Source organism: Acipenser ruthenus, chromosome 6 (genome assembly GCF_902713425.1).
Source record: "Acipenser ruthenus chromosome 6, fAciRut3.2 maternal haplotype, whole genome shotgun sequence".
Lineage (NCBI taxonomy): Eukaryota > Metazoa > Chordata > Actinopteri > Acipenseriformes > Acipenseridae > Acipenser > Acipenser ruthenus.
This window is the reverse complement of record NC_081194.1, coordinates 49,194,261-49,338,439: the sequence shown is the minus strand read 5'-3', so window position 1 is coordinate 49,338,439 and position 144,179 is coordinate 49,194,261. Positions and strand designations below refer to the sequence as shown.

General features: G+C 38.7%; 1 protein-coding gene and 1 pseudogene across 1 annotated transcript; one reads left to right on the top strand and one right to left on the bottom strand.

Annotated features, from left to right (window-relative positions):
* Positions 1 to 33,548: 33,548 nt before the first annotated feature.
* LOC117410463 (filensin-like) lies at positions 33,549 to 47,281 on the top strand (annotated as a pseudogene).
* Positions 47,282 to 49,194: 1,913 nt separating this feature from the next.
* On the bottom strand, positions 49,195 to 118,212 carry LOC117410462 (neuroendocrine convertase 2-like). The gene is made up of 12 exons (XM_059025457.1): positions 117,736 to 118,212; positions 112,091 to 112,195; positions 88,660 to 88,773; positions 88,057 to 88,165; positions 84,896 to 84,933; positions 75,937 to 76,013; positions 71,299 to 71,387; positions 69,211 to 69,386; positions 66,601 to 66,816; positions 62,425 to 62,525; positions 58,358 to 58,585; positions 49,195 to 49,990 (listed from the first exon to the last, which is right to left on the bottom strand). The coding sequence occupies exons 1-12, from the start codon at positions 117,916 to 117,918 to the stop codon at positions 49,504 to 49,506; spliced, it is 1,923 nt and encodes a 640-aa protein (XP_058881440.1). The 5' UTR covers positions 117,919 to 118,212; the 3' UTR covers positions 49,195 to 49,503.
* Between the last annotated feature and the right edge of the window lie 25,967 nt (positions 118,213 to 144,179).

Here is a 144,179-nt window from a genome sequence, read left to right as displayed (position 1 = left end):
CTTTATACTCCTGTATAATCAGCACACCCATAAGTATTTAAAATACAATTCTCTATTTGGCCTTGATCTCTGGCCAGCAATGGAGAAGGAGGTCAGGCAGCAAAACCCGACACTCAGAAAATGGGAAAAAAAAATCTTTATTTTTATTTATATTTTATGATTGGGGGATTTCAGATTTCTCCAAAGATTATAAAATGAATAATGCTTAAACATGTAGAGAATGGAAATTTAAACACATATAAACAGATATTATCTATTTTCAGACACATCTTAAGTTTGAATTTATAAAAGGCAGTCTTGGTAAATCAATTTCTTCTGATCCTTAGGAAAGAAAAAGAAAGAAAGAACTGAACTGGCTTTGTCCCTGGCACTGCACTTGTTTCTATGGATCCTGTTTTTCAAACATCCAGTAATGCAATAGGATGCTAGTGGTAGCCATGGTAACAAATGATGGAAGAACAAGGTAATTATTGGGGCCAGTACTGTGTTTCAAAAGAGAAGTCTAATTGAGGGCTTTATAATATTTAATTTACTGTACAACATATCCATTTGTAATTGCAAATGTTGTGCATCTGAGCACACGAAAGTAAGTTGCAGTGCGATAGAGAGCTAGTTCAGTTCTAAAAAAAAAACTGTGTGGATGCTTGAACAACCCTTTTCATCAAATGTAGTTCCTTTCACATGGACTCATCCAATGTCAAACACCAAATCAGATTTCTAAATGGTAAAGAAATATGATATGAATGAGACTTCTCCTTTAAAAATTCATTATTACATAGCACCTTTACACCTTATATTTCAAGTTCAGTGTGCAGGTAACCTTTGATCATAATGTAGTTACATTAAGATCTTGCCTTGATGCCAATCGTTTTCCTGCTTAACATCAAGCTGACCGCTCTTTGTGCTAATCCATAAACACAGATTGTATTGGCTACAACATGACTAGTAAAAATAATAATGAATTACTGGTACATTACAGAAATGCTTCTGGAACCTGTCAATCATTCTCTTTGCAGTCATGCTTCTCCAGTATAATTGATAGCTTAGAGACATCCATTGCTTCATAAACTGTAAAATTCTATGATGTTCAATCCAAAAGCAACATTCACGACCTTCTGTCATTTCACATTATAATATAATTTATGATTTCAGCCTCGGTTAACTAATTTGTGATGGTTTATTCCTTGCAGAACGTTCAAAGGCTAATGATTCAAGGTGAATGAACCTAAAACCATCTCTCTCCCCTTACCGCTAAAAGTAACATGTCTCATGATAAATGGACTCCAAGGAAATGGACAGCTAATATCTGTTTATAATGCAGTCACCTCTAACATTTCTTAATGGTTATTTCTGCATTTAGGAGATGTGCCACAACAGCCACCATACTGCAGTGAACTGCAATAAAGCATCTGCTGAACTATATTATCAATGCTGCCAGCCATTTGGCAGAAGCATATTGCCACCTTGAAAGAACATCTACATTGAACTAATAGCTTGTGTCAGCACTGCTTTTCATCCTGCCTCTGCAATCCTGCATGTTAATGTGACTGGTAAACACTACTGTTGTTTAATGTTCTTGAGTATTTATTTAATTTATTTTTTACACTGTACTTGTTTGACTATTGCACATTTGTAAAGATGTGTTTTGTTTCATTGATGTAATTGAGACTACCCTCTTGTCTATTTTTGGTGCTTTCCTTTCTAATCTCTTTACATATTTGTAATCCACAGGAGTCCTTAAAAAATGTTGAATAATCTTGCCATGGCGTTAATCCCATAAGAAATTGAGTTTCAAGGAAAGTAGGAAAAGCCAGAAATTAGCTCACACACATTTGTATTTCATATGGCTGCATTTGGCAATGCAAAATAATTCCCTCTGCAGAAAAGCATATTAATTGGGCCCTTTTTGTTAGTTATTGCTCTCTGCTTTTACTGCATGAAGGTGCTACATTATTCAGCACTGTCAAGACCAGCTTTAAATGAACATGTCAGCACAAAGGCTAAGTAATACTAATGCAAATTGAAGAAAATGCTGACTGGTTCATAACGCCTCACTATTTCCAATCAGCAGTTTCAGAATCCAGGACTAACAGAGCAGATGGGTCAACAAAAATAAACAAACAATCTAATTATACCAAAGCTTAACTATGTCCCATGGAAACAACATAGCTATGGCTATGGCCACATTTTGCATCACCAAGAATTTTAGGATTGGGACAATTCAAAAAATATATATGAACATTATTTAGATATTTTATTTAACATCATGTAATCAAAGAAACTATCACAAAAGTCTACCGGATCACATAATAGTAGTATAGGATTTCATGTTAGATTTTTACATTTTTTCTTAAGTATATGGAAAACTACAAAACAGTATGTAATTCAATTTGTTAGTGTAACGTTATTCAGCAGGTTTAATTTAACTTTATGAAGCAAAATGTGTTAATTCTATAGGGTGATGCTAAACTTTTGGCCATAGCTGTACATCCCATAATCTACAAAATACTTTGATCTACTTTTAATATCTCTGCATCAATGAATTAAAATATGTTTCTGCCCTTTTCATTCTGTTGGCAATCGTATTTAGGTTTTTCGCTGTAATTGGAAAGATCTAGGGGTACTAGTGTTGCGTCTGTCGCAATCGTTGCAAACCACATGCAAACCAGTCAGAAGTGTAGCATGAAATGTACTAAACAAACGCAACGCTGTTAGCATCATTTTAACAAATGCTTTGCAGCCGCAGTTCTTATTTGCATTTTAGCCTTAAATGAATATGTAATTCTGGGCGTTCTGCAGAAATTCACAAAAACAGGGTGGAGATGAGAGTGCAAATGAGGGATCAAAAATAATGTAATGAGATGTACTAAAGCTGCGGGAAATTGTGACACTCACAACTGCATCAATTTTTTAAGAATTTTTGAAAGCATGTTTTAAACAGTCACAATCGTTGCTGGCATTTCCCAGTCCGTGTGTTGCCAGTTGTGCTCAATGTATTTAACACCCAGGTACCTAATTTTCACTAAAGTCAGGGTGTACTTACAAGCCTTAAAAACAAATTTCTATGACTTTTCTTGTTTTTCCAGCGTTTGGGAGCAACAGACTGCACACATGTGCCACTAACCCCCCTCCAGCTCATTCTGAGCATCTGTATAGGACCATGATCTATTATGTGTTAATTGTCTGGGCTACTAAGTAGACCAAGTTAAAAATAATAATAATAATAATAAAATAAAAAAAACTAAAATCATTTAGTTTCAATTAAAAATAATCTTTTTATTTGCATTGTACACCAATGTGTACAGTGCAGCAGCATGATTTATTTTGTGTTACCAGTAGGCTGAAGTACAAAAAAAGTGTGCTAGGTATGCATTTGATTTTACTACTGTACTGTATACTGCATAGGCCTACTGTACAAATTTATATTTTTACATAATGTAATGTGTAGGCTACCCAAAACACATTAGTGTTATTTCAGCACAATGACTTTAAAATACATCGAGAACTGTAAATGTATATGTGCACGATTTTATTGTATTTAAACACACCACCTCCTTATGTCGGACAAACATGTCCAGTTTAGCGAGGGGCTACTGTATGATTATGAAAAGCTTTTTGAAGGTTGGAGCCCCACTATAGAATCTGATGGGATTAAACTCATTCATTTTTATATATATACTGTATATAACAGTATTAAAATAGGTAAAATGAAGACGGAACAGAATGCATTGTACAGACGGTTACATTTAACAAAACAATGTTATTTTGATTCTTGCACCCTTAAATGTATAGACGTAAGGTTCTGTTTTATTCTAAAGTTTCTTATAAATATACCTTACGATAGTGTTTTGAAGTTATGGATGGTCTTTTTTTAGTCTGTCATCTTACATTTGCTCTATTGCATGTCTGTTTCCACTGGAATCCTCTGCTACACAGAACACAATACTCTTCTCTTTATAAGCATCACAGTGGACATTTCCAGAAGGATGTCAAATGTACCAGATTTCAGAATCTTATCATTTTGATAAATAGACAAAATTATTGGTTTATTACAATTGTTATATTACATAAAAATTCTGGAAAATGCTTAATAGTAGCATTACAGCTAAGGTAATAAATTATTATCTGGTTTCACAGACACTGATTTGTACCAGTTTTGATCACCCTTACCTAGTAATGTTAGATAGTCTAAGATTAATGCTTAAAATCAGCAGGAACATTGATCTACATCAACTGTGTAAGGATAAACTTTGCTTGGGTACAAACACAGCAACAATTAGGATGGTAATGTTAACATAATTAACAGTGGTATTTGTCCTTACTGGAAGGATAGTTAATCTTTGTATTACCTTTACTGGTGCAATCCATGCATTAATGAGGCAGTATGGTGTGTTTTAGTTTTATATGATTTACAACTTTTGCAAGCATTGTCTAGGGAGTACCCAATTAGACAAGGAAATATTTCATTCAGTTTCATCATTATATCGTTCTATCAGTAAACAAAGACATTTCACTCCTCCAGTGCTCTCCTTGAAATGCTTCATCAAATATATTTTTTTCTTACCCAACCAAGGTAAAAACTAAATCTAGATGGTTTTCAAATACAGTGTAATTGTCAACTGTTTCCAAGGATCGGGGGTTTATTAATTTATTTCACTTAATTAGTACACTGACACAATATTTGGTTTGATTAATGGTTTATGTGTTGTTTTGGATTGTTTGTGTATTATGATTTGTTGTGCACCAGTAATTCCTTTTTTTTATTATTATTTCAGTTGTGATATTAAATGTTGTTGATGTACTTTTGATTTGGCTTCTACTAAGGAACCAGCCACCATCAATCACCTCCAGATGCAGCAATCCAGCACACCTGTAGGAGATCAATTGTATTAGACCCGTCTATATATAAACAGGGCAGAAAGAGGAAAAAAGAACGAGGGCATTGTGAGCAGTGAACCGAGCAGGTTAAGCGTTATTTAAGTTATGTAGGCTCACTATTATAATACCACAATACATTTGCTCAGCGATTTTTAACTTTTCCAATAATGTGAATGAGGAGAGGAGGAGTACGAACACTTCTCTTCATATACAGAATACTGTTTTTGTCTGCACGTGCGAAGGTGGGCTAAAGCTGAAAACTTTTAATTTATACAGAATTCATAATGGAAGAATGCACAGAACGATTGGCTTACTGCACATAATGTGCTTTAGAGCAATTAAATGATTTATTATGGGCATCTATACCAGTTGACATGGTGGCTGTGTTACATGATAGACACATACTCGCTGACACACTTGCATATTACAGTTTGAATAGCTCTCCCTACATGAAAATCTTTAATCCTCACTTTCACATTAAGTCTGGATTCGTGGTATATTAGGAAAAATAAAACGTCATATCACATGTTGTAGTTTTATCTCCTTCTTCCAAAATTCCAGAGTTGACTTAAATCTTTTTTCATTCTTTGAATTAATTCCACACTTTTCAATTTTCCTAAACCTCCAGCATGGGTCACCAGGATATCGGGTTCAGAAACCGGGAATTGAAAATTAAATCTTTACATTTTTTTTAAAAAAGGTGCCATCTCAGTCCCCTCCATCTGAACCAGAGGTGCTTGGCAGCTGCAGGTCCAGCCCGAGTGTTTTCCTGGGACGTTGCTCCCCCCAGTGCACAAAACTGCCCAACAATCCAGACAGAGGTGGCTGTGAAGAATCAACAAGCTATTTGATGTTACATAGGTTGATTGCAACAATTACAGACTAAAACACAACTCAGGACACTTATTAGGAAAAGTGAACCTGCATGAAACCAACAGAGTGTATGTTTAGTATATCAGATATGTAAAATTTGTGTAAAATGGACAGAGGACAATTGCAGGACAGAGCAAAAAAATAAATAAGGCAGCATGATTAACTCTGTACACTGATACCATCAAAACAACACAGCCATAAATGCATATGAAAATACAAAGATAACTATTGAGTACAGTATTACAATTTAAATCAATAAGTGTAGTACTTTCCAAACTGATTGTTTTAATGCACTGCTGAAAGAAAACTCGATCGTTAAAAACGTATTGTTTTTAACTGGAACTATATACAAGAAAATGTCATCTGATGAATGAAACTCCCCACAAGGAAAATCTTTTTTGCGTTTGCTGTAATGCGGGGTGTTGATGCAGCTCCAGGGAGCCAGAGCTGCAATAATAAAAAGCCGTTTTTTTTTTTTAGTAACCTCCGTTTAACCAGAGCATAGCGGTAGGAAGCATATAAAAAATGAAATGCAGCCAGAAATAAACTTTCATAACAAGTGAACATTCTTTTATAGGACTTATTGTTTATTACATTATATAGGTTTTTCACAATACCCTCCCAGAAAATGTACATTTTCGCATTTTGCCGTGATTTTTCATAGTCACGATAGAATCGTGCCCCTGATAATTGCACATAAAAATAGATTGCACAATAAATGCTTACTAATTACGGTACTGATTAGTCCAATACACAATATAATGCATTTATGTATTTTACTTTAATATTTGTAACATGAACAACTTCAATTCAGTACCCAGGGTTTATTTTTTTTTATTATTATTAGTATCATTAATAATAATAATAATAATAATAATAATAATAATAATAATAATAATAATAATAATAATAATGATAATAATAATAATATGAATTAGCCATTAACAGGCGATTTTATCCAAAGCGATTTACAGAGACTAGGGGGTGAGCTATTAGTACAGCTGATACGCAAAAATATTATACATTTTATGATAAAAGCTTGACATTTTCTAGTGTTTCTACACACCCTAAGGTTTATTTTCAGATGTGGAGTCATCTTGGATTCGACCTGTGATGACCGTGATAGGTCAATGACCTCGGACAATGGTAATTTGCTATTTTAGAACCATGTGTCATAATAACATGATCATCAACTCCCTAAATTACACCATTTTTATGTGGGTTTCTGTGTCCTGCAGACAGCTAAACATTATAAGGTGATGTTTGAGAAGAGGTATTTAAATTGAGAGGTCAATGACCTCAAACAATTCTGATTTACAATTGTCTGTACCCTGCATCAAAACACAAATGAAAAAATAACCTCCTTTTATGAGAGTTATGTTGGTGTTCTGACTCACAGAGTTTATATTGTTGTCATAATGATATAGAAGCCGCCATTTGTTTATCATAATAATGGCCATGAGAGGTCAATCAGTATTTTCAACTTGCGACACTGTGCAGTAAGGTGGCTTAGAAGTGCAAAACGGAATTAAAATAATTTGAGAACACAGAAAATATTTTTTAAACAAAAAAAATATTTTGAGGACACAAATCAAATATTTTTAAAACACCAAAAATATTTATTTAAAACACAAATATTCTTAAAAACAAAAAAATATTTTGAGGGCATAAAAAAAAATGTTGTTCTCAAAATATTTATTTTATATATTTTTTCTAATTGTGTTTTGCACTTCTGGACCACCATAGTGCAGAACTATACTAACACTGTTATGATATGCTTGTATGCTGCAGGTGAATCTCTTTTGCATGTTCATCACCTCAGCACTCCTGCAAACACTTTAGTGGTGGCAGCCTGTGTTGAAACCATTAGCACACTAGCTTGTTTATCTCTGGTGTTGGTTCCTTCTCCTCCCCTATCACCATGGCAAAACATCACATCCTGGTAGACCCTACCACGCCTAAACCCAAACACTCCAAGCCAGCTGGCGCAACTAATTGGGAGCTTTGTGTGTCAGAAGGAGACTGGGGAAGCTTTGCAGTGTCCAGCTAAATCAACCATTTGCAGCAGCTACAAATCATTAGGAGGTCACCTCGGTCAGTTTCAGTAACTCGGGCACATACCAATGGACATTGACACTGAAAGACTTAATGATGGAGATGGCATGGAGGCCACAATGATGACACACCTCGCTGGCTGTCATAAAACATGCCCTTTGAAATTTAACCAAACAGAGCTATAACAACTACAGAGGAAATCCAGAGAAGAACAGAAAGCTGGTACTTCATCAGCTGTGCACACACGTTCAAGGCATGGCAACATTGACCTCACAGAGCTTCCTCTGCGATGAGCCAGCTGGCTCTGCAGGCCACCACCAAGCTTCCACCTATGACATTGATTCGACGGTTCGGAGATGTGCTCTGCTCTGCTGGCCACGCTCGCGCCTTGTGAAACTCTACAATAGAGCAAGAGTAACTGAGAGCACAGGTGCTGATGAGGATTCCAGTGGTCATCTCCATGGCATTGCATTTGCAGAGTTAGTGGCCTACATGGAAGACTTCCGCATGGAAGAATCAGTTTCCCGAGTCTTCCAGCTAGCTGATCTGGCACACATGTACAAGGCCCGTCTTGAACAGCTGGGTGCTGTTGTTGAGGGTCAAATTCACACACGGAAGAGGTGTACTTCTCACATTTGATGACGACATTGGTGGTGCTCTTAGGAAGGCCTGTGACCATGATAGTGATGCAATGCATTTGGCACGAGCAGCACAAGTCGTGCGCAAAGAAATGTTCGACAGAAAGTTCTCATTTGATGGGACATTCAAGCAAGGATCCCAGCAAGATGTGTACCACCATCCCTGTTGGCTCTTGTGAACATGATACAGGAGGGTCCAAACATCAAGCATCAAACTCAGATTGTCACTACATCCAGCACAACGGCAGCTCTCTCCATACTCAGCTCCTGATGTTCAACAGTGTGAAACACACATGAGCTGCGGATTCCTCTGGTGTAGTTCATCACAACCGAGACCAACTGGTTTATATACAAGTTAAAAAGTGTTGGGCTGAGACTGCATCCCTGTCTCACTCCCCGGCCCTGTGTGAAGGAATCTGTCGTCCTGTTAATTTTTACGCTGCATTGGTTGCCTGTGAATATTGATTTAATGATATTATATACTTTGCCTCCAATTCCACTTTGGAATAATTTCATGAAAAGTCCTGGATGCCAGATTGAATCAAAGGCATGTTTGAAATCTACAAAACATGCAAATGTTTTCTGTTTCTTTTTGTGGTGTACATGCTGGGTGATCAGGGTGTGTATGCGATTTGTAGTGCGGTGATGGGGGAGGAACCTGATCTGACTTCTGCTCAGAATCTTGTGTTCCTGCATGAACGTCAGTAGTCGGTGGTTTAAAATGTTACAGAACAACTTCCCTAGGGTACTGTTAACACAAATACCTCTGTAATTGTTTGGGTCTAATTTGTTTCCTTTTTTGTGTATTGGGGTTATAAGGCCTTGTAACAGGGGAGAGATCTGTACTGACTCTGCTGGCGTGTTCACAGTGCTGCAGGAGGGGGCGGCAGTCGTCCAACAACCGCCTGTCAGTCATAGCCGTGACACGGGGAGGTGGGAGAGTGGGTGTGGACTCTCCCTCTCTCTCTGAATGGCTGCGAGGCGGGTCTTGGGGAGATTGTTGGCCCTATAAGATAATGCTCTGCTGTTTCCTCAGGTCTGCCGTTTTAGACGCGCTGGAGGTGCGGAAAGTGCTGACCGGGAGCGAGGATCAGCGGAGAGAAAGGAGCCTCCGGATAGACAGAATTAGGGAGAGCGGGGTACCTTTGGGCAGAACCCCAGTAGTAAAAAGGCAAGCATAGCGAGCCGGTAGAGTAGGACGGAGATCCGGGTCGTGCGGGTAGCGGCGACCGGGATATTGTTGCCAAGGGCAGCACCTTTTTCTTTGAAGGTTTATTACTGTGTTTTATTTTCTCTTTTTCTTTGATCTTTTGTTTTCACTGTTTTGTTTGAGGCACCTGCGAGTGCTACTGTCCGATCCCTGGTTTACCAGACTCCTGGTATTCTCCGTGGCTCTGTTTACCATCGGTGGTACGCAGACCACGGACCCACAGCGCCATCTGCGGGCTAAAGAGATCAACTCCCTGCTCCAAACAAAAATAAAACTGGGCACCTGTGTGGTGACGCCAAATACACCTGTCTGTCTCTGCGTCAGTGAATTACCCACCACCCTTCCACAGCCTATATTCCAATATTCAGGGAAATAGTCAGACTGTAGCACTAAATTGAATAATTTTACCAGTGCAATTTGTAATGCAAGGTTACTGTATTTTAACATTTCATTGAGGATCCCATCTTGCCCACAGGCTTTTTTTAAATTTAAGACTTTTCAGTTTGTCTTTGACCTCTCGTGTGATCGAGGTATATAGAGGGGATTGATGCTTTTTTTGAATAACTTTTTCTAGGGTGTGTAATTCTTCTATAATTCTTATTTGTTCAGGGGTTAGTTCTGCTTGTGGGATTGCTTCTCAGCAGGTGTTTGATGTCGTTCAGTTCACTGGAGGTTGTGCTCCTGGTTGTTGCGCTCCTGGCTTAGCTGGTGTAGTTCTTTTGCCATGGTTGCGGGAGGTGTTGAGTGCTGGGTGTTGATTGGGGTCAGAGTGGTTGTGTTGTGTTGTGTGTGCTATGGCTGTGGGGAAGGCTCTGTAGACATGGTGCTGCTGATCCGTGTGGCTCGTGTTCGTTGCTCTGAGACTGAGGTGTCTAGACTTGCTGGATCATTGGCTGAAGGCTACACCTTTGATGTTCCTGGCGAACGGACCCATCCCCTGGTGGTTGAGGTGCACATTGTCGTATAAGTGCGTGGTGTTGATGGTGGGGTGGTGGACCATGCGGACGTGGGGAATGTTGGTGCAACTGCGGCTGATCTTGCTGTTGATGTATATTGGACCACTCTCAGTGGGACGTCTCTTCTGGGGAGGAGGGTGGAGATGACGATCTTTGCTGCTGGGAATCTTTGAGCTGCCATCTCTGTTGTCTTCAGTTCTTATGTATTTCTCCCCTGTGTGAGACCAGGTCATTAGTGCCTGTATGGATGATGATGTGTTTTGGGTAGTTGAATCTGGGTGCAAACATCACTGTTACACTGGCTTCTGTTGTGGGGCACCTGATTTTGATGACTTGTTTACCTGGGAACAAGTCACTATTTCTGTGTTGTTAATCCTGTCTGTGTGTGTGTTGGATGGGGTTTAGCAGTGGGGCTGTTCCCATCTTCTTTGGGCTAGCTTTCAGTGCTTCTCTATGTCTGTTGTCTCCTGGGGCTCTGCACTGTTTCTCTCTCTCTCTGTTCTTAGTGTTTTGCTGGCTGGGTTCCTGTGAAGTAGTTCCTGTCTCTCTCAGTCTGTTTCTCTGTCCCAGACATGTTTTTCTCTAATTGTCATTTAAGAGATGACAGTTCATTTTTCAGTTGCTTATTTTGTGTTTGCAAGTCATTTATTTGGGTTTTCAAATTGTTAATTGCTGCTTTGTTTTCATTTTTGATCTTGATCAGCTCGTCTTTTTGATGAAGTACAATCGTTTTCCGCTAGTTTGGCCAGAATGTTTTCCTTAAACTCTGTGAATTCCACTTCCAGGGATGAAAGGCATTCTTTGATGGGTTTATCCAGGGTGACTCTGTTGAGAACGATCTGGCTATGTTGCTCTGGGGAGTGCTGTCCGGCACCTGATCAGGCTGTGCCTCTGTGCTGTTATCCTGGCTTTGCTGTTTATCAGAATTATTGTTGTTATCGCGCACTTCTTTTTTTTTAATTTTGAAAAATGTTTTCAAATGCTTTGAGACTGTTTTCGTTACCCTGAATCATTATTGTACCGTTATGATATATGTTTATTGTGAACATGACGCTGTCTGCATCCGTCTATTCATATATTACGAATTGTCTCCCACTGTTAATTCCTCCTGTTCTGAAGTTGTTGCACAGGATAGCGTGCCAAACATTTAAGGTTCTCGGTGAAAAAAATCAGGTTAGTTTTTGTTTTCCAATCTTGTGTTTGCTTGTAATCTGCAATAAACGATTCTGGATTTTCTTTCAGTATCTTTTGTTTAAAGGCCTTTCTCTCCTGCGCATTTAAGCCCTCTGGGTAAATGATCTCCTGACTTTTATGTGTTTTGGAGGCCATTTCAAAAAGGAAATAAGTGGATTTTTCTTGTTTAATTGTTTAAACGTGTTAGTTGTCTTACAAGGTATATACAGTTTATTAGAGTCTCAATTCTCTGATGCTTTACAGTTTATCTTTTCTTATCTTTTCCTACCTGTGAGAGTTGATTCACTTTGCGTTTTCTTCGTTGAATTTCTTTCTTTCATTTTTTTTTGTTGTGTGTTTTATAACCCCATTTTTAAGCATTGAGGTTAATCCTTGTGTTAGTCCGTATGTGTCATAAAGAATCCTTTAATTTCGCAATTTACATAGTTTACAGCAAAAAATATATAATTTAATGAGGAGTGTTCATCTTTTCCTGCCTGTCTCTCTCTCTGGAGGCGCACCAGCGTGGCAGCCAGGGCGAAGCCAGCGCGGAGGGTACTGTGATTTGAAGGGAAACGTGCCCTACCATTGTACATTCTCAGTAGTTCCTTAGAAGCCCTAGGGAAACAAACTTCCTTCTCCATTGAAACCTGCTTGCCCTTACGCTGTGATCCAAACGGGAATGCTCATGTTATGTGCAGGAGTGGAATTCCTTTTGTATGAGTTTCCTTGTTTTTCTCATGACTGAATCAAATGAAGTGTGTGGTATTTTGTGTTCCCATGTTGAGCTCCCTCTTTTTCAAACCAGACAGTGTTCTTATAGATGACCATTCATTGTATTATACCTGTTTTATTCTGAAGGCTATTGAGCTACAAATAACCTTGACATTTGACTAATAATAGCAATTGTTTCTTCAAAGTAGTTTTGAGAATTGCTCAATTTTATCCATGTTGCTTTATTAAACTCAAATTTTGCCTCTATGCTTATCTGGAACTACTAACAGAGATTATCCCGAGCAGAAACGTCATGATGGTTTCTTGTTTTTTCCCGTGTCACTCATGCCCATGTAATAACGGAAAGAGTGAAACAAAGTAAGAAGAAAACACTGTGATAGCCATAGCTTTGGCGTTGTTTTGTTTGTATTGGCTGTCAGGCCATTGTTATTTTATTCCTGTGCTTTATTTGTTTTTAAATAAAAGTGTGCCAAAGCACTTTAAACTGCAGTTGCTGCCTCATACATTCATATCTGCTTTGTGACCCGAAAATACAGTGGCTAGTTCACAACACATATGGGCTAATCTTAAATCACTTTGTGCCTTTTGCTATATACCGTATTTGCCTGAGTATAAGTCAAGAAATTTAACCCCAAAACACAATCCTTAAGTTGGGGGGGTCGGCCCATCTTGCTCGTTTGGTTGTTAGTAGCTTATTGATCCCAGAATCTCATCAAGCAGCTTCTTGAAGGATCCCAGGGTGTCAGCTTCAACAACATTACTGGGGAGTGGATTGTTTTCAATAAACAGATATCACTAAATTATTTTATAATACAATTATTGAAGTGGTTTCTAAACCTAGATAGATGTCTATAAACTGTAACACTATAAACTGAACTTTTTGCAGTATAGCCTATCTGTGTCTGTTACTATTATAAGTAATAGGTAAACACAGGAGATTTATACAAACACCAAAGCAAATGTATTGAAAGTTGAAATGTGTTTTTTAGTTTTTTTTTCTCACCCACCCCATAGTTTTCAATCCCAAAACAAGTAATACAACGAGCAAATAAATCCTGTCCAAGAAAGTTCACAAATGACATTCTGCATGGCCTGTACGATGATACATTTCTAGCATGTTATTGTCTGACTGGAGGTTCAAGCTGGAAATCTCAAGTTCCACCAAAAACGCCACTTGATGTAGAAAATTGTTGGTGTCATGGTGTGCATTCAGGCCAAGCGTACACACCTGTAACATCTGAAACAGTGAAAATGCTGAACAAACAGGAACTAGTTCAGAATGGTCCAAGGCAGGTTTGCAGCAGAGTGTCTTGTGTTTGTAATTACAGTCACAAGCATTACATCTGTAATTACTTGACATACTTAAGTTCAAGTTATTTCATCCCATACTGTAGACTGTCTCAATAAAAATTTGAGACTGAAGAAAACTAATGGTCTCAACTGATAGGACTGACGTCATACAACTCGCAGTCCATATCACGTTCTCTGACTGCACAGAGGATGTCCACTTATATAGCAAAGACCGCTTCCCATGCTAATAATCTACACTTAATAAATCAATGAACTTAACCTTACACTTAAAACAAATGTACAAACCACAAGTATATACTTACACAATAGACAAATACATAAAATATATACATGCTGCTAAAATATTGCATTGAACTATTTACAAGTATTTCTCTGTATTTGGCCTCAGTCACTTGTGGCTCTAATGACCTCAGTCAGAATGCTGTATAATATGCATACACAGGTAATTGTACTGAAGCTTCAAAATAAATACACAATACCGCTATGCTAAGTAGTAGTAAAAAAAATATACATGAGTGGAATGAAATACAAATAAATATAGTAATTTAAATAAGGGATATAGCAAATATAATTGGGTCAATTTTCACTACATTTACCAATTTACTAATTCATATTTTTCCCATTTATGGCTCTATTCTACTGGATATCACTCATCTCCTTTGACCTACATAATAGGTAAGTACATATTGCACATTTACATTCTTTTCAGGTTAATGTTTTCCTCTTATAGGCATGTAACTGGGCGAGATCTGTACTGGCTATCTGGCGTATGCATGATCCTGTAGGGGAGGGGTCAGGAGCCCTGTAGGATCCACCTGTCAATCATGGCGATGACACAGAGAGGTTGGGTGAGGGTGTGTTCTCTCCCTCTCTCTGAGTGGTCGGGAGGCAGGCCTTGTGGGGGTGCCTGACCTATAAAAACTGTGCTTTGTTATTCCTTAGCCCCGCCCATCTAGGAAGAATAACAGTGACAGTCCTGGTCATGAGGGTCTGGAGAAACCACAGAAAGGACAGGCAGTTGGTAACATTTACAGATCTTGCAGTGTCTGTGTGACGGTGCCTAGTTACTATAAATCTTTTTGAGCAGAAACCCAAACTTACCCTTTTTTATTGCAATGGGAGATGTATTTGTAACAGAAAAGCAAGGCCACAATATAGTGTAATAAATGTATTATCCCACTTCTGCTGAGGCCTGTGTGACTCTGTGCTACAAGAATTTAATGCATTTGGGGTTTGGCTCTAACACAAATAACATTTTTTCCATTTGAGATACCACAGGCATATTATGTACTTTTTTTTTTTTTTTTTTTTTGTCACACATAAATTTGCATTGGTGCCAAGTTTTGGGGGGATTTTTTAAATGATATTTAGTCTCTAAAATCCTAATGAAGACTGCTCACAAATTAGCTAAACTATCTCTCTAAGACCCACTCAATTGAACACAAAAAAGTATGTGGTACAAGATTTCAAATACAAAAAATAAAATGTAAAACTCTTTGGTTCCCAACATTGATTTCTGCAACAGATCAAAACAAAACTGATTCCACTCTTTTAACCAAGTGATCTAAAGCAAAATGATGTCAATCAAACATTCTCTTTTTCAGTTTCCTCAGTAACTGAAGTATGTTTTCTCTTACAGCTGTTGTAAGACATTAGTTTCCTGAAAGATCCCCATCTGATGTTAGGTACTATATTAGAGAGAAGCTCAGCAATGCCTGCAAGGTTCAGAAGAGGAAGCTACAAAAAATGGGGACTGAAAAATAAGAAACAGTTTGTTTGTTTTTTTCGATATATTTCATTTTTATTATTTTCTTTTTTTTCTTTTTTTTAACAAGGGCACCAGTGCAGCCACTGTGCAAACTACAATGTTATTTTTGTAATGCATTTCAGCAAAAAAAGGATGTTGATGGTAAATGCTGGCAATCTTTTGGTTATTTTTCCAAAAACAAAATACAGCCAAAGATGGACATTTCTTTTTTTGGAGCCAATGTTCCATACAAGTGCACAAGCAACAGCACATTTAACTGACAGGGTGAAAGTTTAAATAGCATTGGCAGGGAAGGGGTTCAAAAGTTGTTCATTTCATGTTTGGACATTGTTCTACACTACAAAAACAACAATTTAAATTGTCTTAAGATGGGTATAAGCCATTAGTAATTGTTTAGTGCCCAATATTTTGGAAATTTTACAGCATTTTAAAATGTGTTTTAATGGTTGCAGAATGTGCCCCAATTTTTTTAATTGAAGCCAATAAAAGTAGGCTACAGTTTACAACATAGAAACAGTAGACCTCTACTGTATATGTAGTGATTTTTTTTTTTTTTTTGGTCTAACATTTTTGGAAAAATGTTACTGAAGTTAACTAAATGTGCATGTTTATAAAAACATAGTTACTATACGTTTTGAGGGCTAGAAATCACTGCACTATTTGTTTGGTAAACTGCATAATACATGTATCTTGTGCCGTTAGATGTGTTGAATAAAAAAGTGTTTGTATGTTGACAATTCTATTTTTTCCCCTCAACAGACTATGATGTACATATACCATAGTTTTTAAGAACCATGGTACAGGCAGTACCATGGTCAATGTACTACAGTTTTAAGAACCATGGTACAGGTAGTACCATGGTCAATGTACTATAGTTTTAAGAACCATGGTAATACCATAGTACTTGTTCCAAAATCCAGTTGTACATTTTTATGTGGGTGAAACAAGCAACATTCATTTTTTAAGTGAAAGGCTAAGGAACTGCTTGGTGCTAAAGCCGTAATGAAATCCACAACTACTGTGGATAAAAAGCTTGTAGTGTCACTGTACATAGTGGCACAGAAAAGTGCTAAAGCAAGGATTTGATAATGCTGTGTGCCATTGAAATTGTAAAGGAAATTTTTGGAGTGCAGAAGGCCAAGGAACAGGCAAAAATACCAACGTCAAATGACACTGTCAAACGACGGAAGACATAGTTTTGCAGTGCATTGATTGGCTGCGTGACACAGCGCAACATTCAAAACCACTATACCTTTTCTTTTATTATTCGTGTTGCACTGAGACTTGCTGCAAAAACCTGCAGGACGCTGATTTTCTTTGTTTGGATACACAGAACAACCAGGAACTGTCTCCCTGCTTTTAAACTACCCTGCTCCGCCCTCTCTAATTGCGGAGCTGGTGCTTCTGGGACCTGTAGTTTTTCCCCTTTGTTGGCCATTCCTTAAAGGGCCCTCACCCTTTCTCTCACAATACATATATTTAGGAAAACTAACGTTTGAAGTGCACTCTAACAGTTTCAATTTCAGGAGTTAATTTTTGTTTTCTGTTTCACTAAACCATCTGTTTCAATAACAAATGAAAAAATAAAATAATAATAATTATACCTGAATCTTGCCCTCAATCTTTTACCATGAAACATAGGCGACAGAGAGGAAAATGACACACCAGACCTCACATAGCCTGTGGTTATTTTCGAATGCTTTTGTAAAAACAAAGCAATCCATTTCTCTTTCTTCTAAACATACATTAATGCAGAGCATAAAAGCATGTAATAAATATACTGTCACAGTAACTACAAAGAGGTGGCTTTTAATTAATGGTCAATACTGTTCATATATTAGGTTGTAGCTTTCAAAACAATACAATACAAATGTATTATTATATACCACTCTCCATGCCATGGAATCCCAGAGCGCGGTACAAAATTAAAAACAAAACGAGATTTAGTATATACAATACACTCTAGCTATAACCAATTATATAAACGCACATTGAAAAAAGTATGTTTTCAATTTAGACTTCAAATAATTAAATTTTTCAACCTGCCTAATTTCAACAGGAATGGAGTTCCACAAATGAGGAGCACAACAGCAGAAATCTCTGCTTCCAGCTGAGTTAAGAAGATTTTTTGGACCAACTAAAAGTTCTGCATTTTCTGATCTTAATGAACGAATAAGAATATACAGAGTTAGTAGTTTTTGTAGATAGGATGGCCCTAATCCACGAAGGACCTTATAAGTTATTATGGCAACTTTCAAATCAATTCGGTAACTCACTGATAACCCAGAACTAAGCACTGGAGTAATACATTGAGAAAGACGATTGTGAGAAAGCAATCTGGCACCTGTGTTTTGGACAAGCTGAAACCTTCTAAGTTGAGACAGGTATACCAACAAAGAAGGAATTGCAATAATCCAGACTAGAGGTTATGAATGCATGAATCAGCCTCTCTGCATCCCTTGTATCCAGCACAGACTTCAATTTGGCAAATAGAATGAAATTGTGATAACAGAATTAAGATGGAACTCAAAGGAAAGATCAGGGTCCAAGACAAACACCCAGGTTTTTCACTCTAGTAGAAGGCAAAATTGAATTGCCATCAAAAGTAATATTGATGGGATCACATTTTGCCAGACTCAGTTTAGAGCCTATTAAGAAAACCTCAGTTCTATTTGGGTTTATTTTCAACCAGTTTATAGCCATCCATTATAGGGTCTCAGTTAAACACTTTGCAAGAATGTTTAATGCCATATCTGCCTGCACTGGAAATGATGGATAGATTTGTGTATCAGCAGAAAAATGAACGCCAAGATTATATTTCCTAATAATGTCCCCATGAGGTAGCATAAACACATTAAACAATAAAGGACCCAAAACAGAGCCCTGAGGAACACCAAACTGTACAGTACCTATTTCATAGATGCAGTTGCCCAGTCAAAATTAATTGGCGACTGTGAGATAGATAGGAAACAAACCAATCTAGAACTTTCCCAAAAAGAACAACATTAGACTGCAGACAGTTTGACAAAATCTCATGATCAGATGGTATCAAATGCCGCAGAGAGATCTAACAAAACAAGAAGTGAAAGTATACCAGAGTCTGTAGCCATATGAAGATCATTGCAAACTCTCAATAAAGCAGTCTCAGTACTATGACTGGAACGAATCATTACTGCTGAGATGGTCATAAAGTTGGTCAGCAACAACTTTTTCAATTACTTTAGCTAAAAATGGTATGTTGGAAATAGGATGGTAGTTTCCTAAGACCTCAGGAGAGAGATCATGTTTCTCAATAAGAGGTCTCACCTGTGCCAGTTTCAAATCTGGGGGAACCACACCTGAAATTGAAGAGGAATTCAGGATGAAGGACTGTCATACACTCCATAAAGAGCCAAGTAGCCAAGGGTCTGAGGTAAATGAAGTGGAAGAGAGACTACTTTCTGAAATTGATTAACCAATGGTTGGACAGATATGAAAAAGCCAGTTGTAGAAGATACACACTGGGGGTTTAAGCTTGAGGACTTTGAGATCATTAGTAAACCATGGAGCACGACCCTTGATAGAAACAGAATGGGTCCGAATCGGGGCTTCTGTATTTATAATGAAACAAAAACACATTAGAAATGTGGAAAAATGGCAAGTTATCAAAAGTGCCCAGCCATTTAAAGTGGAGATATCAAAAACACACGCCAAGTTTCAAGAAACCATTTGGGCAACCTTGCCCAGCACAAAGCAAATAGGCACAAATGTAAAACCGATGGGGGCCAAGGTTGCCCCAATTGTTCTTCCAGCTGTTTCTACATGTCTTTTGCATTTCTTGGCCATGGTTTGACTTCAATAAGTGTGTCATTTGTATGCACCCACTTTGTAGTGCCAGGAACTGAGAGGACACATGTAGTGTCCTGAAGTGACATCTCCTCATTTGTGTATAATAATGGAAGATAATTTGTAATTGCTGTTGTCCACCAGTAAACTTCACATCTTGTCGCTTTGTAATATTCCCGTTTGGTTTGGTTTGCCAAAGCATGAGCTGGACTGCAAGCATTTTTCCTGCTGACTGAAGGACTTTGCGTTTAAGTAGTGTAGATTTTTGGCAGTGGTCACATCTGCCACCATCAATGGGTGCCCACTTGTGCTCTATATTAATCAGTTGTTCCAAACACATGGAATGTGTACCATCAGGTACATGCAGAGAGTAAACATGCCATAATTCTTGATTTGATGTGCGGTAATGTCATTTTACAACAGTTGCAAGTAGTATAGCAGTAAAGTTACAGTTTTTAACAAGTAACGAGACAAGCAAGATTTTGTAAATAATGATTTTGTATTATCCCGATTGTATTGAAAGCTTTCATCTGATTTTGCAAATTATCATAATAAGTTTCATCCATTCATTTAGTATATTGTAACGTTTTCATGTTTAGGAAGTAGTACTCAGGGAGACGGTGTTGAATTCTCAAAATACTCTGCAACCCCCGAAAACAGCAACACACATTCTCCCCACTCATTCACTCACTCCCCCTTCCCATGCTAAGTAGCGGTGTGACCCGTTCCCCTTACAATACATGTAACATATAAAAGACAGACGAGACAAACTAAACAGGCAACAAGTCCTGCAACAAAGAAATTGTTCGGGTCGTTACAATATATTGTTTAATTTGAAAGTAAAAATATATGAAAGCATGACGACCTTTATGTACAAAAATCTTCACTAATATACAATTGAACAAGAACTGTTGAATATTTATTTTCGTTTCATACAGTATTAAATGGCTGTGTTTATATGATAGTGAAAAATAAATAAATGCATATCAAGATAAATAAATAAATTAATTAATTAATATATAGATATTTATTTATTTATTTCAATATTTATATTAATGTATTTATTTATGTTTTACTTTTACGAAACAAATATATAGGCTATGCTTCTGCATAGCTGATTCTCAGAAATTAATGTTCATTTTTGTCCAGTGGGGACCACAAATAGAGTTACTCTCATTAATCAGTATCAAGAGAGGAAACCGTATTTCCTTGCGTCAATAGGGACCACAATGAGCGTTACACTGACAGGAAACCAAAAAATTTCAGAGCTCAAGATCAGTATCTCAGAATGATGATGATGACGACGACGACTAAAAAAAAAACCCTCAAAAATGTAAAAAAAAAGTCACAAGAATTCTCAGCTGGCGGACTTCATCTTTCAAAATACTGCTTGTTTTCTCAACTGATCATGTACACTGACAGTAGCACAACATGGTTATAGTTTCAAATCCCAAGCACGCCAGACCTTTTTTATATTTATGTAAAAAAAGTTATTTTTTGCAGGCAAATGTTCCATTTTAAAACAGAAATAAATCATTTCATATAAATGATATAGACATCACAACACGTGCGTTCCCTAGTATATTTCCATTTGACAAAACAAGTTAATTGTCATTAAACTCGGATGTCCTGTAATATACATATGCGTGGATAAAAGTGCCTGGGGTCTGCAAAAAAACTTTGTGAGAAAAAGGACATTTTTACCTTACTTTGGCGGCTTTTTTTCTCTTACTATATGACAGTGTGGCAAAATGGTTAATAGTGTGCAGGTGCAGGTGATCAATGAACAGACAGACAATTATAATCCAGGTGCAAAGGTTTGTTTTATTTGGTTTCTGTCCAGTGCCTGATGGCAAAACAAACAATAAACAATAAAGCTGGTATGTAATACAGTGGCGAAATAATAATCCAGTTCATTGTATCCCCACATTAAACACAAAACACACACAAGTCCATTAGTGCGTGAATTTGTGATTGTGGTACAAGTACAGTTTATAGTGATACGAGTGCAGTGCTCTTTCCATGTTGGTGCTGGCCTCTGGCGACAGCTCCGGAATGTGTTAGCTGTCTAATAAATAACAAGCAACAAACAAAACAAACAAACACTCACGATACGTATATTCACAATACAGGTCCTTCTGGGATCTTTTACCAATAACCAAAATGAAGGAACAGATTATGTCGCTTCGACCCCTACTTATACCGTCACTCATGACCCCTTGGTAAATGATTGCAGCCGCTCCTCCAATCCTCTTCCGGGTCGATGAGTTAGTGTACCGAAGCTCCGCCCCTTTTCTAAATGACCGACTTCCTTTTAACCCTCAGAATGAAGTGTCAGGACAAACAGTCCAGGGTACTCTGTTCCCGTTACTTAGCGCCCTCACAGGTTGGGTGGGAGATTTACCACCAAGAATCATTGTCTTTTTGTCACAGACAGGTATTGACTTTGTTTTCTGCATTTCGCCTAAGAGTGTTGGGAACTACAAATTAAGTGAAATGGTGCTTTTGGCTGATTTACTTTTGCTGCGCCAATACCCTGAAAACACATAAACTATCCTTGCTGATAACCTAGCAGGCTTTTTTTTAGTAGAGTACAAAACAAATCATGCTGATGCATTGCAGGCTTCACATTGTTGTAGGGCACGTACATAATACAACTAAAACTAAATTTATTTTATCTGTCTCTCATATTTTTATCCCTGCCACCACCAATAAGTAAGCTCCTTCACCTGTTGTTCATAGAATAAATACTGTGTGCATCTGTTGCCACCCACAATTTGTATGCTAATTGGAATTTTTTTGGCCATTATTTCTGTTTCTAATTAGTTAGTAAATAGGGTGTGACACTTTGGGAAATACCAGCACAGACATCTCAATTTTCCTCCCACAATTCTGGCCAAATTACCACCGCTTAGTAAATGAGGCCCTGTGACAGAAATACAATGGTTCTTGGTTGTAAATCTCCTTCCTGACCTGTAAGGGCGCTAAGCAGCGAGAACAGAGTTCTTTGGATGGGCTGGTCTGACAGTTCTTTCCCAGGGTCAGGAAGTCGGCCAGTCTGGATGAAGCCAAGACTCCATTGCAAGAACGCATTGACCCGGAAGGGAAACGAAGTGGCAGCCGCAGATTGGAGAGGCGGTTGCACTCGTTTACCAAGGGATCATGTGTGACGGCATATAATTGTCTGTAATTGTATTTGAATTTGAATTTGAATTGGATTTGTATATTACTAGATGGCTAAACATGATTCCGGGGCTGTCGCCAGCACTAACCTGGAACAGCACTGCACGATTGTCACTAATAAATTGTATCACCCACCACGAGCACTACTGCACGCACCCAGGACCGGTGACCGTGTTAGTATTATTGTGGGGCAGATATATTTGTGTTTATTATTTGGGATTGCAACCCGTTGTTATTTACGCCGCGCAATACATATTGTTGTGTATTGGCGGGGATTATTATTTGGTCACCAGACCTGGATAAAAAAAATAAAAATACCTTTCCAACTGGATTATAACTCTCCTTATTTGTTTAATCACGCACTGCATCACTCCTGCACCTGTACACTTTGCCACAGGCCCATAGACAGATAGTTTCATGAAAATTAATGTTGGCTAAAACATTTTTTTAAAGATGTGCTGAACTGAAATGTGGGACATCCCTAAAATGTCTAATTTAATTGTAAAGAAAGGTCCCTTATAAAAGATTACCACAGTATTTTTGTATGGTATTTTTTCCTCCACGGTTATACAAATCCTGTGGTTATACTATGCAGTTAACTCTTTCAGGACCAAGCATTTTTCAGTGGGATGCTCCCCCAGGACCAGGTGTTTTTTGGAAATGGTGTCCTATTTTTCAGAACACTATAAAGTACTTCAGAAACCATACAAACTTTTCACTTTTTTCTTCAACACAATATATTTTTTTAATGTAAAGTATTTATTATGTATTCTTCTTAGAGATACATGTATAAAAATGTGTTATTCTATGACCCAGGGGACCTTACAATACTTACTGAAAGTTTTGTTTAAAAATATTGATGTTTGGGCAAATTACATTGTTTCACCTTAGTGATTGTAATGACATACTTCACATTTATTCTCAGGGTCTTTATAAGCAATAATGGATTATAAGCAATAACTCGATTATTTTATTAAAATAAATATTTATAAATAAAATAGTTATTCATTCCATTATTATCAGTAATAAGGGAAAAAAAAAAACGTATTGTACCTGACACATTTAGTTCATGAAATAGTATCTGATTATATCCAGTTATTTCTTGATATTTATAAATGATGTAAAACATATAGATATTAAAACACATGAGAGAGAATAAATGTTCTAATATAACTATGTCAAATACATCAGATTTACAGCGTTTTTTCCATGTCTTTCTTACAAGTTTCTCGGAAGCAGGCTGTGATGTCTTTTCTCTCCGCACTACCAAAACTTTCTTCACACTTTAGACACTAAATTCCCCTCTCAGTGATGTCATACGAAAAAATTAGGAAGTGAACATCAGTCCCTCCTCTATCCAGTGATATATGTTTCAAGTCTGTACTGCAAAGTATGGTGGCCCTGTAAGTCATCAAAACAAAGTGTGTTTTTTTTAATCATGTTTACACCATCCTAGAAGCCCACTTCAGTATGACTGCATTAACACAATCCCAGTCCTTAAAGGGTTAACATATTTATTAGTATGGTTTACTATACCTTGCAATACTTTACAAAGCTTATCTATGATTTACCATGCTTTCACTATACTTTATTACACTTTGCTATGCTTTTACTACGGTAATGTTTTATAAAAGGTCATCCAGGGATGTAGGTATGACTGAGCCTATGTACTCTGTATATATATATATATATATATATATATATATATATATATATATATATATATATATGCCCAGTTGCAAATAATGTAAAAGGATAATAAACAAAATAAAACCCAATGGAAAGTCTTATACTAAAGTCTGCATAGTCCAATGCACATACAATAACACACTTAGCATACCAAGACTCAACACTTAATGCATTAAAATTGTATTTATATTTGTATAAAAATGAAGTGTCCTTTGGTGTAACCATCTAGGCAAGATTTATTTCTAAAGGTTGTGAATATCAAGTGGAACACATAACGCCTTTAGCGCCAATTACCACCAACCTGAATGTTGCTGCAAAGCCCAGAGGATGTGTCAGATGGAAGGGACATCTTAAGTGATCAGTCATCGGCTTTGCAAGGAGCGAATGTATTGCAGAGCATAGGCAAGGAAAGGGAACTTGAAACCACAATGCAAGCTAATAACAGTGCTATATTTTGGGCAATGTCCCTGAGTTGCACAGTGCACCAAATCACAACACAATTAGTTTTCATGTCCATACTTCAGGCAATATCCCTCACATGCACCCATCTATAGCAATGACACCAGTGTTTACTGTCACTTTAACCTACACAAGCAGATAGGATGCACATGGCGGTGGCCATATTAATCGATGTGCATTTCAATTTTACCTGCTCTGAAAAAACTTAAATAGCACTAAAGCTGCCAAGATGTCATAGCATTGCTGTTAACAGCCTTAAAAAAAAAAAAAACATTAACAATGAAAAGTCTGAAGTACTTGAAAAAAATGCATGTAAACACATCAATGGTCTCAGATTGCTCAAGGGTTGTACTTAATGCATGCATTGGTTAGAAGAGGTATTTTTTGCTTTAGGATGTTAATGGTAGTCTTCAGTTGTCAGAAGACACGAATTTGACGACCATTTAAATGCACAGCTTTTAACAGATAAGTACCAAAAAGGATGTGTTTCACAGCATCTAAACAACTTGTCAGATAAATCAATAAGCAACCCTTTGACACTGCCTGGTTCGCTATAAGTAGACAATCCTGCAGACAAAGACATTTGTTGGATATCTCTTTATATTGGTATTCGGTTTTTAGAATAAAGGTTATAAAATAATGTTATAGATACAGTAAATATCAGTGGTCAGGCTATCTGTCTGATATACATTCAAATAGATGAGGACAAGCTATATACTTGATTTAAATTCATCCTTTAATTTCTTTCTTTTTGTACTCAGTATCTAATTCTACATGATTTTGAAGCCTTTTGTCACTTGTCTTATATGAAATGGCAAACTGAAAAGTAACAAATTAGCACCAGTAGTAGATGAGAAGGTGAATTCCATTGCACAATTACAATGTTGTATTATGTTTTAAATAAAAATCCCATGGCATTACCAGATATTATGCACCTGTTTTTTATAATAGTTGTAGGTTGACCATATGCTTGCAGTGTCACCAGGACAGTTTTGGACAGTTCAGGGAACTTTTATATGTCTCAAATCTTTTCAAATTCATAAAATTTCAAAATAGTTTGTTTTCTTATTTTAGGTTTTAGTGTAATGGACAAAAAAAATGTAAACGTGAAAGCATCGCTACTTCCCCCATAGGGAAAATGAAGAGGATAGCAGATACATTTAAGACTAGAAGTCGCCCTAACTAACAAGGAACGCCTATGCAGCGGGAGTTCGGCACAGCCGACCTCCGAGACAGAGCCACATGGGGCGACGGGAATTCTAAGAGAGATAAGGAAATGAACATGCAAAAGGGTCCAGAGAGGAACACTGGATTGGTGAAAGCAAGTTAGTAAGAAATACAGGTTTCCCCCTGGCTCAGAGAGAGGATGTATGCTAGCCCAAGGGGGAACAAGTTATAGAAAATGGAGATTTGAGAAAAGTGCAGGGTTGCCCTCTGTCTCAGGGAGATGCCGCCCTCTCGGAGGTGAGACCGAACTGATCGGCTTTCAAGGCTGGGGAGCATGTATGCTGCCCCCAGGGGGAACCTGGAATGATAGAGAGATTGATCAGATAGATTTGTCCAGGGGTCCTCTCCGGCTGTCTGAGAACCTTCCTCTCGGATGTCGAGGCCAGCTCGGCTGGGACTAAGTTTGGGAAGGGACTGGTTAACACTAGAACTGCCGGATTTTCAAACTACCTAGAACCACCACGTGGTTGTTCATTAACATCATATCAAACATTTGGACTGCAGAAACACAGTATTTAAAATGCAAAAATAAACATAAAACGATTTCAAAATGAGCACATATACAGCCCGACTACAAAACATGAAACACTATAATAAAATAAACATTTCAAAAGAAACTTGTGTAAACGGGTGTAAATGGGTATATGTAAATACAAAACTGTAAAACCGAAACTTTTTTTTCAAACAGTAACATAAAAATGAATATATTACACTACTTCCGGGCATATAAGCCTATGCTGTATACGCCTCTGTACCTCAGCAGCTTTGAAAGTCAGCAGCGTTTGCCTATTGCACTGTAGCCTGTATTCTACTGTGTTTCTTTTTCCTGTATTACTCCATTTGTTTATTTGTTGTATTTATTTATAAATTGTACTTCTCATATACTTGTAAGTCACTTTGGATAAAGGTGTCAGCTAAATACAATAATAACAATAATGTGCAGCTGGGGGCAAACGATGTGCAGCTGTGGCTATTCGGTCTTACTTGATCATTCAAAGACTGGTCTATGTAACACGAATGACATCAAAAATAGCACCCAAAAAAACACAATCCTAACATATGTAAAGCACAAAAGAAAATAACTAAATTCCTGTTCAAAGTTAGCGCATACAGAAAACTATTTAAAAATATGTAAACACTATTGTGTAAACAGATGTAAACGGGTAGGCCTATATACATACAAAACTGCAAAAACGTTTTTGTTTTTCTAAAAGTAATGTAAAAAAAAAAAAAAAAAAATATATATATATATATATATATATATATAACATACGTTTCATATTAGACACAGAAGTTGTTATCCTACCTGCCATTTCCCTTTGCTGTGTGTATATGCAAGCAGCTTGGAGGATTCCAATCAAAATGACTACTTTCAAGATGAAATATTTCCTTCTGATATTTTCCTTGAACAAAACGGATTGATGTCTCCCAGGTACATTGAGAAATAAAGCAACTAGGCTTTCACTGAGTTGGCATCTTGGTGCAATTGTACAAATCTACAATCATAGCAAATCTCTGAAAAACAGTGCGAGGAGGAAGGGACATGTCTTGTTTGCTGCGTTTACAAAAAAAATAGAATATCTTACGTTATATTAAAAAAAACAAAAAAAACAAACGTGTGTTGTAATGCATGGGTCAAATTGACCCACATGGCAGTTCTAGGTAGAACTGTTTATAACTTCTTCATTTTTGCGATTCTGGCTATCAAACCTAAGGATATTTAATTTAGGAAAGGTTTTGTGCGGAACCGAGGAGATTACAGAGAAGACTTTAGTTCAGTATCAGGTCACTGAACGGAGGAATAGTCAGGGGGAAAGAATGAGCCGAGGGAACCAGACGTGTGAACAGGGGAATCTTTAGGTGAGAAAGAGCATCGGCATCATTATTAGTTATACCTGGAAGATGGTGGGCTTGCAAGATTAAATTATTGGTAACTGAAAACCAGATGAGGCGGCACAGGAGTTGCATGATGAGAGGGGAGGAAGAACGGCCTTTATTAATAATATGCACGGTAGATTGATTATTTTTTCTGCCATATTGGGCCCCAAAGATAGGATGCAAAGACTATGGGGAATAATCTGAGGAGGGCTATGGATTTATTCTGAGGGGATAGAGATTGGATTTCCGGAGGCCAAGCACTGGAGAACCACTGATTGAGGAAAACGCTGCCAAAACCGGTGGAGGAAGTGTCCGTATGAAGCGAGATGTCATAGGGGTGAGAAATTAAGTCATTGTAAAAAGAGGGAAGGGCTGTTCCAATGCAGCAGGAGGAGGACCACATTCTGATGTCTTTCCGAGCTACAGATGATATATAGTTTGTCGGGGGGAGGTGAGCTTCGCAATTGAGAATGTCCAATGTTATTCCAAGGAATTCAAGGGTGTGGACTGGACTGATGGTTTTCTCCTCTGAAAGGGGGATGGCGGCTACAGAGACCTGAGTTTCATGAGTGCTTCTGCTGGGGAGTCTGAGGGATGCGTCGTCCAGTAAATGCAGCAGATAAGGAATGCGATGAATGTTGAGAAGAATCAAGCAGAGGGCTTCGGAGAGGGAATCGAAGAGCTTGAGGCTGCTGTGGCATCTGAAAGTTTGTTGAGTTGCGAAGTAGAATTGCCCATGCCAACAGACACCGAAAAGATGACAGAGGGAAGAGTATAGGCATAACTATGAAAGCATCGGAAATGTCTGCTTTGGCTAACCAGGATCTTTGTCCGTCTGACTTAATAGAATGGATAGCATCAGAGATGGTTATGTAGTGAAGAGAAAATTGGTCTGGAGGAATGAGAGAATTGATACTGTTGTTGGAAGAACCATGAGGAGCAGATAGGTCAATGATTAGGTGCTTCTTGAGATTTTTCTACTTACGATCCTGATGGGACTGATTTGGAATTGAGGGAAGGGGGGCAGAACTCAGGCCCTCCATGAATTCTTTCAATGTCTCAGAAGCGATGAGAGAGTCGACAACTTCAGGTTCCTTTAGTGCAGATTGAAGATTTCTTACAATGTAGGGAGGAAGATGGGATAGTTTTAAATCCTGGGGAGAAGCCATTGGAAAGCCCAGAAATAAAATAGGAAACAAATTTGCGGTCAGGGTGGTTTTGGAGCGCCTCGGATAGAACAGGGATGTTGATGGGGTAGATGCAATGAGGAGGGTTGATTGTCATTTACGGTGAGGTAGGCAGATGGGAAGGGAATGGGCTTCACCAGAGACTGCACTTCTGGAGAAAACGGCATAGTTTGTATGAGCAAAATGAAAAGTTGAAATTGTTGCACAACTGTCTGCCACCAGAGAATGTGATGTGTCTGCCGTGTGAATCTCTGAGAGCTGAGGAATTAGGAGGGGCTGAAGAATGGAGAGGTGTAACTGCTAGGAGGCGGTTCCTAAAAGGAGGAGAGTTGAGAGCAGGGGTGGGGTGAGATGAAGCTGATGAGGAGGCTGCTTTGGGGCAGAGAGGGGTGGAGTGGACGGTGGAAGTGCATGCACCACAAATGTTTACACGGAAGCCACTGAAAAACCTATTGAAGAGGTCAGGATCAGGTTAGGACCAGTCTATGAAGGTGTTGTCTAAAGCGAGCCGAGATGCTGCTTTGGCCTGCGGTGGGGGTAAACTTCACAAAGAACATCATGGAGAACATAAAACGCAAGAACGAATTCAGCAAGTGTAAGATTTTTAAGCAGTCTAGGATCCCGGGATTTAAGGGTAACAGATAAATCTCTGCATTCAGCTATCCATTGATCCAGAAATCTAGTAAGAAGCTAGTAAGACATGGGATAAGCTTTCATAGATAGAATCCCATGTTGACATGGCACAAAGCCAATTCCAACTAAAATGCTGTCTCGCAAAGGGTACCACATTACTAAAACCATAGTGAAATTCGGAGGTAGAACCAGAATGACATCTTTACCTTCAATAATATTTCATCTGATTTGTGGAGAGAAGGTGTGTCGATGGACGACTGAAGCAGAGGAGGAGCTAGATGTAGAGGCAGTCGCAAGCATGAATATTGGAAGCTTAACAGCAGGGGCGGGTGCTGCTGATGTAGCAGACATTGCAGTGGCGGATGCAGGGGAGGGACGGGCTGCAGGCTCCTGACTCGTAATCCTGTTCATGAGCGCTTCCAGGTGGTCAGAGACTGTGTGGTGTGGTGTAAGCAAACGAAAAACTGGGTTTAAATAGGGAGGTTGCTTGATTAACTAGGGAGAAGCCCCTGCACCTGTACCCCGAACAATACCCACTGGTTACAGTAATAAAAAAAACACTGAAAAACAAAAGCCTTAACATATCTAAATCTTTAGTTGCCAGATTTGTAGACAGAAACATAAAATGCTATTTATAGCAAGGTCAATATGAAGACCAAATATAAAACAAAAAATCTGCCATAACAGCAAATGTTTGTATTAGGTTGTCAAGTCCATTAATTCACCTGACAGGTGAATTGTATTAAATCTAGATTCCTACCTTGCCAAAAGCGTTTTTTTTTTTTTTTTTTTTCCTGAAGAATGTCACCACAGAGCATAATAAATATTCCTAAAATAAATATTGTGTCAAAGTAATTTGTGCCTTTGGCTGTCTACCAAGTACTCATGTCAAGCTCAGATATGGACCGTGACATTAAATCTTCACTTCATGGTACCTTATGCATGAGCAGATATTGGATATCGACTTTGTACACACAAATACAACAAACAGTACATAATATGTGCCCAAAGGATTAATAATTTCTCCCTACGATCAGATTTGATAAACAGTGGCCACTATGGCTTCACAACAGATCCAGTATCTGTAATGTGAAGCCACAGCAGTTTGTTTTATTGTTGTATTTTTTTTAATTCATTTTAATTTTAAGTTTTAAAACAATAATTCCTAACACAAGATAACAGGTTTGTGGCATATGTGCCAGTTTTGAGCTACCCACGTTCATATTGAGATTAACCCCCGGCATATTCCCCAGGAGCACGGCCACTAGAAAAGAGAGATTCGAAATTTCAGCTAATAAGCCATTTCAAAAACTGAACTTTGGGGGTTTACTTGGGGGGTCCATTTTCATTATCGCACTGTTAACATGATTTTTTTTTAATGCATAGTTTTAAAAGTAAAAAATTGGTGCCTAATAGTGGAAAAATGTCAGAGACAAAACATTGCAACTAAATGTGGAAAACAATACACATTTGTATCATAGATAAACAAGTGAAGCTCATATGCCTTATACTCAAAACTCAAAACCACTTTCCCAAATCAGATCACTGTAAGTCATTTACAAATGTAATCTTCTCCATTTCATTTGGTACTCTTTTACTAACATTTTTTGAATGCTTTTGGTGAATTAAATATAGTATTGATGAGACTGTACAAAGTTCAGTTCCCTAAACTGTGACTGGATATTATGTTTGATTGACTTGCTGCTGTTCCACAAGTTATCACGACAGCCACATCTGTGGTTTATTTCTCATCCTTTCTGCTGCTGTTGAGAGTATTTTAACATTAGCAAGTACTGTACTGTTGGTCTGCGGGCTAACTCTAGTATTAATAAATATGAGTGTTATAAACTTGGAATTAACCAGTACAATCTCACCGGGGCATCAATTGCATCAAAATAAAGGGGATGAATTGCTATTTAATTGCTGTTTCGTTTCCACCTTTCCGTAGATAAAGGAAGATGATGCAGTATATCATACGCTGTTGTTAAATGACACTTTTGGTCACGTGACTGTACAGGCCCACACTATCTCATGTGATGCAGTTTCTCATGCTACACCCTGTACGGCTAGCCATTCAACTATTACCTGTATTTAACTTTGATTTTTTATTTATTTATGTATTTATTTTTTTCAGGAATCCGATCAAGTCCACCTCCTCCCGCACCACAACGTCCCTGTCTGTTAAGTACGCTTATCTTTTAGTGCACATTTTATTATTTTTCAGAATTTGAACACTGGGGCTCCCAAGTGGCGCATCCAGTAAAAGCACTTGCGTAGAGTGCAGGACGTGCCTTATAGTCTGGGCGTCGTCGGTTCCAGTCCAGGCTATTCCTTTGCCGATCGAGGACGTGAGCTCCCAGGGGGCGGTGCACAATTGGCCAAGCGCCGCCCTGGGGGAGGGAGGGTTAGGTCGGCCAGGGTGTTCTCGGCTCACCGCGCACCAGCGACCCCTGTAGTCTGGCCAGGCGCCTGCAGGCTTGCCTGTAAACTTCCCAGGGCTGTGTTGTCCTCTGACGCTTTAGCTCTGGGTGGCTGCATGGTGAGTCTGCAGTGTGAAAAAAAGCGGTCGGCTGACGGCACGCGCTTCAGAGTACAGCGTGTGCTCGTCTTCGCCATTCCCGAGTCAGCGCAGGGGTGGTAGCAGTGAGTTGAGCTAAACAAAAATAATTGGACACTATTTGAGTTGGGAACGGAATTCAGTCCATTACACCTAATTATACTGTTTATTGCTATGGATCAAATACTGTTTTTTTTTTAAACCATGAAACTCAACAGCTGTCTTGGAACTAATAAAATAACTATTTTCTGCTGAACATGCATAGCTCAAAACAGCATGTGACAAAATTACCTTGTCATCTTCAAAGAAATCAATTGCTTGTTTATCAGAGTTACATTGAATATACTATCTCTATTTTATTCTGAACTATTATGCATGACATTTTAATAAGCTTTAAATGGCTCAGGGTAAGATGATGGTAACCATTAAGATAATATCAATTGTAATGGTAAATTGAGATACTGTCAAAAAAACAGTAAGATGCTATTCCACAGTACAGTACTCCCATTCATCCTCTGCTTATTGCTACAGCAAATGACATCATAACATGTTATTATAAGGATTATATAACAACAACACAAAGATGGCTTCCCAAGGGAACAGCCATGTGCTTATGGTCAGCTTTGCAGGACAAACATGTATGTGTTTATTAATTGTATAATTACCAGCTAATACTTATACCTGTAAATATTTAAAATGAGCAAACATGGGTTATACTGTTTCAATAAATATATTACTTACATTATCATTACTTTTACATTGCTGTTCATGTATAATGTGCTTGATCATGCCATCGTTATGCCTTTACTTTTCTATGGTACACTTTTTACATTTTTACCACAATATACTGCAGCAAATGTGTATAAGATTACTTGCAGGAGAAACAAATAACAAATTCACAACTTGCTCTGTTCTGCAAGAATATACTAGAAAGCTGAGTATAATTTCTGCCATTTACTAAAACTACATTTTTATTCAGTATCAGTTCTCTTAAGAATCACTGACAAAACCTGATGTTTTTTAATACAGTCATATGATTCTTAACCAATGAAGGCAATATAAAGTGAATAACAGCCTTTTTAGCAGCTGCTGCAGATACATCCAGTCACTGTCATTGTATGCACACAGATTAAAAGTCTTTATCCTTGCCACTCTCCAAAAAAGAGCATAGCTGGTTTTTCATACTAGAACATGTGGCATGCTTTGCCACCAAAGAAATCCCACCTCAAAACAGCTTTGTGAAAATCAAAAACAATTACTGAACAAAATATCTGACACAGCAAATTGGTTCCCTTTATAATCCTTTGAATCCATCTGCAATGGGTTTCTCCTTTGTATTTCAGAGTCACAATATGCTGACAAACTCTGGAAAGAACAAACGCATGGGTAGATGGTGTGACTCATTAAACTTTGCAGTTATTTTGCAGAAACGCAAAGGAGCCACTCTTTAGTTTAACATGCAGCAACAGAAGGTGAACATCTGTTAAAACATTCCCATTTTCCACAGGCTAAAGGGGGTTGAGAAGATCAACAGTTCTTGAAAGGAAGGAGAAGAGGAAGGGATGTTTAAGACAAGCTACTTGCGTGAAGTGTGCAAGGAAAAATATGAACGGCCAGACACTTTTGCAGATCAAAAAACCCCAGAAGTATCCAGCTTGGGGTTTGCTATTCAAGGATGGGAAGGTTTACAAGAGCTAAACGACCGGTTTGCCAAGTACATTAGCCGGGCCCGAGTGCTGGAACAAAGGAATGCCGTCTTCAGAAAGCAGCTAGAGACTCTTCAGAGGATGGACAAGCTCTCTGGCCTGGTGGAAGCCTCCACTGAACAAATTGCCCTCAATTGCCAGAGGATACGGGAGCTGTCTGCCGATCATTCCAAGCTGCAAAGAGAGCTGAAGGATGCTGAGCGAATGGTGGATGAGTTTCAAAGTAAGTAAGTTATCAGTGACTAAAACAACCATTTTGTATCTCTAGGACAGTTTAATATAGCCCATTTATAGTCTTGTATTTATACTTTTCTCTGAGCCTCAACAGTATGGTCTCAATGGGTCTGTTAATTGTAGTTATGAACCCAATACAGCCCACATGCCTTAAGCTAGTGGGTGATGTACAGTAGGTCAAGACAAAAAATAGAAAATGAGCTATATTATATAGATCAGACTACAGTATATGGATTAGTGGGCTTGCATCCAGGGATATTCCATACATGTGAACAACCCATACTATGGGGGATACAGTGTAAACATGTTAATATGGCACAATATGCAGTTTTTTTTATTTTTAATTGTTTTTAAACTGTGTTCTTGTACCCTGAAACACCTCAATAAAGTTCCCAAATCACACATTACAACTCGGATATTCCATTTAGAGGCTCATGACTAGTCTGTTTTTCAGTTTAGAATTGTAGCCTAAATGTTGTTTTTCTTTTCAGGCAAAAATAATGCAAATGATGATTTTGAAAAACCCATTTGAATTATATCACAGTAAATCCTATGAAAGACGGTCTGGTAGGAATGCAGCTCTTTCTTCACTAATAATAACAGAATGTCCATTTTATCATAATTATATTATGCTAACAACATGCAGGCTGAGTATTTGCTATGACTACACATAACAGGATTAAAATATTCATTTCTAATATTTATATTCATTTTTAATTCATGCTGTTGTTGGAATTTTCAGATATAGGAACACATGTGAATATCAGCAGCAGCTTCGAGGGACACTGGAGCAGTTATTATTATTATTATTTATTTCTTAGCTGACGCCCTTATCCAGGGCAACTTACAATTGTTACAAGATATCATATTATTTTTACATACAATTCCCCATTTATACAGTTGGGTTTTTACTGGAGCAATCTAGGTAAAGTACCTTGCTCAAGGGTACAGCAGCAGTGTCCCCACCGGGGATTGAACCCACGACCCTCCGGTCAAGAGTCCAGAGCCCTAACCACTACTCCACACTGCTGCCAGTTTAACAAGGTAGAGCTTTCTGTTGTGAAAACTAGGTAGTGACAGGTCAGGACGAAGTATATTCAGATAGAAACCCATAATGTTTTTACATTTATAAAGCTTTTGTAGTATACCAATGTAAAATCATGTCAAAATGAAGACGATCCCAGTACAACCATAGTAAAAACCATGGCTGTGAAATTACCACAGTCAGGTGAGAGGCAAATCATTGTGAAAGCTATGGTAAACTGTGGTAAAGCAGAATGAATGAATTATAAAAGGATGGTAATCTGTAAATTTACCAAGCAAATATAAGTGAAATGGCCCAGGGAATCCTTCTTTGTGGCACACTGTTTTCATATTAAGCAGTTAAAAGTAATTTGTTAAAAGTAAATGCATCTGCTACAAGTTTGTCATGAACAAATATTTAATTGCTAAAGTGCTTTATTTTTTATTTTTTGTAAAGATTATTTGTTAAACTATGTTTCCATTAGTGTGAAACAATGCACACAAACAATCAATCACAATCCATCATGGCAGTGTGTTTTATAGTCTCAGTAGCACTGTGTGGTATTTATTCCAAATGCATTGTGTTACTATTGCTGGCAAACTGTGGTCTGCTAATGTTTACTTGAATGTAAATGCACTGGCATTATAATGCTATACAAATATTATTTTTCAAAAGTTTTCAATAAGTACTTAAAGACTCCACTTTGGCAGAGGATTCCTTGCATCAGAGGTTTTCAACCTGTGGGGCGCGCCCCCCTGGGAGGGAATGACGAGGTTATATGGGGGCGCCAATACCTGACTGGGAAAATTACTTTTTTTCTGACTTCCTGGTGATTGTAAAAGCTCCACGGTAAATGGCAGACTCGGTGGGCCTCCAGGATGATTGACTCCCCAGGCAGGGATCATGTTTAATCTGACCAACCCCCTGTTAAATCTGACCAATCCCTGTCCTCCTATTGCAGTTTAGCGACTCCATCGCCAGCCCTCCTTCTGTGAAGGGGGTGCAGCAAAAAAAGTTTGGGAACCCCTGCATTGCACTCTTCCCATTTTTTCTATTACAGTTTGGAATTATGCCATACTAATACTCAACCTTTTAAAAGAGGTCATCCAATTTATATTCTTACTCCAGATATTAAATGACAATGTCAGACTATTTTTTATCATGTTGCCTTATCCAAAATGTATAGCTTTCTTTGTTTGCATGCATGATGAGGATTAATAAGAGTCAGTCCTACTGTTTACAGTGTGGGGTTCCACTGGATTCCTTGTGACATCCTCCTGTCACTATTCACCAAGATAACCCTGTCCTTACCAGACTTATGGTATTGGCTGCCTATGGTATTGGCTATTGGAAATTAACTAGTCTGACAGCAATCTGGAAACCCACTGGGAAGCATATAAAACTAAAAACATTTTTTTTTTAAATTGATTTATTATATCTAGGACGCTGATGCTGCTTTGTTAGGGAACCTGGAACTACAGATACAACCTCAGTTTCTGCAAGATGATATAAATGCCACTGAAGACAGACACAAAAAGGTAGGTCAATAATGATATTAGACTGCCCTACCCTGGAGAATTATAGTTTTGACAAAATACCTTAAAGTAGAAAAGAGTTTTCTTTAATTTCATTAAAACGCAGGTGCCACCAAGATCTTCTTCCACAGCACAATGGACCATGCTCGTGAAGCATTGCCAGTAAATACATTAAAGTCTTTCTGGATTGATTTGCACAGTAAAACCTATTATGAGACCAAATTATTTTTTGTTTCCAAGGACAGATTCTCTTGTGATCAAGGACTGAACATCACATTGCCACAACAAAGAATATGCCGTATTCAGTTCCATATAATGGATGTGACACTGTAATATACAAAAACTTCTGAGAAAGTAGGCTTATATAACAAGTGATAAAGTTTTAGCATTTGTAGATAACCTTGGATTTATTGTAAGTATAGCATTGGCATAGGAACGTTAAGCCTAATTTAAATATTGATCTAATTAAAGCAAAACTGACAGGTTACAGATAACCCTAGAAAAACAGTATGTTAATTAAAGTAAAGCACAGATGGGTTGAGGCACAGTAAGTAAGTTTCTACATTTTAGTAGTGGTAACAGGTTACCTCACCTTACCTTCAGCCTTGCCTGTCTCCCTGAATGAGCAAGATTATTGCAGATAGGAGTCTGTGACTCTAGCCATAAATGTATTCTGCATAATGCTTTAAAAATGTATCTAACTTCATGAGTTTATTGTTTGCCTTTTTTATTATTATTATTATTATTATTTATTTCTTAGCAGACGCCCTTATCCAGGGCGACTTACAATCGCAAGCAAATACAAATACATTCAAGTGTTACAATATAAGTCATACAATAAGAACAAGAAATACAATAATTCTCAAGTGTGACAAACCACAATTCAATAATACAGCAGATAATAGTGAAAGTTACATCAGGATATGATTAAGTAGTGATAGTTACATCAGGATATGATTAAGTACAAAATACTACAGATTAAACACTTGGCAGATTACAATATTCTGAGGTACAGGATTAAATGCAGTAAAATAGGGGGCAGATAAGAGCAAAATAAAGCATATTTAAATGAAGGGTGATAGTGTCCCAGGATACAACAGAGGAGTTCTACAGGTGCTGTTTGAAGAGGTGAGTCTTAAGGAGGCGCCGGAATGTGGTCAGGGACTGGGCAGTCCTGACATCTGTAGGAAGGTCGTTCCACCACTGCGGAGCAAGGGTGGAGAAGGAGCGGGCTCGGGAGGCAGGGGAGCGTAGCGGAGGTAGAGCCAGTCTTCTAGTGCAGGCGGAGCGGAGAGGTCGAGTGGGGGTGTAGGGAGAGATGAGGGTCTGGAGGTAGCTGGGTGCAGTCTGATCAAGGCATCTGTAGGCTAGTACAAGAGTCTTGAACTGGATGCGAGCGGTGATCGGGAGCCAGTGGAGCGAGCGGAGTAGTGGAGTAGCGTGGGCAAAGCGAGGTAGAGAGAACACCAGGCGAGCAGCAGAGTTCTGGATGAGCTGGAGCGGACGGGTGGCGGACGCAGGGAGGCCAGCCAGGAGGGAGTTGCAGTAGTCTAGGCGGGAGAGTACCAGGGCCTGGACCAGGAGCTGGGTAGCATAGTTGGTGAGGAAGGGTCGGATTCTTCGGATGTTGCTCAGGAAGAATCTGCAAGTGCGTGCCAGAGTGGAGATGTGCTGGGAATAAGAGAGGCAGGGGTCCAGGGTGACTCCAAGGTTCTTAGCTGAGGAAGAGGGAGAGAGTGTGGTAGATTCCAGAGGAACAGAGATAGAGAGATCAGAGGAGGGGGAGGAGGAGGGAAAGAAAAGGAGGTCAGATTTAGAGAGGTTGAGTTTGAGGTGATGCGAGTGCATCCAGGAGGAAATAGCAGACAGACAGGTAGAGATACGGGAGGAGATGGTGGAGTCAGAGGTGGGGAAGGAGAGGAAAATCTGAGCATCATCAGCATAGAAATGGTATGAGAAACCATAGGATGCGATGAGGGGGCCCAGGGAGCGGGTGTAGAGAGAGAACAGAACTTTGCTGAAATTCAAACCTATCTCAACATTCTCCAACAAATCATCCAAACTACCGCTCGTATGCCGAATTTAACAGAGAGAATATCTGAGGTAATCATTTTGAATTTGAATTTCCAGAATTAACTTTTTTAAAAATCCATAAAACTTTCAGAATGTATTGGACATACTAATTGAATTGCAAGATAGTCTACTCCGGTTAATTATTTTTGAGGTTAAATATTTTAAACATATTTCAAACTTCAAAAGCTGTGTTTATTCATGATAAATTATTGTTTGGCTTAGATTCGATATAAATTAAGAGTCATATGACTTTAACATAAATTCCATAAGAAATAAAATGTTTAATGGGTAAATGCACTTCCACTGCTAAGCCTTATTATAGTGTTACAATTTTATCCCTGTATTTGTCATTTCAGAGATGCAGTACTGAATGACTAAATATACAGTATGTATTAGGATTGGTCAACGTTGTCTGGTACAGTACATTTGTTTTTTGTTTTTTTTTATCCCAGGACCAAGAGAAGCTGCTAGCTCAAAGAAGAGTGCCTTACCTGCAAAGCCAGCTGGAGGAATACAAGAGTGCCCTCTGGCAGTTACAGACCCAGAAACAAAGGCTGCAAAATGAGGTGGGTCAAAATGAGAGGATGTTTTTAACTGGATTACAGTATTCGCTGAGCATTTTATGTCAGAGCTGCCGATAGGCCCCTCCGTGGAGTGACGTCCTCGGTCCCGCCTGCCGAGGGAATAAATAGTCGCTCCGGAGCCCACTTGCTCTTTTGCCTCTCACCTACGGTAAGGTACGCTGCTGTGTAACATAAACCCGAGTTAATTCACTTGTATTCGTGGTGAGAGCCAGTGTGTTCTCCCTTCTCTTTTTTCTCCAACTAAATGAGCTCTCACCTGCCGTGGCTTTGGCCTGTGTGTCTCCTCTGGCGCATGCTGCACACTGACCAGGTGGCTAACTACACGTGGTTACGGTAGGCACCGCTGCATTAACTGCCCCCCCGGTGCTTCGGTACCTCGGTGCACGCTCAGCCCTCGGTACTTCGGTTCCTCGGTGCGCACGGTGCCTCGGTGCTCGGTGTACACGATGCTCACAGCGATCAGTGCTTGGTGTGCACGGCGTTTCGTTGCACACGGTGCTTAGTGCTTGATACGCGCGGTACCCTCTGTGCTTCAGTACCTCGGTGCATGCAGTGCTTAGGCGCTCCCATGCTTTGCACTCAGTGCAAGACGTTGTGCAGTGCCCAGGGTTATACCCCAGCTAGCCTTGTCTTGGTTCCATGCTTGCACGTCCTGCAGGGTGAACATGCCCCAGGAGGATGGGCATACATTGTGTGCGCGGTGCTTGAGTGTCCAGCATGCCATTTCAGCCCTAGGGGACGAGACGTTCTGCAACATCTGTGCGGCTTTCCAGCCCCGGGTGCCTCGCAAAAGGCTTGACAGGGCCATGGGGGGCCAATGTTCGTCCCCTGTGACTGAGGAGCCCCTAGGAGCCCCAGTTTCCCCTCTCCTCCAACTGTCCCAGAGCCCTTCTCAGTGTATCCCCTGCACACAGGCTCAACCGCCACCCTCTCGCAGCCGCTCCTCATCTCCACAGACCGCGAAGGGGGTCAAGCGATCAAGGCAGGCGAGGGACATAATGGACCTGAAGACACAGATAGCCCAGGTCCTGGAGTTGTTGGCGCGGCAGCAGACTGCCATGGCTCCGCCAGCGCCTGCCCCAGTACCAGCCCCCAGGGGAGCTCAGAGTGAGCTGGAATCGCCGGCACGGATGGCAGAGGAGGAAGATGCGCTCTCTATTGCGCTCCCACTGGGAACGCGAGGCATCATGGCAAGTGGCCGCACTACTCCCTTCTGTGCTCCGGCGCAGGGCAGGTCAAGCTGCTGGCAATCTCCCCAGGCACGCACAATAACCCGGACGGTCCTGATTCCCACGGCTCCGCTGGGTGACCTGAGGTACCACCTGCAGGCCACCACGTCAGCAGGCAACAGGACCCATTCGCAAGGGAAAGGGAATTCAGGGCTCCAGAAGGCAGTTCTAGGGCCGTCACCCTAGGTAGCCACCTCAACGTGCTCTGCCCCAACCTCAGCAGCCCCAGCAGGGGTCCTGAAGGCTTGTGGCCTCAGGCCCACCCGTTCACACAACATCAGCTGCAATACTGGTGCAATTGCACCTTGGACTCCTGGGTGCTCGCCACCGTACACACCGGTTACGTGTGGAACCTCCTCCCTTTCGAGGGATCACGGTTACATCCATGAACGACCCTCTCCAGGTTCTGGTCCTCAGGCAAGAAGTAGAAAAACTACTTCTCAAACAAGCCAACCGTCTCATAGAACGCACCTCTCAAAAAGTGGGGTTCTACTCAAGATACTTTCTGGTGCCAAAAAAGGACAGCGGTCTTCGCCCCATCCTAGACCTGAGACACCTCAACAGGTCCTTGATCAATGCATTTCGGTTACACCCGAAGCGAGACAGACACCATCAGCTGATGGTGTATCGCTCATGCTGGGAAGCCCTATGCTGGTGGAGACAAACCTCCCACCTGCGCAAAGGTGTAGTGATGGGTGTGATACACAGCCATCAAGTGGTGACGACAGACGCATCCAACCTGGGTTGGGGTGCAGTCTGGGCAGGCAGAGGAGTTAGCGGGTCCTGGACATGCCGCTGGACATCCCTGCACATAAATACACTGGAGCTCCGAGCAGTGTGCCTTGCTCACCAGCATTTCCTTCCTGTGCTCCAGAACAGACATGTCCTCGTGCGCACCGACAACATGTCAGTAGTGGCGTACATGAACCACCAGGGTGGACTTCGGTCCCTGAGGTTACACCGCATAGCCTTTCGGCTGTTGATCTGGACACAGAAGCATTTATTACCAGGCTGTTCACTTCCCCGGAGTGGTGAACTGGGTGGCGGACCTCCTTTTGAGGGAATGTCCTCACCCATCAGAATGGCTACTCCACCCTCAAGTGGTGCAGCACATTTGGGATTGCATCGGGGGAGCCCAGGTCGATCTCTTTGCCTGTGATTCTCCCTCCACCGTTGCAGAGGTCCACTAGGCATCGACGTCGTAGCCTACGAGTGGCCCAAAGCGTTTTTGTATGCTTCCCCGCCTATACTGCTGCTCCCTGCCTTCCTCGAGAAGGTCAGGAGAGAGAAAGCGACAGTTCTCCTGGTGGCCCCCAGAGAATCTGTTTTTTGAACCTTTACCAGCTGCTGCAGGGCCAGCCCTGGGTGATCCCGCTGCGCATGGATCTCCTCAGTCAGGCACAAGGCACCCTCTGGCAACCAGAACCAGGCAGACTCCAGCTCTGGGTCTGGCCCCTGAACGGGACCATCTGTCCACCTTAGGGCTCTCAGTTGTGGTCGTTAGTACACTGCAGAATGCAAGGACTTCCTCCACAAGAGCACTATATGCTTTCAAATGGAGGTATTTTCAGAAGTGGTGCATGGCCAGAGGTCATGACCCCATCTACTACCCCAAAGCAATTATTTTACAGTTTCTGCAAGATCTGCTAGAGGTGGGGAGGTCCACCTCTACACTGAAAGTGTACCTGGCAGTTATATATCTGCATGCCACGTCCCTATAGACTCAGTATCCCCGGGCGCTCATATTCTGGGGACCCGTTTTCTAAACGGTGCTCTATGGCTGTGTCCCCCTAGAAAGGATTTCCTCCCCAAGAGGAGGCTAGTTGTGGTATTGGAGGCTCTCACTAAGACCCCGTTTGAGCCTATACATTCCATAGAGCTGAAATATCTCTCTATGAACAGCCTTTTTATTGGCCATCACCTCCGTTAAGTGGGTCAGTGAGCTGCAGGCTCTATCTGTGCACAGTTCCTGTATGCGTGTCTAGGATAATGGAAACAAGCTATCATTGCACACGAACCCTGCGTTCCTACCTAAGGTGATTACGGCTTTCTACTTGAAACAATCAGTGGAACTAGAGGCCTTCCATCCCCCTCCCTTTGATTCGGAGGGGGATAGGAAATTGAATTCCCTCTGCCCAGTGAGGGCACTGAGAGGTTATGTGGATCGGATGAAAGCGCTGCACCAGTCTGACCAGCTCTTCGTTTGCTATGGTGAAAGGACCCTGGGTCAAGCCCTCTCGAAGCAGTGACTGGCCCACTGGATTGTGGACACAGTATCGACTGTGTATAATGATACCGGCCTACTCCCACCTGGGAGGGTGGCCACACATTCTACCAGAGGTGTGGCCACGTCATGGGCGCTCTTTCGAGGTGCAGCATTGACTGACATCTGTACTGTGACTACCTGGACTACTCCGCATACATTCACCAGGTTATATCAAATCAATGCCTTCATTAGGCACAAGGGTCCTTGAGGTTGGATGCGCACACCACCAACACTAGTTGGTGGTAGCGAGGTGTACCTCGTTTGCTGTCCAATCACACTCCCTCACAACGGATTTGGTATACTTTTCCCAAAAGTATTGGTTGGTGGCCATCTTCGAATTGAAAGGGAACGTTAGGTTACTTACCGTAACCCTGGTTCCCTGAAAGAGAAGACGAACACCAAACCTTGCGAGGTTGCATCACTCACATTCGCAGGTTCGATGCAAAAGAGGAAGTGGGCTCCGCGGAGCGACTATATCAGCAGCTCTGACATAAAATGCTCAGCGAATACCTACCTAAGGCAGGCATATCCCAACAGTATTGGTTGGTTGTTGTCTTCTCTTTCAGGGAACCAGTTATCAGACAATAACATGAAACTGTGGAGTAATACTTTTTCAGGACACCCCTCAAAAATAAATAAAATAGGCTTTGTTAATTTTTTATATTATGTGTTTTTAATTTAGGAAGGGATGTAATGAGGTATGTATGGTGCCAGTACTATGCCCTTTTGGACAGTAGTGGATGCAATGAAGACCATCTTATGTATTCTAATTCTAAGTTTGTGGTGGTGGTTGTTTAATATTTTACTTTTAACTCACAAAGGCCAAATACATTTTAATTATCATTTTTTTCTTGTCGGCATGTATTGAATTTACAGTTTAGTGCTCTTATTTCACATCCTTGATTTGAAATAAGATGCACTGATTTGGCTACATCCCAAAAAATACCCTCCATATATGGAACTATTAAATCTGTATGTATTTTCTTTCTATACTTCAGTGACCTCTGGTGGTACAGAATTGCATGCTTTTTATAAATGGTGTAGCTCCTGTGCTTTTTAAACCAGTTTCTCACTATTAGCTGCAATGCATTGTGCTCAACCTAGGACATGGCTTTTCAGTTAGATTACTTCTAACAGTGAATACTTTATTTCCAAACTGAGCTAGAAAGCCTGATTTTAAAAATGTAAATATGAAAGGACATGAATGTTCACCAGTATTGATTAAAATGGTATTTATTCATTCTGCAGGTTTTGAGTTCTTAGGTATTTAGCGACCATGACCCCAATTAACCCAACAGTGTATCAGTATCTGGCAACCCACCTATATCCATGATAAAGTTAATGCAACATGACACAAAATTGAATTTTTAAGTTACTGTACACAGAAAATAAAATGTAAATAATGGACTACCAACCCGCACTGACTGTTAAATTTTGATACTTTTGAGTATAAAGAATAACAATGATGTAGTTTAGGGATCCATTAATAACAACAGGCTATACTGTAGCAATACAGTATTAAAATGAAAAATGTGTAGGAAAATGACTACCACAGCAAGAAGGCTTTTAATAGTGGTGTAATAAACTACTTTCCCATATTTATTGATGATTGCTAAACATATGATGTTGCTTTGAACAGCATTAGAATGGACCGATAAACTATAATTTTATTTAACAATAGGAATACTTCTGCAACATGTGGATACTGTAGGTTTGAGTTTGTAGTTTGCAAACATGTTTTCTCTCCAGACTTCAGTGCTGGAACAGGCCATCAAGAATACGCAGGAGAGTTACGATGATGAGATTCAATTGTACAAGCAGCAGAGTGAAGGTCTCAGCAAAGACATAGAAGAGACTGAGAGGACCTTGGAAAAGTACGCAAATGAATGCCGGCATCTGGCCATGTACCGAACATCTTTAGAATGTGAACTTGACAGATACAAGAGAATCATTGAGACAGGTAAAAATTGCAAGGATAAAGAACTATACATTTTATACATTTTTGAATGTTTAGCAATAAGTGCGCTAAAAAAGTACTGAAAAAGTACATACAAATAATTGTATTCCGCTGTCAACATGCATAACACTAAAGGCCTTCTTAAAACTGTTTTTGTATCTCTCTCTCGCTTTAGGTTGAATTCAGCAATAATTGGGACTGCTATAACCTTGTTTACAACCAATTATCGATACAGCCACACACCCTCAAGAGGGAAAGGTAGGAAGCACAGTCTGGCTCACAAAATGATGCGTGTCTTGTTTGAAAAGTGTGGGTTGGGAACACAATTTTAACAAACAGGAATATGCAGCAACAGGTGTGCGGCATTCTCTACTTGATTTGCAGCCCACACCAAGTCACACATTCAAAGCAATTGGTCACCGCAAACCTTAAGCGCATATTATAGCTAGAACAATATCCTGTTAATCACATGGTGTTAGATATATGTTGCTTGATAGACTGTAAAGGGCCCTATTCAGAATTCATGAGTTTCTCAAAGAATATTTTTTTCAAATAATTTACAGTTTGATATTTATGAACTATTCTAGACTACTGTTGGAAATAACTACTTTATTATGTATTTTACATATTCATACTTACATGTATTTATAAAATAATTAAGATATGCCTTCTTACTCTGTTTAATTAATTTATATTAAATTCATGTGCATTCATGTTGAATTCTTGCTAGAATTCGTGCTAGATTTTCTGTATGTGTGCAATCATTCACTTTATAAGCATTCCATTGTCATTTCTAAGTAGTCACTAAATAATTACCTTGTTATTAATATAACTTAAAATAAAGCAACATGAACTTCTTTACGATAAATGTCAATCTTTTTTTTTTTCTTAAGATATCACCCAGGCTGTCCAAGATATCACAAGTGCTAAACCGGGGAGCAGTGTGGAGTAGTGGTTAGGGCTCTGGACTCCTGACCGGAGGGTTGTGGGTTCAATCCCCAGTGGGGGACACTGCTGCTGTACCCTTGAGCAAGGTACTTTACCTAGATTGCTCCAGTAAAAACCCAACTGTATAAATGGATAATTGTATGTAAAAAAAAAAAAAAAAAAAAAAAAAAAAAAAAAAAATAATGTGTAAAAAAATAATGTGATATCTTGTAACAATTGTAAGTCGCCCTGGATAAGGGCGTCTGCTAAGAAATAAATAATAATAATAATAAACCAAGACAGAAAAGTCTTGCCAAAAAGGTTCTGAAAAAAAAAGGAAATCCCCACAAAAGATGTGACAGACAACAGTGCTGAAGAGAAAACTGGCGATACAAGAGAAGAGGGAGAAGAATATATGGCCGAGGAAGAAGTTAGAAAAGAAGAGCATGGGATGCTGTATCAGAACATTGCACCATAAGATGTGCCAGATGGAACTCAGATCAGCAAAGCTTTTGATTCACTGTGTAACATTGTGAGGGAGAAAGTGAGAAGATACAAGAAACCAGAGCCCATTGCAGACTTCTACACCAAAGGGCAGTATGTGCTTGTGACAGGCGAAGCGAGCTACGTAGACCCATTCTTCTGTTCATCTAGTCCTTCCAGAGGTCAGGTCATTCTTAAGATCCAGAATGGTATGATGCCTCCAGATGATCTTTATAAGGCTGGTGACAATGGAAAACCCACTCCTCCCCCCTTACTAATGCCACTGAAAAATGGAAAATGCGATGGAAATCAAGGCAAGGACAATGAGAAGGAGTATGACCAGGGCAAAGGAAGGGCCAATGGAGGTCAACCAAAGCCAGCAAGCTTTAAAGACCCAGGACCAGGTCCTTGCCTAGGACCAGGTGTACCACCAAGACATCCACCCAGACCGTGCAGCAGAAATGGGAAAGACAACAACCATGAAGATAAGAACCGGGGCGACATGCCTCCATTCTCCTCAATGCCCCCACCAAGAACCAATCCACCAGCTTCTATGAGCTACAAAAAAGTAGAGGTGGTTGAGTCTGTGGAAGAGCTTTCAGATGATGATAAAGTTCAGGCTTATGAGGAGACCACTATGATTGTTGATACCATGATTGAGAAGACGAGCAAGAAGAAACATGGAGACAAAAGCTCCTTATCTCCCAGTCATTTTTTGTGTGATAGCTGTTGAAGCTGAGTCTTTAAGGTGCTGTTGTACTTCACATTTTAGAAATTGGACCTTTACTGTCTGATAAACCTGGGAAATAAGATGCAGTGTGTAATGCTATGGAGCACAGATTCCCATCTTAAATAGAATGCTTCCGGGAGAATGTTATACAGTATTGAACACAGAGTTTTGAATTGTCCATACAGTATATATAATCAGCTATCAGTTTGCAACATTGGGTTACAGTGATTATCCTGTACACTGGTTTGCTGTGTATTAAATAGCTTTAATAAAATAGCATTTGATTCATTCAAATATACTTTTGGGTCTCCTGTCTATTTAGTTATGTACTCAAAAAAAGAAACGCTGAAATACCTGAACTGTCATGCCTAAATATTATGAAAATGTGTCCTATTCAAAAGGTTTTACTGTATTTAAGACCTTTTTTTTTTTTTATCAAACTATATTACATTTCCCAAACTTAAAAAAAACACATGGGATAAATCTTTGTGAATGTGGCCATAAACGTATTGTAAAAAAAAATACAAATAAAACAAAGGTTCCCTCATTTACACTACAGTGCTTCAGTGCATTTACCTATATCAGACACAAGGTAGCAGAATTATACCTCATTTACTCATTGTAGAAATGTGTGCAAAAATATATTTGAATCACAATAAAGCACCCTTTGCATTCAAATGAGAAATTATGTACCTATAATGAAGATAGTAATGTAAAGGTAAATTATTATAATTATATTAATAACTAAAATTAATAATATTCTAAAGACAGACACACATTTATAAATGTTTGCTAAAAGTGTTTTCCTCAGTGTTTTCAGAATTTGTTAAAGTTTTGTCAATTCTGATTTTACAGGGTAGTATTCAAACAGTAAGTCACCCATTTCTGTCTTTTATAAACTGGTATGAATTCAAGTCATCGGCATAAAAACAGTTGGTTTACAAAAAGAGGATTAAAATGGTTTCAGATTCACTAAATTATTATGCAGGAATAAAACAATTTATTGATGATATAGATGAAGTTTTGTCTTACTAAAGACTACAGTAACAAAAAAGATATATTTGATTATTTTAGAGTTTCAAGATTTGGAACTAGTGCTAATATATATCACATGGAATTTTTAAACATTTAATGGCACCTTAACAAGATTTAAGTAAAACTACAGTACACTCAAACCAAAAGCAACACTTGGTATCAACTCCACTGGGCTTGCACAATACATTGTAATAAAAGTCATGTACTTCACGGGGTCTTGACAGTGCCTTGTACTGATTTTGGCCTAGATTCACACAGAATTGGTACACTGCTATTGCCACTGCTGTGGCCACATTGATGATAGAATTAAAATTTAGTGCAGGCCTTTTTTTTTCATTGATTGAGGAAAATCACAACTATTTACTCCTAAATGTATTTAACACAATTTTTTTTTCAAATGAAAAAAAATCCAAATACAATTCTAAAACGAATAAGAAACTATTTAAGATAACTTTTAAGCCCCTAAAAAGGCTCTGTTTATTTCTGGGTTGGTCTTTTTATTAGGTGTGTTTCTCCTTTATAAAATAAACAGAGTAAACAGCTTTGAGAAGCTGACATATTTATTTTAAAAAAGTGTGCAAATATCAGGAGTTGTGAAATCTACATTGAAAAGTGAAATGGCTGGGCTGTTCTATTAAGAACAATGTCAGTGATGCAAAATACTGTGTGTGTGTCTGTGTGTGTGTGTATATATATATATATATATATATATATATATATATATATATATATATATATATATATATATATATAATCTCCTCTTCAGACACAAAAAATGTTTTGTGCTTTTGTTTAATTTGCTGATATTATAAAAGAACAAACATTCTACAATCTTAACAATCTTAGTCTTAGTTATTGTCTCAGATAGTCTCCTTCTTTTCAACAAAAGACTTCCTTCCAGTTAGTCAACTGCTACGGAGCCCGGGAGGGGACATGGGAGAAAAATCTATATCTTGTATATAGTACGCACGATTATATATATATATATATATAGTTTTATCTCATGCCCCCTCCTGGGCTCTGTAAACTGCTTCTGCACCTAATTGCTTTGTAGATTTACTCTTTAAAGCTTAGTGGGGTGACAAACATGCTGAAAACCACTGGCTGTAAATTGACCACACATTTCTTTCTATCAACTATATCTATCCCAAAAATATAATGGAAAAAATGTCACTGTTTTGTTTGCAAGATATTAATCTTTAAGTAGTATGACACAAAATCATTTATCGTCACAAAATGTACATCAAATTAGTAGGAGTAGGGCAGCGGACCAACAACATGATATAGTAACTGCATATACTAAAGTGTAAAAAGAAAAAAAAAAACCTATTGGTATTTTTTAGGTTAAATTACAAATTGTGATTATCTGACCACAAGAAACATTAATTGTATTAGGGCTAATAAACACAGAAAGGAGGGTAGAAACTGGACTAAAAGCGTGGGGAGTTTATGAAAGAGAAGACCGACATGCAGATGATAGGAGGGCTAGTTCTTGCTCAGCAAACTCTTCAGGCTTCGTTCCACAGCCTCATCTAGTTCTTCCTCCAGCTCCTCCTTTTTGGACATGGCCAGTTTAGACTGGTAATCTCTCACTATTTGGTCAATGTAAGGGGCACTTTGTGTTCCATGGAGCATCAGAGTCCATTCCTTCATCACCCCTTTCTGCAGTGCATCCCCCTCAAAGCCAATCTCCAGGACCCAGGTCCCCCTGGGGTCTTCTCCCCAAGTGTGCGATGTCATAAAAGGCCATTTGTCAAAGCCAACCTTGGAGTCGTCATCTCGAGGGCGGCGACTCAGCAGAATGGATTTTGTGCCCATGGGTGAGGTCATGTTTATGTTCAGATCTCCTCTTCTAGTGGCATTGACAGTGATCACTGCCTGGACATGCTCTAGGTATCGGACAAAGTTGTCCTTCCCTTCACACATATCCGTCGTAATGGTCCAAATCAGCTTGCCTTTTGGTGGTATTTTGCTGTAAGATGAAAAATGAAGATATACTTATTAAATAACAAGAATTTGTAACTATATCAACCCCATCAGAAGTCCCTTCTGTTTTCATTAACTTCAGCATGTTTGTTTTCAAGTGTGTTAAGCTTGTCAGAGTCAACTTTTCCCATTGGCTGAAGTAAGTGTACAGTGAAGTTTTCAGGTTAGCTATATTTGACATGTTTATTTTTTTTTCAACATTTTTTTCAACTATAGGTTCACCATGAATCTATATTTAAAACATATACAAATACACCCATCATATAGGCTAGTAAGTAGATGGAGGCTCTTATTAGCTTAACAGTTCCCCTCTGCATCTTGAGTAAGGAAAAAAGTTTGTGTAAAACAGACTATGAATCAGATACTGTATCTTAATATAGGCAATGAAGCTCACAACAATAAGGACAGGGGGACATTGTACAAATATTAGTAATTCATTTTTTTAAACTGCTAGTAAATTACCAATAGCTATATACTATTAATGTTAGGAGCCCTAGCCAAAATACGACTCCATCAGGATTGGGTCGACCCCATCAGCTTCGAAATCTTTTCGTGTTCTGCTTGGGGTTGTCTTAAGGACCCCTTTTAAATTAAATTATCACACCATCTGATTTATTTATTTATTTATGTATTAATATTGTATAAAAATGAAAATGATCCTGTATGAAGAGAAATGAAAGCTAACTTACTGTAGTGATCTGTGCATTTATGTAATTGTGTTTGTGTATTGTAATCCTGCTGCTTCTACTGTGTCTTGTGTACTGTAGTTCCCACTGTATTGTGTTCCTTTCCCCTCTGTATTCCCTGCTGGTTAACTCTGTGTCTATGTGTAATTGTAGCCTGCGCGTTTGGTGCTTTCTGCATCCCGCCCTCTGATTGGTTGTTGTTCTATGTGCCCATTGGTCCTGGTGTGCGGCTGAGGACCAATGGGATGTGTGTAAGCTCCGGTACCCGGTTTGACATAAAGGGCGGAGCTAAGTTATAAAAGGCGCTGCGCTGCCAAATATGTATTGTCCTGAAAGCTGGTTTTGTTCTTGTATGCAGTGAAGTAGTGGACTCTGAGAGGGTGCTAGAGCTCTAACATCCTGAATACAAGAATTGAACTTGAACCAAGCATGTCTTCTCCGTTCTTCTGCCTGCCTGCGAAACACTACATTACTTTAAGAAAGGAACATACTGTATTATATTTAATGTATGTTCATCCACAACTTTAAACACTCAATTATAAATCTTACGCAAAAAAAAAAGCAACTGTGTACAATTCTACACATAGACTATGTTTGGGGCTACCCTGCCGAATAATTTAAACTAGTCTCAAAGGGATGATCAGATTTTCTTCTGGTATCAGATCTTCTTCTTCAGATCAACTTGGATAAAGTGAATTGTCTTTGTCGTGATGGGGTCATTCGCAAGACAACCCCAAGCTAAACACGAAAAGATTTTGGGTTTCTAAAAATGTCAATTAGATCCCAAGCCAATGGGGTCGTATTCCTAACACATACAATACATATTTTAAATGATCCATATTATCTCAAATACTGTACAGGATACATCAATAATAATAACAAGCAAAGATGATCAGCGTTCATAAAGATAGGCTTGCTAAAGCATTTTTAGAATGTCTGATTTTTTCTCAGTACTAGCTTGCAGAGTCTAGACTTCAAGGTTACTTAGAAGAGAACCTTGAAGTTAATATGTATTTTTTGCTCACAAATAGACACAATAGGCATCATTGAAACTTGTAATTCTAACATTTTCGTATAACCTGTAGTACTGCAACGGTAAATGCAAAAATGAAATACCACTTAGAAAATAATTGTTTTGCATATTTTTATAACCAGTGCTTTTAGCACCTTTTTCAAATCTGAAAGTCTATGAAAGGGTCACTGCCTGCATAAGATGGGTCTCTTCGATATCGAGAATACCAAACAACACGAAAACGTATTCAGGCGAGGTATCTTTGCTCAATAATAATAATACAAAAATGTATGCCAAACACTGTAAAGGGTAAATTATGCTACTTTCTCTTTAAACACTTTGCCTAACTAAGCTGAAATACTGAATTCACATTTTGCTTTTTAAATGTATATATATGGTAAAAATTTCATAGAATGCTGTATAAGAATCAAAAGGATTATTTTTTAAATGCTAAATCTTCTTTTTTGAAACCTACTAACTTATCCTTAGCACACTCTCATTAAGGTACGTTTTACTGTCAGTTTATTTGTGCAAAAAAGATGAGAATTACAAAGGGCAAGGTTAAACCTTGGGCAATCAGCAGTGTTAATTAACAGGGACAGAGAAGCGAAGCTTTATGGAGCATGGAGTAACAAAAATAATGGAACAATGATGATATTCAGTAGCCCTTGTATCATATTAATCAGCAATAGAGCAAATCAGAAATGTTCCTAGATTGCAGAAAACACAAGTGTACAGTAGCATTAAAAATATAAACATAACAAGATATAATCAACTGTGTGACATGTTTGAATATTTTATACACAACTATGCATTTTAAAAAGCATACATGTTACTAAAACAAAACATCATACACACTACATAGCTGATTATATAATAGGCTTGCCAACACACTTTTTGCATTTAATAATGCTATACAGTATACTGTTACCACTTTTGACAGAATCTGATATTTTTTTGTTTAATTTAAAATGACGTCATAATATTCCTTAACTGTTGCAACAGCTATTCATAAGTACATCAACATTCTATCAACAGTTTTTCAATTGCCCCCATTATTATCATACTCAGGATAAAATGCATTGCATCAAAATTCAGTTAGTCCTCACAATACTGAGCACCTTTTCATGTACAAAGATTCAAAAGATATGTCTCATACAGTATAATTGTCTTCAATTTCCCTAGATACACGGCAATAACACAATTGCTTTAGGGAAGCTGCTTAAAAAACATACTTGTATTGTAACTGTACAGTCTCAAGTACTTGTTTCATTTCCACTGTGTCCCTAAATATACCTTTACTGTTTAGTAAAGGTATATTTAGGGACACAGTGAATAGGCTGCTACGGTTAAGCTGCCAAGATTTTTTTTATTTAGCTTTCATATTTTCAGTTCACCTGTAATATGGCTAGAATTCCAGATTTTATGTTTTAACTATTACTTATTTGTGGATTATGATGCAGTTTACTATATTTACATTTATTCACTATAGGTACAGCACACACTGAGCTGTTTTGTGATATGTGCAGTACCTCATCAAAAAAAAAAAAAAAAAAAAGATTTTTGGTCAATACCAGAGTGGATGAGTTTTTAAAATAAACACAATAACTTCTGAAAAAGTTCTCATCTGATGTGTCTTCAGTGATTTTTCTACATTCAATTATCAATAAAGTTTTATTTTAAAACAGGTAGAGGTAGAGTCGATTGCACACAGAAATACCATAATTAGTGTGTACAGTAATTAAACACTAAAATAAAATAAAAATAAAAACTGAGATGCAAAAAAATAATTATAAACATGAGGTAACCTACACTTAGGCCGTATTTCAAGTTCAAAGTTTAACCCATTAAACAATTTGAGAGTTTTAAAATGAATAGATCCTTTATGTGCTCCAGTCAACTAAACTTCTTGGTAGTTTAAAACATGCTGTTAATATAAAATAAAACACTCCTTGTGTTCTTTTTTCCCCTCTATATCTCTACTAACACATCCTGTGTATTACTGTCATTCATAATTACTAAAGTTAGGTTACGGATGTAACCCTGGTTCCCTGAAAGAGGGAATAAATAGTCACTGCTCGGAGATCTCACTCTCTTTTGCATCAAACCCGCAAATTTGAGTAATGCGACCTTGCAAGGTTTGTTGGTCGTCTTCTCTTTCAGGGAACCATGGTTACATCTGTAACCTAACGTTCCCTTTCAATTCAAAGACGAACAACAACCATACTTTTGGGAAAGTATATCTAAGCCGTCGCAAGGGAGTATGAGCAGACAGCATATGTGTGAGCGTGCAACCTCAAGGACCTTTGTGCCTAAAGAATGAATAGAAGGATCTTCCACATTAAGTTGGTAGAACCTGGTGAATGTCTGAGGAGTCGCAGTACAAATATCAGTCAATGAGGCACCGCTAAAGAGGGCCCATGACGAAGCCACACCTCTGGTAGAGTGCGCAGGCCACCTTACCATTTGAGGGTAGGCCGGCATTAGTATACGCAGTCGAGGCCGTGTCCACAATCCAATGGGACAGCCGTTGCTTAGGGAGGGCATGGCCTCGGGTCCTTTCACCATGGCAGATGAAGAGCTGGTCAGACTGACGCAGTGCTCTCATTCTACAACAAATTGTTATTTTAAAAGAGTCGATCATACAATTGGAAGAGGTTAGTTAAACCTACCTTACTTACCTGGTTGTGAGAAGCAAAAGAGGGTGAGATCTCCACAGAGAGACTATTTAATACTTCGGTGAGGCGGGACCGAGGATGTCATTCCACGGAGGGGCCTATCGGCAGCTTTGTTATAAAATGCTCAGTGAATACCAGACCTGTGGCAGGCATATCCCAAAAGTATGGTTGTTGGTCATCTTTGAATTGAAAGGGAACCTTGTATTTCTAGACTCATAACCAATTGTAATTATCCAAAACATAAGTTATACCAAGTATGGGGCCTCCTTTTGAGGCATTCAAAAGTATTTGGATGCAAAGTAATAAGGAAATTATTATCATACAAGGCCACAGTGAACCTATGCAGCTTTCAGTAGAGAAATGCCATTAGTGATATTATGTTGGGTAAGATCACTATTAACATGTCCTCCTACTTTTAGTTTGCAGAATTTATTTCTAGGAGGGGATGAATTTTATGAAGCTTAATAGGTAATGCCCAGCATGGTTCTAACCGTGGGCATCTCAAGAAACCAACTACACTAAAAAACGTTTAATTAAATCTCCAATTTAAATATTTATAATATTCAAACTTAGATCAATGACGTTTTCATTAGTTTACATCAACGGAAACTGTTAGCGTTCATACCGGTCTAAATGTAAACATGATGCACCCTATCTCTTTCACACTTGGTAGTACATCTTGTAAATTAAAACACAAAGGGCCTTTTTTCACCAAGTTGCACAAATCAAAATTGTTTTGCTCTTGCTTTTTGAACTTATCTCTATGGGGAAAATGTCTCACACAACTAGTTGTCTGAAAAGGTGACTCAAGTTTCATGGATTTAATTAATGACTTGATCTTGCCAGTCAGTAAACAGGACATGCATATCAATGTAATTACACTGCAATAACCATGTAATTACCAATATGTGCTGCTTTATTGTGTAATTACCTGGACGTGGCCTTGATAATAACATGTTATTACTGTATGTAATTACATAGTTATATTACAATGTTTTTTTAATAATTATGTATGCCCCATAATAAAAATTCTACCATGGTTTTATTTTTCTTTTTTCAATGTTAGTACAATACAAGGACAGCAACACCTTGAATGTAGAAGAGATTGTACTCAGTTGTGAATCCAGTTATATTTTTTGTCTAAACACCATCTGGTGCATATCTGCCCCTACTTCACCCACATATGGGTACCTATGACTCAAAGGACCTTGGCACATTGGTTCAAGCACTTCAAATTTGAAAAGAAATTGCTGTCTCAGAGATGCTTGGAGTGCACATATATGTGGTTCATCATCTGAACGCTTATATTATTGATCCCCTGTGGTGACCAGTTAATTCAGGTTTCATTACATTCTGAGCCTTCGGGTTCGGGTTATTTTTAAAAACAGGCATGTCTGAAATCTGCTCGATACTATTGTTAGAGGCTAATCCTTGCAAGACATCAGAGGACGAAATTGATATTTCTCTTTCCTTATTCTGTTTTTCTTTATACTGTTAAGAAAGCTTTATTTCAAGATGTGTACTATGTTCTTACACAACACATCAGTGTTTTGATTAAAGCTGAAATCTTAGTTTAATGAAATTCAGAACAAAAGAAAAGGCTTTTCAGTTCATCATAGCAATAATAACTACTATTAAAATGGGGGGGCGTTCAAGGATCTCTCTCTCTCTCTCTCTCTCTCTCTCTCTCTCTCTCTCTCTCTCTCTCTCTCTCTCTCTCTCTCTCTCTCTCTCTCTCTCTCTCTATATATATATATATATATATATATATATATATATATATATTCCTGAATGCCCCCTCTCTCCATTTTTGTAGTTATCTACAATTGGAAGCCAGCTATAAGCTATTTGTTTTGTATGTAAATAGGGAGACAGTCTCTCTGCTAGATTTGTATATGTATGGTTATTAAGATGGCCCAAAAAATTGCAACAGAGGATATGATGAAGAGGAGAACCCTCGACAACATTTTGGAATTAGCAAAGCATTCTGTAGATATGCATGTGTAAATGTAAAGTGTCAGGTAAATGCTGTTTAAATACTTTGGTTATAGCGTGTTTTGAAACACAGGGAAATTCTGACACATTACACAAACCCACACCATTGGTTGTTTTAAAAATAAAGAGCTGCTTACACTGTTTCTCTTTTTGTAATGCAAAGCTTATAATTAGCCTTTTTTTTAATTGGTGAGATTCAGCACTGTATTTTATAATTTCATGACAAAAACTGCAAAAAACGAAATTGTGTAAAAGCAGATGTACTGCACATATCATGCATTTTTAAAAGTGTTTTCTTATTGAATTAGATTACATTGTACTTAAGGTCTGTTTTTATATTACCATCTCTCAGGAATTCTAAACCATTACTTTGACACTGACTTCAGTTGGTAACAGAATACACTGTATTAAGAATTATATTTCAACTGTCAGCATGTTTTTTCCACATTTCCCATTCGCACTGCTGGCTGGATATGTTTTCCCAGTTGGTTTCTTCTGATTGACAGTGTTGCTATGGTACATTACACACTGCACTGAGATGACTGAATATAGAATAACTCTGCAGCAAATAGATATGGACCACACACAACTAAAATGAATTTAATTAAAGCATATGTTAGGTTCAAATTTTGTGAATCATTATTATTACATAGCATGTAAAAGAAAACACATTATTTACTGTAACATTAAACAATTTGGTTAAATTAACAAGCGTTAATATGCACAGTATTGTAATCAAATGAAACCACATTGCAGAAAGTTAAAGATCAATTGGCCAAAAGGTTACAATTGTGTGACATTAGTTGTTAAGCAATTATGCAAAATATTTGTATTGTTTACTGGCTCAACCAGACTAGTGACATTTTAGTATTACAATGTACAACCTTAGACACAGTGGTTAAAGTGTGGTGGTGACAAGTGGGTTTAACTACAGATATTCCGTATGCCTCTTCCATGTGACTTTAAATGTATTTACATATTACATAGCTTTCACACTAGCAGATGGCACTTGAATATTTTAAGCAATAAAATTTGGCTGTACAGCTACCTCATATAATCACAAATACAGCATACCAGTTCAGGTAATGATGTCTAATAAGGGTAGATACTGCATTCCAAATAAGAATCTGAGGCTAGAAAACTTAGTACGTAATAAACAAGCCCATCGGCTCTGAGAATATCTTCAATCCATAGAAATCATAGGCAGTAATGAATACTCTAAGAAGATAAGGCATTGAACCACTTTGACTCAATCAACACAGTCCCAAAAGAGATATTTAGTAAGGGGCTGCAGTAAAAAATAAAAAATAAATTAAATCAGCAATCAAGGGAGGTACGAAGACAGCTCGAAAATAAAACTTCAATCTTCAATCTAACACACAATTTAGGAAATCTTAAGAGTCCTTAAACATTTAATGAACTGATTTTTGGGGCATTGATTGCCCCCAAAATTTAAGGAGGACCAGTGGTATACTTCGTAGCAGGAAAGGGGATTTTAAAACCTTTGTTAGTACTGGTACTTGAGGTGTGCCGATTCATCCATTCGCACGGTGAAACATGATATTTTTCTTGTTGATACGATTATCGATACAGTGACCCCTGTATCAGTACACTACTATACTTTTTATGTGGTGGTCTGCAGACAGTGATGTTCATGCATAGATTTAATTTTAGTGTCTGAATTGAAAACCAGAGAATAAAATGTATTAGTAATAACTCAAGCAGCCTCGCCCCAACTTTCCAATCAGTGTGTTGAAAGGATGTTTTTGTCAAGCCCGCAAGAAGCGAACCGAAGAGCTAAGCGGAGACGGGTTATATTTTTCATCATCACAGTTAATTTAATGATGGAAGGCAACACGGCTAAATTTGACCTCTGTGCTGGCATGTTTAAAATAAACAGTGTGGCCTCAATGTAGGGTGGTCAAATTACATTTTAGATACCACAGTATTAAAAAAAAAAATGTGTATCACTTCACACTTACTGTGTTTCTTGTATTGAACCTCCCACACAATGAAATCTTTCAGGAACCGTCTTCCAGTCCTTTGACATTTTGACCATGCTACCTGCATCAAGAACTCCATATCCGAAGAGGTGGTTGAACTCCAAACCCACTCCATTTCTACGCCATTGGTGAACCTCATCGTGCAGCTGATTCCTTTTGGATGTTAACACTGCCAAGTGCTGCATATCACGCCAGGTTAGATTTGGGCTGTAAATGTGAGTAAAGAAAAAGAAAATGAAAAGTTAAAAAAGAACATTTATAAAAATATGCAGGAAACATACAGCCTGGGTCCTTTATTAGGACACATCTACCCGATCGAAATTGCCATCACCCTGGCATGTTTTCCTAGTATACCCTGGATCCCTTGATTACTCTGGAAGGCCTAACGCATTCCGTATTTGACTGAAGCATCATTGCGGTTCAAGTCCACCCAACAATGCTGCACATACCCTGATGGAGAGCTACTTTTGAGATGATAATGCACCAATCCACTGTGTCAGAATGGTTTGAGGAACATGACAGAGACATCAGGCATCTTCCTTGGCCAATTAACTTGAATGACACCAATTCTTGAAATATTAAAGACTGGATAAATTAACATCCCTTGAGAGAACCTCCAGCACCTTGTGCTACATTGTGTTAAGGCTTTGATCAGGGCAAACGCTGGCCAAACACGACCTAGCCATAAAGTGGCTAGGCTGTATATGTCCTAAAATACATAAGTTCCACTTGTCATTTTAATTTCTTTACAGTAACAATGTGCCATAGTATTGCTTTTCTATTGATTCAATGTAGTATTATTAATATTTGACCATGTATAGATTAGGTTGACAAAATTAAGTATCACAGTTACCCAGTGTACACCCAGAATAATACAATAATTATACTTTTCCGCTACTCTGAGTCATATATATTACTGATTTAAGAACATAAGAACATAAGAAAGTTTACAAACGGGAGGAGGCCATTCAGCCCATCTTGCTCGTTTGGTTGTTAGTAGCTTATTGATCCCAGAATCTCAACAAGCAGCTTCTTGAAGGATCCCAGGGTGTCAGCTTCAACAACATTACTGGGGAGTTGGTTCCAGACCCTCACAATTCTCTGTGTAAAAAAGTGCCTCCTATTTTCTGTTCTGAATGCCCCTGTCTTCTTGTCTTTTTGTCTTCTTGGCTGTAGCTTTCCAAGTCAGTAACTGCATGAATATAATAATTTAATTTAAATCACTAGATCATTTCAGGATGTTGCCTTTTTGTTTACGTTTAAACACATAAACACAGGCAGTGACTTTACATGGATTGATAGAGGATATTTTTTATTTAAAAAAAATATATATAAAATAACCATCCATTAAAAACAAACATTACGTTTATGTTTAAGTTTATGTTTAAGTTAAAATTAAGTTTATAAATGAAAAGTTAATCTGTAGTACAGTTTGCTTAGTATATGATCGTGTCTTTTCGTGCATTCTGGCATCACAGTATGTATGCATTCTACAAGGAATCTAAATACTGGAAAAATAAACATCAATGCTGATGGGCATTAAATGAAGTTAGTTTCTTATTTGAGAGCCATCACCAAGATTGACGTTGCCTAGCATAGTACTCACCTGGTTAGGCTCTGATGTGCTTTATCAACAAACATAATAATATGGGTTCAAAGCTACAATATGGTACTACTGTTTCACACACAGCTATGCCAGGTCAACATTACTTATACCTTTGTGTGAATCTATTTTCTGGCTTTCATGTATGCAGTTGCAATGGCAACTTGCAATAAGTTACAGATGTAGAACCCATTTTTTTGGATTCTGCATTTATTAACCTGCAACTGCACTGAAATCGCTGTAACATTGTGACATTACACTCCACACAAACACATAATGTTGTTACACTGCAGATTGCAAAACATGGCTTGTAAACTCTCTAATGAGAACTCTCTTTAATTTTTTCATGTTATGACTCCAGGTTAAACTCCAGGGTGTGCATTGACATGAATAATTTAACTACTCTGTGATTGGCGTCTGAGGCATGCAATAATTTACAATAATGAACACCCTGGAGTGGCTGAATTATTGCTTAAATAGAGCATGCTTAACGCAGCTGTGAAGGTTTTAAAGGCCTTAATGGATATCACACAGTCTGAGCTTGTAGTCATGTAGCTTTCCATGTGCACAATATCGCAGTTCCGTTTATTTTGTTGCGAAACCAAAGATGGAAGTATTGTACATAACCTCAAATCAGACAATCTGTTGCATTTTGATTTATGTTATGTCAAACTCTACGCTTCAGAAACCTTTCAATATTTTTACTGCATAAGTGACAAAGATTGTCTTAAAAGCCACTGATTGGTTTCAACATATCATGAGTTCAACTTATGCTTTTATAAACAAACACATGATGATTTCTGCTTTCAATATGATTAAATATTTTCATAACCTGCAGTTCAATTTTCTGCCTAGATACAAATGATACCTATGACTTGAATAACGCTGATTGATTATGCTTGTTAATACCATAAGGGCGCTGGCAAGTGTTTATTGGTTGATTGGAAAATTCCACTTCTGATATGTTTAGTATTAAAAATGCATGTAACAGGTGTTCGGGGCTCAGAAATTACACCAGTCCTTTAACTCGGGTTTTTTTTTATTATTATTTTATATTGGATGGTCTACATTCGGATCTGAAGCTCAACTAAGTTCTGTGGCTCATTTATGAGTTATATGACTCATGATGAATAAAATATGTAAACCTGCCACCCACGGCTGGTGGGATAGTATAACTGTCCTTTTTAATGTATACATAACATCTTTAGTCTTCATAAACAGATGAACAAGAACCTGAAGCAGCTTAAGAACCAGGTCTTTCCTACATACAATAAATACTTAGTAGTAGATACACTGCTAGGCATTAATATGGGAAAGTATCATTTTACTGACATCAGACATAGTTGTATACCATCACTAATTGTAAGGATTTTGTACTGCCTTGCCGGTTGCCTGTGAAAAGATTTAGTGTGTGTTTTTTTTCTTTTTCACTTGGGACAGTTAAGCGCAGTGATCATACCGGGATGCATTTTTTTCCATCTAAAGCTTACAGCCATATACCTACCCAATTTAACCTATACATGACAGTAAATGTCGCTCATCTGCATTTATCAATCAATCTGCTGCTTCACTGCATCACTACTCTGCATCCTACACACATAAGGTAAGAACAATGATAAACTGGGGGTGGCCAGTGCTCTTTTTTTTTTTTTGCATCTCGTGGGTGGCAACATCTATTGTAGACTGCAAAGTTTTTTTGTTTCCTTTCAAGTGAACCAAAACCAAAGTGCATATTTGAGGGAACAGAAAATTAGGAACACTTGTACATTTATTAAAAACATTTCTGTACCTCACAAGACTATTTTGTTATGCAGATGTAATCCATGCCATGCATTCTGTGATATATAGAAACTGAATGTTACAATACAAATGGCACATGCTTGTTTCGCAATGCACAGTCTCATAAGTGTACAGACATTGCACCTATTTCCACCCAAAAATTCCCTCAAGATATTAGAGCTGGTAATCTTTGAGGATTAGTCACCTATAACCCAGAACAATTGAAAGACCAATCCCCCTTTAACACTCTGCCTTTAGTGGATGTAAGTAATACCACACAGAATAAATCGGGTATTTCTTACATGCACTCAGGTGGTTTAAACTCCTAAGCTTTAAAAAGTCACCAGGATGTGATGACTGAAACAGAAAATGATGCAAAGTGAATCTAAATAATACATAGAATATATAAGATCACTTAGGTATTTCATACCCATACCAAGTTGCTTTTTAAGATGGAAAAGCAAAAAAAAAAGCACAGAAATACTGACTTTGCGATTCATTATTTCAGTAAATATTGTGGTAGAAGACAACACAACTTATAATGGGTATTAGGTGGGCATATATTAGTGGCTACAGTCTTGCTGCTAATGTCTAGCTGCTGATCCTGTGTGCCATTTTGAAACATCACTTTTTAGCTATAATTATATTGTAATTGTGTACATACTTAGCTTCCAAAGCCAAAGCAAACACCCCGGCAGCTTCTGGCGCAGCAGCAGATGTTCCAGAATGACGCAGTGTGCAGTTTCCATACAAATCGGTTGTAGCCTTCAACAACATCAAAACATATATAGAATAAATCAGTGAATAAGAGAAGACAAACCAAATACATTCATTATTTAAATTGTGGCATTTACATTACCATCTGTTCTTTCAGTCTTTCTTTTTTTTTGTTAATAAGACTGCTTTAGAGTAATTTATTGAGTGAGCCAAACATGCATGCTCCTGCTATTACAGTACGTGGAGCAGTACTTTATAAATTACTTTCCTAAGCAAAGTAAATAGCTCAGAAAGCAAAACATTACAATAATTAAATTAGGGGAGCACCTTTTTTTTCCAAATTACTGGAAACACTTATTAGGCTAATGTTTTCAATATGGGCTTATAAGGTAACAATCTTTTTAAATATGCAAATGCTATTTTAAAATTGCGTGGGCCCCTGTTCCTTTAACTCTTGCCTGATGATTATGCAACAATTACATTACATTTATTGATCCTTACATTTTTCTCAACCTAACTAGCCCCATTAAGACCACTGCATATCAGATCTGAATTTAACATACTGCACATTCATTTAACAAAATTTTTTGCACCTATTACATCAAGTCCATAATTGCTGAAAGATATAAAAGGATAATGTGTGATGGCCTAAAGCAGATATTAGTGTTCAATTGAACTAATTGGTGGTGGATCTTTAGATTACTAAAATATGGCACTTTGTATACCAAAGTTATTAAAACAACCTCTAATAGGGATGTGAGTCCCCTATGTATACTGCATTTGGTAGTTTTTAGTCATACAGCAGACCTCAAAATTAAAGAAATTGAACTATTGACATAACAGAAATATAGCCAAACTTAGACCAATTATTTCCGTATCTGATGCCGAGAGACTAATGCATGCCTTTGTTTCATCTAGAATTGATTATTGTAATGCACTTTTTTTCTGATGTCCCGAAATGTGTGGTATCCCTCATGCAGCTCAGAATACCGCAGCCAGAATTCTGACCAGGAAAAGTAAACATATTACCCCTGTTTTGGCCTCTTTACACTGGCTCCCTGTGCAGTATAGAATTGATTTTAAGATTTTGCTGTTAACTTACAAGGCCCTGAATGGATTAGCACCTAGTTATTTGCAGGAGTTACTGACCCCGTATCTTCCAAACCGCACTCTGAGATCACAGGATGCGGGGCTGCTGGTTATTCCTAAAGTCAACAAAAGCAACACGGGAGGTAGGGCTTTTTGTAGAGCGCCTAAATTATGGAATGCTCTGCCTTTGTTTGTCAGGGAAGCTGGGACCGTTACAGTTTTCAAGTCAAGACTAAAAACACACTTTTATAAAATGGCTTTCTTACCTTAGTGGGTTTTAATATAACTTTAAAATTGCTGCTTTTGTATTATTATGTGTATACTGTTATTTAAATGGTCTGACTGTGGCAGTTGGATGTGTGACATGCTATACAAATTTATTTTTTTCTGCTATGTACTGTATAGTACTTTGCAATACTTTTGTATAAAGTGCAATAAATAAATACATTATATATATATATATTGTGATGATGTGTATGTACCAAACATTAATTTGGAGGCTTTAGGACCCTGGGGATAGCCACACACATTGTATGATAACAAATGTAACAATTGCTTAATTGTATAATTAATGGGCATATGCTGATCAGATGCAAGTGATCAAGTTGGGGTTAAAAAGGTTTCAGTTTGTGTGTTCAAGGAGAAGGGTTGAAGTGGTGAGAGGGGAAAAACTGAACAGTGGAAAAGTGTGTTGGACAAAGAAAGATTTTCTGATAACGAAACAAAGGTACAGGTTTTTGACAACGAACTTCTGGACGGTGATTTGGATTAGGTGATTTGTGGAATTAGTTTAAACAGAGGAACAGGCTTACCCTGCCCTGCATTAGATAGCACTACTGTTAACCAGTTTAGTTAGCGCCTGAAGAAGGGCTAGGTTTTGTTTTGTGTTTTTGTTTGTTTGAAATATCAGTTTGCTAATAAACGTACGCCACGGCGTTTAAAGAGCACTTCCATTGTATCGTGTGTAATTAAAGTGACAGACACCTATTTGAAAGAACAACACAGTCTCCGGCTGAAAAGGTCAAAATACGTCACAATATATATATATATATATACAATTAAATATAGATTATAACTGAATATGAAGTCAACATCAATTGATATTATAGTTCATATTTCTGTCTGTAGTTCATATTTTTGTCCATGTTCAGTGTGCAATATGTTACTATATTTTGGAGAACAGACTTTGCTGATTATATTTAATGTTTACTTCAAGAAATCAATTGCAGTAAATTTTAACAAGTGCTAGCAATTTTCCAACATCACAGCCACATCTACATAGAGTATGTAGGTTGGCTGCAAGAAACAGGAGGCTTGATCAATTCTGTTGTTTTCCTCAGTCTATTATAAATCAAAACAGCACATTAGAAGTGAACACAGTGAAAGTATAAACCAAGGACACTTTAAAAGACTACTTTTTAAAGTCCCAATGTTGTACATAACATCCTGAAAGCATAATCCAGTTCTAACAAAATACATTAAAATTAGCTGCTACAAAAAATGTGTATAAATGCTTTTCTTAAAAAATAATGATTTACCGTATCCAAGGAACCATGTAAATAAATATTAATGTGGCATTCACTGCACTATTTACTTAACAATACGAAAGATGCAAGAACAGCTGATTGTGTTGGTGTTAATCAAATTATCTTCTGATCCTTAGTACAGCGGGTCAAGGGAGAGGATTTGATTTTTAGTAACAGTTCTGAAGCCTTGATGGTCCAAACATGTAAATGCAAACACCATTAAGAGCCATAAATGGACATAATTTATTATCAAAATGGTAGTGCCTTGGGTAATATTTCAACATTGTCATCGTGATGTACTTTTGCCTAGGCATCTCTAACAGCCACAAGATTATTTTAAAGATATAGTAATTATAGTATCCTACAATTACTGAAGCATGATGTGTCTGTTCAATAGAACATAGAGTGATCACATTTCTCATTGTTTTGTAGAATGCATGTGTTTTTCAGGGGGTTTAAAGTTTCTGGCCATGGGCTGTGAACATTTTTTAACCCTAGGAATTAAGGCAGATGGATTTGGGCAGTAAGCATTCCAACAAAAATGACACAATTGAAAGCTTATTAAAAAGTCGTATTTTTAGTAGCTTTAATTAAAAAAAAATGTTTTAAAGACATACAATAATTATTATTTTGGTGTAACATGGTTCCTAATGAAAACGAAAAGCACTCTCCTACAAATAACTAGAAGATGCAACTTCTCATAAATTATTAGTTTGTGAATTTAGTGCTCACATGGTTATGGTGCCTGCAGTCAAAATGGGAACAGCTGCTCAAAGCTCTGTAAACACACCTCAATCCAGGTCTGCTTTTCAGTCCTGGGCCTCTCTCAAGAAAATATGTGGTTGGTTTTGGGATGTGGATTAATGCCCACTAGGGGATAATATGGTCACTAAAGTCATTTCACTTGTGATCTCTAGGTATAAGGTGTGAATTAACCAACTGAGTGGGACCTTCTGAGAAAGGGATAAACATGGCCGCCCAATGCACGGGCTTGATGCAAACCCATCACCTTGGGTTCCTTAGTCCCAGATCTTTAGCACTTTACAAAAGATCCAGGCTTGCTGGCATGACCCGTTCGTATATTTTGCTTTGTATGCATTACCTAATTTAAGCCACATAGTTCAGTCTTATACTCCTCTTACCCTCCTTACTAAACATACTCCAAGATTAAGACCAGCAACTGTACATGACAGAGACACATATTTGCAAGTTTGACACTACCCTGTTCCACTACAAACTGAAAAAAGTTTCCATTGAAAGATTATTGCAGTCTAGTGATACTGTACTGTAATAAATTATATATAGATCACATTACAGATGCAAACATATAGTTCTGCTGTTAGGATTTGACAGTACATTAACAATAGCGTTTGCCATTATTGTACATTATATCATCAGTGAGCAGCTGAAGCATAAGCAGTAATTGTCAATTTGAGAATTGCTTGAAACAAAAGAACATCTGCTGCTTTTTGTAAAGAAAAAACAGACACAATAATATCTCCACCCACCACACCAGCTTCAGGGTTCCTCTTTCTTCCATTGCTAAATGTAGAAGCCAGGGTGGAAGAACAGCTTTCATCGTAAAGGGCTGTGCGGCCGTCATTGATTGCTGAATTGATAGAGATGGTCCACATGCTAGATGCATAGCCGTCACAGTTGCAATCATCGTAACTGCCTCCATCTCCAGAAGCCCAGACATAAATGCTTCCCTTACCGCCTCTGCCCTGTGAGGGATAATGAATCTGTCAAGTTAAATTATTCCCTTTGGTGCAAATGTATTGCCCATCAGTCAAGGTGTCCCAGGAAAGGTGAGAATTGTTTACTGCGATATTTATATCAAGCTTGCAGTGGACCTTTTTTTTGATTGCTAACCTTGTTCGGCTAGATTGGTCGTTAATCACTAGATTTCACAGGGCCTAATTTGGAAAGAATAACAAACTTGCACTCTATGCTTTACCTTGCTGTGTTGACTTTTCCGTTTACTTTATTTGTGCAGAACAATTCAACCTTGACTTTAGGAGGTGAAAAAAAAGAATTTCTATTTAGCTCTGTTTCTGTAATTCTCAAAGTTTTGAATGCAGGTAAGGCAATGATTGAATGTACATTATGTCATTAAGCCATTCACATTTGAAGGGCACTATTCACAAACCTTTATTTCTTGAAACAGTGGATCATTTTGAAGGTACTTTTTCTTTTAAATTTAGGCACTTTGTACATGGTATTAATCTTCATTTATATCTTTAATCATGCTGATATGAACGGTTCAATTATGAAGGACCCTTACCAGTACCTTGCATCTATGAAAAAGCAAATACATTTTCATGGTAATTCCTTACAGAACAACTTGGGAAGAAACAGCAAAACAGATTTACCTGTAACATTCTAGCAGTGGAATTATGCTCAATAGATTGTTTTGCAATTGTCAATCTTGGGAAAATTAGATAAGCTAAAATAATCAGTTTAGTCCCTTTCAATATTTTCCAGTAATTTCAATGATCACAGTACATAAATATTCTTGAGGTAAATAAGGCAGCTCATCTCTAGTCAGTATTGCTTATTAAAATATCAGCTTTAATTTACATAAGCCTAGACTCTGTGGAAGCCAAAAGGCACAGACGTGTAGAGCAGCAGTATAGTATATTATTATTATTATTATTATTATTATTTATTTATTTATTTATTTATTTGGGAGGGAGGCAATAACAACATTAATAAAACAAATAGCAGGTATGAAAAACACATTTAAAAATCATTATAATACTAAGAATATCCGTAGACTTACCTTTCTTTTTTCAATGCGATGGGTGGGCCTGTTTCTGTGAGCAGTTATTTTAAAATTTGAGTTTTAAAGAACGGTTCTAGTTTACTTTTCATTAACACAAATTTATTGAGCGGGGAAAAAATGGACAGTTTTATTTTTAAATTGATAATTACAGCAGAAATGGATTTTTGAATTAATAATCTGTGAAGTTACACCCATGAGGTACCAGCACGAATGACCAGCTATAATCTTTATTTATAAAACTGAATGTTTGGATGGTCCATGCTGATTGGCTGTTGAGGATTTTATACCATGCATAATAGTAAAATGCACAGCAGAATTAATTTTTGCCAAAGCACAGTTCAATTAATAAATTATCAATACACATCAACATATAAAACTTGCAATACATATACATTGTTTTAAAAAATGAGTGACATTCCTGTCATCACATTTTATCTTTTTGGAGGCATGACAGTGTACAAGTGCATTGAATTACAAGAAGCAAAACCTCTGTTGGAAAAAAAAAGTAAGAGACACAAAGATTTAACAAGTCAACAACTTAATGAAATCAAAGAAAACAAAAATGCTTGGTCTAACGGTCTGCTACAATATGCTTCAGTGCATAATTCGGCTGGTCAAGAGTACTCAATTTTGTTATGTTAGCCTCCGTGCTGGTCTCAATCGCTCTGTAAACAGTGCTGACATAAACCACAATGAATGTTAGTTACCAAGCATTTAAAAATGCCAATAAAGTATTTTTCTATTAGCTTCTCCAGATCAGCAATAGTAATGTGTGGATAGTGAACTTTGTCTTTGCCTCCTTTTCTATATCTTTTCATTATCAACAAAAATACATGATTGGCATTTTTAAATGCTTGGACACTAACAAGGCTAAAATTGTGGGTTATGTCAGCTCTGTTTACAGAGCGATTGAGACCAGCATGGAGGCTTCATTCATTTTAATTAATTACAATAAATGGAAACGTTGAAAACCTCCAGTTTAATGTTTACAACAAATATACTGCTTCGCTTTGTGTATCCAACCCAGCTGCAGCCGTACGTTAATGCAACACAATGCACGTCCTGTTGTGTGTTACTTTGCAAGCTGCACGTGAGCGCAATACATGAAAACTCCCTAATAACGAATACATTTTAAAACTATATATGATGGAGAATGGTAGCATTATCTCCCCATGAAACTCCAATGAAGTACTGTTCTCTTCTTGTAACCGACTTTGCAATTTGCAATTAGTTTTTCTTTTTCTTTTTACTTAAAAAAAGGGCATTAACTGAAACAACTGTAAGTAACTTTACAGTAGGTAAACCCATTTGATTTCACGAGAGTACAACACACCTTATTCACACCATCTGCCATCGCTTGTAAGGTCAACTCCCGTGGTCCGTCCACAGTTTTGCCATCATCAGTTGGCCCCCAACTGGCACTGTAGATGTCGATAATTTGAGGCATGTGACTTATTGATGAAGCTTCTATTATATCCGTCATAAAAGGCTGGTCCAACATTCGAATACCTGTAAGAATGAATCATCACATGCTGTATTTTAAAAACAAGTTCAGAAAAACATTGAAAAAAACATGCACTTGTCCATGTTTTAAGTAACTGTCCATGATTTAAGTAAGTTACAAAAAACCTGGCTTATTGAGGACAGCGAAAAGAAAATAAATTCAAATGTGTTATTATTTTGTGATCTTGACCACATTTTTATTTGTTTCCATGTCCCTAATGAGTTACAGTATTATTATTATTATTATTTTTTTTTTTACAAAAACAGTGTTTATTTCTGCTTTTATTCCTTCTGAAAAGTGATATGACTGGTACTTTCCAATTTTGGGAATTTTGATGTGTTCAGAGATCCTAAGAACTTTTAAAATCAAATCAAAGCACAGAGAGAATCACCTTTCACCTCCAATGCACCAAAAAAGCAGTGAACTGTACCATGAACACAAAATAAATATTTAGTTCGGGAGTCCTTACTGTGTTTTTTGTTTCGGGGATGTACTATTACAAAACCCCTCTAACTCTAGGGAAAGTCATCTATCTACTAAGCCACCATTATGCAAGCATGTTAAATGAATTAATCTCTAGCTTGTAAGTTTAACATCATACTGTTTTTTATAGTACCTTATATAAGTAGTTTGCCTGACAGAACACTGAAAAATAAGATAAAGCTCACTGCATCTATAAGTTCTGTTTTGATCTCAGCTGTCACATAGCCAGCTGAGATTCAAGCTCTCAGTGCTGTCTTTATGTGGGAGAAGTAGTGCATCAGTATTCAAACAGCATTTTTAAGTCTTTTGGCGGCTTATGATTTAATACTTAATACAACTGAAAAAAAAACCTTGCATCTGTCCCTATAAAATAGTGAATGAAAACCTTTCATGTGTGCTGGATATTAATAGCTTAGAGGTAGGCACCTTTCTAATCCTCTAAAAATTAAACCACATGCCACCTAATTAAAATAAAATGTACTTATCACAACAGAAATATATTTATCCTACAGTATGTGTGTGGATGAGCAACTTTATTTTCCATTATATACACCTGTGTTAATTTGAAGAACCTCTAACAAAAAAAAAAAAAAAAAACCTGCAAGTCTATTGTCTTTTGACATAGCACTGCAGTTTACACAGCAATGTTCTGATTCACTTTGTGTAGGACCAGCCTTTATGTAAACATTGTGGACTATCAAGTCCTGTTACCTGTAGGTCAAGATTGAAGCTATTTTATCTTTAACACCATTTACATCATAACTGTGGAAAATAGCCACAAACATTCTGCAGTCAAATTCAGGTAAGGGGTATAGAAGACAGGTATATTTAAAATTACAATAGTAGTCACAAAATACATCTTCTCTACAATTCTCTCTTGATGTTGGTTTTTTAATGATCATTTTATACAGAGACTCAAACCTGCTGACGTGAAATAGCTCTGTGCACATCCTTCCCTCCAATTACTTTAATAAACAAACTCCCAAAGGACTAATTGAGTGCTGGTTCATTTCTGCTTCTAACAGCATTTACCCATTCTGTACACACAATGAGAACACATTCCTCTTGCTTTGTTCCCTAGCCAGTCTGAGACTGACCACACAAATTAAACTCTGAAGCAATATATCAGTGTCAAATGAATACTTGTATGTTTGAAGGCCATAGTTAGGCTTGCTACTATTCGATTTAGATTTTTTTGCCAAATCAACGGTTAATATCGACTTTTATTTTAGAAAGAATTTACCGTTTTTTTTCAATTCAGGCAGAGAATGGGTGAAATCGACCTTTATGCTTTAAAAGAAAACAAAAAAACTTTTTATGCCATTGAAAAACATCTTATTTAGCGAAACCCCTTTATAATATTCAACATGCAACAAAACCATGGTTACCAACATTCAAATTACATGGCCTAAAACATGTCAAAGAATGGTTTACCTGCAACTTTTGAGCTGTACGCCACTCCTACGCCACAGATGTTGTTATTGGCTGCTGCAGAAACTTCACCAGCACATCTAGTTCCATGGCTATAAACAATCAAGAGGTGAAAATTAGAGGAAAGGGGTACAGTTCTATGCATCCATATTTTTATTGGAAGTTGTATTAAATACAACTATTATCTTAACCTAGGCTAAACACAAACTACCCACTATTCACAAAATAAAACACAATTAACAATCAGAAATAACTTTTGAATCAGACTGACTGAGAAGTGACCATTAACTGCTGGGAATAGACAGTTTTTTAGATCAAGTGTTCTAAAAAGATTAAAAATCTTTTCCTAGTAGGTACAGCAATATCCTTTTTGTTACTGTGAATGTCCCTCACAGCAAGCATCTATTGGCAAATGACAATTTTGCCAATGATTATTTAGAATTATTGCTTAGTTAATATTAATATTATTATCAATAATAATATCAGCCAATCATGAAAGCAGAGATACAACTACACAACAACAATCAATCATTAAAAAAAAAAACTCACTTTACATAGCGGTACAGAATGATTGATGCCCTTCAATGAAATAGATTTTCAGAACTCGTTGTACATGTGCCATTGGTTCAGTATATATCTTTTTGCTATTGATTCAGCTCATACAGAAGTGTGACAGGCCGGTCAGAAAAAATTATTTATCGTGAAACTCAGAGGTTATTGTGAGTGAGTGTGGTATTGTATTGTAGATGTTTTATTTTGTTTTTTACATTGTCTTTCAATTCTTTATTCACAAACCATTACATTTCCCTAAAACTAAAATATTTAGACACTCTATTATTTTATATAATATCCTTTTAGCCACTTAATAACAGCAGCCTCAATAAACACTTACTGCACTTACTCACATATCATGTACATTTCCCTAATGTTGCATTTCTTACATGTTTCATATTTTATTATTTGTGTTCTATTTGATTCTCTGTTGATGTCATATCATATGATTACAGTGGCTCTCAAAAGTATTCACCCCCCTTGGACTTTTCCACATTTTATTGTGTTACAACATGGAATCAAAATTGATTTAATAAGGAGTTTTTACCACTGATCAACACAAAAAAAGTCCATGATGTCAAAGTGAAAAATAAAATCTACAAATTGTTCTAAATTAATTACAAATATAAAACAGAAAATAATTGATTGCATAAGTATTCACCCCCTTTGCTATGACACACCTAAATAAGCTCTGGTGCCACCAACTGTCTTTAGAAGTCACATAATTAGTTGAATGGAGTCCACCTGTGTACAATTAAGGTGTGTCACATGATTTCAGGTTAAATACACCTGTCTCTGGGAGGTCCCACAGTTGGTTAGTACATTTCCTAACAAAAACTACATCATGAAGATGAAGGAACATACAAAGCACATCCGGAACAAGGTTCTTCAAAAGCACCAATCAGGGGTAGAATATAAAAACATTTCCAAGGCATTGAATATCCCCCGGAGCACAGTAAAATCCATTATTAAGAAATGGAGAGAATATGGCACAACTATGAATCTGTCTAGAACAGGCCGTCCTCAAACACTGAGTATCCGGGCGAGCAGGGCACTAGTCAGGGAGGCCACCAAGAGGCCTATGGCAACTCTAAAGGAGTTACAGTCTTCCACGGCTGAGCTGGGAGACACTGTGCATACTGCAACAATAGCCCGGGTGCTTCACAAAACTGGCCTTTATGGGAGAGTGGCAAAAAGAAAGCCATTGTTGAAAAAAACTCACATCAAATCTCAGCTAGAGTTTGCCAGAAGGCATGTGGAAGACTCTGAGACCAAGTGGAAGAAGATTCTATGAGATTCTATAGAGCTTTTTGGCCTCAACGCTAAGCGCTATGTTTGGTGCAAGCCTAACACCGCACATCATCCTTAGAACACCATCCCTACCGTGAAGCATGATGGTGGCAGCATCATGCTATGGGGATGCTTCTCTGCGTCAGGATCTGAAAAGCTCGTGAAGATAAGAGTGCAAAATGGATGCAGCAAAGTACAGAGAAATCCTGGAGGAAAACCTGCTGAAGTCTGCAAGAGACCTCAGGACTTGGGAGAAGATTCATCTTCCAGCAGGACAATGACCCCAAACATACAGTCAAAGCCACACTGGAGTGGCTTAAAAACAAAAAGGTCAATGTCCTGGAGTGGCCCAGTCAAAGCCCGGACCTCAATCCAATTGAGAATATGTGGAAAGAGTTGAAAATTGCTGTTCACCAAAGGTCCCCATCCAACTTGATGGAGCTTGAGCAATTTTGCAAAGAATGGGCAAAAATTGCAGTGTCCAGATGTGCAAAGCTGGTAGAGACTTATCCAAATAGACTCATGGCTGTAATTGCTGCCAAAGTTGTCTCTACCAAATATTGACTCAAGGGGGTGAATACGTATGCAATCAATTATTTTCTGTTTTGTATTTGTAATTAATTTAGAACAATTTGTAGATTTTATTTTTCACTTTGACATTATGGACTTTTTTGTGCTGATCAGTGGCAAAAACTCCTAATTAAATCCATTTTGATTCCATGTTGTAACACAATAAAATGTGGAAAAGTCCAAGGGGGGTGAATACTTTTGAGAGCCACTGTATTTATCATGCACAGTATCTATTCTTACTAACTTGCTTCCTAAAAAAATGGCTTTGGAACAAACCACTTAAAGCTGATTTCATAGGTGAGGTTGGGAAGTACGTTAATGTTACCAGGGCTTACATACACAATGCTTCACCAGACTTCAATACACTACATAAACACCCTTCAGAAATGCGTCTTTTCAGAAGTGCATTTTGCTGGAATAGTCAGTAAGGAAATAATCATGATCTAAGCAGAAACAACAGCACATAATTATGCTAGACACACAAAATAGTATATTAAATAGGTAAGCAATGAAATATTAAGAACATCTAAATGATACCCCTTTAACTGTTTAACACTGTCTCTAGTGTAAGGGGTTGATTTGATCAACCTAAACCCAGGTTTTAAAGTACCAGGGACCTATTCTTATTTTAAGGGGTAATCCATGGATAACCACATACAGGTAGTTGATGCAATCCAGGTTGCATTCACTCGTGCTGCAAAATGCTGTGCTTTAAGAAACCTAGCTTATCCCAGTGGGGTATAAGTTGATCAAATAAGCCCTCTCTACCAGTACACTCACCATGCTAGGGTTAAGTTCCACGATTCAAACCCATGCCCATCTGTATCACAAAAGAGTGTCCTAATAATTAAATCATATTGTATGTTTATTACTGCTTTTATTTTCCACTATATTTATTTTCTCTTTACAGCCAATTCACGATTTCAATTCTTGGCATGAATGCATTAGGCTAAGGCGGTAAGGTCTGAAAGGTGCTGAAAAAGCATCCTGTGCTTTGAAACCACTAAGAAAAACATTTTAATTTCAACCTTCAAGCTACTGTAAGGTACATCTGCATCCAAACTTCCAGTCTAAAACCCCAGCTAATGTATTGTTTGGAGTTCTGCCAGCTGACCACATTTTTGAGTAACTCTAATTGTTTTGGAAAGGCTGGTATTCATAAAAAATCAGACCAGACCCTGGAGCCACTGCCATCCGCTGCCGGCGTCAGTCGCATTTGGTAAACTCCACAAATATTTTAACTGACCCTGACTAAGTGCTGCTGCTGGTTACTAGGGTGATTGCCTCCTCCCAGCTTCTGCTAACATTCTATTGGTTTGCCTTTTGTTGTGTGTAACTTCCCAGTCTACCTAGGTTAACTAACAATAGTGCTTCTACAAGAGTTACCTTGATGCATCTCATCTTGAAGTTAAATTATCACTAACACACACAAAACTACAGAACTCCTAAAGGGACATGGTATGAATTAAAAAAAAAGAAGGTTTGTATCTTGTGCGCACAACATATATTATCTCGTGAGCACCACTTACAAAAGCATGGTTTATATCAGCACAGTCATGCGCTAGTTGAAAAATTGGGAGTGATGGGTCATGCCTTTCACTTATGACAGTACAAAGCAAATATCTTTATATTTTAGCCCGAGATCAAAGTAAAACTCAATCAATTGGTTAGCCATACCTGTATGCTCTGTTACCGCAATCTCTCACAAGTACTAACTTGTGCTCACAAGATAATAAGTCGTCGGCACAAGATCTTATGTTGTGAGCACAAGATACTAACCTTTTTTTAATACATGCCATGTCCCTTTAGGTGTTCCATACAACAACACCACAAATGAGAATGATCAAATTTATTTTTATCAAACGTCAAGCAACCAGCTCTGCTAATGTTAAAATATAAAACACACATGCAGAGAAGCATGCTATTTAAACAACAAGTTAAATGTGTTTTATTTTTTTATTTTAACTGCTGCCCAAGAAAGGATACTTCATATGGATAATGGATACTCCCTAATCTTTAATGCAGCTGAGTGGAGTGCTCCAAGATGTTACTTAATGGAATTATGTGAAGGGAAAATCAATACGGAGACACAGTGTTCTCCATCAAGCAGCAGTGGCCACAACTGCTGATTCATATTTATTATTAACACAGCCAGCACACAGTTTTTCAGCATGTCCCCTAATGGTCTGCAAACAATAGAGAAGTGCCTGCTGACCAACTCAAAATTACCTGTTAAACCAGTCATCCGTGTAGCGAGGGTAGGGGTAGGGGTCATTGCTGCTAAAGTCATAGCTGGCTTCTGCATTCTGCAATAAGAATGAGGTTATAACATGTAATATGTAATATAACAACAGAAAGGTAGTGTAAACATAAGAAACAGTGATGTGACCTTTTTGTAACAAGGGCACATCACAGCCCATTACATCACTCCCTTTTAGAAAATAAAAAGCTAAGAACAGATGTCCTGAAGGCAAATGCAGTTTCCTTAGTAATAACATAAATATGTTACATGCAGTTCAGGTGTAAAAGTTATCAAAACAGTAAACAGTTCCCCTCCACTGCATCTACTTTTTTTTATTTGATTAAATCTGTGGAATCTGAGAATTTTTGGAGAATTACTTCAAGCTGCTGGGAGACAACTAGAAGCACACAGTGAAAATAACTCTATCTATCTTAAGACACTGTACAGCCCTATTCTGTTCAAATGTAACTGGTCCTAACATGTGTTGTGTATAGCAATCAACTGTGATTGATTAGTAGCTAAGTTACTGCCTTGGATCAAGCAATAAGCATGCTGTTATTACCTGTGTGCTACCTGTTGAAAAATAAATGTGCAGGCTTTTAGAAAATGAGCTTAGGCAGCCTCCTTTACAAATTAACAGCCTGCCAAGGAGTTTTCATATGTTGATGGTTTATGGTTTATTTTTAGAAAGCAATTACGAACAGCAATTACAAGCCTTACATTTTAAGAAACTGCCTGGCATTTATTAGGGATGAGGATATTGTTATATATTTAAAGACTGGGTGCTTTATTGCAGCCCAAGTATTGTTTAGTGTATCTTTTTTCTATGTATTATTTTCTTTTCAACTGTGCAATACAAGGATCCTCCCTAGCAGCAGCAGAATCTTCTAAAATACAGTAAACACACATTTATTTGTGTACCATTAATCCACTATATCTGTTTAATTGGTACTGTAGCTTCAAACACAAGAGTTTTTCCCTTTGTCCTGTCACAGCTTTTTTGCCCCTGGTCTCTTGCTGTGAATGCCGTAGAATGTATCTTCATGGCAAAAGCCTTAGCTGTGGCACCCTCCGCATGAATATGAATTGTAATGTGTGAAAGCTGTGAAAGCTGCAAATAGATCTCAGAGCTTGCAGTGGAGCTAATGACCATCTCAGGTCTCAGATCCAATTTCATATATAACTACAGAAAAAAAAAATCTGTGTAGTGTGGCAAAGTGGTTTGCATTGCACAGACCGACCAAATTCAGTTGATCTCTAAGTAGGAGCACATGCTGCACTACATTTTTGGACAAGCCTTTGTGCTCTTCCCACCCCTCTCTCAACAGATCGAGGATGCTGCGAGGCTGTCTACCATACAAGAGCTCAAAGGGGGAGAACCCTGTCGAACTCTGCGGCACTTCTCTCACTGCAAAAAGGAGGTAAGGGAGAAGCATTGCCCAATGTTTTTGCTCTTGGCTCACAAATCGTCTCAGCGTCTGCTTTAAAGTCTGATTAAATCGATCCACCAAACCATCTGTCTGTGGATAATAAACAGATGTACTGAAGGGACATATCTTTTTAGATTTTATATACTTGCTGTAAAGTATTAGACAGGAAGTTAGTTCCATAACCGTTGCATAATCAGAAGGTAGCAAAGGGCCCGCTATGTCCATTGCAGTGCGTTCAAAGGGAGTGGAAATAATGGACAGTGGGACCAAAGGGGCCGGGCCCACTTGTCCCGGCGCTACTTTATGGCAGTCTGGGCATGTGGCTACATATTTCAACACTTTTACCCAATAAAATCGAGCCAATATACGTTCCCTTGTTTTGTCAGCTCCGAGGTGCCCCGCAAAAGGGATATCATGCGCCAGCCTCATGACCTCGAGCTGACAAGACGGGGGAACCATCAATTGTGTTACAGGCTGTCCTTTGCCTGTGGCAAGGTTTACCCTATATAATAATTGCCCCTTGATAATGAAGTGCGAATATACTAACGCCCCAGCGCCGTCAACATACTTACCTTCAATAGACCGGACCTGTTCCCAAGTGTGCACCAGTGTGGGGTCGTTGCTTTGGCTCCACACTAGGTCCGCACTTGAGGCCCACATGTCTGGTACATTGAGAGGGGCTCGAGTAGCGTCTGCCCTGGATGGCCCAGTAACCTCGCCCTCTCGGTCACACTGCTTACCAATTCCCTTTGATTGCCGTTTGTTACCACCTGAGCATTCTCCCACCAGACCCCAGCCTTGTCTCATTGATGCTCCCTCCCACTTGTCAGTCCGTCTCTCTTTCTTTGTTTTTCTCGGACGAAAAGTGGGGGAAAACATTTCAGTTATAAAGGGGAAAATCTCACCAATCGATTCCCCTTTATCTTTTTCTGCCATGTTTACATGTGTTACCGGGGCTGCCATTAATATTAATAAGGCCTTATAGTTTCTGGCCCAGAATTACTGGGTGTGGTAGCCTTTCCGCCACCCCTACTACCAGGTGACGTTTGATCGGGCCTGCCGATAAATATACTTTTAGTATGGGGTATGTCGCTGTGTCTCCATGGATACAGGAGATAGCCACCTGACCCTGTGGCCGCCACGACACACCACCCAAGAGAGCTGTCCGAATTAAAGTCTGCTCACACCCTGTGTCCACTAATGCGTGGGTTTTCACATTCAATAAACCACATCAACAATACAAGGCCCCTCCCGACCATTTCCCCTTCGCTTACCCGCTTTTGATGCCAAAAGACACACTGCCATGACACACTCCATCGCCGATGGGCATAACCGGGCAATGTGTCCGGGCTGTTGGCACCTAAAACAGACAGGAGGGGCAGAGGGAGCAGAGGTTAAGTATCTGTCCCGTTGCTGGTATGGCAAGAGGGCAAGGGCAGCAAATCTACTCTAGCTGGGCGCCAACCTTGGCCTCCATGGTAGGGAGGTAAGGTTGCCCATTGGGGTCGGCGGTCTTTGAGGTCTCGATCCAGGTCTAGGAGGAGGTGGTACTAGGAGTGGTGGAGCTGAGAGAGGAGGTGGTTCTCGGCTACTCCGTTGGGCTGGAGAGGTGAGTAGGCCGGTCTTAGTTGAGATCAGTGAGTCTTTAAAGTCTTCCACCAGTTTCACTGCCTCTTCCAGGGAAGAGGGATTGTGGCACCTGGGTTTCGGCGCCAACCACATGGCAAAACTGCTCCATTACAATGGCTTCCCCCATCTGTGGCCCCGTCTTGTGAGCGGGGTTGAGCCAGTGTACCATGTGGTCACATAATCGTTGGGTGGCGACCGCTGGTACTCCCTGAATCGTGCCTGATGGGTTTCCTCCATGATGTTCAGGCGGCGGAGAATGGCTTGGGCGTACTGGGTGGCTTCGTTGTCTGGCATGGCCTGGTAGGCTGCCTGGGCTTCCCCGATCAGGCAGGACCCAAGCTGGCTGGCCCAGAACTCCTTTGGCCATGCTGCGGTGGTAGCCTGCTGCACAAAAGCAACCAAGTATGCTTCCGGGTCATCCTCCGCCGTCATTTTCTGTGCCCGTGCCTTTGGGGCCGTCATCAAGGGTCCCGTTGGTGCATGGGGCAAAATCGCAATACAGACCCTCTCAATTAGAGCCATGCACCTCTCCTTTCCGTCTTTCTTCGACCTCCCTTTTGCCATCCAGCGCCTCCAGCAGCGCCAATAGTGTAGCGTTACCATCCTGTTTTCTGACACCACGTGTGGCAAGTGGTTTGCAGTGCACAGGTGTAGAGGTGATGCAGTGCTCAAGACAATGACACACAACAAAGTACTAGTGAAATGGTGGTTTATTTATAATCCAAAGTCTGATGACAACAGTAAAGAAATGGAGGGTATTGCACAGTTCAATAAACAACGGGTTGCAGTCCCAAAATAATAGACACAGTTAAACACACACACACACACAAAACACAGACACGGTCACAAGTCCAGAGTGAGTGCTGTAGTGCTCATGGTGAAATACAATTTGAATCCATGAACAATGGTGCAGTGTTGTCCGGGTTTGTGCTGGCCTTTAGCGACAGCACCGGATCATGTTAGCCGTCTAATAATAACAAACAGTACAATTAGACTCGACAAAACAAACAAAACACTCGGTTATATTTCACTCATCCAATCCGCGGTTGCCACATCGCTTTCCCACTGGAGCGATGACTTAATGTACTGCAGCCGTGCCCCCTTTTTAGATGGCCGACTTCCACCTAACCCTAGGAACGAATTGTCAGGCCATCCAGTCCAGTGCACTCTGTTCCCTTTACACTGCATCCTCACAGGTCAGGAGGGAGATTTATCACCAAGAATCATTCTCTGTCTCTGTCACAGTAGCCTAATGCATTCAGTAAATCCATTTCCATTTGTAAAACACATACTCTTGGTTTAAAGTTCAAGATACTTCGGTTTATGTCAAATATATTTATAGAAATATTTTCGGTGTTAATTCCTTGCTTGTTTTTTTCCATTTTTGTATTGACTAACTAGAATCCCATGTTAAATATCTTAAATATGCTACAAGTCCAACAATGTTGTAGTCAGCAATGTGAAAAAGGAAAAAAAGCTACATTTAGCAAAGTCTTTTTACTGCAGGACGAATCAGTAGACTGAGGAAATAGAGGAGCAATGTTGTTATTCAGAGACCTTGGGTTAAGTTTCACGTCTATAAAAGTAATCAAATTGTCTACAATGGTTATTAAAAATAGCACATCAATATGTTATGCTCTGCTACATATTCATATGTAATCAGTCTTCACTGATACAAAAATGAGTTTTTGATTACCAGATTGTTATTTGTGTTTCTTTGGAAAGGGTTTATATATTTTGTTTTATTAAGTTGTTAGTTAAAGTTACTTGGCCAAGAACATAATAGGTGGTGACAATAGCAAATAAAAAACAACTGATGAAATTTAAATTAGAGCACAGCAAGAGTAAACAGATTAAAATAACACAAATGGATCAGGACTGAATACAGAACTGTATAAACATAATTATCTGGAACACAATAACTAAATCAGAAGATTACTGTATCTCATATCTTGCTTAAAGCTGCAGTGTCCTACAATCATGCTCAATTGTACACAATAAATAATCCCTTATGGGTCTATTCATAAAGGGTTAACGCCAGTTGAAATGAGAAAACAGGAGTACATGATCGGATTTCGTCCATAGCCGCCTATTTAACTGCAGTTGCTATTCATAAGAGATAATTCAGATGATTCGTTAAGCCCCAACGATTTTCGTCTATGAATGTTTTTAACGAATCGAGAGAAAGGTTAATAATATTTTCATCGGTCCTGAGCGTCAACCTGCTATTCATAAGAGTGAACAAGAACAAAATGCTGTTGATAACTAGGAGTTAGACTATTTTTTTAAAGACATATTTTATTACTACACTTGCTCTGTTATACCTGTGATTAACACTGCCTATTTTGAAAAAAAAAAATCTGTAGCTTTATATGAAGGAAAATGTTTAATATAAATATGTACTCACACAAGAACATATTCTCTGGCATAATCATTTTGAAACAGTGCTGTGAAGCGAACAGCAAGTGAGAGACAGTTATTTTTAATTATTATTTATTTGCCGTGATTCGCGGCTGACAGCGGTCCTTTTCTTTTTATTTCTTTTACCCGCGTTCACAATAAACAGTTTGGACGAATACTGCCTGTCTGAGCCTGTTTATTTTCATGGAGCGTTACCAGTGCTGCTGATGCAGTCGGTGGGAAATTTGGGTTTGCTTGGTATTGCAAAAAACACTGATCGAGTCTCAATGCGCACCACAAAACGATCCATTTTGTGTACAGTGTGCAAAACAGCGTGAAACTTCCACTGATTCATAAACATACATTTGCGCCTGATTGATTCCCTGCTTTAAGCAGGGTTTATTAATAATAATAATAATAATAATAATAATAATAATAATAATAATAATAATAATAATAATAACAACACTATGTAACACAATTTTTGTTCCTGGGTAGTAAGTGTTATTTCCTAATTGCTTATGCCTCAAAAGTATAGAAAATGGCTATTATTCCCCACAAACTTTGCTTTTGTGACCAGGACAGTGATATTTTGAAATTTACCTATTTCCAATGAGAAAACGGGCGAATTTGTGTCTTTTCGTTCACATAGTCAGAAAAAAACAACATATGAATCCAAATTAACATGTATTTATACTAAAGTAATACAAAAATGACTACAAAAGATTTAGAAGTGAGTAGTTTTTCGAGATTTACGATTATACTGTAAATCACTTTCACGAATCAGCCCCCAAATGTAGTCTCCCATCATGTTCTCGTTATACTGTCTTTGGTAGCGGAGTTCAAAGTCCAGTATATCCTGGTGGAAGCGCTCGCCTTGCTCCTCCGAGTACGCTCCCATGTTCTCCTTGAATTTATCAAGATGAGCATCAAGGATATGGACTTTGAGGGACATCCAACAGTCCATTGTGCCGTAGTTCTTCACCAGAGTCTCAACCAGCTCCACATAGTTTTCGGCCTTGTGATTGCCCAGGAAGCCCCGAACCACTGCGACAAAGCTGTTCCAAGCCGCTTTCTCCTTACTAGTGAGCTTCTTGGGGAATTCATTGCACTCCAGGATCTTCTTTATCTGTGGTCCGACAAAGACACCGGCTTTGACCTTTGCCTCAGACAGCTTAGGGAAGAAGTCTTGAAGGTACTTGAAGGCTGCCGACTCCTTATCTAGAGCTCTGACAAATTGTTTCATAAGGCCCAATTTGATGTGCAGTGGTGGCATCAGCACCTTCCGGGGGTCCACCAGTGGCTCCCACTTGACGTTGTTCCTCCCCACAGAGAACTCGGTCCACTGTGGCCAGTCCCGCCTGTGGTAGTGCGCCTTGGTGTCCCTGCTGTCCCAAAGGCAAAGATAGCAGGGAAACTTGGTAAAACCGCCTTGGAGACCCATCAGGAATGCGACCATTGCAGCCTCTTGATGCCATCTCAGAAAAATGCAGCTATGTATCCACTTAGGCAGCTGGAACTAAACTGAACTGGTGGGCTTAAGGCCCCTGTATTTATACTACTATTTATATTACTGGAAAGTTCTAGAAAGTTCTAGAAGTTACTCCAAGTTTACTCAGCACTGAATCTATCTGGAATGCTCTGGAAAATAGGTAAATTTCAAAATATCACTGTCCTGGTCACAAAAGCAAAGTTTGTGGGGAATAATAGCCATTTTCTATACTTTTGAGGCATAAGCAATTAGGAAATAACACTTACTACCCAGGAACCAAAAAAAAAAAAAAAATGTGTTACACGGTGTAATAATAATAATAATAATAATAATAATAATAATAATAATAATAATAGTTAAGAATTTGTAAGATTAGAATTTAAAGTTTTCAAAATGATTGGCTAGGGGGCGTGCCCGAGGAGCCTGGGCGCAGCTCAGAAAGTGTCTGCCCCACAGCTCGAGGCAACTGCACCGCCATGGCTACACAGACAGGCGGTTTGTTTACATCGAGGAGGAGAGTGTCCGCTCTGCAGGATAACTACTATAGAACCCTTCAACTGCAAGACGGTGCCCAGCCAGGACCATCTGGAAGACCTGGAGTCACTGGGAGGCCGGGACTTCAGGAGCAACACCAGTTGGTTAGTTTAGAGGGATGTGGAGCCCAACCAGTATAGAGAGGGTTTCGTAGTGTAATAGGTTCCTGGAGAGGGACATCTCTTATTAATGAGGCTAGCGTTCACCTTCTGTGGGAAGCATTTATTTTTAGCGTTGTTTTCTTTTCTTTATTAAAACTGGGGCTACCATTGCTGGTACCCTAGTGGCAGCACCTGTGTGTTTATTAAATCAGTGCACCTGTGTGGTGTGTCAACACCCAATGCTCTGTGTCTGACTCCTTATTCAGTGACGACCCACGTAGGTAACATCCCCCTGTTACACCTGGCTTTGAGCTTGTCCTCTGTGACAATGTGACCTTTCAACTCTGTCAGCTCCACCTAATGTCTCTTTATTATTACTGAATATGGGAGCAACAGAACCCAGAACTGTTCAGAATGATTGCAAGCACCATAAAAGAGTAAGGTAAATGTAAAAAAAATAACTATTGAAATGACATTTGTAGTTCTGTAAACAGTGACATGGATCACTGTTAAGTGGCTTTATATGAGAGGCGGAATAATACTATTACATGACAATTGTATAACTGTATTTTATATTGTTATTTTAAAATGCACTTGTTAATATTGTTATTTTAAAATGCACTTATTTATATTAAGTTACTGACTGTACATGATATAGCAGGTAGAGATGCCCAGCTTGCTTAGGAATTGCTGGGGATTGCTTAATTGATTAACAAGGAGAAAAGAAAACATGAGAATGCAGTCAAGTAATAGGATGCAAATACTCATTCTCAAATATTAGTTTGCTAAATCTTTCTAGCTGATATTCAGTATTATATACTGTAGGCTAAAGAAAGCGCTGTTCTGGAACAGTTTTTTGAGTGTGAAAAGGGTAAAGTCAGCTCTGCCACAGGATATACTCCTAATAGAATTTTTAAGTAACAGCAGCTGTCTCTCGATCCATGCTCAGAACAAGAGCAGAGATTCCCCTGGTGCGCTGAACAGCACACATATTCATGGGTTTCTCATTCCCAAGTATGTAGCAGCACTCTTTTATAATATAAAAATGTAAAATTTGTTTTAAAATATTTTTTATAAAGTAATACACCTTTTCTTTAAATCATTACCTGCTACTAGTATGGATAATAAGTGACACCTGGCAACAGTGCCGGTTATTGCTTTGAACACTGCATAGATTTATTTAATCTTTCACCGAGAAAATGCAAGGAACCTTGTCAGCTGTGCACAGTGGCTGTCAATCAACACTCAATCCAGTGTTGAATGATATGCCAATATACTAACACGCATTACTGTTACAAAAACAAACCTACAGAACATAGATAATGCAGTCTCAGAGACTTAGCATAAAGGCTGTACTTACATAATTGGAGGCAAGATCAGGATGTAAGTAGTCAATTCCTGCAAGAAAGAAATAATTGCTGAAGAACCAGAAGAGTAGTTAAAGGCTTAAATATATTTTGAGTTGCTCAAACACCTTTATATTCAAACAAAGAAGTTGATTTAGAGACCAGGCTGGCCGTAGTCTCCATGGAGATAAGACGTGAAGCCCTCTGCTTAACTTGGGTAACTCCCTTGAATTCTCCAGATGGTTGGTGCCCCAATTTTGTTTTTGAAGCAATGAGATACTAACATGTGTGTACGTTGATAAATCTTTTGTTTTAGTGAGATTGCTGGTTTTAGAGTTGAAAGTAGAGCAGACCAAAACCAGCTTCAAGAACATGTAGCTAAAATACCCCAACTAATTCAATAAACTTGGAAGATTGTTTAAAGGACTTAAAAGGAACTATATTAACCTGGAGTGCCATTGAAGGAAGGAAAATGTGTTTGTAGTAAATGTAAAACATATATAATATACAGTCGGCGCCACTTTATCAGAACGCCTCGGGAAAAGGAATAAGCGACCGTCCAAATTAAACAAGAGGCAGTTGAGACAACCTTAGTCAAACTTTTTTGATTCTTAATGAAAAGGAATGAAATCACATTACATTATTTTTAAATGTTAAATATATAATTTAAAATACGAGTCAATGTTTTTTTTTTATTCCTAAACAAAATTAATCACACCTGCGACGCTAACTTTCTTTGCAACAGCAGCCTGAGAAACCACAGGAGACTCCAGCTCCTTTAAGAGTTAAACTGGTTTACGCAATTTACACAAGTCACAGCGTAATCACTGCACTGTGCTACGCGAATCTGTCTTACTCTGAAAAGCGATCTCCGTTCATCATTTGAAATACTGCATCATAATTAAACTAAGTGATGTCCCAATTAAATGACATAAATAGCATTGCGAAGAACCATCTCCAGTTTAGTATCCCATTTAGGCAGCACCGACTGTACTAGGAATTTACTGACATTTACCAGTAAAAATGTGTGTGTGCATATAAAAATGATAAAGTGACATTATTTAGATCAAATTGAAATTAAAGGGTACAATACATCACGAAGCAATATTTTTCTACAAATAAAAGATTTAGGTTGTTAACTGTGCCATATTTCAAATTAAAAGTTTGATTGTAAAGCAGCTGCTTTCACTCATTCCTCTCAAAATTACATCTTGTTCAAGTAATGGTTATTTATTTAATGCACCAAAAAAGTAATGTTTTACCTTAGCCACTAAATAAAACAAATATAACATTCGTAGAAGACTGTATACAGATATATACATTTCACTCTGACTTTGTGGGTGACAGAGCATCCCAAACATTTATTTATAGGCACTATACGCTCTCCCGAGGATGTGAATCTGTAACTTTATAGGCTGGAAAAAACAAAACATGCGCATTAAATATTTTTTAATTCCTCTCTCTCTCTCTGCATTGACACACGTGTCTGAAATGGCTCCTCGTATGAGAATCTGTGTATTTAATTCAACATTATTTTAATAACAAAGCAGCAGCCCTAGTTAGCCATATTTGTGATGAGCTGATTTTAGCAGGTGGTGCTGCTGAAAATTTACAAGAAAATCTGATATTCTTTTTTGGGACATTTTTAATAACCGTTCTATTGTATACAAGCTTCTGACACACGTACACAGACATTCATGTCCCTCATGAAAAAATTTACAAGAAGAATGACACCAGAGCACAAGTCAACCTTTGGAGCCTTCTGACTGTCCATGTCAATGACTACTGTAAATAATATACAACTGTTCAACCTGTTTTTACAAGTAAACATTTCTAAATTGCAGTATTTAAGTGGATCATAACAGTATATGCTACTTTTCGATTTGTTTACTCTAAATGTTTTATGGTAAGCATGTTGTAAACATTGCAGCAAGGACTGATGTTTTTACTTAAATAGATAAACAGGTTTTGATAAGGGCTTAATTTAATTAACATGTTTAACATAATAGCAAATGAATGCATGGCTTCCATCATATACAGGGGTTGCAGTTTTGTTCAATGGCTTTAAGCACCCCCACTATACAAATATTGTCAGGGCCACTACTTCAATCTGAAGTGCTGTCACTCTTTTAATATGGCTGATAATCGTATTGACCATTCTGAAGCAGGCGGAATGCTAACTGGTGGAAGTTTAAAGGATCCACCACTTGGGTTTTAGACACAGATTCTTAGCTCACTATATATTCTGCCAAAAAGAAAGTGTCAGAATAACTAATGAACTAAACTAGCTACTAGATTCCTGTCGTGTTTTCTGCAGCTTCAGAAAATACTCAATCAGTGAGAAAAACAGAGATGCAGAAAAAAAAAATAATGGCCTATAACACTATAACATTATAGCCCCCATTATCTGAATATTATTGATTTGAAACTTAACTTATTGATTTATGCTAATTTGATATTCATTGTCTAAGCTAAGGAGTTGATTTGAGCAACCTGTGCCTTGCCCGGGATAAGCCACAGGAGTTGTTTAGAGCATTTTACAGAACCTTTGGATTGCAACCACTTATTGTTAAGGGTAAGCTTGGTAAACTGCTTGATGAAATCTAAGGGGATTCTCAGTGCTGTAAAATGCTCAAAAATGCTGGGGCATATCCCAGCTGGGCATATACCGATCAAATAGTAACAATTACCAAGATATTACCTTGCATATTTGTATAGTATTATGAAAATGGTTAGTTCATTACATTGTTTTAAGCAATAATTCAAAAGGGGACAATAAGGCATCATAAAAAGCAGTACACACTGATTGGTCTTTAACAAACCTTTAAATCAATCTGGATTTAGATATACATATATAGGCATATGTATATAATATATAGCAGGCATATTGATGTGATACATTACATCCAAATGATTTTTGTTTTTGTATCAGATACTGTCGTTTGTATCAGATGGTTGTTTCAGATGGAAATGACTTCACATTAGCTATACTATTTAGTTTATAGTATAAGAAATATAGTATTATGGTACTGTACAATAAAAACAAGGTCAGAGCTGCCAGACAGATAATTTCACAAAGCACTTTATAAGGAATTGTATTTATAAAGCCATGGAATATTATTTTGTATTTCTAACAGCTTTTAAAGGTTAGCTGTATTGAGTAACCCTTACTTACCATCATCCATGATTGCTATGGTCACACCTTTTCCAGTAAAGCCCAATTCCCAAGCTTCAGCTACATTCAGATCAAGTCCTGGGGTCCCATCTGCTTGACCGGTATTTATCTACATTTGCCAAACAATATGGAAGCGTTTTATGATGAGAAGACACTGAGCTTGTTTACTACAAATGACAGAATTTGGAAGGCAGTAAGTCAAGAATGTAAATGTCACCCAGGTTTGTCCTGACTTAACAGCAGCTGGGGAGTACTTAAAAGGACAAGCTTAATAAACACATGCAAGTCCTAGCTGCTTAAATATAATAGTTGAAGGGCTGGCGAATTGTATTTGCAGTGCAGCCCTTTAAATGTAAATAATTATTTAATACTATATTGACAGCATGCTACAGAAAACATCCAATCAATAATTATGAATTGAAATAATTGTAAACATGTGTTCATGTACACAATCTGTACATCATTTGCCATTCTCTTCATTCAAAATCACATTTTCTTTATGAGGATCTCTCACTATTTAGTGTGAATAGGGTGTATTTCTCAATACTTCTGTATATTGGGCAAGGCTGACATTGAGTAAATAATCAATTTAAGATCACTTACAAGGTACCATTGCTTGGTAAACAATGGGTCATTCATCTTAACATCAATTTCATTTACATCTCTGTAGCCTCGCTTCTTTCTGCCAAACCCTTCTTGTTGCAATACACCTTTCACCTGAAAAACAAAACAAACAAACAAAAATAATATTTTAAAAAGTAATGAGTTTACTGGAACTATATGTATCTGCCAAAACAAAAGACTATTATTTAGCGTATGGCTTATTATTTAAATGGCAATACAAGAACTAGAAGTACATTGCTGGATGCATGACAGGACTGACAGCCCTGCAAATCTGTTTTCCCTATAGTTATAATGGGTGCATGTTCTGCACCGGAACTGACCCCTCGCCAACTCAGGAAGTGTGCACATGGGACTTGGTGTGTACCTGGTGGGAGGTGGGGAGGTTACAAGATGGGAGAGTGTGACTGGTTTGGGGCTGATTAAATGTTGCAGTTGTGGGGTGGCTGTGAGGTATAAATATTGGGTACGCCACTAACTAGTTTGGAGATTGGTGGGAGCTTTTCTCTGATTGGAAAACAATAAAGAAAGTGTAGTGGTTTTGTTTACCCTTTTTTATTTTATTGTGTGTTTTGGTGCATACCTCCTTTTATTATTTTCTATCCCTCCCTACCCAGTATCTGTCCAGGTTCATTCTTCGCCATATAAATAATATTTTGCTACAGTATTTTAAAAATGGAGCGTTTTATGAAGAAGCGTATTGGAAACAGTAGAAATAAAGGGGAGTCAAGCGGAACTGCAAGCAAGGGAAGTGCTGACAACAGGATCTGATCAGCAGCAAAAAACCAAGAACCCGAAAGTATGATAAAAAATATTTGGAATATGGTTTTACCTGAAGAGGTGCATGGTGTGTGCTGAAGTGCTGCCTAAGGAGAGCTTAAAACCATTGGTAATGTTGCAGTATTTATAGACAAAGCATGGTTCTCTTCAAGGGAAACCTATCGATTTCTTTCAGCAAAAGTTGACAGAGCTAAGAGGTCAGAAGAAAGTACCCAAGTTGGTGGCTAGAACTAATGAGAAGGCTCTCCATGCATCTTTTGCTGTGTCACACTGGATAGTCAAAACTGGTAAGCGACGACACCCTGGCCGACCTAACCCTCCCTCCCCCAGTAGGTGCTCAGCCAATTGTGCGCCACCCCCTGGGAGCTCCCGTCCTCGGTCGGCAAAGGAATAGCCTAAACTTGAACCGGTGATGTCCAGACTATAGGGCGCATCCTGCACTCTACGTGAGTGGCTTTTACTGGATGTGTGTGGAAATGCGCCCGCCCCTGTGTGCATTTGTGTGTTATGTGTTGTATGTCGCATGTGTAAATGTTGGTGTATAGTCATTGGTATACGGGATATAAACGGGTCTGTGTTTCACGTGTGATTTAAATTGTATATTTGTATTTAGGCACGGGATTGCACATCACTGCACGTGCATTTAAAGTATAGTATGTGAGCACGGGGTTGCACAGAATTAATTCACTTGCTGGGATTCAGGTGGATAATTAATTAGTAATTGAATCCCAGCACAACAGTGTATATAGATGCACATTTCTTTCACTCGGGTTTGGGTGTTCAGGGCGAAGGAACGGGAGAGAGTGAGGAGAGAATTAGTTAAAAAGCAATTGCTATGGCGTACGTGTTTGTTTTAGTGTTCATCCCTGTGTGTCAGTGTCTGTTCGTTTTGTTTACCTGTTTATTTTGGCCGCAAGTGCTGTGTCCTGTTTTCTGTTTGTTCGACCTTTTTATTTATTTGTTATTAAACGCTGAGTGCAGCCATTACACTCAGTTTCACTCATCACCACCGTCTGTCTGTGTCTTTCTTCCGGGTCTGACGTGTCACTACCAGCCAGCCTTGTGACAATGCGCCACTCGGGAGCCCCCTATTTCCCATAATTCTTTATCAAGATATTTCTTGTGCTGTTTATCATACAGAACAGGATATTGCTGCACTGCTATAATCAGACATTCCCCCATCTCGCCAGTGATATTTGGCACGCAAATGTGCATGAAGAAAAGGGTTGCGTTTGACGTTAAAGTCTGAATACAAAAATCGCAGCGAATAAACGCTGCAGTGTGATTAGCCCTGAAATCTCATGGAATATACAACTACTGATTAAAGAAAATAGATGATTTAGGCAGTATGCTGGCCCCCAGAAGATAAGTGGTTATGGTTCTACAGTTGTTAAGCCAGTGTAAATAAAAAGGTGATACTGAAGTTTGTGGGTGGGGAACGAGTCGATAACTGTATTGTCATGTCACTGCACACATCTATCAAATACATTCTATGCAATTGCACTACTGTTTATGGTTGCATTTTCTGTTAGGCAAACAGTCTATGCAATTAACAAGGATTTATTGCATTGTACAGAATATGAAACTCAAATCAACCTCTGTACAAAACTATTAGACAATAAAGGGCCAAATTTAGAAGTAAATGCAAAGGCAAATTATCAGAGGAATAAAAGCAGAAAACAAGTCTATAGTCAATGTGCCGCCCCTGTATGTGAAGAAAAGGACCCCCTTCCCCAAACAAAACATTTTCACAGTATGTACATGTGACAGAAATACAACGATTCTTGGCTGTAAATCTCCCTCCTGACCTGTGAGGGGCTAAGCAGCGAGAACAGAGTTCTCTGGACGGGCTGGTCTGACAGTTCTTTCCCAGGGTTCAAGGGAAGTCGGCCAGCTAGGAAGGGGGTGGAACTCCATTGCATTAACGCGTTGACCCGGAAGGGAAATGACGTGGCAGTCGCAGATTGTAGGGGTGGCTGCACTCGTTTACCAAAGGGTCATGTGTGATGGCATAAAAGGGGGCGGAGAGACGCAATCTGTTCCTTCACTTTGGTTTGTAATTTGAAACCTGAAAGAACCGTGAGAGACCCTGTGACTTATACGTACCGTGAGTGTTTTGTTTGTTTGTCTGTAATTGTCTTGTCTTGTGAATTACTAGACGGCTAATATGATTCCGGAGCTGTCGCCGAGGGCCAGCACAAAGCCAGAACAGGACTTCACTACTGTCACTAAATAAACTGTATCACCCACCAGGAGCACTACTGCACGCACCCAGGACTGGTGACCATGTTAATATTATTGTGGGGCGGATATATTGCGTTTATTGTTTGGGACTGTAACCCATTGTTATTTACTCTGTGCAGTACACATTGTTGTTATTGCCGGGGTCCTATTATTTGGTCACCAGACCTGGATATAATAAAACCCCTTTTCCAACCGGATTATAACTCTTGTCTGTTTAATCACGCACTGCATCACTCCTGCACCTGTATCCACTTTGCCACAGTACATTACAAAAGAGCAGTGAAAATGTCACAACCTGTAATTTCACCACCAATATTTTCTTTTGCTGAAAACTATGCAATTGAATAGGAATAATTTATAAGGGTGTTTATAGGCATGTTGTGTCTGTACATGACTACTTACTAAATTAATTTTAATCGTGCATTGGTGTGCAACTTTTACAGGAACACGACGTAAGAACAATTTGCTAACATAATACTTACATAATATAGACGTTTTGCTGAGATTACCACATTAGCTCATTCCAATGTGTATTAAAATTCTTACACACTATTTTTTTCAATACGCACCATCACAAATCACAAATCGGGGCAGCAGTGTGGAGTAGTGGTTAGGGCTCTGACCGGAGGGTCGTAGGTTCAATCCCCAGTGGGGCACTGCTGTTGTACCCTTGAGCAAGGTACTTTACCTAGATTGCTCCAGTAAAAACCCAACTGTATAAATGGGTAATTGTATGTAAAAATAATGTGATATATGTATAATGTGATATCTTGTAACAATTGTAAGTCGCTCTGGATAAGGGCGTCTGCTAAAAAATTAAATAATAAATAATAATATTTCTGCTTCATTAAATTCAGTGAAAACATTGTACAGCAATGATGGCAATTCTTATCACCAACTAATGGAGTACTAAATAAAAGCAAATATATTGTGACATGGCTCGATAATTTGTAACAGATTTGGAAAGCATTCATTCTTATTTATAATTAGAATCTTTTTGTAACATTGTAAGAATAGTAACATCAAAATGTTATGGTCTTTAAAATGCAAAATAAGTTTGTTTCTATTGTCAGCATCTAAATGTTCAGTATTCAAGGCATTACTTAGCCTTTTAAGAAATGAACTGAAGAGAACTGAAGTGAAAAGCTGAAATAGACTGACACATTAATTTAGCAGCCTGGACAAAGATACTTCTCCAAGGAAATATGAATTGGAAGATAATTAAAATTATTAAAATATTTCATTATTTATACAACGGGGGTTGATGAAATGTGCACCTGCATCACAATGCCATCCTAATTTGTTACTTGGCTGCCAGTTTGAGAATAATGTAGTGGTTATTCTATATAATTAGATCCAGTCTTTTTGACTAGTTCAAATCTTACGAACATTGCAATATTTTGTAAATGAGAGAAGACAGTTCAATGCCACATTCTGCTAAAGTATCTAAAACAGCTTTAATTCAATGAAATGTGTTTGAATCAAAGTTAGATTTCTCAAGTAGTGATAAAATTGACATGCCAAATGATTAAAAAGATGGGATTTTCAATTTCCTTTAAATATTATAAGCAATTAAGAAATATAATTGCTGTTTCATTTATTTTAATCTTGTATTTCAAAGATGGCTTTGCATAATTGGTTCATTCATTGAAACAGAACTATATTATAAAAAAAGTTAGTGCTTTCATCTCTCTTTTACACACACTCTCCACCTTGTGCACTAACATTTCTGCCAGCATTTGTTTTTCTGGCAAATGGCACTGAAGGGGTACATGTAAATAGATCAAAGACAGTCCCACACAAGTAGTTTCTATGAACATTCACAAGGCTCAGTACAATCTACTGCTCTTCAATCTTAGTCTCTGCTTTTGTACCATTTTATAAATGTATTTTGATGTCCATTCATTTTACATTTAAAGAAACAAGGTCATAAGAAAATGTATAAAGGATAGGTGGCTATGTGACCCGTCTAGCACATTTTGAAGGATTGTTACCCTTGACTAAAAAATGTAGAGGCCCTCTGGTCTCAGGTATGGTAAGGTAGTGCAAGATATTTTTTAACAGTGTTTTGAAGAGTAATGAGACTGTAATGCCAGCTGATCCTCACCAACCCCCTCTACATACAAGTCAGAGTTGATCATATGTCAAAATAAGCTAATAAGAAAATCTCAAACCACAGAATTTGTATGTTTTTATTTATTTTAAGAAGAGCTGTTCCAAATATTACATATGAAGTAACTACTTCAGTTTAGAATTTGCATCTCATGGTGAATTCATCACAAACCTCTTGAATTGTGCTCAATAGTGCACTGATCGCTACCACCAGGTAAGCACCAGTAGCTGGCCAACCTAAATTCCTGGAATGGAGTTACATTTATTCATGAATGAAACATACAGTAGGTTGGTCTGGCTGCTCTCTTTACCCACCCATGTAAAAGTCCACTCTAACACTGTCATGAATGAGGAGTTACCCTGAAGTGGAGTTAGAAGCCAGATGCATGAACAGAAACACAATATTAAGTCGGTGCTACAGGATTTCATACAGTAATCCTGGCACATAAAAAGCAGATTACGAATAGACCTTGTTTTCTTGTAGGCACAGATGTCTGAAAAGTGTAACTGCAGAAACATGCAATGATATCTTTATCATATTGTTGATGCCCATTGAAAATCTTAGATTTTAGCTCATTGTATTTTTTGCTGATAGTGTACCATGTTGCAGATTTCCCTGGTCTGCCAAAATAATTAATATCTAAATATCCAACACCTATTCCTCACACTACTTAATTCCTATGTAACAATCAATTAGCTTTCCTCCATCAGGTTGCCACTAGATGGTAAGTCGCCAGGAAAGGGAGGTGAGATTGAGCTACCATTTCTCTGTCGTTCTTTTGAGCAAATCGGACAAGATATTTGGGGAACAATTGACCTCTACCAGGCAGGAGATAAAAATAATAATTTGAACAAGCATATCAGGGTTGAAAATCTAATCAGATGGTCCAAACCATGGGTAGCTGCCAGACATTTCCATCCACCCACTATCTTAATTAAATTACAAGTATGACACATGTCTTGTAATTCTGTTAGTGTTTAAATGCACATATTTCCCAGCTGCAAACCTTAAGTCTATCATACATAATTGAGTTTAATAAGGAGGTACTTTTTTATATGCACTGCTCCTTTGCCCCTGTCACCAACTGGAATCTCTAAATGTTGAGAATTGTGTCCAATAATATTATTATTTCAACACTACAGTTGAATGCACCATTTACTTGTGACCTTGTACAATGCCTTAGCTTTGGAATCCTTCTACTTTGCATAGGTTTGATTCCAGAGCAGTGGAAAATAATAACAAAAAGCTTTGAGACATGCAAAAAGCAATGTAGTTTCCAATTTGCTCAATACCCAGATGTTGACGATACCAAGACGCCTTGCTTTTGTGGTTTAAAAATACCTGTGATCAGAATAGGACATGCAGGTTAAAATGCTCAGTACTTGAATTGTACTGTAATTGAAATTTGATTTCAGTGTTATTGTAACTTCAATAAAAACTGACAGTATGCATTTGGTTTAGACTTCTGATAAGAATGACTGATAAGACACATTTTTCATTCGCACTTTACAATAAGGTCCAATAATAAACAATTTATTAACCCTTTATAGACGATGAATACATAGTATATAAACTATGAACAAACAGGTTATAAATATGTATAAAGTACCTTATTAGTTCCATTATTAATGCTTTATAAGGTCCACTAATACATACTTTATAAACCATTTATTAATGATTAGTAGATGCTTGTGACAATGATTCTTGGTGATAAATCTCCCTCTCGACCTGTGAGGGCACTAAGTAACAGGAACAGAGTATTCTGGACTACGTTACCTGACAGGAAGTCGGTACACAAACTCATTGACCCCGAGGGGAAATGATGTGGCAGCTGCAGATCATAAAAAGCAGCTGCAGTCGTTTACCAAGGGGTCATGAGTGACGGTATAAATAGAGGTCGAAGCAATGGTATATGTTCCTTCGTTTTGGTTATTTAATATGTGACTCGGAAGGACCGGTGCTTGGTGAAATAAAGTGTTTGTTTTGTTCTGTCTATTTGATTGTTTGTATTCACTAGACAGTTAACACGTTCCGGAGCTGTCGCCAGAGGCCAGCAGAAACCCAGAACAGCACTGCACTCGTATCACTAACTGTATTTAGTAACACTAATTCACGCACTAATGGACTTGTGTATGTGTTTTGTGTGGGTGTATAATAAAAACAGGACTATTATTTGCGTGGCAAACCCGGGGATTATAAATTAAGTAATACACGCTGCTGTATTACTTACCTTCATTATTGTTTACTGTTTGTTTCGCCGTCAGGCACTGGAGAAAAACAAATAAAACAAACCTTTTCACCTGGATTACAATTGTCTGTCTGTTCTTTAATCACCTGCACCTGTACACTATTAACCACGTTGCCACAATGCTGCATAAATATGAAAAAGCAAGCTAAACATATCTATAAAACCATTTATAAATAGCAATACATTATAAATGTCATTATTATTATTTGTTTATTTAGCAGACGCCTTTATCCAAGGCGACTTACAGAAACTAGGGTGTGTGAACTATGCATCAGCTGCAGAGTCACTTACAACTAGGTCTCATCTGAAAGACAGAGCACAAGGAGGTTAAGTGCTCAGGGTCACACAATGAGTCAGTGGCTGAGGTTGGATTTGAACCGGGGACCTCCTGGTTACAAGCCCGTTTCTTTAACCACTGGACCTCATTTATAACTGGCTTTATAGATATGTATAGCTTGCTCTTTCATATTTATGTAGCATATATTAATCACTAATAAGGTGCTTTATAAATATTTATAACCTGTTTATTCATAGTTTACATACTATGTATTCATCATCTATAAAAGGATAATAAACGGTTTATTATCGGACCTTATTATAAAGTGCTACCCATTTTTCTGCTGGTCCTTTGAAATGTATATCAATGAGAGTTGACTGCACTTAGTACAGCAAGTGAAAATAATTTTATTACAATACAAGAAACCCAATTTAGCATTGAATTTTTGTTAAACAGAAGTAATATGTGTTCTGAAAGTTAAAGCTGTATCCAGCCATATGCCCAGATATTTGTACACTGTTACATGTTCCAGTGTCACTTGCTTTTATATTAAATAAGCTTGAGTCAACTTTAGAAGTAAAGTTGTTATTAAAGATCATACACTGTGTTTTGTTAGTGTTCAGCAACAAATGTAAGTCTAAAAAACTTGCTAAATGTCAGCAAAGCTGTTACAGTTCCTTGATGACCGAAGGCATACAAGTACCTACAGAATACAAAGTTGTATAACCTGCTGATGCATGTGAATTGAGGAGTTATCAGCTGCCACTGGGATAGTATTAATATAAATGGAAATGGACCAAGAATGGATCCTTGCAGAACAACTTTTGTAATAAAATCAAAACGAGAAGCAAAGCCACCAGATGAGATGCACTGTCTGCATTGATGAAGATAACTTGAAACCAAGCCAATTAATTTTAACTGACCCCAATTTCTTGAAGTCTATTTATTATAATAATGTGTTCCACTGTATCAAAGGCTTTAGATAAATCTATAAAAATAGCTGCATGTTAGATGTCATTCGTTACTTTTAAAGTAGCTGTGATTGTGCCATACCCCTGGAACAGTCATTCAGGTGAGTCTATTCAACGTATCCAAATTGAAGTTGATATTATTACCACTGTAATTACATTTTACAAACAGAAATACATTAATGAAACTTGTGAACTGTTAGATGTTTTATTTTCATAATCTTGGTGCACAAAGAGTCCTATTTCATCTAAATTGTGGATCACATTGTTATCAATCCATTGAATGGGGCATTATCAAGGACTAGCATTTCATTTGAATGGACCAATAGGGAACCCCCGCCTACTCAGCAACTCATTGGGCTGATTATATCTTCCTTAGCCCAACCATAAGAGTTGTTTTTCTATATTAATGATTTAAATTACAAATGTACCCCTTTTTAGGGTCCTCGTTCAAAAAATATTTTAGTCCATCTGTCTGCTTATCTACATGGTGAACACAATAACCGTCTTGATTTCTTCACAAAACTTTTATCATAAACTTCCAGCCTCCTACAGACATTTTGGATTGCATTTAGCAATAATCTGATAAATTCACAATTTTATACAAATATTTTTACCTTCCAGGTAGTGTGCAATTATTACGCGATTATAGGACTCTGTATGGGCAGTTGAGAATTGTACAGTAAAATAGAAGTATGTATGATTCTAAGACTTGCTACTAAAAGTACTGTATGCACATTGATTTACCTATACTTTAGCACAATGATACCAAGCAGCGATGTCGACGCAGACTGTGAGCATCTACTACGTAACTGTATCTTTACTACATATAGGACTATTGCTTTCTCTACTACATAACACATTTTATACTACAAATTTATTATTTTATTTTTCAGTGGCCAACTTGTATGCAGCTTTGCCAGGCTTTGAATACAAAGCTCCCCACAGCAATGGCAATGTCTTCCTTTCCTCATATCCACCCACTTAGACCCAAGAGTATTATCTCTGTATATTTATATAGAGAGAATATCGAACACTATAATCTGATTCATAAAAATAACCTCAGCTTTTGATTTCAGGTTGGGTTTGAGGTTTATGTGCAATTCATATTAATTACATTTTACTGTGTAATTGGATTGTTATAAATGGAAAGTACTATTACGTCACATAATTTAATATGTCAATATCTGCAAAATAAACTGATTTGCATTTATAGAAGGCATCATTATCTGAATTCAGTGTTTCCCCAAGCTATGCTACTGTCTTGCCAAAACAATTCCCAGTAAATAGAATTAGTCTAAAAAAAACAAAAATTTCATAGTCAGATATCAACTGTATTATGTTTATGACTAAGCGTTTTAAATCCTTTATGAAGTAAATCATAAGCTATCCCTATACTCCCTCTTATCTGGCAGCAGCCACTGCAGATAAGGATCTGCTGTTAAGCACATCTATTGAGAGAAAATACAAAATGTTTGAGTTATGACAAGGAAATATCATACTTGTCTTGTCATTTTTAAGTGGATGCTTATTTTTGCATTAAGCACTTTATATTTGGACATTAATTTAAGCTCTCAATGCTTTCCATGTATAATTCAACTATACCTATAAATACTGTATGTTGTATACAATTCCCCTTCAGACTTATAATCATTGGAAAAAGATGTAGTGCAATACGTTCCATCACAATAGCATTGCCTGTAAAGCACTATGTGCACACATTGTGGCCTATTTTAATGACCTCAACATATAGCTGCTCCAAAATTTATAGTCAAGATTTATTTTTTTCCTCACTCCACTGTATTTTTACTGTATGTAGTAATGTTATTAAGAGGTTCAATATATTCTAACAGAGTGGCAGCGGGAAAGAGCAAGCAGAGGCAGAGCTGCCGCAAGAGCAGGGGGGCGTCCCCCCTGGACTGTGGACCTGGACCTTGTAAATAGTTGTCATTGGTTGTTTTGTGCGTGTGCGTGTGCGTGTGCGTGTGCGTGTGTGTTGGTCTGTGCTATGCTTGATTTACATAAATGTATTGCTTTATTCATAATTTTATGTCTGCTTGTCTCCAACCATGTCAGCAAGGCCTGTGTTTAGATAGCATGGTGACCTGGTTGGGATAGTCTGTCATTGGTTCCAGTCCTCTGTGAGTGTGTGATTAATAAAAGAGCTTTGATTTATTTTAAAATGCTGTTTCCTCATACTTTCTTCTGCCGTCGCTGCAATATCAAACCTGACAGGATTAATATGTAATATTAATACTTAAAGAGAGATGGTATTGAAATCCATTATTATCTCTTGTATCTACATGGTTTGGAATATTAATTTTAGACATGGAATAACATAATGTTTTCCTTCTTACAATTACTATATTATTAATATCCTGGTATAGCAGGCCCTCAATAAATCATTATATGTAATTGTTTTTGGCCCCCAAGAAATGCTTTGGCCATGCTACCTACCTACATCAGTATCTACAATAAATATACAGCATTAAAAACTTAGCAATATTGAACAGTGTTCATCTTCTTATATCAGTCACATTTCTAAGTTCTGCCTTGACAGCATAAACAAGCAACCTCCACAGTCAGCAATAACTGTGAAAGGCCCCAAAGTTCCAGTCTGTTGTCTGTTGTATTAATTCCCCTGGAGCACAAAAGCTTTTTGTGCAGATACCATACATTGCCTGTTTCACCCCAACTCCTGTTCTGGTCCACTTTCTCCAAATGAACAACTTTGAACAATATGAATAAGCTTTATTACATGTGACAGGGAGGACACTGTCACTGGTTCAGGTGCACTGCTGCTTTGGTAAACAGGAAGGCTTGCCCAGAGCTGAGCTGATTGGGAGGTCCTGATTGGCTGGGGGGGGAGTACCCGGGGAGCTTACACCTGTTTAACAAAGCAGCAGCACCAATGTTCGAGGCTACTGCACAGCCATAACCATAGAGACAGGCCCTGAGCGAAAGCTTGTTGTGTTTACATAGAGGAGGATAGCGTCCGCTCCATGGAGAGAACTACTACACGAAATCCTTACACTCCAAGAGGGTGCTCGTGAAGGCATTGCCCAGCCGAGGCTATCAGGAAGAGGCCGGAGTCGCCGGGAGGATGCCAGGACTTGGCTAGGTTAGTTTATGGGATTTGATCCCAACAACAGTATAGCAAGGTTTTTGTAGGGTAGGTTAATAGAGAGGTATGTCTCCTTTAGTGAGGCTCATGCTCGCCGTGTGTGGCAAACTTTTATTTTTAGCTTTGTTGTCTTTTCTTTTCTTTATTAAATCCGGCGCTAGGATTACCATTGTTGGTACCCTAGCATCAGGCCTGTGTTGTTATTAAATCTGCGTGCCTGTGCTCTTGGTCTGATTCAGTATTATTCAGTGACAACCCACGTATGTAACAGCACCCTGTTACATTTCATAACCTCTAATATTATGCACACAGTAGCGTAAACATTTGTTTCCTGTGATAAAAAAAAAAAACAGTTCACTTGCATTTTGATTACAGACAAAGTAATTATACACTTTAATGCTTCCGAATTGCATGTGGGCACTTTCAAAGGACCGTATTGACATTTCAAGCTTGCAGTTTTGCATGACCTTTCTCAGAATTTCAATGTGATGAATTAGTTCCTGCACCTGCAGTACAAGCCGCAACGCCTGCCAGGATCACTTAAAACAGATTGCTAAAGAAATATATCCCCAGTATTATTTTATTTTAAAACCTGCTAAAAAAATAATATGAGATCTGCTTCAAGGTATTGTGTCAAAGTTTGTCAAGGCATTTGTTTGTTTGCAGGCATCATATAAAAAGGTCCATTGGGCATTACCATCATCCAGTAAAATGATGCTGCATCTATCTGAGTGACCCAGATAGATTTCAGTGGAAACCATATAATGGCGAACAAGTACAAACAAGTACATGTCAGTGGCCTGAGGTGCTTACAGCTGTGGAAGAAATTGTACAGTAGCAGAAAGAAATAAAAGCTGCAAGTGACAGTATTGTGTTTATAATGTAGTATTTTGTATGCAGTAAGTTTGCAGTATAACAGTGCTTATAGCTGACCCTTTGAGTGACTCAAACCTACATAAGGAGCATCTAAAATTGGCTTTAGCCTTTCCTTGAACACATGCCAAAGAAACAGCAAGCTGTAATATACTTTAATACAGAAGCTGAAACCGTAAGACACCACCGAAGTTATTACATTAATGCTATCACCACACCCTCAACCAAATGGATAGCTGTTAAGCAGTCACATTTGTTTTAGGTGGTCTAGTATGTGTAACATTAAAATCCCAACTTGGGCTGATACAGCCAGGAAGGAAAAGTGTAACAAAAGTAGATCACCTGCCAGAGGCATTATACATTTAGATTGGTAAGTCAAAGTCATTTACAGGAACTAGGAGCTTGTATTAATGAGATTTTTAATAAGGTTGTTCACATGACTCCAGTAACCAATTACTTGTATACATAACCTATAAGTGAATGTAGTTAAATGTTTCATTATCTTTATTTAAAAATGGCCCCTATCCTCAAAGGGTTATAGGAGGAGTTGGTTGGCAAAGTTGGCCAATTCCAGACATGTTCAAAATTGTTTCAATAAAGTAATGAAACCTCTACCCAGAGCCTAAAGCAGACACTTGTTTTATTGTTAAAATAGTAGAAATGCACTGTTCCCAAATAATGCTAAAGACTGAAGATTTTTTTGAAGCAGAAAACTATCAATATAAGTCTTAATAAACATACTCAACATACATATGAAATATGAACAAAATTGCAGTGGAAGTCCAATTTTGGCGACACACAAGCATATCTATTGACCTGCTTATTAAATGGGTAATTGCTTATCTATAAATACATGCTATGCAACTCAAAATAAAGTGGTAACAAATAGTTGTTCTATCTTTTTCTGTCTCATACATACATCTACACCAGTGGTTCTCAAACTGGGGGACACAGACTGTATCCTGGTGGGGGGGGTTTGAAGGTTCAGGAATTTATTTTTTTAATTATAGCGCAAATCTTAACCTATAATGTATAACGATCGGAGGATTTATTTTGGCTTTATTTGTATCACAGACAAGAGGAAGGGGGGCGAGGTCCAAAAAGTTTAAGAACCACTGATCTACACATTACCCAGTGTTTTATCGTGTGATGCAGTCTCTTGTAACTGAGGTAGATATTTTTTATTTTATCCCCTTATTCCAGCTTGAGAGAAGTGTTAAAACCATGATACTTTACACTGACAGCAGCATAAAAATAACACTTCACCAAAATTATTACATATTCTAAACATGGTTTTGTTCTCAGTCATTGCAGAATCATTACATGGGATTTGTCTCATGAACTACTGAAATAAAGAACTTACACAAAGTCGACTGCAAAGTGGGAAGTCCCTTGCATGACAGAATAACATAACATCTGCATCTGACTGTTGTGATTCGAGTAGTTTTCTACGACTTTAATAGAGGGTTGATATGCTCATTGTTGAAAGACAATATAAAAATCATGTAGAATCATTAGGCCAAGTATGTACTGTCTTAGTTGCCCATGGTGACCCTATGTCCTTGTTGCATGGTAGGTGTTATGGCAGATGTTTCATACTTGAGGACTCTAGCCCAGAAAGGCAGGGGCAGGTATTCTTAATTGTTTGTACAACCCCTGTATAGACACAGACATAAAGAGGCTGTGGCCTCACTCAGGGATGGTTGCTTGCTGATGATAAAAGGTCACAGTCTGTGCAGAAAATATGGTTGTATATCTTTGTTCTCTTCATTGAAGATAAGGTTTGAAAGACATGTCAGCCTAATATAGGTATTACAATAGAGGCACAAGGGACAAAGAAGACAGATGATGTCAACAAAGGATAAAAAAAAACACTGCCTCCACTATATCACAAGGCAACTCATGTATTGTGCTGTATAACCACATGTCGACTATATGACAAAAGGAATATAATAACCAAACAATGTTTTGAATAGTTTTGTGTTTATTCCTTTTATGGTTTGATTTTAGTAGTGCAGTGACCTTAAATTAGAAAATGTGAATTTAATATGAAATTATGATCTGTTTGTACAATTCATAGTATAGATAAACAATATATATTGTAATGCAACATTGCATATGTCTTTCAAATTAGAAAACCAGTACCCGCACAGGTACTACAGTTCTGGCATCTTTCCCAATACAGTACATTTTTATACCTGCATAAGTGACCAGAAGACTGTGCTCTTTAGTCCCAACTTATCCAAAACAAAGTTGCTAAAAATAAATGGCAGCACTAGTAGCTTCTAAATCCCTCAACATACAAATATCAGATCTTGTCAAGTGGTGTTCAATAAATGTATAAGAAAAAAAAATGCATGTGCCCTCTTTGCTTGACTACATGTTTGATTGTCATGACTGGGATGTCATTTGTCTAGCCAGGAAATAACATAGAAGGGGACTGGAATTATAAGACAGTTAATCATCTTTAACCTTTACCACATTTCCAAATTTGGAAACCTACACCGACTGACCAAAAAATAAGAGAACAACTTTATTAGTGTTGCTGCTTGTCATTACATTGTAACGATCACTCTGCACAACTGAGAAGCAGTTGCACTGTCCTCCCTAAGGAGAAACTACTGGCCCTATTCCTATAGCTAAATAAGTCAGCAAGAGTGACAGACAGCAAAAGCAGGGACGTCAGAGGTGCCAATTTCACGAACAATCAGTTTATTATTGTGAACAATAATGTCAACAAATGAATGAAATGAATAATGATAAGAAAGTAATTCAAATAATTGCAGGTAACAGGTAAGAAATAAGATGGTACAGATAAATATGTAGGGACAAACAGAAGGCTAAACAGATTCACAAAGTAGAAATGAATGGTGTCCGGAGGGTCTCCAATAAACCCACACTCACAAACACAACACACACAGATAAAGACCAAGGATAAATAAATAGATACAGACGAAAAACTCTATGGCAATGGTGGGAAAATGACAGGTAGGCCCAACAAGTCCAGTAAAGCAGGGTAATTGAAATCCATACAAAGTAACAAAATAACAAAAAATACAGGAAACAAAGTATCAAATTAAAGTAGAAAAAATCCAAACAAAAAAGAAATGATCTCACCCACAAATAAGGCAGTCCAGCAAAGTGTCCCGAAATGATGGTGATTGTAGAAGATTGAAAACATTGAGTACGTTGAAATTGTTGAGACTGTCCTGTAGTGTTGAGTTGAATGGTGAACAGTTGTTTGGAAAAAATCAGGAGGATCAGGAAAAAATGGAGGCTGTCACACATAAAACAACAAACACTAAACAGACCTGAAAAACAGCTAAACTTAAACAAGTAACAGTGAAAACAAAAAGAGGAGTTTAGACAAAGTGCAGCAACAAAAGAAAATGAACGGATGCACTGGAATTATCTAAGGATGGTAATGGATTCACTGAAATTTAAGTAAAGAAAATGCTGTAGTTTAATGGATTCCTCTGAGAAAGGGAGTCCCCCTCAGGCCTGATTAGCCAGCTTTAATACAACTGCTGGCTACTAAGGAGCTCTGAGATTGGAGGGGTGGAAATCTGAATGAGCCAATGGGGAGAGAGGATGAACAGAGGGTGGTTGCAAGGAACTATGGGAAATGAAGTTTTGACCTGGCCAGGCTACTGACCCTAATTAAAGGGACAGGTGGGTGAGATTTACACCCACATTATGTAGCATGGGAATTGCTACATATTCCCCCCCCCCACACTGGAGGTGCAAGGGACGAACGCCATAGTAGCGTTTTAAATTAACAATATTGACGGTATCCTCTTTTACATAATCTGGCTCCCCCCACTTGACTTTGTAGTTGTTGGGTCCAAGTCTCTTGGTTACAAGAGCTGGCCCAAACCATTTAGGGGCAAGTTTTGCGGAAAACTTTCCGGAGGCATCAGATAAGGGGTGAGATCTTATCCAGACTAACTCACCTTCTTCATACTGACAGTGTGCTCTCCGGGCATTGTAATTCCGAGCTTGCCGTTTCTGAGCTTTGGCAACGTGATCCCTCACCTCTTCTGCAATCTGCTGCTGGCGATCTAGCAGTTGGTAGGGATCGGTGGATGGAGCAGGAGCAACAGCGATTAATCGGTCCAATGGGCCTCTGATGGTCCTTCCGAGCGCTAGTACTGCAGGAGAGAAGCCTGTGGTTTCATGTTTGGCGGTGTTGAGGGCGAAACGAAACCCGGGTAGCCACTGATCCCACAGCTGATGGTTTTTCCCAACAAAAGATGCAACCATGGTCTTTAAGGTGCGGTTCACGCGTTCTGTCAGGTTGGTCTGTGGGTGGTAGCTGGTGGTGAGTTTTTGTACTACTCCCCAGGTCTTGCACACCTCTGCGAGTAGCTGGCTCGTGAACTGAGGTCCACGGTCTGAAAGAATGTGTTGCGGTGTTCCCCATCGAGTGAATATTTCCTGCGTCAAAATGTTCACAATTTTGGTGGTCTTACTGTCCCGCAATGGAAACAGCTCAACCCACTTTGTGAAGTAATCAACAATGACCAGGATGTAAGTGTTACCTTTTTTACTTCTTGGGAAAGGTCCCATTAGGTCCAGACCCAGCATCTCTCCAGGCTCCTTCACAGTAGTGGACTGGAGTTGACCTGCAGGTTTGGTGTTGGACGGTTTGTACTTCTGGCAGGTTTGACACTCCTTTATGTGGTGCCATGTATCTTTACGGATGGAGGGCCACCATGCAACCTCCAGCATGCGCAACAGGGTCTTCATCCTGCCCAGGTGACCTCCCAAAGGGTTGTCATGGTAGTGGTGGAGGAAGGAATCCGTCAGCTGTTCCGGAATTACCAGCTGGTATCGGAATCCTTGTTTAGGAATGGGCACCCGGCGATACACAAGTCCCTGCTCTTGGATGAAGGAGATGCGGTTATCATTGGCAGTATTGGAAGCAATGTCATTGATGATATCAGCGATAGCTGGGTCTTTGGACTGAGCGGCCGCAATCTGGTCCATGGTGGTGGGAAGATCCATGCTACTCGCAGGGGCATTGCTAGCACACACTGACGCAGAAGGAGTTGAAGGTGGTACAAGTGGAGCTCTAGAGAGTGCATCAGGTACAAGATTCAGACTACCTTTCCTGTAAATAACGGTAAAAGTGAATTGTTGTAGGCGAAGAGTCCAGCGGGTCAGTCTGGAAGAGGTTTTTGGGTTGTTGAATGCCCAGGAGAGTGCAGCGTGGTCAGTGACAACCTCAAACTCCATCCCCTCCAGATAATGCCGCCATTTTTCTACTGCCCACACGACAGCGAGACACTCCTTTTCAGATGTGGAGTAGTTTTTTTCGGCAGAGTTCAGTAATTTGGAGGCGTAGGCTATTACCTTCTCATCATCTCCTTCTAGCTGAGTCAGAACCGCTCCTAGTCCTACATCGCTGGCATCAGTAAAGACTCGGAACGTCTTGTTGATGTCCGGGTGAGCGAGGACTGGAGGACTGATCAAAGCTTCTTGGAGGAGTTTGAAACTCTTCTGGCACTCTCCTGTCCATTTCCAGGGGACATCTTTCTTTTTCAAGTTGTTAAGTGGGGCAGCAATATCCGCAAACCTGGGGATGTACTTGTGGTACCACCCTGCCAAACCTAGGAACCGTTGAACCTCCTTCAAGTTGGTAGGAATGGGATATTCCTGGATGGCTTGGAGCTTGTGGGGATCAGCAGCTACACCCTCACCTGAAACCACATGACCAAGGAAATGGAGAGTGTGTTTGAAGAAGTGGCATTTTTTGAGATTGAGAGTAAGACGGGCCAGATGAAGTTTGTGGAAGACAGCTTCGAGGTCTTGAAGATGCTGTGCGGAGTTTGGTGAATAGACAATGATGTCATCTATGTAGACGAAACAGATCTTCCCTCGGAGGTCTCCTAACACTCTCTCCATCAGCCGTTGAAAAGTGGCTGCAGCATTTTTTAACCCAAATGGCATTACATTAAATTGATAAAAACCAAAGGGTGTAGTAAACGCAGTCTTCGCTCTACTTGCCGAGTCCATCGCCACTTGCCAGTAACCCGAGCGTAGATCAAGGGAACTGAATACCGCAGCACCACTCAGGGACTCCAGGATGTCATGAATGAGGGGCATGGGATATGCATCAAAGACAGTCTTTGCATTCAGCTTTCTGTAGTCCACACAGAACCTGTAACCACCATCTTTCTTCTCTGTGAGCACCACTGGAGAGGACCATGGGGAGTTAGATGGTTCTATAACTCCGTCCAGAAGCATGTCTTGGACGTGTTCCTTGATTAAAGCCTTCTTCAGTGGAGACACTCTATACAGTCGACCCCGAACAGGGACTTCGTCCTCAGTGGAGATGGAGTGACGGGTGACGGTATAGGAATAGGGCCAGTAGTTTCCCCGTACGGGCCACCAATTCTGTAACGATCACTCTGCACAACTGAGAAGCAGTTGCACTGTCCTCCCTAAGGAGAAACTACTGGCCCTATTCCTATAGCTAAATAAGTCAGCAAGAGTGACAGACAGCAAAAGCAGGGACGTCAGAGGTGCCAATTTCACGAACAATCAGTTTATTATTGTGAACAATAATGTCAACAAATGAATGAAATGAATAATGATAAGAAAGTAATTCAAATAATTGCAGGTAACAGGTAAGAAATAAGATGGTACAGATAAATATGTAGGGACAAACAGAAGGCTAAACAGATTCACAAAGTAGAAATGAATGGTGTCCGGAGGGTCTCCAATAAACCCACACTCACAAACACAACACACACAGATAAAGACCAAGGATAAATAAATAGATACAGACGAAAAACTCTATGGCAATGGTGGGAAAATGACAGGTAGGCCCAACAAGTCCAGTAAAGCAGGGTAATTGAAATCCATACAAAGTAACAAAATAACAAAAAATACAGGAAACAAAGTATCAAATTAAAGTAGAAAAAATCCAAACAAAAAAGAAATGATCTCACCCACAAATAAGGCAGTCCAGCAAAGTGTCCCGAAATGATGGTGATTGTAGAAGATTGAAAACATTGAGTACGTTGAAATTGTTGAGACTGTCCTGTAGTGTTGAGTTGAATGGTGAACAGTTGTTTGGAAAAAATCAGGAGGATCAGGAAAAAATGGAGGCTGTCACACATAAAACAACAAACACTAAACAGACCTGAAAAACAGCTAAACTTAAACAAGTAACAGTGAAAACAAAAAGAGGAGTTTAGACAAAGTGCAGCAACAAAAGAAAATGAACGGATGCACTGGAATTATCTAAGGATGGTAATGGATTCACTGAAATTTAAGTAAAGAAAATGCTGTAGTTTAATGGATTCCTCTGAGAAAGGGAGTCCCCCTCAGGCCTGATTAGCCAGCTTTAATACAACTGCTGGCTACTAAGGAGCTCTGAGATTGGAGGGGTGGAAATCTGAATGAGCCAATGGGGAGAGAGGATGAACAGAGGGTGGTTGCAAGGAACTATGGGAAATGAAGTTTTGACCTGGCCAGGCTACTGACCCTAATTAAAGGGACAGGTGGGTGAGATTTACACCCACATTATGTAGCATGGGAATTGCTACAACATTGCACAAGTCTGCTGTCTTGATCTGTCATAACATTCTGGGAACAAAACACACCCCTGTGAGCCGTACAATGCAATAAGTAGTACCATTTTACAAATTTATATTTTCGCTAAATGTAATACAATTTGTATATGTTATACGTTTTAAACTGTACAACGGCTGTCCCAACAAAAACATAGAACAAAAGTAAACAACAACTGTTTTTCCTGCCCGATGTCACAAATGCCGCCGTGACTGTCATTTACTGTCCCGGATGTACCTTATTGGCACAAAATACCTACCTGTGGAAGAGGAAAACTGTACCTAATAAAACAGTACTGTATGTATTAAACTGTACGTATTAAATGCAAAAGACCTGCCTGTGGAACAGGAAAACTGTACGTATTAAACGCAAAACATCTGCCTGCGGAACAGGAAGACTCTACCTAATAAAACAGTACTGTATATGTTAAATAAACTGCACATATTAAACGCAAAAGACGTGCCTATGGAACAGGAAAACTGTACATATTAAACAGTATATACGTTATAAACGAGTCAGTTTTAACCAGAGTAATTCCCCATTAAAACCCACGTTGTTTGGCAGGGACATGCCTCCTCAATACGTTGTAAAGGGAACTCTGTTCTAACAGGATCAGTTGTAAGTGGAGTGCACCTGTATATACATCTTAATGTACGTGAAAATGTCAATATAAATTGTATGTAGGCCAACATACTCAAATATACTACTTTACACAACACACATTACTCCCACTGCACGATTCCTAGTCATCAGTAAGTATGCAGACATGGTTTCAATCAATTAACCAACATATTACTTAATGTATTTTATAGTACAGAAACAGCACTGAAAAAAAGATACTGACAAGCGGTGAAAATGCGAAATAGTAAACAGTAAAAATGTGAAGTAGTAAACAGTACCACTATGAAATGTGCCTTTTTATGACTTCTGTCCAGACACTTGGCACTTCTTTTCTGGTACACTTGATAACAATGCTCATTACATGTTCTAATTCTGCAGCTTTTCCACAGAATCCAGTTTAAGGAAATTGGTACTTCTGTATTTCTTTCTTTAATTTTTTCCAACACTCTGCTAGCCAGCTCTTTTGTCCAGTCATATATGGTGCACCATCTGCTGTAATCCCAGTTAGTTTCTTCCAAGGTAATTCTGCACTTTCTATGGCTTCTTTTTTTTTTTACCCCGTTTTTCTCCCAATTTGAAATGGTCAATTGTATTTTAGGCTCAGTTCACCGCTATCACCCCTGCGCTGACTCAGGAGCGGCGAAGATGAACACACGCTGTCCTCCGAAACGTGTGCCGTCAGCCGACCACTTCTTTTCACTCTGCAGGCCCGCCATACAGCCAACCCAGAGCTACAGCGTCGGAGGACAACGCAGCTCTGGACAGGTTACAGTCAAGCCCGCACTTAACCGGCCAGTCTACAGGGGTTGCTAGTGCGTGGTGAGCCGAGAACACCCTGGCCGACCTAAGCCCTCCCCCCCCCCCGTCCACGGTCGGCAGTGAAAAAGGTCAGGAGCCCCTCAATGGCTTCTTGAAGTAAATAAAAAGTCCTTTCCTGTGGTTGTGTTGTTCATGGCATCCACAGCACTTTCATTTTTTCTTCTCATTTTCAAAAACAAACTTTCATTGAGACTCCATAGCTTCTTTCATTTCCAGTAAACTCAAACTATGTTGCCCTGTGCAGTGTCATAGTGATGTTACTGTATGTTACTGTTATAATCTTTCATAAGAATTCCAAAATGATACAGTACATCAATGCAATTTTAGAAACTATTCTATCAAATTTCCCACACAGAGCCTGCTCTGCAGGGTGACAATGCCGACAAGCAAGAGAATTGATGTCTCATCAATCAATATTTCTCGAGTAAGTAGAACAAAAAGAAAAATATGCTATTGCATAACATGACTTTTATTGTATATGTATTAAAGGAGAAAGGAAAAAGGTGTTTTAATGCGTTCTCTGTTAGCAAATGGGGCAGTAAATTTAGATTTATTGCGCACATTAGATTCACCATTTTACGTGTGTGCAAACTCCTCTTGTAAATGAGGCTCTAGGTCTGTTTGCTTGTCTGTGTACCTTAGCTGTAGTAAATTGGTTGTTGTTTATTGGTTTACTGTAGAATGTAGGTCAGTGTCTGCATGTTTGTTGTTTTCATGTCTGTTAGTGTTTGTAATTGGACACATTTTTGACATCAACAACAACCCTACACTACCAGATTACTCTGCAACATTTAAATGCTCTGAAATAATTTCAACACTCCCAAGTTCCTGCTTTCTATTTTTTTCTCACCATTGCTGTTTGCCCTGCTTCATCTGCCTTGCTGTTCAGGATTTTTTTTATATATTAAATCAATTAATTTAGGGATTATTTTACCTGGCAGATCTTTACTTTCATTGTCAACAGACTATGCTTCAATGTGGATTCATTTCAAACCCTGTTTATTGCCTCTTCGCAACCATCTTTTAAAATAAAACCTTGAGCTCAGTCTGTTAATTTGCAGGCTCTCTGTTGTTTCCTTACCAGTGTTAATCAAAGGGCTACAAGCTGTTTGGATAAGTCAAATGCAGACAGCTCGGTAGCTAGCATTTCTTGACTGAACTTGTTCTCAAGGAACAAGTTGTTATAAAACACGTATTGGGCAGCAGTGTGGAGCAGTGGTTAGGGCTCCGGACTCTTGACCGGAGGGTCGTGCTGCTGTACCCTTGAGCAAGGTACTTTACCTAGATTGCTCCAGTAAAAACACAACTGTATAAATGGGTAATTGTATGTAAAAAATAATGTAATTGTATGTAAAAATAATGTGATATCTTGTAACAATTGTAAGTCGCCCTGGATAAGGGCGTCTGCTAAGAAATAAATAATAATAAAAAGCCCTAGCTATGATATTTTAACTGCTATGTCGTTTTATTACTTGCAATCATGCCAATACGTTTGACCTTTCTGTATTTTATAAGGCAGTTATAATAGGCATATATAAATGTAAGCATGTAGTAGACTGTAAAGTGACACATTCTGAATAGTGTATAGAAATGAGATTAGCCAGGTAGTCCCAGGTTGCATATGTCCTGTTACAAAAATCTACAAGTTATAGGAACAAGCTAGAAATCAGCTATTGTCACTTTCCCTAGTTAACTGACTATATACAGTGTGGTTGCTATAGGAACCACCAGTGAAGGGTGGGAAATTATCATCGGGAAGGCTTACCCTTGGGTCCTTTTCAAGGCGTTGCTTGTGTTGATGGCTGCGTCTTCTCCTTGCTTTTGGAATGGCGTTGTGATAAAAGTGGAATAGTCCTTCCCCAAAAGGGAGCTGAAGTGAAAAGATGACAGGGTCACTCAGACTGTCTGGGGTGTAAATTACACTGGTTTACAGTCCCATAACAGTGCCATAGCAGCACATTAAATAGAGCCCATCGTATCCAGATAACTGACTATTGAAGCATTTATTTATTTAACAACTTATTTATTTCAGCATTTTAGTTTAGGCTACAGTAGATTTATTATACAGTGTCTCATACTACTCTTACACTGTGGTCATTTCAAAGCATAAATCTGTAATAAGGGTAATCAGATATTCTGATAATCTGATATAAACCCTATCCCTCTGTGAATGCAATGTTATATTTCAGTGCCAGGTTCTTCTTTTCCTCAGATTTGATAACATACAGGTATTTTATGTTTTACTGTGGTGTAAAGTAAATTACTAAATCTCAATACAGCCCTCCAGTGCCATTGGCTACTTGGTGTATTACAAAATAATTATATCAGAAACAAAAAATAAATGAAATACTTAGCTGAAGGTATTTAAAAGCAATATCACATGTAATTTCTTAAAACTTATAACTCACACAAGGAGGAGAGCAGTCCATGCGAGTTTAAAAAAATGGACATGTTAATTCATTTTTCAATAGTGATTGCTACAAGTTATAACCAGCCTTCCATACTAAGGCAGAGGTATTAAGATCGGCCACAGTTTATCTGTTTTGTTTTGGAAACCAATTGCAAATATATTCAGTAGCTTCTACATTTTATTTTGTATTGGTTTATTGTAACTTTTTTTGTTGTGTTTCTCTATTATTCCAAACAATGGCTTTCTATTAAAAATGCAAAAAAGAAAGTGCATAAACTCTAATTACAGGTACAGTAACAGAACATATTACAGTAGGTAGTTTTTTACAGGTGAGCAACAGAATTTGGGACTTTTTAATTAATTGTTTTTTTATGCTGATGTTGAAGCTGAAGAGCAACACTTTACATACTTTTGATACTCTGACCTGCATTAATAAAGCAACATGTAACCATTTTGTTTTAGAGCTGGGAAAATAAGTGATACAGTAGCATCCATTATTTATAATCTATTTTTTTCAGATTTCTGAGAAAGTCAACAGTGAACAGTGAAAGATTGTTTCATGGGTTCACGTAGTATTTTCACAGCACAGGTTAATCTCTTTCTTGGTTTCTTTTTTGACAGTAATAAAGCATTATGTTTACACCACATAATGCAATATGCACCATTTTAAATGATTTTAACTTAAGAACATGATATATTTATGACTGCAGGGTGACACTGAGATATATCATGTAAAAAGCCCTTAATTGTTTACATAGAGCAGTTAAAGATAACCCTGCTGTGTGTTATTTTACCTGCTAACTTAAAAGAATTGTGGAATTTATATACATCTGACATTATCATATTAAATTGCTTGATAAATGCATAATCTGATCCTCAGACTTGCTCAATGCTTTCTGAAAAAAAACAAACACATGTAAATGTGAAAAATGCATAGCAGAAAGAGAATATATTGTCATTATGTACTGAACCGCTGGCATTGATGGCTATCCTATGGTTTCTTTTGACTGAATGCAAATGGCTGTCCAGCTTGGGGCAGCGGCCCCGCTTCCATTGGGGGCTGTACACCTAGACCAGTGTCCCCGCTGTGAAGTGCCTCCTTCGTACCCTGGTGTCGTAGTTTCTCTTCTACCGGCAGCCCGCGGCCTGCAACTGGTTCCTGGTGAAGCCGTGATCCAACTCCAGATGGTCCTGCAGCAGCTTGGCATATTCCGGTCTGGGTGGTTCAGCAGACATGTCCAGCGGCCGGCTGAACACCGCCTCAGGGGTGAAGTTCTCAGCTCAACATCAGAGTGATGGAGTGTAGGAGGTGGAGCCCTGTACTGCAGAGCGGCAAGCCAGAAGGATGAGGGGCAGTTGGGCATCCCAGTTGCGTTGGTGAGTGACGGTGGTGATGGCCAGCTGGACCGCAAGCATGCTGAACCGCTCGACCAAGCCATGTTCTGCGGTTGAAGGGGGGTCATCCACATCCTGCAGATGCCCAGCCGTCTGCACATGCCTGCAAACACTGGCATGTGGTCACTGTGGAGCTCCTGAGGGACCCCGAATTGGCTGAAGAACCCCTCCAGCAGCGCTTCAGCCACCATCTGCACCTCCTGGTTGGGCAGTGCGTAGGCTTCAGGCCACTTTGTAAAGTAGACAAGGGCTACCAAGACGTATCAGTTCCCCTTGTCTGAGAGGGGGAATGGGCCCAAGATGTTGACCTCAACCATCTCCATGGGTCCTCCAACAGGAAACTGCTGGATGGGGGCGTGTGACTGATCCGTGGGTCCTTTGTGTGCGGTGTTCCTGGGACAACACAGCTGTGATGTTCTGGAAGGATGCTCCGGGCACCAGCAGGTCATCCTGGTAGACAAGGCACTCTTGGGAGGGGACGCTGACAAGAACCATCTCCATGAGCTGTTCGAAGGTCGCTGGGCGTTGCACAGCCTGAATGACATCACACAGAATTGTCATAGTCCCCTGCCTGTCGAAAAGACAGTCTTGGGTCTTGCCGATGGTGCAAAGACTACCTGCCAGTAACCGGTCTGGAGGTCCAGCGACGAGAACCACGTAGACCCAGCTACCAGTTCCAGGGACTTAATGATGCAGAACCGCCGTTTCAGCGCCATCATCAGTGCCATGCAGCCAACCCTCTCCTGCCAGCTCAGGTCCAACAGCACTTCAGAGGCTAACCCCTCTAAGGCTTGGGACAGGTAGGTAGCCTTTCTGCGGTCCATACAGCCATATTTGGGGTGGGGCAAGCTGTCAGTTCGGGCAATCTGGAGGCGGGGCGCAGAGCGAGCGCTCTGGCAATAGGTCAGTCTTAAAGTCATGTGATTGATCTGCGGGGAGATATGATACTAAAGGCGTAATTTCATGAGCCCGAACAGAACTGGACAATCTGATTTGGCGAAACCGTTCCACCTTCTTTTTTTATTTTTATTATTTTCTCCGAATTTGGAATGGCCAATTATTATTTTGAAGCTCAGCTCACCGCTACCACCCCTGCACTGACTCGGGAGGGCGAAGACGAACACACACTGTCCTCCGAAGAGTGTGCCGTCAGCCGACTGCTTTTTTTCACACTGCGGACTCACCATGCAGCCACCCAAGAGCTACAGCGTCGGAGGACAACACAGCTCTCGGGCAGCTTACAGGCAAGCCCGCAGGCGCCCGGCCAGACTACAGGGGTCACTGGTGCGTGGTGAGATGGGGACACCCTGGCGCTTGGCCAATTGTGCGCCACCCCCTGGGAGCTCCCGTCCACGGTCGGCTGTGGAATAGCCTGGACTCGAACCGGCGACGTCCAGGCTATAGAGCGCATCCTGCACTCCACGCGGAGCGCCTTTACCGGATGTGCCACTTGGGAGCCCCCATCTTCTTAACGTGAAATATGTTCTGCTTGTTTATTAGAACACCCCGGTCTGCTCGAGGAGCAGTTCCACACGGTGAAACATGGCAGAGCCCCACAGGTACAGCTGTGGACAAAAGTTTTGCATCACCTACATTTTTTTTTGGATTGAAACATAATTAAAAAAATAATAGATTAACATAATTTAAATGTTTTATTTAACATCATGTAATCAAAGAAAGTACAGAATGATATCGCAAAAGTTTACCGGAAGCCATAATAGTTGTACAGTAGTATTTCATGTTGAATTTCAAAATGTCACATTTTTAAATTGTTGCTTTTGGCCATAGTTGTACTGTTAATTCATTGTATTCTAATAGATAAATTACAACTGTACATGCAATACTGGCAAAATACAATAAATGTAGCCTCGATTTATGATGGTCTGTACTGTATAGTGAAATTTCTTATATACTTGACCCATAATATTCATGTTATAGTTTATTACATATGATAAAACTACTGCTAGGTATTTCTGTCTGAAAAAAAATCATCACAATGCACAAACAGCATCCCACCAAATCACACTCTTTTCTCTTTTTTGGGGGGGTGGGGGCAGGGGGTTACTTCAGAATCTTACACTAAGGTACAGTAAATCCTAGCACCAGCACTGTGTGTGTGTGTGTGTGTGTGTGTACACAAACACACACACACACACACTTATTAATTATTTAAATCAACAATTGACGCCAAAAAAAATTCTGTTTTCATTATCGTTATCAAAAGTTGTTGTACATGGCAGCAGTTACATACACACCTTATTATACCCACAAGCATAAGCATAATACATAATGCATAAGCATAATACATAGTAGGATATGCTGATACTGTAATTACTTGATAGACTTTGTATTAGTTATTGTATTGGTATTTTCTCCATTCGACTATAATCAAAGTCTAAAGTGATTGTTTTTACAGATAGATCTTAATTTATTAACCACCCACATAATACAACATTTATAAACTTTATTCTGTAAAGCCCATATTCAAATGCTGTAATATGTTAATTAATATTGAATACAGTTTACAGAAAATAAGTAAAGCTTATTGTTTAAAATAGTATACTATTACTAGATATGTTTTTAAAATGTGACAATGTGCGGTATTCTATATATTTGTTAATTCAATGTTTAATTCCATCCTAATTACATTTAATAACAAAAAAAATTGTGGCGGTAAATCCTAATCTTTAACTAAGGGCTATACTTGCAGTAAATGAACTACATTAAAAATAATAATAATAATGAAGCCCACCCTTACCTTAACCATAATCAAACATGACGTATTGCACAGGGATCTACATGCGTTTATTATTATACACAATAGTATACAAAATACAGTAAGCTATTTAACAAAAACTACACTTTTACCCCGTTAACATAGAAAACGATTCACGTAGGCAATATTTACACAGACAAAACAACGTATAGGTACTGTATATAATTTGTGTAGAAATACATTAAATGTTTACTCAGAAGCGCGCCAGATTTTTAAACATACCGTACAACAATTTTGTTTGTGTAATCTTGTTTAGGGAAGGGTTAGTGGAAAGTAGCGTTGCAAAGTGTTACTCAGAAGCGTACCTAAAACAAACATGTACTAGAAAGTATTTAGACAGTTTCAAGGTGATTGACAACTACGACTAAATTACATTTTTTAGTGTTGGATGACCGCCAATTTGATCCACTTACAAGTCATTAGTTTATGGCTAACTAATGATGAGAGAGATGAGTGATTGTCCTCATTTAGCCAACTGACACTGTTCTATAACATTGTCACTGTAAAGCATCAGTGATTATTATTTGTCGTGCAAGAATGGCATTCTCTAATTTAACAAAGTAACAGAAATGGGAAGCACTGGAAAATACAGTATGTGAAAGTACTGCAGTGAGGTATATCAAGTTAAAGAGTAAAAAGGCTGGCAGTAGCACACACAAGAATGCAAATAAAGAGAACAACGTTTTTTTTTCAAATAGGGCATGATCATATGAGACAATAAGATAACTTTCAGTATATTATGCTTAAATGTTATTTCAATTATTACATGTCAAAACTTTTTATCTAAACACTGCACACATAGGTGGCAGTTGTAATGTATTTATCTTACCTTTTTGCCAATGTTAAAACCGTGATCTGCTGCAACTTGCTTGGCTACATTGTCTTCTCCTTCATGCAACTGAACCAAGAAATGATTTGTATAGATCGCCTTCTCTGCAGTTGCTGTTGCAAAAATAATTGCATTAAGCAAAACAAGGATGACTGTGGTCCCATCCTTATTCAATCCTAGCATGATTTTCGTTAATGTTGAATGCAGTGGATGGAATAAAGGCTGCAGACGGTGCACGGGGCGCTCGTGTTTCACTTGTAATTAAAGCATTTCTGTATGCATCTCGCTGTGGATGAAGCAGTGGAAGTTAGATGGTCCGTCTATGAAATGTTGATTGTGTGTATGGTCGTGTGCTTGTGTTTGGCACCAAATATGCATTTTCAGCTTCCTTTCATCTATAATTCATCAGCACGCTCGTGAAGGTTTTCAAGATTGACATCCCACCATGTTTCACCCAATAAGCTTGCGCGGGTGTGGTTGGTTCTTTACTCTGGGTAAACCTTCACTTCCAGATGCTAAACCTCCTGATTCAGCACCCTGGATAATTCCTCCATTTCATACACTGTACCACTGTGTGCGTATTGGCTTGGCAAGCAAGAGTTAGATAGGAAATCCTAAATTAAAGGACGCAATATTATTTTCAGGGAAGAAAATAAACGAGCGATTAGTTGTAATCTATTAACTACAGTGTTTTCCCTTTTCTGTTTCAAGTACTGTATGTTTACAGAATGGTGTTTTTGTCATAGATGCGTGTGCTTTATTGATGTGTTGTAATGATACAAACCTACAGAATAGATTATTATCAGTGGCTTATGGAGCAGTTGGTTGAAATATATTGTTTTTATAATGTATTTATAACTATTTATTATTTTACGAATGTATATGTTAATTTGCTCAACACAGTGAGAAATGTGTAAAGATTATCTGAACACCCTTAGTGTATATCTGTATTCTCTAAAAAGTATATTATTTGTTTATTTATATTCACCAATGATTCTATAATAATATGTTGTGTTATCTTTTAATTTTATTTATTTAATTCTAAGAAGCATTTCTCACAGTTTAGGACCTCAGTCCATAGTAATTTTAAAATGTCTACAAAGATTACCTTTGGTTTATCAATTGCTGAGACTCCTTTAAAACATAAAGAACATATTTAAGTACACTAATTAGTGCCAATGTTTGAATATTTGTTACCATTTATATATATATATATATATATATATATATATATATATATATATGACTATGTTTTCAAACCAGTGCAATAATTAAAGAACTTATTGATCTTGTGCAACAATACTTTGCCACTATATGGTATTATGATTTGGGGATATTTTAATAATGTATTCTAAACCAGAGCTGTCCAATCCTTTTGGTCTATAAGAGCCAAGCTAACGATTAATGGCCTTTTAAAGAGCTAAATAAAAATACACAAGACAACGAATAAAATGTAAACATTTCAGCATGTAACCTTAAATATGTTGGATTAAAATCCAAATATAAATTACTTGTAGTAAAGAAGGTATTATTATTATTTATTTCTTAGCAGACGCCCTTATCCAGGGCGACTTACAATTGTTACAAGATATCACATTATTTTTACATACAATTACCCATTTATACAGTTGGGTTTTTACTGGAGCAATTTAGGTAAAGTACCTTGCTCAAGGGTACAGCAGCAGTGTCCCCTACCAGGGATTGAACCCACAACCCTCCAGTCAAGAGCCCTAACCACTACGCCACACTGCTGCGCAAATTACCAAATTAAACCAATACTTCAGTATTTTTGGTGCATTTTGACTGTACATTTGTTATGTCTTTGTATTCTTTTTAGACCTATTAAATGATAAATGTGTTCAATTAAATATTTCCCCTCGAAATCAAAAGTGCCATATTGTGGAGCTGTCAACCATACGTTACTCAGGAGCCAACTGATCTAAACTGTGGCAGATCTTAATACCACCACCCTAAAATGTATAAACCTGCTATTTTTTGTTCAATGGGTTTGAGCCATATCTCCAAAAACTTTCTTCTTTTTTTCCCCCTTATTATTTTCCAAGACAAGTAAAAGCAGGATCAAGTACAATCCAGCACTTTAAAATATTATATTTTATACACAAGCTGAGAAAACAAATAAAGGCTTATGTAGTCAGGATTGTGTTTTATAAGCCATTCTAATATATTCCAGTTTATGTGCTGTCGATTGTCTTATGCTTTTTAGATGATAGTATGATATCATGGCTCAAAGATTTTTTTAGGTCACATGAAGTACAGTCGAGGATACAGTGTGTGTCTTTCCAGTCTTGCTGAAGTTAACCTGCATTGCCTGATCTAAGTTGTGCATTCCCCACAACAAGTCCCTGCCAATCTGAGCAGATCTGCATTGAGCCCCAAGGCTCTATATTACTCATACAGTAGCTCATGTAGATTCAGTCTTCATTTTTGTCTAAACAATCTGTCTTTGTCATATTTTTTCAGATGCATATTCTCACCCACTTTTGTGTGAAGAGGACGTCCCTCACATGACTAATTACTGTGTTATTCAAATGGATTCCCTGACATGTATTCTGTAATATATAAGAGAGAGATGCAAAGGACAGGATCTATAAGATGGGAATTTTGCCAACAAGTGACATAAAAAATGAAATATTTGCAGTGTAAGTTGTTTAATCTTTAATGGTACTACCATAAGGTATATTTGCAGAAATTAACTTGTCTATGCCACATTCTTTTTCTGTATCCTATGTAGGCCCACTTGTGAAATTCTTCTTATTTTAAGATAATTTATCCTACTTTGCATTCATTTTTTAATTAAACAACTTCAGTGATAAATGTTGGTATTAAAACCAAAATTCACAATACTGCCCAATTGCATGGTGTTAAAAAAAAAAATTCAAATGCGCAGCACAATGGGGATTTTGTTGCTTCTCTACAGCTGCACCTTGTAGGAGGTGTGCCATTTTAATGTGGTATAAAAACACATTAATTCAACCACTGTCAAACCACATGAGGTGACGCAGGTCCTATTTAAAGATAGCTTCGAAGTTCTTCTTATACACCGCCCTTAAGATTCACATTAAAAAAACAATAACACAACATATAAATGAAATATAAAACTGGCATTATATCCTACCAAAGTACACCAAACACAACCGTAGACTATAGTGTTTGTGAGGTTCATGACCCTTCTTAACTCACAGAATTGGTGTTCAGCCATTTTCTCTTGTGAAGAGTGCAGGGGAGAAAGGCATTCCTATGAAAAGAGGCGGGACTGACAATGATGTGAACCAATCACATGACAGACTGGTGGTGTAAGGATGTTAGGGCAATAGTTCAATCTATTTTTCTTCTTATGATGAGGTTTTAACCAATCACAGAACAGGATTTCCAATCTATTATACATTTTTTTACTTTGTAATGGGGGAATTAAAGACTAATCTCACAGCTCAGTAGAGAGGAAAAACTTCCTGGTGGGAGGAAAGCTCTGGTGGTCCCGTCAGAGAGATGGCCCCACTCCCAGTATACTAGCAATACTCTGCTGGGTAAAAGAGATATTGTGGAGAGAAGAGCAGATATTAGACTAGCTTTAGAAATGAGAGAGGAAAGATGAGTAGAAAAACAGTTTTTTATTATGATAGTATGGTTACCGTTGATGAAGAGGGGATCAGAGGGTTTGGAGGGGTTGCGATGTAAAAAGAGCTGGAGAGAGATTAATAAAGGGAAAAAGCAGAGAAGCTGCGTGAATTGACCCTGGAGGAGCTGGTCGGTTTTGGAGATGCATAGAAAGTGAGATATGGGGACGAGAGAGGTTGCAGGAACAAAGACCTGGGGAGAAGGGACAGCAAACTCAAAACAGCAGAGAGAAATATGTCACTTTCACAATTTGCTTCGCTGTTTGGAGTGGTTCATTTCCAAGTGAACTGGAGTATGTTTGGTTTCACACAGCAAAACATTGAAAAGGAGAAAACGTACCCAGTCCACTTCGAAGTGAACCAAGACCACCATTTCAAGTGACCTCGATTTACTTGGTTTGATGTGCATCCTGGTGCGATTATGTGGTTCTCAGAGGTTTTACTCCAAGTGAACCGAATCACACTTCAATCTGCATCAAAGGGTCAAACAAACTTGGTGTGAGTCACAGGGTACATTGATGTTTTGCATTTTTCTAGAAAATTGTGGATGTGATGACATGCATACATAATTAGGTAATCCTCATATATGGATTTCAGTAGGAGAGACCTTGATCTGTTTTTATGTGTCAACATATTCTAAATAATATGCTGCAAACTGATATAATTGATTTAATTGACAAGTTCATCATGAAATCTCAGAGTCTAAAAAGTTTCTAAAAATTACTTACACAAATGCTACTGAAAGTGAGCCACTTATAAAGTTTCTTACAAATTAGCTTAAAAATTGAAAATTGCATTATTTCATCTGTGGCTGCAATACAATCCTCATTTTTGTTTGCACTTTATCCTGACTCCTGAAACTCTTTGTGACCATTCTGAACAACGAGACTCTCACACCTTCACAGGTAGTCATGGATGTTTTCCTCCATCCTTTATTCTAACTTGGCTTGAGTGACTACCACGACTCCCATTATACCCCAATGTGAAGGTCATCAGTATGAAGTCAACTGTACAAAATGAGAAATTTAATATGTAATAACATTTTAATGTAATTTAAAAACACAGGAGAAACATATTGGCCCATATGCATAAAAGATGGTGGTAATTTGCGTCCATTAAAAAAAAACTACTGGGCAGTATTTAACACACGATTTATAAAAGTACTGCCTGGTTATTTTACCAGCCAATAATGGGTTAAGTTGTGATTTGCTGTTACTGAGAGATTGTATCTAACCAATTGTCGGAGGTATGCAAATGAGCTGTGTCCTCCATTTAAGACGTCAACGGCATACACACCGTCGGTTTACACCATCACGTTATGGCTACGGGACATGTCTGGTTTAAAAAATTGCACACACAGGTGCTGGACGTGATTGAGAGGTTAGGGGCAGTGTATGCTTTTTCATTTTAAAAAATTATGCTTTGAAACTGAGTAGTATATGTGACAGACAGGATGTTTCAATCTAGCTGCATTTATTTATTTATTAGAATTAAACATGAAATTAAACACCTACAAGAAACAGATAATAAACACATATTGGTGTTTATTTTGGACAACTGCTCCAGTTCCCAGCGTGAGAGGGAGAAGGCCCGCTGTCTCCAGCGCGAGAGGGAAGGTCGTGCCAGTCTTCACAGGTGGAAGGAGACTATCTGCTGCTCCTGCCTTCACCACCAGAGGGAGACTACCTGCAGCTCCCACCTTCACCACCAGAGATAGACTAACTGCAGCTCCCACCACCACCACAAGAAGGAGACTACCTACAGCTCCCACTGTCACCACAAGAGGAAGGACCCGGGAAAACAGCCTGGCTGTAAAGAGGGCCAACCCCACCGCAGCCACTACCAGAGTGGCCAACCCGAGCACCACGATTGGTCCTGACTCCATCACCATGGGGAGAAGTGGAGCTCCTGCTGCAGCTTTATTGGTAGAGGGCTCCTCTCCTGCTGTCACCTCCCAAGGGCCGTTGCCTTACCAGGGATCGCTTCTGCCCTGTCCCGCACCGCCTGGGGTTGCCTTTCCTGCAACACCTGAGGCTGCTGAGCTTGCAACGCCTAGGGCTGCCGAGCCTGCATCACCTACGGCTGCCGAGCCTGCAACACCTTTGGCCTGCTCGCCATCGCCTGGGGAGGCCAGCTCGCCATCACCTGGGGATGCCCATGCGCTATTGCCGAGAGATCCTTGCCCTGGAGATCATCGGCTGCTGGCCCCCGGGGATTTGAGTAACAGCCTGGCTACTGGCAACATTGCTGCCCATGGACCCCTTGTTGCCTCTGTTCTTGGCCTGAGACTTTGAGCAAGACTTTTGGGCTTTTAAGGGGGAGGTGGCCTTTGAGGCCATGTGTACACAAGGGGGGGGGGGGGGGGGGGGGGATATATAGCAGTGTGCCCTGCCCCTGTGTGTATTTTGTTTTTTATGTTGTATGTGGTGTGTTTCATGTTGTCTGTTATATGTAGATATAGTGGTGCACGGGATATAAATGGGTCTGTGTAGCATGAGTGATTTCAAATATATAGTTGTATTTAGGCACAGGGATTGCACAATCACTATACGTGCAGATAAAGTATGTAATAGTATATGAGCACTGGGATTGCACAAATTAGTTCACGTGCTGGGATTCAAGTGAATAATTAATTAGTAATTGAATCCCGGCACAGCTGTATATATAGGTGCACGTTTCACTCACTCAGGTTTAGTGTGTTTGTGAGTGGAGAACGGGAGAGAGAGAGAAGGAGAAAGTGTTTTGTTAAATCTTTTTATTTATTAAATCTGCGCCGCAGCACTTTCAGTTACTCCAGTCTGTTGTGGTTCCAGTCACATCCTGGCCTGACCACAACAGCCAACTTGTCACAGGGACTTATAAAATATAATTTACTTTAAAATGACTTGAGCTGCCTCTAGCGGTAGATGGAATCCTAGTAAAAATGATGTAAAGAAAAGTACTAGCTTTCTGTGCACAGATAGTGATCAATATAGGAATGAAAAATAGTGTGTGTGTTTTTTTTTCTAACTGCAAAAACTTGCTAACATCAAATCCAAATCATGCAGTGAGTTTGGAACTGTCATTATATGGGAACAGCCTTGTTTCTAGCAGTTCAACTCTTCAGTTGATGTTCTTGTTCTCCCCAAAGGTGAGTAATTGTGCTCTAGCTAAGTTGAGACCTACTCTCATCATTATAGTAATCCAGAGGGCAAATCTGCAGGGTCTTTCTGGGAGGATCGTCTTCCAATATATCTTGATGTACAGCCCACACAAGCACACCGAAGCCTGCCATTTTCTCCACTTAGACAATGAATAGGCTACACATCTGATTTTCATGTTTCCAGACAGTAAGTAGCTTATCCTTTTCAGACGCGTTAACAATGCAATTTAATGTATGTGTTACAAATAACAAAATACTTATTATCTGGATTATTAAACATAAACTTTTTTTATTATTGCTGCTATAGGCTTAAATTCATGTTCCTAAATACAGAAATTATGCTAGAAAATTATACAGTGAAGAGGCATCTCGTTCTGCTTTGGATCACATGCAAGCGTTAATTATGATGCCGGTAAGGAGCAATTAATAGCACAACATGGATTTATGAATCAGACAGATAATAAGCATCCTTTCAATATGGCTACTGCTGGAAGGATGGACATTACAAAATATGTTCTCCCTCCAAGATTTCAAAAACAATCACTCATGTCCTCAGCTCTAATGCTGTTTGTTGCTTTTATTTCCCAGGTGGAGTCCTCTTATTTTTTGTTGCAGGCCAGAGGTACACAAGGACATTTGTAAGAATTTTTTCTTGGCAACTCAAATTGACAATTAAAATTGACCATGTGTCACTAATTGACAATTTGAGTTGTCAAAAAAAATTTGATTGGAAATCTAATAGCTTGAAAAGACCACTGCTCTATTTTCAGCAATTCAGTTGGCAATTGTTCTATGTGCCTGTGTGTGTTCAGCCAATGATATTGCAATTTTCTAATCACCTGATTGACTCCACTCTCCATTTTGCTACAAAGGAAGTATGTATACAGATAAGTGGACGCATTAGGAAACTATTTTTTTATGCTAGAAAATGTGTATGGGACAGTAGATTTGTGGAATATAAATACTGCAATAAAAAAAAGAAGACAAATCTAAGGAATTGGCAAATATTTTTGGGAAATCACCAGTGGAGGTAAAAGACAAACTGAAGAACTTCCAAACTCAGTATTTTGCCTATTTCTGAGGCAAAGCCACTCTGGTCCACACTCAAGTTTTTCTACGTCAACGTCTTTTCAAAATTATTACAATTACTATAGCAGCTGCTGAAACATGTTTACGGCAAACTGCAGTCATCTTAAATTTTTTTAAAATATTTGTCAATTTTCTAGTATGCGTGTGGCACATTTACCAGCAGCAATTCAGTTGTCATACGTTTTGTTATCAGATATAATTGACAATAAAAATTGCTTGAGTATCTCTGGCCCTAGGGTTAAAATAAGTATACAGCGTGTCCCATAAGTCAGGCATCACAGGCAACATAATGTATTATACCAATTAGAATGTTCTCTGTTAAATTGGGCAGCCACATCACACTGATAATCTGCACCACATCACTGACCTTAATTAATTTATCTTTGATTAATAACAATTCACATCTGAAAGAAGCTGGAGAGACAAACAATTAGAACCATATTGCCTATGATGCCTGACTAATACCCCTTCTCCACTGGCACATCCGATCAGTGAGGGCTCAGTACGCTACGGGTATGGGTGGTTCTCCACTGGGTATTTGTCAAGCCAAGCGAGAACCAAACCGTGAAACTCTGGCCTCACAAGACATCTGAATCTGGCTCCGAGCCAAGCCGGGCCATGGTCGGGGTTAAGGATTTTCGGCATTGCGTTGCATCAGTCAGTACACTCCAGAAAGAAAAACAACAAATATGGCGGGCAGCGATGAAAGAAAAGTACAGCCTTGGGAAGCTGGGGCTCTAGTTTCTCTGTGGGCAGACGTGTTCAGGGAGATCTGGAGTCATGCATCAGAAATGAGAAAGTGTATGCTTGAATTTATAACAATTTGAAGCAAACGGACATAAACCGCGGGTACTCACACACTCAAAAACACAAAATTCTACCACATTTCTCAACCTTGACCTTTATTATATTAATATAAAGAAAAAACAATGCAGAAAATAAAACAATTCTAAATTTATTTACAAAAATATAGTCAAACAAAATACTGTACAGCTGTACCACACATACAACTACAGCTCTCGTTACACTCACATAGCTTCTTTTAAGCACTGAAACAAAAAACTACTCTATAAAAAACAACAACTATCCATAAACGGGATATCTTTGGCAAATCATATTTTTAAAAGCTTCTTTTTTCCTCTTCAACTAAACTAACTGAACTTTAGTAAGTCAATACAACCAGTAAAATGTGTGGATTATAAAGAAATTCCTAAATATATTTACAAAATATAGCGATACAAGATACAGCGGTACCTTTGGTCTATACATTTTTGAACACCATTTGTTTGAGCATCTTTTGGCAAACTGAGTTAATTAATAACAATAATTAATAATAACTGTCTTTCATTGCATGTTACTGTCAGTAACACGGCTCAGCTCTGCAGTGGAAAAACAACCAAGGCTCTCGTTATCCACACCGTGAGGGCTAAGTACAGCCCTGGCGCGGCTCGGTTGTACAGTGGAAGAGGCATTATAGGACACCCTGTATATGTTTTTCTGAGACAGTAATCCTCTAAAATAATTTCATTCCTGGTCCCCACTGTCTGACTGAACATGTTCTTTCTCTGTTTTCAGGTCAATGATTGCCTCAATTTGCCTTGCCAGTCCTGCTGTGCTATCTAATTTTGTGCTATCTTCCTTATGTTTCTGCTGAATGGGTCCTTCAGACTCCTTGGCAGCTGGCGATCCTGATAAGGACAGTTTATACTCTTGACCGATACATTCAGCTTTGCCTGTTGATTAAAAAAGTAAAACATTAATACTTTTACATGAATGTAGAATTGTTAATAGATATTCGTTAACAAATATCAAACGGCACCTTAATGGTGAATTGCCAAATTGGAAAATGCAATCAAGAAATGAGTAAGAGGAAAACATTAGGTTACGGATGTAACCCTGGTTCCCTGAAAGAGAAGACAACCACCAACCAATACTTTTGGGATATGCCTGCCACAGGTCAGGAATTCACTGAGCATTTTATATGAAAGCTGCCGATAGACCCCTCCGGGGAGTGACCTCCTCGGAGGCTACGCTCCACATCGTTGCAAGCTATGCGCTGTTCCTGGTTGTGTGACTGCAAGTAGCCCAGACTAGACACACAGCTCAATACCCTTGGTGCTTGAAGCCCTCGGTACTTGGTGCTCGGTGCTTCGGCGCCCCAGTGTCTCGGCCTCGATGCCCTTGGTACCCTCGGGTCCTTGGTGCCTCAGAGCCTCGGTTCCTTGGTGCTTCAGTGCCCTATGTGCCCTAGAGCCTCGACGCATTGGTGCCCCGGCACCCTCGGTACTTAAGTGCTTCCCTGCATCGGTGGCCTCCGTACCTTCGGTGCCCTCGGTGCCTCGAAGCCTTGATGTCTCACCGTTTCTATGCCTTCAGCGCTTTTACGCTTCATACATTGGTGCCCTTGTGCTACATAGCCTCAGTGCTTCAGCATCCTCGGTGCCTCGAGGACTCAACGCCTTTGCACTTGTCCTCGATGCCTTCGGTGCCCTCGATCCCCAGTGCCCCAGAACTTTGGTGTTTTGACACCTCAGTGCATCGACGCCCTCGCTCCTTAAGTGCTCCCTGCACTGGTGCACTCAATACCGTCAGTGCTTTCAGTACCCCGGTGCCCTATAGCCTCGACGCCTCGGTGCTTCGGCCCCATCGACGCTTCAGAGCTTCGATGCCTTGGTGCTTCGGCACTCACAAGCTCTGTATATACAGTAGCTTCGGCCCCTTGGTGCTTTTTGCACCTCACTGGCCCAGTGCATCGGTGCCTCGGTGCATCAGGGCTTTAAGGCATCAGTGCTTCGACACCTTCGGTGTCTGAAAGCCCCTGCAACCAATTAGACTGGTGCTTTGGTGCACTCGGTGCCTCAGTACCCTAGAGGCACCGTGCGTGTGAATATCAAAATAAATAAATAAATATCAAAATAAATGAATGAATGAATAAATAATTAAATGTATATGTATGTATTTATTTCGATATTTATTTATTTATTTATTCATTCATTTATTTATTTTTATATTTATGTATGTATTTATTCATTTTTTTATTTATTTACTTATTTTTTGGCATGGAATATCCTCCATAAATTTCAAGAAATAGAACACAAGATAAAGAAAACACATACATGATAGACATTAGATAGATAATCTTTCTAGGTTGCTTCTCTCTTTTTAACATCAGCATACCATGTTCTACTGCTCCAGCAAGGCAATTCTCCAAATGTGATATAAACTTTTAGTTTTTCTGGTCTAATGATAATTTCTTTAGCCAAAGCATTTTCTTGCTGGTACAACACAATAAAATTGTTCTGCTTGAGCTACTCACCAAAAATGACTAGGCTCCAGCTGTGCTTTCACTTAAAAAAAAAAAGTAATAATAATAATAATAATTACAATAAATCAGGCCCTTGCCTATAATGTCTATTTTAGAATCAATTTCTACTCAGCCCCTCAAACTGAAGTAATAATGGTTAGAAATCCAATTTGTAAGAGTGAGTTTGAGTTTACTTTTTTAGATTTAAAAAATTGAATTGTCTGTTGCAGGAATAAAATTGACCTTGAGGGCTCCACCAGAGCACTGTCTGATTTGATTTTCAATTGACCATTCAATTTGGAGTGTGGAAATGTACCAAGGAACATGTTGATTGATCCCTGTTAGGGGACGCTGTGTAAAACTGGTTGAAGGACGCCCTAGCCGAGCATAGTGTATCAGTAGTTTGGTAGCCTTATTTCCAAGATTGCGCTTTCAAGAAGATAAATCTTCATGTCCAGAGGAACATATATTTATGATCAGGTGTCCTTACTCATGATTGCAAGATTAATAAATATTTTGTAATGACAAAGAATTCCAGACAACAGTTGTTTTAACTTGGTGAACATTAGTCCAAATTTACTGTGTCTTGTGCCAGCCATATAAATTAGACTTCAGTTTATGTATGATGTATGATGTGTTCCATAATCTAGTCTTATGTTTAAGTCCTTGAGTACATTGGAGAGGTAAGGAGGGATGAATTATCACTTTATCCTGAAATTCCAACATTTAAAGCTCATTGGATGCTATCGTGCTTTGATCACATGATAAATTATGACACTTGAGGTCATGCCTTTTTATGTGAACATTACAATGAAAGCTACGCAAATCAATCCCCTTTGCTTAGAGATAATGTATTCAGTTGTGATGCAATTTATATTTATCTTTTAAGTTTTCTATGCTATAAGTTGTATTCATGTTTTCAAGAACGGCCCATTCTTTTCTACTGATATTATCATATAGAACCAGTCTCCACCTCACCCCAACCACGGGCTTCCCAGAAGAGGGTTTTTTTGTATGGGCAACCATCTCTGACATGCCCATACACTCTGCACACTTCGCACCAGGGAGCCCCCTCTCTCTTCAACCTCCACCACCTCTGCAGGTTGCTCTCTTCTTGGTCATCCCGAAAGGGGCATTCGCAAGTGTAGTGTCCCACCTCTGCGCAGTCCAGGCACCAAGGACCTTCTTCCATCCTCTCCTTTTTTACTCCCAAAAACATACAAAACAAAAAAAAGTACTTTTCCTGGCCTGCTTATGTTGAGGCGCTGTATCTCACTTCTGAACACCACATGTCACCCGGATGGCTTGTGGGTGACGTCAGACTGGAAATACAGACACGTTAGTGCGAGTGAAGTGCTGGTGCGCGTGCTTATTAAACAAATAATTATAAATAAAAAGGTTGAACACAAAACAAGACGGCACAATGGCCAAAATAAACAGACAAACACAACACACTGAACCAAACAAGTATCGTGCTGGTTTTAAAGCCAGCACGAGTAGCAATTGTTATTTTACATTTCAGTTCTCTGTAACTCACATTCTAGAACACCCAGCCATGATGATCTGCTCTTTTATACAGCTATGCTGGGGCTCCATTGCTTGTTAAGAATTCAATCGGCTCAGGCACATTCTGCACTCAAAGTGATTTGGCAGGGAAGACAAATAACCCTTCCCTGCCGACCGAAAAAAACAGTGCCCAAATACATACATTTTAAATAATAACAACACATAACACAAAATAATACGTACAGGGGCAGGGTGTATGCCACCAAACCATGTATCTTGTATTTCAAATCTCAGTGGCAAATACAGTAATTATTTATTAGCAGGTAAAGAAAATTAAAATAAGTACCATAAATCTACTGAATTATAATGCCTAGAAAAGAAAATATGTATTTGTCACATGTGACCAAGGTTAGTTTGAAAATAAATTTTGTTTTGTAAAACAAATGTTGTATTGCACTATTATTATTATTTATTTATTATTGACATGTTGTACACGATTGGTTTATTTAATTGTTTACTTTCCCCTTGTTTTGCACGAGGGAGAAGCAGCACACTGTTTGGAGTGGCGCTTTTGTTTTGTTTTGTTTTGTTTTTTTTCCTTGCGTGTTTGTGATCTACACTGGGATGTAAAAGGTTACCATGGACACTAACAGGTCATTAACTCTATTTCCTCTATAATAACTGCAGCTCCATGAGATACAGGGTGCGTGCTGCAGTATAGACCATGGGAAGGAGTCTGGGAGTCTGGGAGAATTGGTGCGGTGATCCAGGAACTACTGGGAGGTCGTGGGACTTACAGAAGTGAGCAACATGGGCTGGAAAGGCACATGGCGAAACACAAAAGGAAGCATTCAGGGGAGAAAGGACCAGAGAAACTCTCATGACATGGGAAGTACTTGTTTTCCTTTTTAAAGTTGGTATTCACTCCTTGAAGAGTTACATTTATGTTGAAATGCATAAGTACAGTGCCTTGCGAAAGTATTCGGCCCCCTTGAACTTTGCGACCTTTTGCCACATTTCAGGCTTCAAACATAAAGATATGAAACTGTAATTTTTTGTGAAGAATCAACAACAAGTGGGACACAATCATGAAGTGGAACGAAATTTATTGGATATTTCAAACGTTTTTAACAAATAAAAAACTGAAAAATTGGGCGTGCAAAATTATTCAGCCCCCTTAAGTTAATACTTTGTAGCGCCACCTTTTGCTGCGATTACAGCTGTAAGTCGCTTGGGGTATGTCTCTATCAGTTTTGCACATCGAGAGACTGAAATTTTTGCCCATTCCTCCTTGCAAAACAGCTCGAGCTCAGTGAGGTTGGATGGAGAGCATTTGTGAACAGCAGTTTTCAGTTCTTTCCACAGATTCTCGATTGGATTCAGGTCTGGACTTTGACTTGGCCATTCTAACACCTGGATATGTTTATTTGTGAACCATTCCATTGTAGATTTTGCTTTATGTTTTGGATCATTGTCTTGTTGGAAGACAAATCTCCGTCCCAGTCTCAGGTCTTTTGCAGACTCCATCAGGTTTTCTTCCAGAATGGTCCTGTATTTGGCTCCATCCATCTTCCCATCAATTTTAACCATCTTCCCTGTCCCTGCTGAAGAAAAGCAGGCCCAAACCATGATGCTGCCACCACCATGTTTGACAGTGGGGATGGTGTGTTCAGGGTGATGAGCTGTGTTGCTTTTACGCCAAACATAACGTTTTGCATTGTTGCCAAAAAGTTCGATTTTGGTTTCATCTGACCAGAGCACCTTCTTCCACATGTTTGGTGTGTCTCCCAGGTGGCTTGTGGCAAACCGTAAACGACACTTTTTATGGATATCTTTAAGAAATGGCTTTCTTCTTGCCACTCTTCCATAAAGGCCAGATTTGTGCAGTATACGACTGATTGTTGTCCTATGGACAGAGTCTCCCACCTCAGCTGTAGATCTCTGCAGTTCATCCTGAGACTATCACAGTGCAGGTGCATTTATACGGAGACCCAGATTACACACAGGTGGATTCTATTTATCATCATTAGTCATTTAGGTCAACATTGGATCATTCAGAGATCCTCACTGAACTTCTGGAGAGAGTTTGCTGCACTGAAAGTAAAGGGGCTGAATAATTTTGCACGCCCAATTTTTCAGTTTTTTATTTGTTAAAGAAGTTTGAAATATCCAATAAATTTCGTTCCACTTCATGATTGTGTCCCACTTGTTGTTGATTCTTCACAAAAAATTACAGTTTCATATCTTTATGTTTGAAGCCTGAAATGTGGCAAAAGGTCGCAAAGTTCAAGGGGGCCGAATACTTTCGCAAGGCACTGTAGCTATTGCGTTTGTTTTATACAAACGACAATTGTACTGGGAATTGCAATCTAAAACGTATCTGATTAATGGACTGTGTTACAATGGGATTGCTGGTAGCAACATAAGACCTTTTTCTATCAGAACGGGGGGAATTGTTTTGTGCAGACACTGGAACGTAGTTTTGTGGAAGCAACAGAAATAGCAGCATAGTAATTGCATTTCTTGCCATTTGTTGGCGATTAAATCCGCAGATACCTGGGCTGAGGGTTTTGTGGGGCACTAGGAAGGACTTCGAGACATTCTCATTGGAGAAAGAGACAAAGCCCCTTGGTTTTGATGGGTTCCTGTGAGTATTGGTGGCTTGCAAGCGAAGAGGAACGGGCCATTCGGCCCTGGATGTCTGGCTGAGTCTAAGGAACTGCCTCATTGGATTCTATAAAAGGGTGTGAGTGACTATTGTGATGGTCCCGGCTTGCAGGGACCTTGTTGTTACACATTATGCAGACCAATATCCATTAATCTGCTGCGAATAAGTCATCTTGTTACAATATTATGCATATTGATAATTATTAACTTGCTGCTAAAGAGTCATTTTGTTTACATATATTATTGTGACAGAGAGCGAATGGATCCTAGTCAACAATTTCCTTCCCGATCTGTGAGGACGCTGTTTAACAGGAACAGAGTGCCTTGTACTGGTTGATCTGGCAGAAACTAAGAGATTGACTTTTCTGATTTCAGTTTAATATTTGTGTACTTAATAAAATACTACTATTGATTAAACCTTCCTTGTGTATAGTGTGTGTGTATGTGCTCATAGTAAAGCCTCAATCTTGTAACACGTTGTAATACAGAGAGAAATAATTAATGCTGTAAATCTCCCTTCCGATCGGAAAGGGCGTTGGGTAAGGTTGGTAGTACACTTCCCCATAGACGGGTCGACTCGACGGTGGGCAGAAACTGGAAGTCGGCCATTTTGGGGAAAGTGCCTAACTGAAAGTACTCTAAACAACTCCATTGAGATCAGATCCGGGTCAGGCAGCAATTGGATAAACCATGGCAACGGGCGTTGCAGGGTGGAGTTTGGTGGTACAAAGGGGATGCGTCGCTGGTAGAGGGGCAGCTCTTTTGTGTTTATTTAATAAAAACATAGACTTTTTTGGGAGACTAATACTGGCTGGACATTCAATTTATGTACCACACCGCTCGCACTCGTCACACATGTCAATTAAATATTTTTATAAGAGAACTGATCAACGAGATTACAGCCACTAGTATCATGATGAATGACTTGATCATTACTCTGTGGCTACATTCGGGCTGCCACTGTTTCCATTAGCAGGCAGAATACAATGGGTAGTTTTCTTAAATATTGTTTTCACCACCACATACAGTATACTCATTACAGATAAGGTTTGATTGTGTTCCTAAACAAATGAAACATTGCCCAATAAGACCAGTTACGTCACAGTGCATTCTTTGTTTGGTTGATATTTCAGACCTATTTTAGACTTACAAAAAATAGAATAAATTAATATGGTATGAGCTCAGTCTCAATTCTAATTTCAAATTTGTACTCTCTGAAAAGCAGTGATAGTAACCTTGAATTGATTTTCTAATACAAGTAAAAGGTCTATAGAGAGTTACTGCAAGAAGGCAGTAGAGGAATATAAACAAGTAATATGTAAGAATCAAGAAACAAGTCAGCATTAACAAAATAATTTCAATTGGGATCATTTAGCTTTTCTTATTTCATGTTGATAGTAGCATGGAACGAAGTGCTGGATTTATAGCAATACTTATATTGTTTTCTTAACACATTTCATGTTTAATTATTACTAACCAATGGCCATTGCAAGAACTGTGTTGCTTCTCTATGTTTGGTTCTTTTTTCACTAATCTCCACCTAAAAAATACTACATACATTTATTAAAAGTAATATCATTTAAAAAGTAGGCTAGAAATGTTAATTAACTTCACTAATTATCCAATTTGTTATCATATAATTACTGTTCATTCCGTTTTAGAATTTGTTACCCTTTTTGTATTCATTAAAGTAATCCTGAGCGCAGTATCAAGTTTAATTATTTCTGTCATTAAAACTGATTAAGTCTAATACATTAAATGTCATCTTTTATGTGTTTTAGCACCAACATAAAGAAAAATGGATTTGCAGACCTATATTTAAATTTGCTTTATAGGATATACAGTATATTCTACCCTGTCCTTTTAAGCAAGTAACAATATTCGTCTCTTTCAAATTACAAACCTGTGAATGAATTAACCCTGGAATGCGCTTGTAGACCCCATCACTTGTCTATGTTCTAGATTTCTAGATTTCTAGATTTCATAGTGCCTGTGGAAGGGTATTCACTGACACAGGAGACAGAAATTTGTAGTGCTAAACACCACTAGGGTGCACTATTTATTATGCACCAGCAGGTGTCACTATAGGTCCGCCGTTCCCAGATACCAGCAATGGTAACTAAGAACGACCAACTAGACACTCGCAGGTGCCTAAACAAATAATAATCAAAAACAGAAGGTACAAAGAAAAAAAGAAAACACTTTTAATAAAAACTACAAAATAAAGTTGCTGCACTCTGCAGCGTTTCCCCGACCGTCGCTACCCGCGCGGCCCGGGTCTCAATCCTACACTCTACCGTTCCCTCTGCCTATTCTCATACACTGTTGGGGGTCTGCCCAAGGGTTCCCGCTTTCTATATTTTTATTTTCTTCTCTTTGATTTTTCTGTTGTTTTCTTTCTCACGGTCTCTTAGCACAGCGCTTCCGCTAGCTCGTTGTTGGTCTAGAGGGGTCAATCTGAGGGAACAACAGAGCGTTATTTTATAGGTCCAGCCATCCCTTAAGGCCCGCCTCTCAGCCACTCAGAGAGCGGGAAAGCCAAAACACCCCCTTTCCCACCTCTCCGTGTCATCGCCATGACTGACAGGTGGATCTTACGAGGCTGCTGCCCTCTTCCTGCAGCACCATGCATGCGCCAGACAGTCAGCACAGATCTCCCCTGTTACAGTGCCATTTCCTTAAATTAGGATAATTACATTTAGCTTTTTCCATACCACCACGGTTTGGGGAAAATTATCTGTTACGGTTACAACATACTTAATAAAAACGTACGGTAACTTAACACGTTTTTGCTTCATATATCAGTTTTAGGATAGCAATTTAGATCCACCACTGTTTAGATTATTAAAATAGACTCTAGTGTTGTTTAACTGTTTCTGTGAGAATACTGTTACGGTGACTCATTTAAATGTTTATTTTTCAGGAGTATTAACTATAGGTAAGTGTGTGTAATAAGCCTGTTAAGGGCTTTGAGTGGTTCTGGGACATCATAAACCATGAGACCGTAGCTAGAGTGGCCTCTGATGTCCCAGAACCCTGAGAAGCCCTTTAACAGGCTTGATTACACACACTTACCTTACTTAAGTCTTTATTATATATGGAGAGTTGTAATCGACTGAACACACAAACACAAATGTTGTGCATCATCTGCCTTATTTTGAATCTGGAGATGTCATTTCCTGTGGCCGGTTCTCTCTGTAGAGCTTGTAGGCGTTGTTTGGGCCCCGGGGCGGTTTTCAGTGTTGCTGTACATTCTTGGTTTCAGGGACCGTAGGTCTCCTGAGTTGTCCCCAGACCGCTTCTTGGTTTGAATATTGTAGAAACTAATTTCCAAGCGAGTCGGTGTTCAGTGAGATGTCTCCCCACATGAGGTCGTGCTGCTCCTTTCAGAAAAAATACCATGTTCAGAGTGCTGGCAAGTCCGCCTTTCTGACTGTTCTCGAAATAAACAGCAGATTGATTTCGTTATCTGTGAGAGAATCGGCCCGGTGAGGAGCGTTTCCCTTTCTTTTGAGAAACTGTTGTTTAGCACGTATTGTGTCTGTCATAATGAATAAAACTATTCACCTCAGCCTCACTGACAGCTAGAAATCTTGAGTCTGCCATTTTTTCTCAGTTTGTTTAGAATTCTGACAGGATGATGACGTCACTGCCATGGCCTGTAATCAATTATAGTTTTATTACACACACTTACATGGTAGTAATAAGACTATACGCTTCATCCAAACTCTATGATAGATTACAACTCTTCATATTGTGATGATGTGTATGTACCAAACATTAATTTGGAGGCTTTAGGACCCTGGTGATAGCCACATAGCAAAGGTAACAATTGCTTAATTGAATAATTAATGGGTAAATGCTGATCAGATGCAACTTATCAAGTTGGGGAATAAAAAGGTCACAATTTTGTGTGTTGGTGGTGTGGGTTGAAGTGGAGAAAGAGGAGAAAACTGAACAGTGGAAAAGTGTGTTTGACAAAGAAGGATTTTCTGATAACGAAACAAAGGTACGGGATTTGACAACGAAAGTGCTGGATGGTGATTTGGATTAATTTATTTGTGGAACTGGTTTAAACAGGGGAACAGACTTACCCTGCTCTGCGTTAGATAGGAGTACCATTAACCTGTTTAGTTAGTGCCCAAAGAAGGGTTAGGTTTTGTTTTGTGTTTTGTTTGTTTTCTGCACTCAGTTTGTTAATAAACTTACACCATGGCGTTTAAAGAGCACCAGTGTACCGTGTGTAATTAAAAGGACAGACACTAACCTGACACTTACCACAGACTCCGGCTGACAAGGTCTAAATGCATTACTATATATAATACTGTAATTAATCACCTTTTAGAGTACGTATTTGGCTTGGGTTCTTCTGTGGAACGCCATGAAACCTGGCAATTATACAAAAGTGTTCACCACTTTCAGTTTATGAATTGTTTCTGGTTTCTAACCAACTGAGCTGACAACACACCATAATTGAGTCAGATATGATTTAGTTTCCTGTGATTTTCCTCAGCTTGTATATTACTCTGCCCTGACCGCATTTGGTCAGCTGCTAGTCAGAAGCAACATCTCATTATAATATTTGAGAACCATGATTTGTACTATCTCTAGCCCTTATTTGCGAATCTATGCAGGAACGCCCATGACTACATATTCATTTACGCTTGAACCGCAAACAGAAACTGCAGCCACAAAGCATTCCCTAAAAAGTTACATATAGCATTGCGCCTGTCTAGTACATTTCACCAAGACTTCCGACTCGTTTGCAACTGGTTTGCGACTATTGCAACAGGCGCAACACTTTAGTAAACCTACCCCTTGGCTCAGCAAATACTTTACTTTAAAAGGTGAGTCATTTATTACAGTATTTTTTGAGCCCCTGAAAACTAAACGTTGAAACATTGCAAGCCAAATATAATGTTACTATGGGGCCTACAGCCCCATGCTAAATATGCTTCAATCCCAGTGTCTGTTAGACTCACTGTATATTTTTGTGCAGCAGGTGCAGAGTGTTAATAAATATTTAAAAAGGTGTTAATTAAAAATACAATAAAAATAGATGCCTGTTGGCTTCTAAAACCACATTAATAATTAAGTCTTTCATAAATATTCTAGATACTAATTAGTATTTAAAGATACTGAGCATTTTTTTACTATAATAATAACCACAAAAAAGTGTGACTTAAATTGCAGAGTTAAAAAGAAATTGTAGGCTATTCCTTTGCCGACCGAGGACGGGAGCTCCCAGGGGGCGGAGTACAATTGGCCGAGCGTCGCCCGGGGGGGGGATGGTTAGGTCAGCCAGGATGTCCTCGGCTCACCACGCACCAGCGACCCCTGTGGTCTGGCCGGGCGCCTGCAGGCTTGTCTTGTCAGGCAGACAGCACCTCCTTCTCTGACGCTGGAGACGGCACCGGCTCCCTTGCTTGCCTTTGGGAATGGTCGCCCCTCCTGCGCTTTCGTTTTCGGGCAGGCAGTACCTCCTCTTTTTCCTGGAATGGGCAGCATATCACCTTGTGCCCGAACTCCCCGCAGGCAAGGCACCAGCCTTGGTCCTCAAAGCTAAAGATGAGGTCTTTCAGTCTGCCTCCAGTCCTGGTCCACTGGGCCATCTCTCTGGTCTCTTAACTGCTCCTGCTTGACGCTTGTGGATTTTAACCCAATCCCGCTTCTGATGCCAATGTAGCGTTTCGCAGGGGGCAGAAAACAGAGAGATGTTGATTCCTTTTCCAAATCCTTTCTTTATTTATTTTTACTGCTGGACACTCGAGCACTTAAACCAGAGTCGACAGCTCTGTTACAGCAACACTGGACACTCTCTCAGCACCCAGACCAGACAGGATTCAATACAGCAAAATACAGGAACACAGCAACCATGGCAACCAGAACAACAACAACAGTGGCATCGCAGCGCCTTCTTATAGATTAGCTCCCCCCCCCCCCCGTTATGTTGATGAGGAGAGCGATACGCACATCGCATTGGTCCTCAGCTGCACACTTTGGGCAAATGGGAACACACGGTACGCGTGCACACACAGTGGCTCACAGACAAGACCAATCACAGGGGAGACACAGGCCATGCACAACAAGACTGATACAGAGACAGATAGGACCAATCACAGGGGAGACACAGACCACACATAACACGACTGATATAGGGAGACAGGACTAATCACAGGGGAGACACAGAACATGCCCACATGAGCATGCCCACACGCAGGCTAGGGTCACACCGACACAGACAGTTAAACAAGCGACGGGAAATGCAGAGTGGGAAAGGAACACAATTACAGTGGGAATTACAGTACACAAACACAGTGGAAATACAGCACAAACACAAACGCACGGATCGCTACAGTCAGTTTAAAAATGCACTGTATACAAAATTAATATAGCATTTAGATTTCAAGACCACAAAGTTGTAACGGCAGGAGAAAGGCAGACAAAAATCTAGCACATCCTATAGACTTAATTTGCTAAATTTAAATAAATGACCAACAAAATGATATACCGTACAGTCGTTACATGCGCTGGGGAAAATAAACACACACTGTTGGGGAAGGGTTAAAATAATATAAATATGACTTCCAACAAACACTAACAGAGTAAAAAACAACACCAACAACTAGATTTGGTCCCAGAGAAAGGAAGTGGTATCATAATATGAAATTTTGAAAAAATATCTCACTTTACTAACACTAGCAGTGTCACAATGCAATGGACACACAGGTGCGCAGTGTCTTCTGGGAATAGTAGTTTATATAGTACATGCTGAAAGGTGTTTCCTATCAGCAGAAATGCAGAGGAAAACTACAACTCCCGTCTTCCACGCATGTGAAACAACATGCTGGCTTCGTATTTAACATTTTCTCAAGATGTGTTCAAAATGTTTATTCCGCTGTGACGGATTTCTTTTTTTTTTCTGGTCACTTTTTAAAATCTACTTCAGAAAATTGAATGTGAAACCAAATGATGCAATTTCCACTGTTCAACAATTCACTCATAATCAAGCACACTAAGTTGCAGTGCTTCAGTAGGGGGTGGAAGGTTTTGAGTTGCCCCTCCAATTAAAACCAGGGATCAGACCACGTCATCTGCCATTGCTATTCATATTTATTTTGTTAGTATTCACTTCTGTAAGCAGCGTCGCTTACCAAGTGACATATTCTTATCAAAGAAGTGTCAATACATATTGAAAGAAAGCAGCAGTAACGTTAATTTTGCAGCACTAACGCAGCACAAACGAATGATCCATATTTGGTTTAAACCCGTTATTATAGGGGGACTGTGACATCACTCACCCTAAAAGAATCGTGAATACATCTTGAAGGAAAACAGCACTAACACAGAAGCTGTGTTCCTGTCAGAGCAAAATCCTAAAACATTTTTTAGGAATGTATAGAAAAAGTGTGTCCTCTTATTCACTTACTGTTTCATAGTGTAATGAATCTGAAACAAGTGTACATTGAGGATGCATAGACAATGTTGCGATTTGTTTGCTTTTTTGTGCATTTCAAATTTTTCAGGTTCTGCTTACTATTATTCAGTCCTCTTGCCTAAAGTGTATGTACATTATGAACACTGATATTCCGTGAAAAACCCCAATATGTACAATTACTTCCCTAGTGCTGTTTACACCCACCTAACCCCTAGCACTAACCAGCTGACCTAGCACTGATGAATGGTATTATTATTATTATTATTATTATTATTATTATTAACACTATGTACAAAACAATAAGGCATCTTATAACAATAGTAGTATTACATTATATTCATGGTTCTATGGATTTTACTATGTAGCTATGTAATTTTTTTTAAAACAAATCAGTTCAAGTAAAACTAAAAATAAAAAGAATATTCAGAAGTTTTTCAGCACATAATGATTTACATATTTTCAATGAGCTGATATATAGAGGGAAGTCATTATAAAAAAAAGGCAAATATACAGGTGGGATGATTCTGTTATTGTAAGGGGGCTGTGACGTTGTAATGCTCATCTTTGTTAGACAGCTTTTTGGGTCTTGCAGTCCTGGGTTTGTCAATTACAGATGATGTTTCTCTGTACTTGTTGATTATGCTTCCAATACCACACCTTGAAAATCAAGTGATACGAGCTATTTCACTCAATGTTTTTCCTTTTTTATACAAAAGGTTGTCATAATAGTAGAAAACACTAGTGGAGGCTTTGAGTAGAAAAAACTTTTGTACATTATATATATATATATATATATATATATATATATATATAGTGACAGACTGGGATGTTTTGTCTCGGTTCTTTCAGGTCTTGAACACAGTCTGACGGAAACAAGCACTCTGGACAGCAGTATTTTATTGTAAACAGGGCGGTGCCTGTATGTTTATTTTCTTATTATGGTGTTCTCTTTATCCAGTCACCCAAATCAAATATCAACAACGTAAACAAAATAAACCAAACAAAACCTAGCTCTTTATTAAAGAACACTAAGTGAACCTTTTAATGATCTTTTAACTACCCATTTCTATAAGTCAGACAGCTAAGCAGCTGTTTACTGACAAAAACAGAACACAACTTAAACTAGGCAATATTGTTTCCCCTAGATAGAACACCAACCTTTAATCTGTTTTCAGCAAGTATCGGTCTCTCTGTATGTCATAGCCTTTACACACCTCGCATTTGAAAAAAAACATGCTCTTTTATGGCTGCCTAATTGGAGACAGGTGAAAACCCTTGTCTTAAAATGGTCTCCCCTTTGGAACTCTGGGAATTGTAGTCTTTTCTGACATTGGCAGTCAAAGACTACAATTTCAGTGGAGAGGATACAGGCTTCTCATTACTCTTGGACCAATATACACACCGTCCACCACTTTCCCTTATATTTTATAGTTCACTTTGTCACAATAGTAAATATGGACTGGAGAGGAGGGCTATAGTGAAAAATTATTGACCCGAGGGAAGACTATTGTTAGGGAGAGGAAGCTATAATCCCTGAAGCCGCAGGAGGTAACAATAGTCTCCCCGAGGGGCATTTCATTTTCCACTATGAGCTGAGTTTGCAGTACATATTAAATATATGAGTCAGTCAAATTAATGAGAGGCAAGGTTGGATAGTAAATATGAGTTTATATACTGTAAAGCCATACAAATTTGCAAGCTTTTTATTATGCGTTTTTCGCGTATGAAAAAAAGTAAACATTTTTGGCACGACTATCTTGGTGCTGTACATACAGTGGCTCTCAAAAGTATTCACCCCCCTTGGACTTTTCCACATTTTATTGTGTTACAACATGGAATCAAAATGGATTTAATTAGGAGTTTTTGCCACTGATCAACACAAAAAAGTCCATAATGTCAAAGTGAAAAATAAAATCTACAAATTGTTCTAAATTAACTACAAATATAAAACAGAAAATAATTGATTGCATAAGTATTTACCCCCTTTGCTATGACACACCTAAATAAGCTCTGGTGCAACCAATTGTCTTTAGAGGTCACATAATTAGTTGAATGGAGTCCACCTGTGTGCAATTAAGGTGTTTCACATGATTTCAGGTTAAATACACCTGTCTCTGGGAGGTCCCACAGTTGGTTAGTACATTTCCTAACACAAACTACATCATGAAGACGAAAGAACATTCAAAGCAAATCCAGAATAAGGTTCTTCAAAAGCACCAATGGAGAATATGGCACAACTGTGAATCTGTCTTAAACAGGCCGTCCTCAAAAACTGAGTATCCGGGCGAGAAGGGCACTAGTCAGGGAGGCCACCAAGAAAACAAAAAGGTCAATGTCCTGGAGTGGCCCAGTCAAAGCCCGGACCTCAATCCAATTGAGAATATGTGGAAAGAGTTGTAAATTGCTGTTCACCAAAGGTCCCCATCCAACTTGACGGAGCTTGAGCAATTTTGCAAAGAAGAATGGGCAAAAATTGCAGTGTCCAGATGTGCAAAGCTGGTAGAGACTTATCCAAATAGACTCGTGGCTGTAATTGCTGCGAAAGGTGCCTCTACCAAATATTGACTCAAGGGGGTGAATACTTATGCAATCAATTATTTTCTGTTTTGTATTTGTAATTAATTTAGAACAATTTGTAGATTTTATTTTTCACTTTATGGACTTTTTTTGTGTTGATCAGTGGCAAAAACTCCTAATTAAATCCATTTTGATTCCATGTTGTAACACAATAAAATGTGGAATAGTCCAAGGGGGTGAATACTTTTGAGAGTCACTATATATATATATATATATATATATATATATATATATATATATATATATATATATATATATAAATCATAATTGTATTTGGAATGGAATGTTTATCTACTTTGATTGAAATGATTGGCAAACATGTGTCTATAAAATTACTTGTGTGCATTGTAACCAGCTGTGGTAAAATCCAGCGTGGCGCATTTATCCTGACCAACATAATAAACTGTTTATTTAGTTATAAACCACGGATTGTTTTTTGTTTCCATGTTTGTGCTTTGCTAATAATTGATCTGTTAAGGGGTTAACCCAGAGTGGTTAAACAGTACATATATAACTGTGCAGCTCTGGCCCTTGGGGCTTGTTTGACTGAGTTATCAGGTCCCTATTATTTGAGTAATAGTTAGTTGTTATGTTGTGTGGCTTACCGTATTTGGAAGCATAGTGAAAAAAACAAACCAAGGATAAACCACATTAAAATAGGAGGCTGTGTGGTCCGGTGGTTAAAGAAAAGGGCTTGTAACCAGGAGGTTCCCAATTCAAATCCCGGTTCACTCACTGACTTGCTGTGTGACCTTCAAGTCACTTAATGGCCTTGTGCTCCATCAGGTGAGACGTTGTTGTAAGTGACTTGCTGCTGATGCATAGTTCACACACCCAAGTCATTGTAAGTCACCTTGGATAAAGGTGTCTGCTAAATAAACAAATAATTATATATATATATATATATATATATATATATATATATATATATATATATATATATATTACTTTGAAATTTTGAGGAGGCACTGTCTCCCTTGCCTCCCCTGAGGAGCCTCCACTGATGTGAATGAAGCACTAGTGAGTGTTTAATGGTTATGGATGATGTCTTTTCATTTAATAACATTGCGTAACTGAAAATGAATA

What these genes read in the sequence shown, in the direction of transcription:
- LOC117410462 (XM_059025457.1), bottom strand. Translation starts at nt 117,918, where the DNA reads ATGCTAGGATTGAATAAGGATGGGACCACAGTCATCCTTGTTTTGCTT. An exon ending in TGGCAGATGGTGTGAATAAG is followed by an intron (nt 66,817 to 69,210) that starts GTGTGTTGTACT and finishes TATCCCTCACAG; the next exon opens with GGCAGAGGCGGTAAGGGAAG. An exon ending in GGTTCAATACAAGAAACACA is followed by an intron (nt 49,991 to 58,357) that starts GTAAGTGTGAAG and finishes TTCATCTTACAG; the next exon opens with CAAAATACCACCAAAAGGCA.